This window comes from Ranitomeya imitator, chromosome 2, assembly GCF_032444005.1.
Source record: "Ranitomeya imitator isolate aRanImi1 chromosome 2, aRanImi1.pri, whole genome shotgun sequence".
In the NCBI taxonomy this organism is placed as follows: Eukaryota; Metazoa; Chordata; class Amphibia; order Anura; family Dendrobatidae; genus Ranitomeya; species Ranitomeya imitator.
In genome coordinates this window covers 849,537,951-849,649,328 of record NC_091283.1, presented here as the reverse complement: position 1 = coordinate 849,649,328, position 111,378 = coordinate 849,537,951, and the positions used below count along the sequence as shown (strand labels likewise).

Genomic DNA, 111,378 nt, shown 5'->3' with positions numbered 1-111,378 from the left:
CAAAGTGCGGATTTCAAATTTGGTACCAATAGAAAGCTAATTCTAATACATGATGGATGAGGTGTGTGTTATGACTCTGCCAGACTCTCGAGCGAAGATATGAGAGTTATAAGAATTGTTGGAAAAAACTGTACAGCTGAGAGGGGAGGGCGATGGTATCTCAACCCCTTTAGTGATGTCACAAGGCTGCAGTTATAAGTTTCTGCACATCACCCAGCATTCAGTTTTGCCTGAGGAGCTGTTCCTATCCAGACCTCTTGATGCACTGAGATATTTGGCTCCGCCTACCAGCATGGTTTTGCCTGCAATGATCTGAGCACATGTGAGTTTTATCTTTCTTCTTTAATCCATGTTATTTTATAATTGCTTTGTACATACATACTTTGTCTATTATTGTAACATCTTTATATACCTTTTTATAAACACTGCCTGATCTTTATGGAGTAAAATATTTAAATTACTAGCTTCGTTCTCCTGTTCTAAAATGCACCCCAAGTCTTCTGAAGGGAATTAGGCTACTGTTTTCGGTTAGCTTCGGACCCGTTAATTGAAGCTGGTGGCGGCATACCTTGTCCTGCGCTTTTGGGAGTCGTTGTAGCAACGGCGGCATTGATAATTATTGTTCCTGCCTGAGTGGGAATAGTTATATTGCCCTCGCTGCAGCGTGCCCAATAGCCAATACATAGCAGGCAGCCTTTCTGGCGACTAATTACCCTAGGTGCATTACCTAATCTGACCTGAGGGTAAGAGGGCGCCAGAGAGCTGCAAGTTTTCAAGCGGAACTGTAAATCCCTGCAGTTCGTGTTATATTGCAGATCAGTGGTATAACTAAAATAAGCCCCTGCGGTAAATTGAGAGGTCAATAGCCTTGTTTGTATTTTCATCACATTGGAGCAGTGGAGGGGTAACTAAGATAAGCCCCCTGCACATGTGATAGCCGTGGGCTGGCCAAAGGTCACCCCGATTGTGATGTACTGTTGACAGTCATGGCGTGAATCGTGACACCTGGGGCCAAGGTGAAAAAGGACTGGACTGTTGTCAGTGGTCCAAGGTGTTGTGTTGAGATGAAAGTAAATTTTGCATTTCATTTGGAAATGAAAGTCCCAGAGTCTGGAGGAAGAGTGGAGGCCACAATCCAAGCTGCTGGAGGTCTAGTGTGAAGTCTCCACAATCAGTGATGGTTTGGGAGCCATGTCATCTGCTGGTGTAGGTCCACTGTGTTTTATCAAGACCAAAGTCAGCGCAGCCGTCTACCAGGACATTTTAGAGCAGTTGACGTTTCCCTCTGCCGACAAGCTTTTTGGAGATGGAAATTTCATTCTCCAGCAGGACTATGGCACCTGTCCACACTGCCAAAAGTACCAATACCTGGTGTAAAAACAACAGTATCACTGGGCTTGATTGGCAGTAAACTCACCTGACCTTAGCCCCATAGAGAATCTATGGAGTACTGTCAAGAGGAAGATGAGACACCAGACCCAACAATGCAGACGAGCTGAAGGCTGCTATCAAAGCAACCTGGGCTTCCATAACCCCTCAGCAGCGCCACAGGCTGATCGCCTCCATGCCACGCCGCATTGATGCAGTAATTGATGCAAAAGGAGCCGCAACCAAGTATTGTGTGCATTTACTGAACATACATTTCAGTAGGGAACATTTCAGATTTTACAATCATTTTTCAAGCTGGTGTTATAAAGTATTCTAATTTACTGAGATAATGACTTTGGGGTTCTCATTGGCTGTAAGCCATAATCATCAACATTAACAGAAATAAACACGTGGAATAGATCACTCTGTGTAATGACTATAGAATATAGGAGATTCACTTTTTGTATTGAAGAACTGAAATAAATTCACTTTTGATGATATTCTAATGTTGTGAGAAGCGGCTGTACATAAACCAAAGCCCATGGTCGCCCCTGTGCGGGAGGAGATGCTGCCAGCACTGACTATCTCGAATGGGACCCCCTTGTCTTCTGCATATATCACACCCAGAAGACACACACTGGCCAATTCACGTACATCTGTAACCTGGGAGAGATAGATATCAGGGTCCCGTCACAGAGGGGTCACCTTTACACAGCTGGGGGCTCATATGAATGGCTCTAAGAGCACGGTGGCTCAGTGGTTAGCACTACAATATACACGGCAGAATGGTGACACAGTGGTTAGCACTACAATATATGCGGCAGAATGGTGGCTCAGTGGTTAGCACTACAATATATACGGCAGAATGGTGGCTCAGTGGTTAGCACTACAATATATACGGCAGAATGGTGGCTCAGTGGTTAGCACTACAATATATACGGCAGAATGGTGGCTCAGTGGTTAGCACTACAATATATACGGCAGAATGGTGGCTCAGTGGTTAGCACTACAATATATACGGCAGAATGGTGGCTCAGTGGTTAACACTACAATATATACGGCAGAATGGTGGCTCAGTGGTTAGCACTACAATATATACGGCAGAATGGTGGCTCAGTGGTTAGCACTACAATATATACGGCAGAATGGTGGCTCAGTGGTTAGCACTACAATATATACGGCAGAATGGTGGCTCAGTGGTTAGCACTACAATATATACGGCAGAATGGTGGCTCAGTGGTTAGCACTACAATATATACGGCAGAATGATGGCTCAGTGGTTAGCACTACAATATACACGGCAGAATGGTGGCTCAGTGGTTAGCACTACAATATACACGGCAGAATGGTGGCTCAGTGGTTAGCACTACAATATATGCGGCAGAATGGTGGCTCAGTGGTTAGCACTACAATATATACGGCAGAATGGTGGCTCAGTGGTTAGCACTACAATATACACGGCAGAATGGTGGCTCAGTGGTTAGCACTACAATATATGCGGCAGAATGGTGGCTCAGTGGTTAGCACTACAATATATACGGCGGCAGAATGGTGGCTCAGTGGTTAGCACTACAATATATACGGCGGCAGAATGGTGGCTCAGTGGTTAGCACTATTGCTTTGCAGCACTGGGGTCCTGGGGTTCAAATCCCACCAAGGCCGACATCTGCAGGAGTTTGGATGTTCTCCGCGTGTTTCCTGAGGCTGATGGGGAATGCAGCGTGTGAGCCCCGATGGGGACAGTGGAGATGACGCCTGTACAGCTGGGGCAGGAATGGCGCGGGATCCGTGCGATAGATACATAAGAGCCTTCATGTTCTCGGTGTGTTCCGTACGGCAGTCATAGTCCACACACTCGGTGTTTGCTCGGCGGCCGCGGTCTGAGTGTTATGCAGTCACACTTGCTTTATTCTGCAGGTCCTGTCAGTAGCTAGGACTGCTCTCAGCTGAGGGTCTGTTACATTTGCATCCTGTCTGCGCAGTGCTCTGGGGGGTCCCGGTGGTGGCTTGGCTACAATGTATCACTGCACTCTAGAGGTTGTGTATCCACCCGGGGAGAATCATCAAGTCACCGTTCTCTGGGACGGGAAGTGGCAGTGCTCTCACCTCTGCACAGTCGGCGACATTTCTCACTTCTGAGCGCAGGATTTTCACCTTCATTTATGTTTTTCCTTTAATAATAATATTTTCTTATTTTCAGCAACAGAGGATTGTAGTAAATGATCGGGATTCTTGGAGTCTGCTGAGATCCAGAGCCGGAGCCGGACCGGGGGCCGCAGTGATGGCCGCTGACCGGCTATATGGGGGTCTGCTCAGGGTTACAGGGGTCCACACTTTGTTCCTGGCCGTCCTGGACAGTTTCATTTGAGCAGAAGGAAAATCTAAAGAAGAAAAATGTGCAGTTATACGGTGTCATCAATATACAAGACCGCGCTTAAAGGGCCGGCGTCCTGATAGAAATACAGCAAAAGCAGTGAAAATAAAAGGCTGCAGTCTGTAATGAAATCACTATCTTCTATCTATCTATTCTTGCTGTAAGAAGCTGCAAATCTGTCTTTACCTATTACTTGGAACAGCTGGAGGTTTGCTACAATGTATCAAGTCTAATGAAAACGATAACATAATAACACCGAGTGTCCAGATATTGCAACAAGATCACCAGAAATAACCGGAGCATCGGTCCATGAAAACGTTACAGTTTATTAATGCAAAAAATCTACATCTGTCAGGAGAAGTGAATAGATTAAGACATGATGTATATCTATGGGGACACAGTGCGAACTACAAGCACCAGCACATCCATAACGGGGTAGAAGGGATATGAGAAATGCTCAGCATATCTACTATATAATTACATAAGGGGTACTTCCGTCTGTCTGTCCCGGAAATCCTGCGTCGCTGATTGGTCTCACCAGCTGCATGTCCTGGCTGCCGTGACCAATCAGCGACGGGCACAGTCCGGCCGAGAATTAGTCCCTCCCTACTCCCGTCCAGTCAGTGCCCGGCGCCCGCATACTCCCCTCCGGTCACCGCTCACAGGGTTAATGGCTGCGTTACACCACGTTATGCCGCGGGTAACGCACTCCATTAACGCTGCTATTAACCCTGTGTGACCAAGTTTTTACTATTGATGCTGCCTCTGCGGCAGCAGCGTGCATCGGCAGAGCTTTGCTGGACGACGGAAGGTGAGTATATAACTAGTTTGTTTTTTTAATAGGGGTATGGTGCCCACACTGCTATATACTACATGGGCTGTGTTATATACTTCATGGCCTGTATTATATACTGCGTGGGCTGTGCTATATACTACGTGGCTGCTATATACTACGTGGGCAATGTTATATACTGCGTGGGCTGTGTTATATACTATGTGGCCTGTGTTATATACTATGTGGGCTGTGCTATACATTAGGTGGGCTGTTATATACTGCGTGGCCTTTGTTATATACTGCGTGGCCAGTGTTATATACATTACTGCGTGCGCTGTGCTATATACTACGTGGGCTCTGTTATATACTGTGTGGCCACTGTTATATACTGCGTGGCCTGTATTATATACTGCGTGGGCTGTGTTATATACTGCGTGGCCACTGCTATATACTGCGTGGCCTGTGCTATATACTACGTGGGCAGTGTTATATACTACGTGGGCTGTGCTATATACTATGTGGGCAATGTTATATACTGCGTGGGCTTTGTTATATGTTTGGTACGTGGCCTGTGCTATATACTATGTGGCTGCTATATACATACATGCATATTCTAGAATACCTGATGCGTTAGAATCGGGCCACCATCTAGTTAATACATAAGAGCCTCTGGTGAAGCACTGCAGTGGTTCTTGTCATGATCAGCACAGCACGGTGTCAGAACAAGGCAGGACCGCCCCCGAGGAGCCCACGTGAAACGCGCCTAGGGGCTGCTCACCGGCTCATCCAAGTGGGACAATCTTGGTAAGAACTGGGATCTTGTATCTTAGGTTTATTTTTCAGTTGATTCTTTACTTCCTCAGGACATTTCTTGTTGCTTATTTGCTCTTGTTCTGACACTTTCCGTGTGTGGCCCTAATATTCGTGCTACCCCCTGTATGGACGAGCCGGTGAGCAGCCTCTACACGCGTTTCCTTCCTCGGGGGTGGTCCTGCCTTGGTCTGACACTTTCCGTGTGTGGCCCCAATATTCGTGCTACCCCCTGTATGGATGAGCCGTGAGGAGCCCCTACACACGTTTCCTTTCTCGGGGGCAATCTTGCCTTGTTCTGACTCTTCCGTGTGTGGCCCCCATATCCGTGCTACCCCCTGTATGAATGAGCTGGTGAGGAGCCCCTACACACGTTTCCTTCCTCGGGGGCGGTCTTGCCTTGTTCTGACTCTTCCGTGTGTGGCCCCCATATCCGTGCTATCCCCTGTATGGATGAGCTGGTGAGCAGCCCCTACACACGTTTCCTTCCTCGGGGGTGGTCTTGCCTTGTTCTGACTCTTTCGTGTGTGGCCCCCATATCCGTGCTACCCCCTGTATGGATGAGCTGGTGAGGAGCCCCTACACACGTTTCCTTCCTTGGGGGGGGGGGGCGGTCCTGCCTTGTTCTGACACTTCCATGTGTGGCCCCCATATCCGTTCTACCCCCTGTATGGATGATCCGGTGAGCAGCCCCTACACGTTTGCTTCCTCGAGGGCGGTCCTGCCTTGTTCTGACACTTTTTGTGTGTGGCCCCCATATCCTTTCTACCCCCTGTATGGATGATCCAGTGAGCAGCCCCTACACACGTTTCCTTCCTCAGGGGCGGTTCTGCCTTGTTCTGACTCTTCCGTGTGTGGCCCCCATATCCGTTCTACCCCCTGTATGGATGATCCGGTGAGCAGCCCCTACACGCGTCTCTTTCCTCGGGGTGGTCCTGCCTTGTTCTGACTCTTCCGTGTGTGGCCCCCATATCCGTTCTACCCCCTGTATGGATGATCCGGTGAGGAGCCCCTACACGTGTTTCCTTCCTCGGGGGCGGTCCTGCCTTGTTCTGACTCTTCCGTGTGTGGCCTGTTGTGAATTCTGTGGCTGAGTTCACTTCTGTGGTCACAAGTGGTATTGCAGTCTCTGGGCTTCCTCCCTCAGGTGTTTTGGTGAGCTCGTTGGCTGCCTTGCTATTTAGCTCCACCTGAGTCTGTCTTCCTTGCTCCTTGTCAATGTTCCAGTGTTGGATCTGAGCTACTGCATCTTTCCTTGGGCCTGCTGCTCTGCTAGATAAGTGCTTCTAGTTTGTTTTCTGTTTTTCTGTCCAGCTTGCTATTAACTTTTGCTGGAAGCTCTGAGAAGCAAAGGGGTGCACCGCCGTGCTGTTAGTTCGGCACGGTGGGTCTTTTTGCCCCTTTGCGTGGTTTTCGTTTTAGGGTTTTTGGTAGACTGCATAGTTCTCTTTGCTATCCTCGCTCTGTCTAGAATATCGGGCCTCACTTTGCTGAATCTATTTCATTCCTACGTTTGTCTTTTCATCTTGCTAACAGTCATTATATGTGGGGGGCTGCCTATTCCTTTGGGGTATTTCTCTGAGGTAAGTCAGGCTTGTATTTCTATCTTCAGGCTAGTCAGCTCCTCAGGCAGTGCCGAGTTGCATAGGTAGTGATAGGCGCAATCCACTGCTGCTTATAGTTGTGTGAGGATAGATTAGGTACTGCAGTCTACAGAGATTCCACGTCTCAGAGCTCGTCCTATTGTTTTTGGTTATTGCCAGATCTCTGTATGTGCGCTGATTACTGCACGCTGTGTTGCCTGATTGCCAGCCATAACAGTACAAGGAGCCCTACCAATGATTCCCAATAGAGGGAAAAAAGAAATCCTGACATCATTTTTGTTTCTTAGCTCTGTCTTCAGTCTTTTTTTTCCCCTAGACATTAGAGTGCTTCAGGACACAGCTGTGGACATGGATATTCAGGCTCTGTGCTCCTCAATGGATAATCTCGTTGTAAATGTACAAAAGATTCAAGATACTATTGATCAGAAATCGATGCTAGAACCAAGAATTCCGATTCCTGATTTGTTTTTTGGTGACAGAACTAAGTTCCTGAGCTTCAGAAATAATTGTAAGCTATTTTTGGCCTTGAAACCTCATTCTTCTGGTAATCCTATTCAACAGGTTTTGATTATTATTTCTTTTTTGCGCGGCGACCCACAGGACTGGGCGTTTTCTCTTGCACCAGGAGATTCTGCATTGAGTAATGTTGATGCATTTTTCCAGGCGCTGGGATTGCTTTACGATGAGCCTAATTCAGTGGATCAGGCTGAGAAAAATCTGCTGGCTTTATGCCAGGGTCAGGATGATGTAGAAGTATATTGTCAGAAATTTAGGAAGTGGTCAGTACTCACTCTGTGGAATGAATCTGCACTAGCGGCTTTGTTCAGAAAGGGTCTCTCTGAAGCTCTTAAGGATGTTATGGTGGGATTTCCTATGCCTGCTGGTTTGAATGAGTCTATGTCCTTGGCCATTCGGATCGGTCGTCGCTTGCGCGAGCGTAAATCTGTGCACCATCTGGCGGTATTGTCTGAGAGTAAACCTGAGCCTATGCAGTGCGACAGGACTATGACTAAAGTAGAACGGCAAGAACACAGACGTCTGAACAGACTGTGTTTCTATTGTGGTGATTCTACTCATGCTATTTCTAATTGTCCTAAACGCACTAGGCGGTTCGATAGCTCTGCCGTTATTGGTACTGTACAGTCCAAATTCCTTTTGTCCATTACCTTAATGTGCTCTTTGTCATCGTATTCTGTCATGGCGTTTGTGGATTCAGGCGCTGCCCTGAATCTGATGGATTTGGATTATGCTAAACGTTGTGGATTTTTCTTGGAGCCTTTGCGGTGTCCTATTCCGTTGAGAGGAATTGATGCTACACCTTTGGCCAAGAATAAGCCTCAGTACTGGGCCCAGCTGACCATGTGCATTGCTCCTGCACATCAGGAAGTTATTCGCTTTCTGGTACTGCATAATTTGCATGATGTGGTCGTGTTGGGGTTGCCATGGCTACAAACCCATAATCCAGTATTGGATTGGAACTCTATGTCGGTAACCAGCTGGGGTTGTCAGGGAGTACATGGTGATGTTCCATTTTTGTCTATTTCGTCATCCATTCCTTCTGACATCCCAGAGTTCTTGTCGGACTTTCAGGATGTATTTGAAGAGTCCAAGTCCGATACCCTACCTCCGCATAGGAATTGTGATTGTGCTATCGATTTGATTCCTGGTAGTAAATTCCCTAAGGGTCGTTTATTTAATTTGTCCGTACTTGAACACACCGCTATGCGCAGTTATGTGAAGGAGTCCCTGGAGAAGGGACATATTCGCCCATCGTCGTCACCATTGGGAGCTGGGTTCTTTTTTGTAGCCAAGAAGGATGGTTCGCTAAGACCGTGTATTGATTACCGCCTTCTTAATAAGATCACTGTTAAGTTTCAGTATCCCTTGCCATTGATTTCTGACTTGTTTGCTCGGATTAAGGGGGCTAGTTGGTTTACTAAGATTGATCTTCGTGGTGCGTATAATCTGGTGAGAATCAGGCAGGGAGATGAATGGAAAACGGCATTTAATACGCCCGAGGGTCATTTTGAGTATCTGGTGATGCCGTTCGGACTTGCCAATGCTCCATCTGTTTTTCAGTCTTTTATGCATGACATTTTCCGTGAGTATCTGGATAAATTCTTGATTGTTTACTTGGATGACATTTTGATCTTCTCAGATGATTGGGAGTCTCATGTGAAGCAAGTCAGAATGGTTTTCCAGGTACTGCGTGCTAATTCCTTGTTCGTGAAGGGATCAAAGTGTCTCTTCGGTGTGCAGAAAGTTTCATTTTTGGGGTTCATCTTTTCCCCTTCTACTATCGAGATGGATCCGGTTAAGGTTCAGGCCATCCAGGATTGGACTCAGCCGACATCTCTAAAAAGTCTGCAGAAATTCCTGGGCTTTGCTAATTTTTATCGTCGCTTCATCTGTAATTTTTCTAGCATTGCCAGACCATTGACCGATTTGACCAAGAAGGGTGCTGATTTGGTTAATTGGTCTTCTGCTGCCGTGGAAGCTTTTCAGGAGTTGAAGCGTCGTTTTTGCTGTGCCCCTGTGTTGTGTCAACCTGATGTTTCTCTTCCGTTCCAGGTCGAGGTTGATGCTTCTGAGATTGGTGCAGGGGCGGTTTTGTCACAGAGAGGTTCTGGTTGCTCAGTGTTCAAACCATGTGCTTTCTTTTCCAGGAAATTTTCTGCTGCTGAGCGTAATTATGATGTGGGCAACCGAGAGTTGCTGGCCATGAAGTGGGCATTCGAGGAGTGGCGTCATTGGCTTGAGGGTGCTAAGCATCGCGTGGTGGTTTTGACTGATCATAAGAACCTTACTTATCTTGAGTCTGCCAAGCGCTTGAATCCTAGACAGGCCCGTTGGTCGTTATTTTTTGCTCGTTTTGATTTTGTGATTTCATACCTTCCGGGCTCTAAAAATGTGAAGGCGGATGCTCTGTCTAGGAGTTTTGTGCCCGACTCTCCGGGGTTATCTGAGCCGGCGAGTATCCTCAAGGAAGGAGTCATTGTGTCTGCCATCTCCCCTGATTTGCGGAGAGTGTTGCAGAAATTTCAGGCTAATAAACCTGATCGTTGTCCGGCCGAGAAACTGTTCGTCCCTGATAGGTGGACTAGTAAAGTTATCTCTGAACTTCATTGTTCGGTGCTGGCCGGTCATCCAGGAATCTTTGGTACCAGGGAGTTGGTTGCTAGATCCTTCTGGTGGCCATCTCTGTCACGGGATGTGCGTGCTTTTGTGCAGTCCTGTGGAATTTGTGCTAGGGCTAAGCCCTGCTGTTCACGTGCCAGTGGGTTGCTTTTGCCCTTGCCGGTCCCGAAGAGGCCTTGGACACATATTTCGATGGATTTCATTTCTGACCTTCCCGTTTCTCAAAAAATGTCGGTCATTTGGGTGGTCTGTGATCGCTTTTCTAAAATGGTCCATCTGGTGCCCTTGGTTAAATTGCCTTCCTCCTCTGATTTGGTGCCTTTGTTCTTCCAGCATGTGGTTCGTTTACATGGCATTCCTGAGAATATTGTTTCTGACAGGGGTTCCCAGTTTGTCTCGAGGTTCTGGCGAGCCTTTTGTGGTAGGATGGGCATTGACCTATCTTTCTCCTCGGCCTTCCATCCTCAGACTAATGGCCAGACCGAACGAACCAATCAGACCTTGGAAACATATCTGAGATGTTTTGTTTCCGCTGACCAGGATGATTGGGTGTCATTTTTGCCGTTGGCTGAGTTCGCCCTTAATAATCGGGCCAGCTCGGCTACCTTGGTCTCTCCATTTTTCTGCAATTCTGGGTTCCATCCTCGTTTCTCTTCAGGACAGGTTGAGTCTTCGGACTGTCCTGGTGTGGATTCTGTGGTGGACAGGTTGCAGCAGATCTGGACTCAGGTAGTGGACAATTTGACCTTGTCCCAGGAGAAGGCTCAGCTTTTCGCTAATCGCAGACGCCGTGTGGGACCCCGACTTCGTGTTGGGGATCTGGTTTGGTTATCTTCTCGTCATATTCCTATGAAGGTTTCCTCTCCTAAATTTAAACCTCGTTTTATTGGTCCGTATAGGATTTCTGAGATTCTCAATCCGGTGTCTTTTCGTCTGACCCTCCCAGACTCCTTTTCCATACATAATGTATTCCATAGGTCATTGTTGCGGAGATACGTGGCACCTATGGTTCCATCTGTTGAGCCTCCTGCCCCGGTTTTGGTGGAGGGGGAATTGGAGTATATTGTGAAGATTTTGGATTCTCGTGTCTCTAGACGGAAACTCCAGTATCTGGTCAAATGGAAGGGTTATGCTCAGGAAGATAATTCCTGGGTTTTTGCCTCTGATGTCCATGCCCCAGATCTTGTTCGTGCCTTTCATGTGGCTCATCCTGGTCGGCCTGGGGGTTCTGGTGAGGGTTCGGTGACCCCTCCTCAAGGGGGGGGGGTACTGTTTTGAATTCTGTGGCTGAGTTCACTTCTGTGGTCACAAGTGGTATTGCAGTCTCTGGGCTTCCTCCCTCAGGTGTTTTGGTGAGCTCGTTGGCTGCCTTGCTATTTAGCTCCACCTGAGTCTGTCTTCCTTGCTCCTTGTCAATGTTCCAGTGTTGGATCTGAGCTACTGCATCTTTCCTTGGGCCTGCTGCTCTGCTAGATAAGTGCTTCTAGTTTGTTTTCTGTTTTTCTGTCCAGCTTGCTATTAACTTTTGCTGGAAGCTCTGAGAAGCAAAGGGGTGCACCGCCGTGCTGTTAGTTCTGCACGGTGGGTCTTTTTGCCCCTTTGCGTGGTTTTCGTTTTAGGGTTTTTTGTAGACTGCATAGTTCTCTTTGCTATCCTCGCTCTGTCTAGAATATCGGGCCTCACTTTGCTGAATCTATTTCATTCCTACGTTTGTCTTTTCATCTTGCTAACAGTCATTATATGTGGGGGGCTGCCTATTCCTTTGGGGGATTTCTCTGAGGTAAGTCAGGCTTGTATTTCTATCTTCAGGCTAGTCAGCTCCTCAGGCAGTGCCGAGTTGCATAGGTAGTGATAGGCGCAATCCACTGCTGCTTATAGTTGTGTGAGGATAGATCAGGTACTGCAGTCTACAGAGATTCCACGTCTCAGAGCTCGTCCTATTGTTTTTGGTTATTGCCAGATCTCTGTATGTGCGCTGATTACTGCACGCTGTGTTGCCTGATTGCCAGCCATAACAGTGGCCCCCATATCCGTTCTACCCCCTGTATGGATGACCCGTTAGGACACTTTCCGTTCCTCACCGTGCTGCACTTATCATGACAAGAACTGCTGCAGCGCTTCACCGGAGGCTCTTATGTATTAATATACTGATCATTTCTCCAGTGTATCCGTGCTACCTCCCCTCCCCCCCCCCGTTATGGATGTGCTGGTGCTTGTTGTTCGCACCTTGTCCGTGTATATATACATTATGTCTGACTCTATTCACTTGTCCTGACAGATGTAACTTTCTAATGCACCGTTGCTCCGGTTATTTCTGGTGATCGCATTGTATCCGGTGTAGACAATCCTCTGTACACGTCTCTCCTTAGCTGATAGTTTGTTACACTGTGTCAGTGCTGGGGACATGACTGGAGGGTGTCAGAACAATAGATGGAGGGAAGATGACAGAACTCACATTGCTCCGTCCTCTCCGGACTGGACGCCGATCCTCTCTGCTCCGAGCCGGGTCCTGAAAAGACGAACGATCGGAGTCCAGCGGAAGGTGACATTGTGCAGCAAGCGCGGCGCCACCGCGGAGTCCAGGAGGGCGGAATACGTCTCTCCAGGGCCCAGGAGCCCCCTACACACAGCGAGAGCAGTAGACACAATCACAAACAATGGTCAGCGAGCGACCAGAGCCGCCCCAGCTACATCAGGCCTCATCCTCCAGTCACCTCCAGAGCTGCGGTCACTAATCTGCTGTTACATCGTGTCTTATCCTCCAGTCACCTCCAAGGCTGCACAGATATGACACAATGTAACAGCAGAATAGTGAGTGCAGCTCTGGAGGTGACTGGAGGAGGGGATGAGCGGTACACAGCGGTTGGTGCCCCCTACGATCAGTCCACCCCTCACCTGTGCACCATTCGCTCCGTTCTGCTGCCTTGGGCTCCGGTGACGGTCACGTACATCGTTCCCAGTGATCTCGCCGTTCCCCTCAGTGAGACTGACACCTTGTATCTCCAGCCTGAAGTGACATAGATCGGATACAGATGTTGGATACGCGGTGCGGGTACACAGGAGGAAGACGATGACGTTAGATGCCGCCACGTCCCGGTCAGCGCTCTCCTGTCTACGACCTGTAACGACCTGATCGGCCTCATCCGCTGATCACTGCACAGCTCCAGCTGAGGCCGCGTTCACACCTTCAGTATTCGGTCAGTATTTCACATCAGTATTTGTAGCCAAAATCAGGAGAGGAACAATCAGAGAAGTAGAATAGAAACTCGTCACCACTTCTGTATTATCACCCGCTGCTGGTTGTGGCGATAAATACTGACCGCAGAAGATACGGTACATTGTCTCCTGGGCGTTGATCCATGCTTTACACTGCAGCTCTGCTCCATTACTGCGTTTACCACACCTGAGCGCTCTGCAACCAATCACTTACTGGAAAAATGCTGGCGGTCTCCCCCGGTGTTCAGATAGAAGCTCTGCCTCTTGCTGGTGTTGTAGTGCCATGCATCTGCGTAGTACCCCATGGACGGGCATCCTCCCGGGGGGCAGGGGAAACAGGAGCCCTAAAGAAAGTAAGTGACCCCCTTGTTATAATCTCCTTACGCCAGTTATCTGCAGTCGCTGGACCTAGCCGGGTCGGAGGGCTGGGTGAGTCCTCCTCTGCGCTGTCGCCATGCTGACTGTCTCCCAGGACATTATAGGGCACATACCGCAGTGAAGTCCTCGTAGCTCCCGCAGGGGTAGCTGGAGAATCCGCTGCGATGCCGGACGCTGTACGTGAAGTAGACAAATGCGCGGAAGTGATTACACACCAAAATCTGGAGAGCCGCTGAGGAAAAGCCCAAAAGTCATTAGACGTCAAAGGAGGAAAAGCTGCTGAATGGTAAAATCTAGATACATTGTGTTATGTGTGAAGTGTCCACAGCAGAGTGCAATCCTCCTACAAACCCACAGCACCACGCATCCACACACGGCAGAATCCGAGACCTCCACTATTGGTGTGAGGAGCTTAAATCAAGTGATCAAGCCTCCAACCAGGAGAGGGGGGTGTCAGGTGGAAGGTCTGTAACTCCCCTCTGTAACCTGTAACTCCCCTCCGTAACCTGTAACTCCCCTCCGTAACCTGTAACTCCCCTCCGTAACCCGTAACTCCCCTCCGTAACCCGTAACTCCCCTCTGTAACCCGTAACTCCCTTCCGTAACCTGTAACTCCCCTCCGTAACCTGTAACTTCCCTCCGTAACCCATAACTCCCCTCTGTAACCCGTAACTCCCCTCCAAAACTTGTAACTCCCCTCCGTAACCTGTAACTTCCCTCCGTAACCCGTAACTCCCCTTCGTAACCCGTAACTCCCCTCTGTAACCCGTAACTCCTCTCCGTAACCCATAACTCCCCTCCGTAACCCATAACTCCCTTCCGTAACCCATAACTCCCCTCCAAAACTTATAACTCCCCTCCGTAACCTATGTTCTCCGTAACCCGTAACTCCCCTTCGTAACTTGTAACTCCCCTCAGTAACCCGTAACTCCCCTCTGTAACCCGTAACTCCTCTCCGTAACCCATAACTCCCCTCCGTAACCCATAACTCCCCTCCGTAACCCATAACTCCCCTCCGTAACCCATAACTCCCCTCCGTAACCCGTAACTCCCCTCCAAAACTTGTAACTCCCCTCCGTAACCTGTAACTTCCCTCCGTAACCCGTAACTCCCCTTCGTAACCCGTAACTCCCCTCCGTAACCCGTAACTCTCCTCCGTAACCCGTAACTCTCCTCTGTAACCCGTAACTCCCTTCCGTAACCTGTAACTCCCCTTCGTAACCCGTAACTCACCTCCGTAACCCGTAACTCTCTTTTGTAACCTGTAACTCCTCTCCATAACCTGTAACTCCCCTCCATAACCTGTAACTCCCCTCCATAACCTGTAACTCCCCTCCGTAACCCGTAACTCTCCTCTGTAACCCGTAACTCCCTTCCGTAACCTGTAACTCCCCTCTGTAACCTGTAACTCCCCTCTGTAACCCCTAACTCCCCTCTGTAACCCCTAACTCCCCTCCGTAACCTGTAACTCCCTTCTGTAACCTGTAACTCCCCTCCGTAACCTGTAACTCCCCTCCATAGGCACACCTGGCATTTCTCATTAGGGGCTGGGGCCAGTTTCAGTCTCATATCACTCCATTTGTGGCACAGGGAGGTGTCACTGGCGTTGGGACCATCCACTGTGGCCATTTTCTCCTGGTTGGAGGCTTTTACAAAATATGGTAAATCAAATCTGTCAGTGATTGTCCCCTGAGCTGTTTATAGGAGGTACATGTGATGGTCACCTGAATAACATGACACCTTGATATGTGTGATGCAATGTTTTATTCCAGACAAATCCACATTTATCTGTATTTAAATGAGCTGTTGAGATCTATGGTTGGGGCACAGATCTCTAGAGGCTCCACCTCCAGAGATCAATGTAAATAGAAGACTGCGTTACCAGTGTGACACATGTAAGGACTGACAGTCTGCTCTCATAACCACACAATGCTCTGCAGTGAGAGCAGAGCTCACACAGAACAGCTTATGTGAAGCTTTGTCTCAGTACAAACACATTGGCATCTGTAGTTGTCCTCCCATAGTGCTGTCAGCTTCCTTTTCAGACAGCGAGTGTGGTGGAAAGGGCAGTACAACAGAGCTGATAGCACTTTGAGAGGACAACTGCAAATGTGTTTGTAATGAGACAAAGTTCAACTCTGCTGTACTGTGTTAATTTTGCTATATTGAGTTACTGCTACTGTACTGTTGGCTTTGCGTTACTGTGCTGTGCTAGCTCTGGTGTGCTGTGTCAGTTCTGATCTCTCTGCAGAGCTGTGTGTGATTATGAGAACGGACTGTCAGTCATAACATTTGTAGCTTTTAGCCTGGGAAAGGCGTGATATTAGGCTAGGTGCCATCAGATTTGGCACCGCGTGGCTCTCGTGATTTAGTGCCCTGTGGCTCGTAATTTGGCACCCCGTGGCTCTCGTGATTTGGCACCCAGTGGCTCTCATGATTTAGTGCCCCATGGCTCTCATGATTTGGCACCCCGTGGCTCTCTTGATTTGGCTCCCTGTGGCTCTTGTGATTTGGGGTCCTGTGGCTCTTGTGATTTGGCTCCCCGTGGCTCTCGTGATTTAGTCCCCTGTGGCTCTTGTGATTTGGCTCCCTGTGGCTCTTGTGATTTGGCACCCCATGGCTCTCGTGATTTACTGCCCCATGGCTCTCGTGATTTAGTGCCCTGTGGCTCTTGAGATTCGGCGCCCCGTGGCTCTCATGATTTGGCATCCTGTGGCTCTTGTGATTTGGCATCCCGTGGCACTTGTGATTTGTTCCCCGTGGCTCTCGTGATTTGGCACCCCGAGGCTCTCGTGATTTAGTGCCCCGTGGCTCTCATGATTTAGTGCCCCATGGCTCTCGTGATTTAGTGCCCCGTGGCTCTCGTGATTTGGCACCCCGTGGCTCTCGTGATTTGGCACCCCGTGGCTCTCGTGATTTAGTGCCCTGTGGCTCTCGTGATTTAGTGCCCCGTGGCTCTTGTGATATGGCACCCCATTGCTCTTGTGATATGGCACCCCGTGGCTCTTGTGATTTGTTCCCCGTGGCTCTTGTGATTTGTTCCCCGTGGCTCTTGTGATATGGCACCCCGTGGCTCTTGTGATTTGGCACCCCGTGGCTCTCGTGATTTAGTACCCCATGGCTCTCGTGATTTAGTGCCCTGTGGCTCTTGTGATATGGCACCCCGTGGCTCTTGTGATTTGTTCCCCGTGGCTCTTGTGATATGGCACCCCGTGGCTCTTGTGATATGGCACCCCGTGGCTCTTGTGATATGGCACCCCGTGGCTCTTGTGATTTAGCACCCCATGGCTCTTGTGATATGGCACCCCGTGGCTCTTGTGATATGGCACCCCGTGGCTCTTGTGATTTTGCACCCCGTTGCTCTTGTGATTTAGCACCCCATGGCTCTTGTGACTTTGCCGGGTTCTTCTCTCGGCACCATCATTGTTGTTGGCATATTCCATGCGTCGGTGATGTCGGTGACATTTCACACATACAGTGATTGCACCGCTCCGCGCATGCACAGGTAGCCAGACTTGATTGTGTGTACAATACACAGGCGCTGCACCTGTTCAGAGGCGCTGGTCAGTTAATATGTGAGATGTGTGTTGACTCACCAGGGCGGTATAATTGCAGATAAATATAATTATACTCCTGAATTATCTGTGTACTCGTGGTCATGGTGTTTTGGCCACTAGCTGGCAGCGGTTGGTGGATTCATATGACTGTCACCTGTATGCCACTTGGTACCCAGCGATAAAACCAGTTGGAAAACTGAAGTGCGACCGAGAGTGGCAGAGGCAGATTGAGGCTGAACTGGTATCTGAACCTGTCCGGATGGGAGGGAATTCCTGCTGTAAAAGCTGTTAAAGAGCAGAAAGGCCCCGGGACCTGAGACGTGAAAGGTGTCGCATCAAGCACAGGCTGGAAGAGCTCTGCATCCACCTGCGTGTCCTGATTGTCGCAGACCCGGCAGTAAGAAACACTGCAGCCCATGGCGACGCTGCACAATATATTTTGGTGCCAAGAGTCACAAGGCCGCAGCTAAGCCGTTAGTTATATTGGCTCTATGGCCGACGCTCTCCTACCAGAATCTGCGCCCAGAAACCCCAGATTTGTCACTATGTTCTCGTGCTGTTCAGTAACTAAGGATTCTGTGCTGGTGCTGACACGGCTCGCAGGGACCTCCAGGAAGGACGTGCGTCTTCCTCTGTGTCCTGCTGGAAGTCTCTCTGTGGGACATTACACGGTGGCGCAGGAATTCAGCTCCAACAGACTTTGTCCACGGCACCATCGCCGATCCACACATATGATTAGTTCTGGAATGTTCTCCATATAGTCGAGGACAGACTTCTCCTCTAGTTTCTTGAGTTTATATGGGGACGGGAACATTTGGTTGAGAAATAGGACTATATATTCTTACGATTGTGAACCGCTGTGCTGGACCGCAGGCGAGCCCGTGCTTTACACTTCATTAAACCCGTCTGCTCTCAGGGTATGTGCCCACGTGGCGGAAAGGTGTGCGGATTTTTCCACACTGATTTTTGTAAATCCGCACTGCGGAACTCCCGCAGATTCACCGCGGTTTTTGTGCGGATTCCACCTGCGTCTTTTATGCGGATTCCTATTATGGAGCAGGTGTAAACTGATGCAGAATCTGCACAAAGAATTGACATGCTGCAGAATAAACAGCGCTACGTTTCCGTGCCGTTTTTTCTGCAGCATGTGCACTGCGGATTTTATTTTCCATAGGTTTACATGGTACTGTACAACGCATGGAAAACTGCTGCGAATCCGCAGTGACCAATCCACTGTAGATCCGCAGCAAAATCCGCAGCGTGTGCACATAGCCTAATAAGATAATGGCGGCCGGTTCAGACGGACACGCCAACACGTAAATTCCTATAGAGTAAATAGCAAAACCAGTTGTCTTTGGTGCCGAGCTGCCAGTACCGTGGATAGAGCCTTCTGGCAAATTGTTTGCTTACTGGGTTTCCTTCATTTCTAAGTAAAGTAGTTCCTGACAGTGGCTTTGTGTTAGTTATTCTCTCATCTGTGACTCCGCTGTATCTTGAACATCACCCTCGGTACATGATGTACAAATATATTGTTGTCAGTCATTACATGTCTCACACTGGTAACTCCTCCAGTCATTTACAATTAGCTTTGGAGGGAGAGTCTCTGGAAATCTATGCTCCACCCCAAAGATCGTAACATCTCATTTACATATGCAATAAACATGGATTTCTCTGGAATATGAGACCTGTGGCCCCTATAGGCGGCTCAGGAGGACCATCACTGACCGCTTCCCTTTAACCAGGTCCTTGGGCTTTAATGTACAGCACTAGTGGAGTTCATGTGTCTGTTAGTCACAGTGTGAGGAGCACAGTCCTGTATTGGCCTCAGTGTGTTGTGTCCCTGTACGTTCACTTATAGGCTGCCCATTATCACTGATAACCGATCATCCAAAACAATAGGAAGCTGACGTGCAGTACCGGCCGCGGCCACTATCGGAGGACTGAGCCAGAGGCTGCCGACTCCTAGCGCAGCTGGTGGACCGATCATACATTAATGACTTCTCCTAAGCAAAGGTGATCAATGATAAAGTAGTGGACAATCTGTTTAAAGCTATGTTCACACATTGCATTTTTGATGCATTTTTTTCCACAGGCAAAACCTCTCTTTGTAGTAAACAAGCAACGTAAAAAAAAGCGGGTTTTCTTGAGTGTTTGACTGTTTTTTTGCGGTGTTTTTGTCACGTGTTCATGCTGATAAAGTTTAATGCATAAAATAAAAATAATCTGATTCAACTTCAAAGTTTTGGCACCAAAATCGCAGGAAAAACTGATACCTGCATTTCTGCAGCGTTTTTTGCACCATCCATTGCTTTCAATGGGTGAAAAACACTGCAAAACGCTGAAAGTGACATCCTGCTTTCTGCCAAAAAATAGACTTTGCTGGTACAGTGAAACTGCTGAAAATTTGCATTAAAAAACGCAATGTGTGAACATGGTCCACACTCAAGTATAGGGCGCTATTGCTGCACCCCAGGGGACTGGTTGCTGCAGTGATGTTGTTTTTCCTTCGGCGAGGGTAATATCATGCTCAGAGGCAATGGAGTTCTCTTTACCAGGTAAGGCACTCCCACACAACATATTCCAAATCCAGGCCAGGAGGGGGAGCTTAGGACTCAGATTCAGGGGAGCTTCCCTAAGCTATATGTATCCTGACCTGGAGGAGGAGCTAGACAATTGGTCCAGGGTGACCGAAGTAGAATAAAGTCTGAGAGAGCAGACAGAGAGGCCTTGCAGCCACGTGGGAGCTGTAGCTTCTGGAAAACACAGATAAGCCAAGAGGTTGTATGTGGAGGAGCTGGAGACGAAAGGAGCAAAGGAGAGAAACAGGGCTGAGAGGGGAACAGTGGAAGGACACCCTCAGAGCCAGAGCGCAGTAGCCGGGTACCGGGAGCCCAAGGCCACAGAGCAGAACCAGAGGGCCAAGAACTGTATGTAATTGGCCTACACCAAGCCTGAGACGCAGCAGCACCTGAGGAGCCCAGGGCATGATAGAGTCCCTGTAAAAAAGGCTCAAGTTGCCCGTCATGCAGGTACCTGTCTCAGGACAGGGGGAATAGAGGACTCTGCAGAAAGCTTCAGGCAGCAGGGACTTCATATACAGCCAGCGCTAGTTGGAAAGGCTCACGGACCTCAACTGGGAAGGAGATTGTCCCATTGCCTCTGAGCCGGCCAGACCACCACCACCCGTGTCTGGTACCCTGGACTGTGGCCTGCCAACTACAGTAAACCAGGTAAAGACTTACAACTTGTGTCCTTTACTTATTGCTCGGCATTCACCACCTTGCCACACACCATAGGACCCCTTTGAACCCCGCTTCACCTGTGGGAAGTGTACCATCAGTGCTGCAATAACATCCCCCAGAGGACCCTTTTAACGCAGCGTTGGTCCCACTATTGACCGAACACCACAGGTGGCGTCACGACGGACTCATTTACAGTTTCCCCATTTGTTGGACACCCAGGGCCATGGACCGGGTCTCAGCCGCCGTGACGTCCCCTTTAAGAGAGACAGGGCCCAGTGCCAAGTACCCCACTGCCCTAGTAATGCGCTCCACTATATATATATATATATACAGTTGTGCTCAAAAGTTTACACACCCCGGCAGAATTTTTGCTTTCTTGGCCTTTTTTCAGAGAATATGAATGACGACACCAAACCCTTTTCCTGCACCCATGGTCAGTGGTTGGGTGAAGCCATTTATTGTCACTACTGTGCTTTCTTTTTGTAAATCATAATGGCAACCCAAAACATCCAAATGACCCTGACCAAAAGTTCACATCCCCTGGTGATTTTGGCCTGATAACAGGCACAGGCGTTGTCAAAAATGGGTGTGAATGGCTACTAAAGGTAACATCCTCACCTGTGACCTGTTTGCTTGTAATCAGCGTGTGCATAAAAGCTGAGTGAGTTTCTGGGATCCAGACAGACTCTTGCATCTTTCATCCAGCCACTGACGTTTCTGGATTGTGAGTCATAGGGAAAGCAAAAGAGTTGTTAACGGATCTACGGGAAAAGGTAGTTGAACTGTATAAAACAGGAAAGGGATAGAAAAAGATATCCAAGGAATTGATAATGCCAGTCAGCAGCGTTCATACTGTGATTACCAAATGGAGAATCCGGGGCTCTGTAGCAACAAAACCACGGTCAGGTAGACCAACAAAAATGTCGTCCACAACTGCCAGGAAAATTGTTCAGGATGCAAAGAAAAACCCACAAATAACATCAGCTGAAATACAGGACTCTGAAAACTAGTGGTGTGGCTGTTTCAAGATGCACAATAAGGAGGCACTTGAAGAAAAATGGGCTGTATGGTCGAGTCGCCAGCAGAAAGCCATTACTGCGCACATACCACAAAGTATCTCACCTACAATAGGCAAAACAGCACAGAGACAAGCCTCAAAACTTCTGGAACAAGGTAATTTGGAGTGATGAGACCAAAATTGAACTTTTTGGCCACAACCGTAAATGTTACATTTGGAGAGAGGTCGTCAAGACGTATGATGAAAGGAAAACCATTCCTACTGTACAGCACGGAGGTGGATCACTGATGTTTTGGGGATGTGTGAGCTACAAAGGCACAGGAAACTTTGTCAAAGTTGAAGGAAAGATGAATGCAGCACATTATCATCAAATACTGGAGGCAAATTTACAGTCATGAGTCCGGAAGCTGCGCATGGGACGTACTTGGACTTTCCAACATGACAACGATCCAAAACACAAGGCCAAGTCGACCTGTCATTGGCTACAGCAGAACAAAGTGAAGGTTCTGGAGTGGCCATCTCAGTCTCCTGACCTCAATATCATTTAGCCACTCTGGGGAGATCTCAAGCGAGCAGTTCATGCTAGACAGCCCAGGAATTTACAGGAACTGGAGGCTTTTTGCCAAGAAGAGTGGGCAGCTTTACCATCCGAGAAAATAACCTCATCCACAACTACCACAAAAGACTTCAAGCTGTCATTGATGTTAGAGGGGGCAATCACGGTATTCAGAAATGGAGTATGATAACTTTTGATCAGCATCATTTGGATGTTTTGGGTTGTCAATATGATTTAAAAAGAGAAAACACAGTAGTCTGACAATAAATGGCTTCACCCAACCATTAACCATGAGTGGAGGAAAAGTGTTGGTGTTATCATCGTTCTGTCCCCACATGAGGCCAATGGAGGTGTAGTTAATTAATAAGCGTTGTGAGAGAGAAACATACCTTCTGTATTTTCCTCCACGTGAGGCAGACAGGACCAATGCTGCTCAGCGTCCGAAGAGATGATGCATTCCAGGGATTGTGTAATCCAGACTTGTTTATTTTGTAGATCTGGACTGACATACAGCGTATAACTGGTAATACAGAACCTTCTCCAGAAATGTAGGTGTAGACAGGGTACAGTAAGATGTAGCACCAAGTATGTCTGCAAGTGTTAGCAACAAAGAGCAGCAAGAGAGAGTGGTCGAAAGACTGATGCCTTCCTAAGCCGGTTCAAGTGTTCTCTCACAACAGAAAGTAAACTGGAAATGGCTGCCAGAGGAAGAGAAGATTTGACCCCTGAACTGGAAGTGGAAGGCATGCCCACAAGAAATACATGAATAACAAGCTGCCATACGGAAAAAGGCCATTGGGTGGCAGCAGAGTAAAATATAACAACATATATGGAAACTGAGGAATATACATGGAACAGCACAATCATTCATATTCTCTGAAAAAGGCCAAGAAAGCAACAATTCTGAGAGAGTTTCTAAACTTTGGAGCAAAACTGTATCTTTTATTGTGACCAATTTTGTTCAAAAAAAGAAAACAAAACATATATTTTTTTCTTTTTTATGTACAAAATTGGTCACACTATAGAGCTCTGTACTGTAAGAGCGGTCACACTATAGAGCTCTGTACTGTAAGAGCGGTCACACTATAGAGCTATGTACTGTAAGAGCGGTCACACTATAGAGCTCTGCACTGTAAGAGCGGTCACACTATAGAGCTCTGTACTGTAAGAGCGGTCACACTATAGAGCTCTGTACTGTAAGAGCGGTCACACTATAGAGCTGTGTACTGTAAGAGCGGTCACACTATAGAGCTCTGTACTGTAAGAGCCGTCACACTATAGAGCTGTGTACTGTAAGAGCGGTCACACTATAGAGCCCTGTACTGTAAGAGCGGTCACACTATAGAGCTCTGTACTGTAAGAGCGGTCACACTATAGAGCTCTGCACTGTAAGAGCGGTCACACTATAGAGCTCTGTACTGTAAGAGCGGTCACACTATAGAGCTCTGTACTGTAAGAGCCGTCACACTAAAGAGCTCTGTACTGTAAAGCGGTCACATTATAGAGCTCTGTACTGTAAGAGCGGTCACACTATAGAGCTCTGCACTGTAAGAGCGGTCACACTATAGAGCTCTGTACTGTAAGAGCGGTCACACTATAGAGCTCTGTACTGTAAGAGCGGTCACACTATAGAGCTCTGTACTGTAAGAGCGGTCACACTATAGAGCTCTGTACTGTAAGAGCGGTCACACTATAGAGCTCTGTACTGTAAGAGCGGTCACACTATAGAGCTCTGTACTGTAAGAGCGGTCACACTATAGAGCTCTGTACTGTAAGAGCGGTCACACTATAGAACTCTGTACTGTAAGAGCGGTCACACTATAGAGCTCTGTACTGTAAGAGCGGTCACACTATAGAGCTCTGTCCTGTAAGAGCGGTCACACTATAGAGCTCTGTACTGTAAGAGCTGTTATGACCTGGTGGTGAGGACAATAATGGACCTGGTGGATAAGAGCACACGGAAAGACCTGATAGTTACAATAATACAGGACCAGCTCTGGGACGTGGGAACTCTGCTGACCGCAATCCCTAATCCTATCACACACACTAGAAATAGCCGTGGATTGCTCCTAACGCTCCCTATGCAACTCGACACGGCCTAAGAACTAGCTAGCCCTGAAGATAGAAAAATAAAGCCTACCTTGCCTCAGAGAAATTCCCCAAAGGAAAAGGCAGCCCCCCACATATAATGACTGTGAGTTAAGATGAAAATCACAAACACAGAAATGAAATAGATTTTAGCAAAGAGAGGCCAGACTTACTGAACAGACCGAGGATAGGAAAGGTAACTTTGCAATCAGCACAAAAACCTACAAAAGACAACGCAGAGGGCGCAAAAAGACCCTCCGCACCGACTCACGGTGCGGAGGCGCCCCTCTGCATCCCAGAGCTTCCAGCAAGCAAGACAAAAATCAAAATAGCAAGCTGGACAGAAAAATAGCAAACAAGAGAAAAACAAGCAGGAACATAGCTTCTGCTGGAGAAGACAGGTTACCAGAACGATCCAGGAGCGAACTAGACCAATACTAGAACATTGACAGGTGGCAAGGAGCAAAGATCTAAGTGGAGTTAAATAGAGCAGCCAGCTAACGAATTAACCTCGTCACCTGTGGAAGGAAACTCAGAAGCCGCAGCCCCACTCACAACCACCAGAGGAAGCCCGTGGACAGAACCAGCCGAAGTACCATTCATGACCACAGGAGGGAGCTTGACAACAGAATTCACAACAAAGAGCAGTCACACTATAGAGCTCTGTACTGTAAGAGCGGTCACACTATAGAGCTCTGTACTGTAAGAGCGGTCACACTATAGAGCTGTGTACTGTAAGAGCGGTCACACTATAGAGCTGTGTACTGTAAGAGCGGTCACACTATAGAGCTCTGTACTGTAAGAGCGGTCACACTATAGAGCTCTGTACTGTAAGAGCGGTCACACTATAGAGCTCTGTACTGTAAGAGCGGTCACACTATAGAGCTCTGTACTGTAAGAGCGGTCACACTATAGAGCTCTGTACTGTAAGAGCGGTCACACTATAGAGCTCTGTACCGTAAGAGCGGTCACACTATAGAGCTCTGTACCGTAAGAGCCATCACACCATAGAGCTCTGTACCGTAAGAGCAGTCACACTATAGAGCTCTGTACTGTAAGAGCGGTCACACTATAGAGCTGTGTACTGTAAGAGCGATCACACTATAGAGCTCTGTACTGTAAGAGCGATCACACTGTAGAGCTCTGTACTGTAAAAGTAGTCACACTATAGAGCTCTGTACTGTAAGAGCGGTCACACTATAGAGCTCTGTACTGTAAGGGTACCGTCACACTATACGATTTACCAGCGATATGACCTGGCCGTGATCGTAGGTAAATCGTAGTGTGGTCGCTGGGGAGCTGTCACACAGACAGCTCTCCAGCGACCAACGATGCCGAGGTCCCCGGGTAACCAGGGTAAACATCGGGTAACTAAGCACAGGGCCGCGCTTAGTAACCCGATGTTTACCCTGGTTACAAGCGTAAAACTAAAAAAAAACAAACAGCACATACTTACATTCTGGTGTCCGTCAGGTCCCTTGCCGTCTGCTTCCCGCACTCACTGACTGCCGGCCGTAAAGTGAAAGTGAAAGCACAGCCGCTGTGCTCTGCTTTGACTTTACGGCCGGCAGTCACAGTGCGGGAAGCAGACGGCAAGGGACCTGACGGACACCAGAATGTAAGTATGTGCTGTTTGTTTTTTTTTAGTTTTATGCTTGTAACCAGGGTAAACATCGGGTTACTAAGCGCGGTCCTGCGCTTAGTTACCCGATGTTTACCCTGGTTACAAGCGAACGCATCGCTGGATCGCATCGCTAGATCGGTGTCACACACAGATCTAGCGATGACAGCGGGAGATCCAGCGATGAAAGAAAGTTCTAAACGATCTGCTACGACGTACGATTCTCAGCAGGATCCCTGATCGCTGCTGCGTGTCAGATACAGCGATATCGTAACGATATCGCTGGAACGTCACGAATCGTACCGTCGTAGCGATCGAAATGGTATAGTGTGACGGTACCCTAAGAGCGGTCACACTAAAGAGCTGTGTACTGTAAGAGCGGTCACACTATAGAGCTCTGTACTGTAACAGCGGTCACACTATAGAGCTCTGTACCGTAAAAGCGGTCACACTATAGAGCTCTGTACTGTAAGATCGGTCACTGTCACGATTCACACCGTGACCGTCACCCCCACGTCACGGATCGGCGTGAATTTAGGCCAGCAGACAGCTATCACATGTGCAGGGGCTTATCTTAGCTATCCCTCCACTGCTACAATTTGATGAAAAAACACACACAAGGCTATTGACCTCTTAGTTTACAGCAGGGGCTTATTTTAGGTATCCCACTGCTCTTCAATATGCCACGAACTGCAGGGATGTATGTATATCCCGCTTTACAGTTCCGCTTGAACTTGCAGCTCTCTGGCGCCCCCTTACCCTCAGGTCAGATTAGGTACTGCACCTAGGGTAATTAGTCGCCAGAAAGGCTGCCTGCTATGTACTGGCTATTGGGCACGCTGCAGCGAGGCGATATAACTACTCCCACGCAGGCAGGAACAATAATTATCAACGCCGCAGTTGCTACAACGACTCCCAAAGGCACAGCACACGGTATGCTGCCACCAGCTTCGATTAATGGGTCCAAAGCTAACCCAAAACAGTAGCGTAATTCCCTTCAGAAGACTTAGGGTATGTTTTAGAGCAGGAAGAAAGAAACTAGTAATTTATATACTTTACTCCGAAAGTTTAAGGCAGCGTTTATAAAAAGGCATATAAAGATGTTACAAAATAGACAATTGAAATATGGACAAAGTAATTATAAAATAAAGGGATTAAATGAGAAAAGGTAAAACTCACATGTTCTCAGGTCATTTCCGGCAAAACCATGCTGATAGGCAGTGCTCCCAAATATCCCAATGCATAGTACAGCTCCTCAGGCAAAAAACTCAGACTCCCCCAGGCTGGGTAAAGTGGAGTCATTTAAATAACCACAGCCTCGTGACCTCACAAAAGGGCTGGTTAATGATATTCAATGAGGTCAGAGATCTTTACGTTCTCAGACCCTGGAGACAAAGAAATTCCTGACTGAGAAGGGAGGGACCACAGGTGGCTTTGCAGGATTGGTCACCTGCAATTTAAAGCCACACCCTGCTCACACACAAGCTTCAGGTTACCCAGCGTCTGCCATAGGGCTGGTTTGTTGTATTCAGGGGGGGGGGGGGAAGAGAGGAGGGGGTTTACAGCTACCTTGTGTTTTTCAGGACCATGGTTAGAAGTGCAAAAATCCCTCAGCACGCCCACCCTATATGTGCTGGCAGAGAAACTAAAACTTATATTATACATTTTCCTCACAGTCACACTATAGAGCTCTGTACTGTAAGAGCGGTCACACTATAGAGCTTTGTACTGTAAGAGCAGTCACACTATAGAGCTCTGTACTGTAAGACAGGTCACACTATAGAGCTCTGTACTGTAAGAGCGATCACACTATAGAGCTCTGTACTGTAAGAGCGGTCACACTATAGAGATCTGTACTGTAAGACCGGTAACACTATAGAGCTCTGTACTGTAAGAACGGTCACACTATAGAGCTCTGTACTGTAAGAGCGGTCACACTATAGAGATCTGTACTGTAAGACCGGTAACACTATAGAGCTCTGTACTGTAAGAGCGGTCACACTATAGAGCTCTGTACTGTAAGACCGGTAACACTATAGAGATCTGTACTGTAAAATCAGTCACAATAAAGAGCTCTGTACTGTAAGAGCGGTCACACTATAGGGCTCTGTACTGGAAGAGCGGTCACACTATAGAGCTCTGTACTGCAAGAGCGGTCACACTATAGAGCTCTGTACTGCAAGAGCGGTCACACTATAGAGCTCTGTACTGCAAGAGCGGTCACACTATAGAGCTCTGTACTGTAAGAGCAGTCACACTATAGAGCTCTGTACTGTAAGAGCGGTCACACTATAGAGCTCTGTACTGTAAGAGCGGTCACACTATAGAGCTGTGTACTGTAAGAGCGGTCACACTATAGAGCTCTGTACTGTAAGAGCGGTCACACTATAGAGCTCTGTACTGTAAGAGCGGTCACACTATAGAGCTCTGTACTGTAAGGGCGGTCACACTATAGAGCTCTGTACTGTAAGAGCCGTCACACTATAGAGCTCTGTACTGTAAGAGCCGTCACACTATAGAGCTCTGTACTGTAAGAGCCGTCACACTATAGAGCTCTGTACTGTAAGAGCGGTCACACTATAGAGCTCTGCACTGTAAGAGCGGTCACACTATAGAGCTCTGTACTGTAAGAGCGGTCACACTATAGAGCTCTGCACTGTAAGAGCGGTCACACTATAGAGCTCTGCACTGTAAGAGCGGTCACACTGTGGGACACATTCGGTGAGAATATCTTACCACTCTTGTTACCCAGGATTGCCAGCTTGCTTGGACATCCGGTCATGTGACGACCTCCATTTGGGTAGAAGTCAGCGTGTCCAATAGGTTTAATGATCCCGACACCTGTAGATGTCAGTATGAGATATCTGGACTTGTTCTGACAACCACAACACTCACTGCACTGATCATTACCAGTTAACTTGTGGGTGTCCGTGTGGATCACATCGACAAAATCGGCATCTGAAGGGTCCAAGCGAACGTCTTCAGGTGTGTTCTCAAACCAGGGCCGGGCCGGGTCTAGACCTTGAGAAGAGAACACACAAAGTAAGTAATGTAAAGTATGGCCCTGGGGTGTGGAGTCTTGTGCTTTTCATTACACACTGCAATGGGACTACAAATCCCAGCTGGTTAAAAAATGGGTCAAGGCAGGAGCAGAGTCAGGATCAAGGTGCAAAACCACAGGATGAAGCAGTGAGGGGGCAGCGTCCAGGGGCAGAGTTCGGTCATACAGAACTGCTGAGGAGGACCAGGACTGACACTCAGGACCTGAATGACTGGACTGTCTGTTACATCAAGGACCTCATCACTGCAAGCAGCCAATGCCCCAACAGCAGAGCAGCCCCCGAGGAAGAACAGTGGCCGGCAGTGAAGAAGACTCTGGGGCGGTCTGTCAGTGACATCAAACATCACGGCTCAGAGGACTGCAACCAGATATACCCCCAATATCTCCATCACATGTATGGGGTCCTGTCTCCAGAGTGGAGAGCTCACAACTGATGGGATTGTATAGAGTTGACCGTGTATGGGTCAGATGTCTTCACATCGGTGGTCTTCAGAAGGATGTGTCATGGGAGTGGTGGCCAGTTGGACCTGACCGCAGGACAATGGCTATGGCCCTAGAGACATCATGTCCTCCTCATTTACATCTTCCTCTGGCAGATAAAGGCAGAGGACATACCACTACTGAATGTGAACATCCTGGATCCCAGACTGATACATTGTAACAAACCATCAGAACAGGAGAGCCATTTGAGCTTGTTACACGTTTATCTCAGCGGATAGTCTGCACTGACACTGTACCCTATCCTCAGCGGGGAGAAGTAGAAGGTCAGGGTTGGTTTTAGGTCTCTGGATCTAAACCGTTAATTTTCAAGATCTCTTTGCTTACTGTCATTGACTAGGAAAATTGAGTAAATCTCAAAGTGACAGAACATATGCGGTGTAATTGGAATGGATCCAGGGCTGTATAACAGGAGGAGAAGGACACATCGGAGGACGGAAGCACATGATGGCACAGACGTGAGAAGTCTCGCTGAGACCTGCGTCAAGTGAAGGCAGAGGAAAATGGAGCAACGCAGAGTTCAGGAAGTCTTGCGAGACAGAAGAACGTGGAGCTGAAGTGGACCCACCACTAGGAGCTGGGATATATGCCCACCATGGAGCTCTACACACGCAGGGCACCACGGCACTGATCACGGGCATTCTGTGGAGCGTGGCTACACTGATACGACAGGTGTCAGATTGGTAGGTGCAGCAGACTGGTGCCACCTCCTAGTCCTGGAGGCCCTTACATGACAGAAAATGTTGTTTGTACATACCTGTGATCCGTCTGATCCCGGGGAGTCTCCGACCAGCCTCGCCCGCAGCATGAGCGCCCAGACTGTGCCCAATGATGTGGACATTGGATGGAGGGTATTTCAGCTCCTGTTGAGGACACGGACACATAGGTGATAGTGAGATGACTTATGCACAGAGCTTGGGTGGCCTTTGTGGCTTATGGGGGCTTCACTGCACCTTTCTAGTGGTCTTCTCCATCCAACTCTGTATGGACGGAGGGGAGAGGGAGAACCAAATGAGATAGGCTGTACGGCAGCACAAGGAGGTTGTGCAACTCCATGCTAGATATCATAAAGTGTTAGAGTTAAAATGGATCTCCAGGGTCATAGTGTCCAACTCCCTGCTCAATGCAGGAGTCACTGAACCATCTCAGACAGATGTCTGTCCAGCCTCTGTGTGAAGACTTCCACTGATGAAGAACTCGCCAGTCGCCACTTCTCATGGCAGACTTTTCCACTCATTGATCACCCTCACTGTCAAAGTTTTTTCTAATATCTAACCTGTATCTTCTCCCTTTCAGTTTCATTCCATTGCTTCTCGCGTTTCCATGTGCAAATGAGAATAATGATGATCCTTCTATACTGTGACAGCCCTTCAGATATTTGTAGACGGCTATTAAGTTTCCTCTCAGTCTTTGTTTTGGAGCTAAACATTCACAGATCCTTTAACCGTTCTTCGTAGGACATACTTTGCAGTCCGCTCACCATCCTGGTCGCTTTTCTCTGACCTTGCTTCAGTTTTTCAGTGTCTTTTTTTGTGGTGCCCAGAACTGGACCCAGTATTCCAGATGAGGTCTGACCAAGGAGGAGTAGAGGGGGGTAATTACTTCATGTGATGTAGACTCTATGCTTCTCTTAATACATCCTAGAACTGTGTTTGCCTTTCTTGCTGCTGCATTACACTGTTGACTCATATGCAGTCTGTGATCTATTACTATACCCATGTCTTTTTCACACGTGCTGCTGCTTAGTTCTGTTCCTCCCATTCTGTAGATGTAATTTTTGTTTCTTTTGCCCAGAAGTAGAATCTTGTATTTTGCCCTGTTAAATACCATTCTATTAGTCGCTGCCCAGGCTTATCTAGATCCTTCTGAATCCTTTCTCTGTCTTCTCTAGTGTTAGCTATCACTCCTAGCTTTGCATCGTCTGTAAATTTGATTAGTTTACATTCAGTTCCCTTATCTAGATCATTTATAAAAATGTTGAACAACACTGTGGCCAGGATAGAGCCTTGTGGTCCCCACTAGTAACACTCTTCCAATTGGACGTGCAACCATTTATTACCACTCTTTGAGTACGATCACTGAGCCAGTTATGAATCCACCTATCCGTAGCCTTGTCAATCCCATACTTGGTCATTTTCTCAATAAGGATAGTATGATATAGTTTATCAAATACTTTGCTGAAGTCGAGATATACTATATCTACCGCATTTCCCTGAGTCTTTGTCCAAGGAACAAGCTGAGAGTCACACCTACGATGCACTGGGACATATTCCCCTCCCCTGCACCACATGGTCTGCTATGAAATGATATGAAAGAACTAAGTCTATTTTCTTCCGTTAATCCCTTTTTATTTGTAATCAATATATAAATATATTGATATAGATATATATATTTGTCTCATTTTAGCATATCTTTTATACTTTTGTAAACACTGCCTACATTTTGGAGCAAAATATATAAAATTACTAGCTTTGTTTTTCCTTGCTCTATAACGTACTGTCACGTCCTCTGAAGTAAATTACTCTACTAATTGGGTTGGCTCCGGACCCATTATTAGTTAAGAAATCAGAGCTGGAGGCAGCAGATTTGTCCTGCGTCTTTGGGAAACCTGGTAGCGACGGACGGCATTGATAATTATTGTTCCCGCCTGAGTGGGAGTAGTTATATCGCCCTCGCTGCAGTGTGCCCATTAGCCAGTGCAAAGTAAGGCAGCCTTACTGGTGACTAATTATCCTAGGTGCAGTACGCTGACTGACCTGAGGTTAAGGAGGGCGCCAGAGAGCTGCAAGTTCCAAATCAGAACTGGGAAGTGGGATATAGATAAATCCCCTTCAGAAAAGAATTGGGGCAGCCAAACAACCCCGGTTCATTACATATTGGTGTCAGCGGTGGGGATGATAAAAATATCCTCCCTGTGATTCGTGACATATTTGTGGCAAAGCGGTGGGATCATTAGTGATCTAGTTTGAGCAATCTTTCCTTTCACTAAAAACTTGCACAGTTCCTGCAAGGATTCTGCGCAAAAAGTTTTGGAGAACGAACTCAGTGTTTACTAGTTCTGAGACAAAAGTGTGTACTTTCGATTACCCCCTCCCTTTCTCTTTGGTTTTCTAGCCTATCTTTTATTTGGCAATGATGGCCGCAAAAGGATTAGGCTGGTATAAGTAGCATACCAAGGACACTCATATTGCCCTTTGCGGGTTAAGGCAGATTGACGCCACGGGCAAAAACAAAAGCCAACTGGTCACAGCTCTGGTGCAACTGGAAATCGCTCAGAGTCCAGCGGAAGCAGAAGCTGGCCCAAGCGAAAACAGTGGTGCAGCAGAGGTCAAACCACTGAATGCTAGCCCTACTTGCAACCAGGGTGGATTGGACCCTAACCTGCTGGCGGCCTTTAAACAACTCCCTGCCGACGACTGATGGACGTCTGCAGCTGATCCAGCAATATCAAGAGAAAGCGGAAAAGCAGGAGGTGGAGAGAGCCCAGCGGGAGGAGGAAAAGAGCCCAGCGGGAGGCAGAGAGAAGTGAGCGGGAGGCCCAAGTTCAGAGGGACCATGAACTGCAGATGGTCCAACTCAGAGTAGGTCCAACTCAGAGTAGTACCATCTACCACGTGGAACAGTGAGTCCAGCAATGCCCCGTTGCCTAAACCCCGGCCAGAGCACTTTCCTGTGATGGAAAAGGATGGGGACTTGGACACTTTTTTGAGGGCTTTTGAGAAGGCTTGCAGACAGCATTGGCTGCCGGATGACGAATGGGCCAGATTCCTGACCCCAGGGCTAAGAGGCAAAGCTCTGGAGGCGTTTGCTGCTCTCACTCAAGACCAAGATAATAATAATAATAATCTTTATTGTTATATAGCGCTAACATATTCCACAGCGCTTTACAGTTTGCACACATTAAGATGAAGACTATGGGGCCATCAAGCAGGCCCTGATAACAAAGTACCAGCTTACACCTGAGGTTTACTGTAGAAAGTTTCCGAACCTCCAACGTAGCCCACACGACAGTTACAGCGATGTGGCGCATGGACTTGGGACCCACTTTGGACAAAAGGAATGTCAGTGACCACCTTTGCACAGCTACGAGACCTGATGGTCAAAGACCAGTTCTTACATCTTTGCCCAGCTGAGGTGCGACAGTTCGTGATGGACAGAAAGCCCAAAGACATGGCTAAGGCAGCGCAGATTGCCGACGCCTATGAGGCCAACCGTAAATCGGAAGTGTAGAAGCCAGTCACCACCAGTTGAGGAGGGGGTAAGCCATCAACCAACCCCAGTACCTCTGCCAGCCTACTCACCGGAGGCCCTGTCCCTGTTGCCAGCCCTAGACCTACCACCAATCTTCGCAAGTGTTTCTCCTGCAATAAGATGGGTCATATCAGCACCCTGTGTCCGGAGAAGCAGAAGAACCCCCAGCCAAGGCCCCAGGGCCTAATGCAGTAGTTCTTTTGGTGGGTGGGGCGGTGGGGAGGGTGTGTGACAACGTGCAGCACGTCACCGCGGGAGGCCATGTCGCTACAGGCCTCAAGGACACAGGGAATGAACAAACCCTCATCCGACCCAAACTTCCGGCCCCTGAAGAGATTATTCCGGTTAAAACCCTGACTGTTACCGGATTGGGGGCATCCGTTGTCCCTTGCCGATGGCCCGGGGTTTATAGATTGGGGTGCCGGGAGCGGGGTGAAGGAAGTGGGGTTGTCCGATAACTTGCCCACCGATGTTTTATTGGGGACTGATTTGGGGTGGATGGTTGCATATTATGTCCCTGAGCCCCCCCCCTTCCCCAATCTAATGCTGATGATAGCGATGGGAAATTGCATGTTACCCGACAATGCTTTACTATTTAATGATTTACCTGGTAACCATTTTTCTGAAAATGCCAAGGGTAATACTGTATGCAAATTGCCTCTTCAGAGAAAAAGAGGACTTGAACTCTATAGCGCCACCTATTGGAAGTAGCGATCCTACAAGGGTAATACTGATGATGATGCTGATGATGAAAATGTGCATGTTTTACCTGATAACCATTTATGTCCTAATGATAATGTGTCTACAGGTGCAGGAGTGCTCAGCCACGCCACTCTGCGGGGTGGGATGGCTGAGGAACCCCTAACAGGAGCAAGCGATGGTGCTAAGGGAAATGGGGAGATGCATTTGAACTGTGAGGAAGGTCATGCTGTGCAACTGACCAGTGCCACAGAGGAAGGTAACTGCCCCATAGGAAGCACTGCTCCTGAGGTGATGAAGGTGGATGGGGAGGTAGTACCCATAGCAGCGCTGGCTGATGAGTCTGTGGAAATCCCCGGGAAGACAGCCTACGTAGTTGCTGTCACCCGCAGTCAGAGTGCCTGGAAAGCAGATAACCTTCTGCCTTCTGGACCCTCCTCAGTCACAGGGGTGACTGAACCAGAGATTGACCCAGAGCAGGTTCTAGAGGGATCCCATAGGGAAGAGACCTTGACATCGCTTCTGGCTGTCCCTAGCCAGGAGTTCCAGGCTGATCTGCACGCAGATGCGAGCCTGGAGAACTTGAGACACCTCGCCAAGACGCCCACCTCCGTGACAGATAAGAAGAGGGTGTTCTGGGAATGAGAGAGGTTATACCGGGAGACAGTTCCCGGTCAATGCCAAAAGGAGTGGTTAAGGGAAAGACAGCTGGTCATCTTGTACCAATTCAGGGATGAGTTGTTGCGGATTGCCCACGAGATCCCACTCACTGGACACTTGGGGATCAGCAAAACTAAGGCCCGGCTGTCTCCACACTTCTATTGGCCCAAGATGGGGACATATGTGTCAAACTACTGCAGCTCCTGTATCACCTGTCAAAGAGTGGGGAAGGCGGGGCCGGCTCTTAAGGCTCCCCTGATCCCTTTGCCAGTGATAGAGGAGCCTTTCCAGAGGATCGCGGTGGACATTGTGGGCCCGCTGGCCGTCTCCAGCAGCTCTGGAAAGCAATACGTCTTCACTGTGGTAGAATACGCTACCCGGTACCCAGAGTCAGTGGCTCTGTTCTCAACTAGAGTGGATAAGGTAGAGGATGCCCTGTTGGCCCTCTTCTCATGAATAGGATTTCCCAAGGAAATGCTTACCAATCAAGGGACCCAATTTATGTCTCGCCTAATGGAGGCTTTCTGTAAGAGAATGCAGGTGAAGCGTCAGGTATCCAGTGTGTATCACCCACAGACCAATGGTTTGTGTGAGCCCTTAAAAGGTACACTCAAACAGATGCTACATATGCTGGTTGAGACCCAAGGATGCGACTGGGAGCGGTATCTCCCACACCTGCTATTCGCTTATTGAGAGGTTTTGCAGGCCTCAACGGGGTTCTCCCTTTTCAACCTCCTGTACGGCAGGCGAGTCCGGAGACCCCTTGGGTTGATAGGAGAATCCTGGTAAGAGGAGCCAAACCCTTCTGAAGTGTCCATATTGGAGTATGTCATGCGCCTCCATGACAAAATGCAGACCTTGATGCAGTTGGTGCATGAAAACATGTTGCAGGCTCAGGCTGTACAGAAGCACTCTTACGACCAGAACGCCCGGGTGTGGACTTACCAGGTGGGTCAAAAGGTGTGGGTGCTGGTCCCCGTACCAAAGGATAAGCTTCAGGCAGCCTGGGAAGGCCCGTACGTTGTCCATCAACAGCTCAACCCGGTCACCTACGTGGTCACATTTGACCACGTTCGGGGTAGGTGAAAGGCCTTTTACATCAATAAGATGAAGGCTCATCACGAAAGTGAAGCCTACACCCTACTGGTCTGCAGCCTGCCCGAAGACGGGGAGGGAGACCCCCTCCCAGACATGTTGGCCCAAGCCAAGGCCGGTGGGTGTTGTGAATTCTGTTGTCAAGCTCCCTCCTGTGGTCATGAATGGTACTTCGGCTGGTTCTGTCCATGGGCTTCCTCTGGTGGCTGTGAGAGGAGCTGCTGCTTCTGAGTTTCCTTCCACAGGTGACGAGGTTAATTCGTTAGCTGGCTGCTCTATTTAACTCCACTAGATCATTGCTCCATGTCACCTGTCAATGTTCCAGTATTGGTCTAGTTCACTCCTGGATCGTTCTTGTGACCTGTCTTCCCAGCAGAAGCTAAGTTCCTGCTTGTTTTTCTCTAGTTTGCTATTTTTCTGTCCAGCTTGCCATTTTGATTTTTGTCTTGCTTGCTGGAAGCTCTGGGACGCAGAGGGAGCGCCTCCGCACCGTGAGTCGGTGCGGAGGGTCTTTATGCGCCCTCTGCGTGGTCTTTTTGTAGTTTTTGTGCTGACCGCAAAGTTACCTTTCCTATCCTCTGTCTGTTCAGTAAATCGGGCCTCTCTTTGCTATATCTATTTCATCTCTGTGTTTGTAATTTTCATCTTAACTCACAGTCATATGTGGGGGGCTGCCTTTTCCTTTGGGGAATTTCTCTGAGGCAAGATAGGCTTTATTTTTCTATCTTTAGGGCTAGCTAGTTTCTTAGGCTGTGACGAGTTGCATAGGGAGCGTTAGGAGCAATCCACGGCTATTTCTAGTGTGTGTGATAGGATTAGGGATTGCGGTCAGCAGAGTTCCCACGTCCCAGAGCTCGTCCTATATTATTAGTAACTATCAGGTCATTCCATGTGCTCTTAACCACCAGGTCCATTATTGTCCTAACCACCAGGTCATAACAGGTGGGTCCATCGAGGACGTGGAGGTCAGCGCCTTGCTAACCGAACCCCAGCGGTCACAGCTGCGAACTAGGCTGGAACTCTTCCGGGCCATGTTCTCCCACCGACGAGCGGTGGACTCCGCGTCTGAGAGGACAATCCCAGCACCCCAGCGGCTCCTCCACAGCCCGGGTCTCTTATCTGGCCATATGAGGTGATTACCTCCTGCCATAACTCTAAGTAACATTCCATTAAAAATTACATCCACCTCTCATCTACCATTATTATTTTCCCTGAAGGGGTAATCTCCTGCACTATAATTATATATATATATATATATATATATACACTCTCTGCCACAAACTAGTTGGCATAAGCACGTGACTGATGAAAGCCCATTGTAGGGCTGAAACGTTTCCAGTGCTACTTCCAGTAATAAATCTACAATATATACTTAAGTTGAGTGCGAGACTTCTTTCATATTGCACTTTATGGTTTGGGTACCTAGTCTCTGCACCGGTCTATAGCAGTGCACACGGAGTTTTGTCTATGTTCTCCCACCAACCTGGAAGGACTGAGTTAGCGGTCCACAAGGTGGACACCAGGAATTATACCCCATTACGGCGAACACCCTATTGAATCTCCGACGTGTTGCAGCAGGTTATGCGCCAGGAGATCGATGAGATGTTTCAGTTGGGGGTGATTCAATGGTACAAAAGCGCATGGGCCTCACCTGTAGTCCTCGTGCCAAAGAAATATCGGACCACCTGGTTCGGCATGGACTACAGGGGCTCAACGCCATCACAGCCTCTGACGCGCACCCAATGCCATGCATCGAGGAGCTGCTTGAGCGGTAGCTGGTGCCAAATATCTATCCATAATGGATTTGAGTCGGGGATACTGGCAGATTCCCCCGAGCCCAGAAGCGCAGGAAAAGTCTGCTTTTATCACCCCCTTCGGACTGTACGAGACCACGGTCATGCCCTTCGGCATGAAGAATGGCCCTGCCACTTTCCAGTGAATGGTCAACCACCTGCTTCAGAGACTGGAGAAGTACACGGTGGCATACCTGGATGACATTGCCATCTTCAGTCTCTCCTGAGGGAAACACCTGCAGCATCTCCAGGACGTGCTCTGGTGAATTCACCAAGCAGACCTGACCATCAAGCCGAGAAAGTGCCAGATGGGCATGAAAGAGGTCCACTACCTGGGGCACCGGGTAGGTGGGGGCTCCATAAGGCCAGAGCAAGGCAAGGCAGATTGGTTGTCCTGCCAGGGCGAACCTGCCGAGTTGCACATGGAGGAGTACTGAGAGGTCCTGCCTCCATAGTGCAATCCAAAAGGGGGAGGTGTCACGATAATGTAAAAATACCATGTTCTGAGTAATTTTCTAGAAGGTTCCATGGTTCCAGACACACGCTACAGATTCAACCCCCCTCTTTTTCACCCACAGCAGCAGCTATGCCTCTCTGCCTGTTAGCACGGTGAAATTCTAAGCCACTTTTAACCCCCTCCCTGAGGAATGTTTTTGTTTGAAGCCATGCATCTTCTAAGTTGTGTGAGAATTATTCATGATGAATAATTCAACCTCAGGTGGTGACAGAGATATTAAAGTTATATATTTGGGATGTGCGACAATAGGACTACATGCTGCTGCGTTTTCTTAGCGCAGCGCCTAGCAGGGATGGAGAGATGGATTGGTGCTTAACCGGGGCTCATATCCACTCCGTGTTTATACTTAACTGAACCCCCAGGTCTTGCTGAGCAAAGTGATAACTTTGTCTTTCTTCTACGAGGTTCATACGCCAAGATATGTGTAGAAATGGCTTTTCATAATTTTAAGAATGGGAAGTATTCAGCCTCTGAGTGAGGTCACCACAAGGGGAGTGCCTTGGTTTTGGGCACAGGGATAAGTGAGTGAGACCTCAGTCTTCACAAGTCTTTGTCCAAGGAACGAGCTGAGAGTCACATCTGCGATGTGCTGGGACATATGCCTCTCCGCCGCACCACATGGTCTGCTATGAAATGATATGAAAGAACTGCAAGTCTATTTTTCTTCCATTAATCCCTTTTTATTTATAATCGTCCTGTATATATACTATATATATATAGTCTCATTTTATCATATCTTGTATACTTTTGTAAACACTGCCTACATTTTGGAGAAAAATATATAAAATTACTAGCTTTGTTTTTCCTTGCTCTATAACGTACTGTCACGTCCTCTGAAGTAAATTACGCTACTAATTGGGTTGGTTCCAGACCTGTTATTAATTAAGAAATCAGAGCTGGTGGCAGCGGATTTGTACTGCGCCTCAGGGAAACCTGGTAGCGATGGACGGCGTTGGTAATTATTGTTCCCGCCTGAGTGGGAGTAGTTATATCGCCCTCGCTGCAGTGTGCCCATTAGCCAGTACAAAGTAAGGCAGTCTTTCTGGTGACTAATTATCCTAGGTGCAGTACCCAGTCTGACGTGAGGGTAAGGGGGTGCCAGAGAGCTGCAAGTTCCAAACCGGAATTGGGAAGTGGGATATATATTAATCCCCTTCAGCAAATAATCGGGGCAACCAAACAACTCTGGTTCATGACATATTGGTGTGAGCGGTGGGATGATAAAGATATCCTCCCTGTAATTCGTGACAGAGAACACAGATGAAAAATAGGAATTTAAGAGTTCGGCTTCTCCACATCATTTCTGACCACTTCCATCCTGTAAGAATCCTTTAGCGTCTGTGACTTTTGCCTTTGAGATGTCAGTGCAGCCTCCAGGCCCGGCGTACCGTCCCGTGTTCAGCGATGCTCCATGTATAGTAGTGTGAAATTTTAGTAAACTTTACATAAATCAATCGCGCAAGAAAATATCAAACTGTAAATCAGAGAAATCAGCCTCATCGATATTTTTTATATTTCCACAATAGATGTTGCTTATTCTTTGATTTTTGGGGATTAACTCCACTTTTTTGTAGCACCTACATGTTGATGACGGGAGAAGTTGCCCGTTCTCATAGTTGCTGCCATCGGTGGCCGGACATTCAGGATCTCACCCTGGTAGGGGATTTATTGTACAGCAAGATGCTCATTTAAGTTAATTTTTAAAAATCTCATTATGAATTTCTGGGATTTCTAAAAGCCAAAGCTGATTGCACTGAAAAGCTCAGAATCCAGCGAGGCATATGGCAACGCAAGCAGGAGAGCGTTGTAGCGTCCGGGAGCTGCGTCATACATTTACTGTGCATCATTCATACTAAGGCTGCGACCTCCATGAGCATTGTATTAGGGGCGATAGGGCTGAAGCGGGTGTATAACCCCCCATGGCATGAGGCGTGGCCAAAATGATGAGTCCAGAGGGAGGAGCCTCATTGGAACACCACATTTGGTGAAAATCCCCTATCTAAGAATGATGTACAATCCCAACTAGCACACATCTCCGGCCACTGACCTTCCACCGCTGCAGAAAATGGGCGATCTCAGCCCCCACGAGACGAGCGTTGTTTGCAGCCTGGACATATAATGCAACGCTTCCAGAACCGCGGCGCCAGTCCACACCAATACAGTTCACATCTTCTGCTGTGAGAATGGCCTGAGGCAAGAAGACATATCACACCCTGTAAGCGCTGAGAATAGATCCCCGCCCCCTGGTGATGACATCACTGATATAATGATAAGACCACACCCCTTATGTACCAGCCCCGCCCCTGGTGATTACATCACTGATATAATTGTGGCACCCCTAGGGGTATTTGCCACAAAAATAGTTACTGACAGTAAGTACAAATACTAAAATAGCAAGACTGCACTACCACCTCCGCCCAGAAGGGGGAGCTCCAGAGACTCCCCTTGATCCATTCTGGTCTGAGAGAAGAAATGGCAGTTGGGCTAAGGAGCTGATAGTGAGAGGTCATACAGTTGAATCTCTAACAGCCCTGTGACTGTTACCAGGCCTAAATCACCGGCCTGAGGAGAAGAGGGATAGAGAAAAAGGACATTGTGAGAACCGGGTAGCATTAATCACTACCCAGAACAGGCGCAAAGACGGATACCGGATCCGTGGCTGTATTCATTATATATAATACAGCAACCGGAAAAACGTGAGGTGATATCAGCTTCACTAGGGTCAGATGCAGCAACAGACACAGAGTTCAGCGGTACTCCCAGAGGGGGTAAACCGATAAAAGGACTCGGGTTGCCCGTCGAACCAGGACCCGGAGGGGACAGATTGGGCCGGCAGCCAGTTCACATACAGCAGCAGGGCCACACAGAAATTGCGCACAATAAGAGGCGAAGACCCCGGCAGGGTCAAAGTAACTCAGAGTTCCCATACAGACTCCGGTGACAGGACTGGTTGTAAATCCTTTTATGTTAAAGTAAACTGGTTAAACGTTTCAGTGCCTCAGTCTTTCATTTGGACAATAGCCATCTATCCAGGATCGAGATCGTCACCGCTGGGAGAACCTGCTGCTGATCAAGTAAGTGCCTGTCCCCTCATGATACCCCTTACACTGTGCATTGCCTGAGGCCACAGCACCGGGTCAAGCCACCCGTGACATCCCCCTCAAGAGACAGACTCCATTGGTCCGGTGCTGGGTATCCCGGTCTCCTGGGCGTCACAATTGGCGTCACGAACAGGATCTAGCCAGCCCGTATACCGGGTATTGTGTGCCGTGATTGGAGCCCAAAACTGTGAAAACTGGGATGAAAAATCTTGAAAATTGACTTTATTAAAGAAAAATCCATTCCCCATTGAAAACTATTGAAAGTGACTTTTCCCCATTGGTTATAATGGAGTAAAGATGGCCGCCATCCTCTGAGGTAATCACTTCATAACCGTTAGGCACGAGACTGTTAATTGAGCTACGCCATCACCTGAGCCCCAGTCTAACTGAAAAACTTCAGAATCCGCCATTACTGAGCGCGGTGGGTGGGAGCAGCAGGGGGCGTGTCATTGTGGGCGGCACCAAGCTGAGCGCTCTGACGTCAGAGCAAGGGGAAAATCGATCCTGCTGCACAGCAGAACGAATCTACACTATCCTGACGGAAGCGGAGGACGGGAAGGGTCCGGATTAACTAAGAAGGCACAGTATGTCGCAGCACGGAGACGCCGCAGCACCCGGCGGCGGTAATGCAGCTGAAAGACAGAGTGTCGATAGAGCGTCTGGTAGCGCAGCGGTGCAAGGAGTGGCGCCGATCATGCCGGTGCTGATGCCATATACCCCGGGTGGCCCATGGCTTCCAATGTATGAAGGTGAGCCTAATACCCTTGACGATTTCAGAGAAAAGATGCTGGCCCATTTTGACATGTTCCCTGTGGGTGAAGTTCAGCGTGTTAGTCTCCTGATGATGCAGTTAAGTGGCCATGCTAAGCGAGAAGTCACAGCATGGGCAGCTGATCTAAAAGGCACTGTTGAACGCATATTTGCTGGATTAAAAGCTACATTTGAAACCACTGCCAGCAGCAAAGCTAAAATACGATTCTTTAATTGCAAACAAAAAGTTAATGAGGGCGTGAGAGACTTTGCCTTAAACCTGCAGGAAGCCCTTAAATCACTTACACTGGCTGAACCCATTTTTAACACCGGAGCGGATAAACTGCTAAGAGATCAATTTATTGAGGGACTCTACACCCCTTCTCACCGGGGGCATGTGAGCATGCTTGTTTTTAAGAACCCTGAATTGACATTTGCCCAATTAAAGGAGAGCGCTATACGTCTCCAGCTGGCAGAGGCACCTCGGGATCAGGATCCTGCGCAACCCATGGCAGAGGCACCTCAACAACAGGGAGTGCCAGTGACATCGGCTATGTCCGGGGCCATTGCTAAGCCCCTGGGGCCCAGTACTAATGAGGCTCTTCAACAAAAGCTTGACTCTTTAGCTGATGTTGTTGCTTCAATGGCTAAAACCATGCAGGAGATGAGAGGACACAAGATGGAGTTGGCAAACTGTAGAGAGGATGTTCCATGGATGAGACCCCGGAGATACCCGACATGGAGAGGACGACCCCGCGACCGCTACCAACCGGATGGACAGCCCATTTGCCGCCGTTGCCAGCAGCCGGGCCACTTTGCACGAGATTGTGATTTAAACGGGAATCCCCTGGGAATGCGGGCCGCTTCGCAGGAATGAACTTTCAAGGCCCAACACCCTGGCACGACAGGTACATCGGAGGACGACCCATTATCCCTATCGTGCTGGACGGAATTCCTCTCAACACTTTGCTGGACACAGGTTCCCAGATTTCATCTATACCGTATATCCTTTATAAGAGGTACTGGGCTGATGCAGATATTGATAAAGGGCCCTCTGATGTTGAACTAGATATATGGGCCAGTAATGGTAAGTTGGTACCGAAACTAGGATTCAGGGAGAGGACCATAAAGATTGGTAAAGTAGAACTGAAGAAACAGGGTATAATTGTTGTTGATGTTGACCGGCGGAACTGTGAACCAACTGTATTGATAGGAATGAATGTGTTAGAGAACTGCTTTTCCGAAGTCATTTCTGTCTTACAGCAAATTGCTGAAACTGCCCAATCCTGCCAGCAGAGAGTTCTCCGGAGGGAAATAAAAGTATTGATGTTAAGGCAACAGGTAGAAGTTGCAGGTGGAGAAATCGGCAGTGTGAGGGTAAGTGATCCAACGTCTATTGTAATCCCACCAACAACAGAAATGCTGGTATGGTGTAGAGCAGCCATTGGTAATAAGGGACGAGATTATCAAGCCTTAATAGAACCAGTGTACACCGACAGCAGGCCCACTATACTCACAGCACGAGGGATAGTCGAGGTACACCGGGGACGAGTGCCGGTACGACTTTTGAACTGTGGAGAGGAAGAGGTCACTTTGCCAAGGTATGCTACAATGGCAAAGCTATATAATGTTGACAACAATGCCATCACAACCATTGAGCCCTTAGAACCAACCTGTCAGGTGGAAGGCAATGGCTCAGATGGAGAAATGGAGGATTGGTGCCAACAGCTACACGTGGGCATAAATTCAACACCTACCCATCAAAAACAAGGGGTGTATAGGCTAGTGACGGAATATGAACAAGTCTTCAGTAAACACCCATTGGACTTCGGACGGATAGAAGGGGTAGAACACACAATCCCCACAGGTGACCATCCCCCAATAAAAGAAAGATATAGACCCATACCGCCCGCTCACTATCAATGTGCAAAAGATATGCTGAGGGAAATGAAACAGGCCGGGGTAATAAGAGACAGCTGTAGCCCCTGGGCGGCCCCTCTAGTGATTGTCAAAAAAAAGGACGGAACCATGAGAATGTGCGTAGACTACCGGAAGATTAATAACATCACCCATAAAGACGCCTACCCCTTGCCTAGGATAGAAGAGTCCTTAACTGCTTTGAAATCTGCTAATTATTTTTCCACCTTAGACTTAACAAGCGGGTATTGGCAAGTCCCTGTGGCTGAGAGAGATAAGGAAAAGACGGCATTCACCACACCAATGGGTCTATGTGAATTTAATCGCATGCCGTTCGGACTCTGCAACGCATCCGGTACCTTCCAGCGGCTGATGGAATGCTGCCTCGGACACAAGAACTTCGAGACCGTCCTCCTGTACCTAGATGATGTGATCGTCTACTCAAAGACTTACGAACAACACTTAATAGACCTGGCAGAAGTGTTCGAAGCCTTATCCAGGTATGGCATGAAAGTCAAGCCATCCAAATGTCACCTTCTCAAGCCAAAGGTACAGTACCTGGGACACATCGTGAGTTCGGAGGGAGTAGCACCAGATCCCGAGAAAATAAGCGCCATAAGGGATTGGCCAAGACCTACCAGCGCAAAAGAAGTGAGACAATTCCTGGGATTGGTGGGTTACTATCGCAGATTTATAAAAGGATTTACCAAGTTGGCAGCACCCTTGCAAGACACCTTGGTAGGGCAGACGAAGAAACCTTCAAACCGAAACCCTCCTTTTCAGTGGAACGACGAAAGGGAAGACTCCTTTGAACAACTAAAGAAGGCACTAACCGGAGAAGAGGTTCTGGCATACCCAGATTACCATAAACCTTTCATCCTCTACACCGATGCCAGTAATGTGGGACTAGGAGCGGTGCTGTCACAAAAGCAAGAAGGTCGGGAGAAAGTCATCGCCTTTGCAAGTAGAAAGCTCCGGCCTACTGAAAGAAATTCAGAAAATTACAGCTCCTTCAAATTGGAACTACTGGCAGTAGTTTGGGCTGTGACGGAGCGTTTCAAACACTATCTGGCCGCTGCAGAATCCGTTGACCCACCTGGACACAGCCAAATTAGGTGCGTTAGAACAGCGATGGATAGCCCGGTTATCTAATTACAACTTCATAATCAAGTATCGAGCAGGTCGCAAGAATGGAAATGCCGATGCCCTATCCCGGATGCCACACTTGAGAGATGTAGAAGAGGAAACGGGGGAGCTTGAAGAAATTGAACTACCAGCCTTCCATCGTCCCAAGGCAAAACATCATCAGTCAAGTACCTATCAGAAACAACAAGAGGTGAATTTTAATCCGTTAGCACACCATAGATGGGCTGACACCCAAGACAGCAATCCGGCTGTGAAGTTGGTGAAGGAACTGTTGACTGAGCAAAGTGCATATCCCTATGAGGATGCCCCAGAAGAGACGCATCAACTCTGGAAAGAGAGAGGCAAAATGTTCCTGTATCAAGGGAAGCTCTGTAGAAGATACACCAATCCGAAAACACATGAATTGGTTTGGCAGATTATTGTGCCTAAACAAGATGTGAAGATGGTCCTCGAAGCTTACCATAATGGTGCTGGTCACTTCGGTTGGAAAAAGTTAGAAGTACTTCTAAGAGAAAGATTTTATTGGGTCGGGATGAGAAAATCAATCGAACAGTGGTGCAGAAATTGTGGCCCGTGCAACCTCAGAAGAAACGATCAAAAGAACCAAAGAGCACCACTGCAGCCCATAATCACCAAACAACCACTTGAACTTGTAGCCATGGACCACGTGAAGTTGACACCAAGCCGGTCCGGCTATGTCTATGCCTTGACCATCGTGGACCATTATTCACGTTTCTTGGTAGTAGTACCCGTAAAAGATCTGACAGCAAAAACAGCAGCCAAAGCGTTCCAAACGTACTTTTGTAGACCCCATGGATATCCGGAACAGGTTCTCACCGACCAAGGTACAGCCTTTGAATCAGAGATCTTCAGAGAATTCTGTAATATGTATGGTTGCAAAAAGATCCGGACGACGGCCTATCATCCACAAACAAACGGCTTATGCGAGAAGATGAACCATATTGTAATAGACCTACTAAAGACTTTACCTGAGACAGAAAGGAATCAATGGCCAGAGAAATTGCCTGACTTGGTGGATCTGTATAATCATGTCCCGGTGAGCTCCACCAACTGCACCCCAGCTTACCTTATGCGTGCAAGACCCGGCCAATTACCAATCGATCTAGAAATGGGAATTCTGAAACCAGACGCAGAAGTTCAAGACTCCAATTGGGATATCATACGGCAAAAGCAGTATCGCCAAGTGCAAGAGAGTGTGGAAAGAAGCCTTCAGCAAACTAGAGAAAGACAAGAGCGAACTTTCAACCAGAATGCTCTAGCGACCCCATTAAGACCGGGTGACCAAGTGCTCAAGAGAAATCGTCGAACCAATAAACTGGACAATCAGTGGGAAGCCGTACCCTACACAGTTTTACCAACAAGAGTGGATAATCCTAAAATGTGTCTCATTAGCAAAAACGGAGGCTTAACATCTGTACTAGTGTCAAGAGACAATCTTAAATTATGTCCGGAAGCATTGAAAGAGCCAGACGTTGTCCAGCCAGAACCAGAAGTTATTCAACCCATACAGGTTCAACCAGTAAAGGAAAAAGAAGAGGAAGTGTATCACACCTGTATAGGAGACTTTCCCAAAACCCTACTAACATACCATGGTGCAGTAGTGGTTCCCATGGTGGCCTTTTACCCAACACCGAACCCAATACCAGAAGTCCCAAGACAGGAAGAGGCTGACCCCGTACTACAGGAGGTTCCAGGCCAGGAAGAACAGATTCCTGGTCAGAGTAATCCCATTCACGGTGGACTTGCCAACTCAATAGTCGTGGAATTATCTTTAGCAGAGCGGGCAGATACTACATCCGCAGTAGACAGTAGTACACCACATGAAGAGACACCGCTATTACGTAGATCACAGCGTAGTACCCAGGGTCAATTACCGGCCAGGTATGCAGATTACCAACTATAAAGCTCATAATGTGAATTGTATATATGTTATGCCGTATATAGTTAAACAGAAAATGTAGTATAGCCATTGCTATCAGTCTGCAACGTTTAAGCCCAGTGCCTACAGAGACTTGTCTGTATGAACTTATTGCATATTCTTGAACTTTTTATCAGCCCGGAGGCACTAAATCAAAGCTCCGGAAAGACTGCTTTTTGAACTTTGCTTTTTGCTCTTTTTGAACTTTCTTTAGACTTTATATTGATAACTCCGTTGGAAAAATGGAACTAAATTCCTGGACACTAAGTACAGTGCCGTTCCTAATACCTTCAAGGATAGAACTGTATTAATGGACGCTATTTGAAGTGACTTTTTACAGAACTCTATTTTTGTTTCCTTGAGTGGTTTTTGTAACTTTTCATTTTTAAGACTCTGTACATATTAATTGTTATTTCAAAATGTTATTGTCCCACAGTCCCGGAGTACTGTTCTTAACTAAGGGGGAATGTGGCACCCCTAGGGGTATTTGCCACAAAAATAGTTACTGACAGTAAGTACAAATACTAAAATAGCAAGACTGCACTACCACCTCCGGCCAGAAGGGGGAGCTCCAGAGACTCCCCTTGATCCATTCTGGTCTGAGAGAAGAAATGGCAGTTGGGCCAAGGAGCTGATAGTGAGAGGTCATACAGTTGAATCTCTAACAGCCCTGTGACTGTTACCAGGCCTAAATCACCGGCCTGAGGAGAAGAGGGATAGAGAAAAAGGACATTGTGAGAACCGGGTAGCATTAATCACTACCCAGAACAGGCGCAAAGACGGATACCGGATCCGTGGCTGTATTCATTATATATAATACAGCAACCGGAAAAACGTGAGGTGATATCAGCTTCACTAGGGTCAGATGCAGCAACAGACACAGAGTTCAGCGGTACTCCCAGAGGGGGTAAACCGATAAAAGGACTCGGGTTGCCCGTCGAACCAGGACCCGGAGGGGACAGATTGGGCCGGCAGCCAGTTCACATACAGCAGCAGGGCCACACAGAAATTGCGCACAATAAGAGGCGAAGACCCCGGCAGGGTCAAAGTAACTCAGAGTTCCCATACAGACTCCGGTGACAGGACTGGTTGTAAATCCTTTTATGTTAAAGTAAACTGGTTAAACGTTTCAGTGCCTCAGTCTTTCATTTGGACAATAGCCATCTATCCAGGATCGAGATCGTCACCGCTGGGAGAACCTGCTGCTGATCAAGTAAGTGCCTGTCCCCTCATGATACCCCTTACACTGTGCATTGCCTGAGGCCACAGCACCGGGTCAAGCCACCCGTGACATCCCCCTCAAGAGACAGACTCCATTGGTCCGGTGCTGGGTATCCCGGTCTCCTGGGCGTCACAATATGATGAGACCACACCCCTTATACAGTTCCTGTGCTGTTTCCTGATGAAGGAGTCTTGAACTCTGAAACGCGTAGAATAATAAAGCCACATGTACTAATAATTCTGGAATTCCAGTGATTCAGCAGAAATTTACCACAATCATCCCAATCAGTATCTAATGGCTGCTCCTTCCTGGACTCGGATCTGCTGCAGCGAATCCTTTCAATGCTTCAACTCGGCTACATCTGGTGAGTGCAGTCCTATGGATTAACCTTCTAACCTTCTCAGATAAGACACTATTTGCGCTCTTTCCTTCAACAGTTTTCATAGACCTTACCTGGCACATGTCTGATACCCAGTTATTCTCCGCCTTGTCCGCCATACCATGAACAATGACACATGTTGTCCGAGACATGCCGAAATTTGAGCCTGTGAAATTATTAGGGCTGATTATCTAAAAAAAATAGAATAAAATCCATAAAATAATAGAAAAACTGATAATTTATAGGGATGATGGTGACAGTGGTAACACTAATGGTGGTGGAGAGGGTGACGATGGTAATACTAGTGGTGGAAGAGATGTGACAGTGGTAATACTAGTGGTGGTGGAGAGGGTGACGATGGTAATACTAGTGGTGGAAGAGATGTGACAGTGGTAATACTAGTGGTGGTGGTGACAGTGGTAATACTAATGGTGGTGATGACATGGTAATAGTAGTGGTGGTGGTGACCAGGGCCGGCGTCAGCACCCGGCGCACCTGGGCAAATACCGGGGCCCTAGAGAGAGGGGGGCCCACTCACGCTGTCATAGATACAGCTGGGAGAGCAGAGCAGGAGATAACATGCTCTCTCCGCCCACAAAGTCACTGCTGGCTAAGTTCTCTTAACCCCTATGTGCCAGCTCTGACACAAGCATCTTCTCACTCAGTCAGTGCAGCCAGGCAGGCACACATAGGGGTTAAGAGAAGGCAGCCAGTGTGACATTGTTTGTGGGTGGAGCGAGCACGTTCTCCTGCTCTGATCTCCGCCCCTGGCTGGCTGCAGTGCTGCTGAACTTATGAGGCAGATTCCGGAGGAGCTCCTACCAGTGCCTGAGTGAGTGGCGCTGCTATATACTACATGGGCAGCTGGGCTGCTATATACTACATGGGCAGCTGGGCTGCTATATACTATGTGGGCTGGGCTGCTATATACTACGTGGGCTGCTATATACTACGTGGGCTGTGTTATATATTACGTGGGCAGTGTTATATACTACGTGGGCTGCTATATACAATGTGGGCAGTGCTGTATACTACTATGTGGGCAGTGCTGTATACTACTGTGTGGCTGTGCTATATACTACTACATGGGCAGTGCTGTATACTACTATGTGGGCAGTGCTGTATACTACTGTGTGGGCTATGCTATATACTACTGTGTGGGCTGTGCTGTATACTACTATGTTGGCTGTGCTGTATACTACATGGCTGTTCTATAAACTACGCCGTGTTATATACTATATGGGCTGTTATGATACGTGGGCTGTGCTATATACTACGTGGCTGTGTTATATGCTACGTGGGCTGTTATATACTACATGGCTGTGTTTATATGCGATCATGAATCGTGGTATGTTTTAAGGTAGGGGGCCCACTGAGACTCTTTCGCCCAGGGCCCTCAAAAACCTGGAGCCGGCCCTGGTGGTGACAGTGGTAATACTAGTGGTGGTGGTGACAGTGGTAATGCTGGTGGTGACAGTGGTAATACTAATGGTGGTGGTGACAGTGGTAATGCTAATGGTGGTGGAGAGGGTGACGATGGTAATACTAGTGGTAGTGGGGACACTAGTAATACTAGTGGTGGTGGTGACAGTGGTAATACAAGTGGTGGTGGGGACACTTGTAGTACTAGTAGTGGTGGTGACAGTGGTAATACTAATGGTGGTGGAGAGGGTGACAATGGTAATACTAGTGGTAGTGGGGACACTAGTAATACTAGTGATGGTGGTGACAGTGGTAATACTAGTGGTGGTGGAGAGGGTGACAATGGTAATACTAGTGGTGGTGGTGACAGTGGTAATACAAGTGGTGGGGACACTTGTAATACTAGTAGTGGTGGTGACAGTGGTAATACTAATGGTGGTGGAGAGGGTGACGATGGTAATACTAGTGGTGGTGGTGACAGTGGTAATACTAATGGTGGTGGTGACAGTGGTAATACTAGTGGTGGTGGTGACAGTGGTAATACTAGTGGTGGTGGAGAGGGTGACAATGGTAATACTAGTGGTGGTGGTGACAGTGGTAATACAAGTGGTGGTGGGGACACTTGTAATACTAGTAGTGGTGGTGACAGTGGTAATACTAATGGTGGTGGAGAGGGTGACGATGGTAATACTAGTGGTGGTGGTGACAGTGGTAATACTAATGGTGGTGGTGACAGTGGTGGTGACAGTGGTAATACTAGTGGTGGTGGTAGTGGTAATACTAGTGGTGGTGGGGATGGTGACATTTGTAATAGAGGTGGAGGAGAGGGTGACAGTAGTTATACTAGTGGTGGTGACAGTGGTAATACTAGTTGAGGAGATGGCCATAGTAGCAACACTAGTGGTAGAAGAGATGGTGACAGTGGTAATACTAGTGGTGGTGACAGTGGTAATACTAGTGAAGGAGATGGGTGACAGTGGTAATACTAGTGGTGGTGGAGAGAGTAACTGGTAATACTAGTGGTGGTGGAGAGAGTAACTGGTAATACTAGTGGTGGTGGAGAGAGTAACTGGTAATACTAGTGGTGGTGGAGAGAGTAACTGGTAATACTAGTGGTGGTGGAGAGAGTAACTGGTAATACTAGTGGTGGTGGAGAGAGTAACTGGTAATACTAGTGGTGGTGGAGAGAGTAACTGGTAATACTAGTGGTGGTGGAGAGAGTAACTGGTAATACTAGTGGTGGTGGAGAGGGTGACTGGTAATATTTGTGGTGGTGGGGAGGGTGACAGTGGTAATACTAGTGGAGGAGATGGGTGACAGTGGTAATGTTGATGGATAAGATGGTGACAGTGGTAATAGTAGTAGAGCCGCAGGTTCACTTACACTCTTATTGCCGTGCGGGCCCGGGGCAGAATGGGAGACACAGGGGGAAAATAGTGACACAGGGTGAACAATGGACATACGGAAAAGTATGGAGACACAGTGGGAAGTATGGAGACATGGGGAAATATGGAGGCACAGGGGGCAGAATGGAGACACAGGGGGCAGGATGGGACACAGGGGGCAGGATGGAGATACAGGGGGCTGAATGGAGACACAGGGGGCAGGATGGGACACAGGGGGCAGGATGGAGATACAGGGGGCAGAATGGAGACACGGGGCAGGATGGGACACAGGGGGCAGGATGGAGATACAGGGGGGAGAATGGGAGACAGGGGGCAGAATGGGAGACACAGGGGGCAGAATGGAAGACACGGGGGCAGAAAGGGAGGTAGGGGGGCAGGATGGGAGGCACGGCGGAACAATGGGCATACAGGTGAAGTATGGAGACAGGGGGAACAATGGAGACACGGGGAAGTATGGAGACACGGGGAAATATGGAGGCACGGGGAAATATGGAGGCACAGGGGGCAGAATGGAGATACAGGGGGCAGGATGGGAGACACAGGGGAACAATGGATATACAGGAGTAAGTATGGAGACACGGGGCAGAATGGGAGACATGGGGGGAAGAATGGGAGACACGGGGGCAGGATGGGAGGCAGAGGGGAACAATGGACATACAGGGGGAAGTATGGAGACACAGGGGGAAGTATGAAGACATGGGGAAATATGGAGACACGGGGCAGGATGGGAGACACGCGGGGACGTATGGAGACACAAGGGGAAGTATGGAGACACGGGGAAATATGGAGACAGGGGCAGAATGGGAGAGACGGGGGCAGAATGGGAGACACGGGGGAACAATGGAGACACGGGGGAACAATGGAGACACGGGGAAATATGGAGGCACGGGGAAATATGGAGGCACAGGGGGCAGAATGGAGATACAGGGGGCAGGATGGGAGACACAGGGGAACAATGGATATACAGGAGTAAGTATGGAGACACGGGGCAGAATGGGAGACATGGGGGGAAGAATGGGAGACACGGGGGCAGGATGGGAGGCAGAGGGGAACAATGGACATACAGGGGGAAGTATGGCGACACGGGGCAGAATGGGAGACACGGGAGGGAACAATGGAGACACAGGGAAGAATGGAGACATGGGGCAGGATGGGAGACACAGGGGGCAGGATCATGGGGCAGGATGGAGCCAGATGGGGCAGGATGGAAACAGATGGGGCAGGATCATGGGGCAGGATGGATACAATGGAGACAGATTGGGCAGGATCATGGGGCAGATGGAGAACAATCACTGGACAGATGGGGCACGATCACGGGACTGATGGGGCACGATCACAGGAAAGAATGGGCACGATCACGGGAAAGAATGGGCACGATCACGGGACAGATGGGGCACGATCATGGGACAGATGGGGCAGGATCGGACATCACATGGGGTCAGAATGGATACTCATGAGGGCAGGATGGGAGAACATATGGGGCCAGGATGGGAGAACATATGGCTGGAGTCAGGAATGAGACACACGGGGGCCAGGATGGGAGATATTATTACCATAAGGGCTAATTAAGGGATATTATTACTGCAGTGATGTATTTATTTTATTTTTTTAGGATACTGGTTGAAATGCGGGAGGCGGTCCTGTTACTGTGCAGAGCGACACGATGTTGCCATTTCTTCATCTGGTGTAGTTTACAAGTTGGTAAAAAAAATGAAGTAATGTGTTCTGCAAGCGGTGCTCTAGGTAACTGTTATTTCCTGCAGAGACGAGCCATGATGGCGGTCTGTGCTGGATGAAGATGAAAAGCAAAGATGAAGTACTTCAACTAGAGACGTCACTGGTGAGTCAGTGTGTTACTTGTACACTGACACTATACACTATACTATATACAGCAGTCCTGTGTACAATGTCACTGGTGATCACTGTATTACCTTTACACTGACACTATACACAGAGCTCCTGTGTATAATGTCATTGAGCACAATATAACCTGTACAATATATACAGTTCTCGTGTGTATAATGTCACTATTGATCACTGTATTACCTGTACACTAATACTGTGTACAGAGCTCCTGTGTATAATGTCATTAGTAAGCACTGTATTACCTATACACAGACACTGCATACTAAGTATAGATCTCCTGTGTATAATGGCACTTATGGTGATATTAGTAATATGTTTTTTTTATTAATGGTCAGTATTGGAGTATTCAGTCACTATGTGGTGGTAATATGTTGTCTGGCCATGGCGTGGCGGTATTTGTTCCTAGTATGTGCTATTATTTGATCACTATGTGGTGGTAATATTTGGTCTGGTCATGGTGTGGTGGTATTTGTTTCTTATAAGTGGTATTATTGGTCACCATGTGGTGGTAATATGTGATCTGGACATGGTGCAGTGATATTTGTCTCTTGTATGTGATATTATTTGGTCACTGTGGTGGTAATATGTGGTCTGGACATGGTGTGGCAGTATTTGTTCCTTGTATGTGGTATTATAGGTCTCTATGTGGTGGTAATTTGGTGTCTGGTCATGGTGCCGTGGCATTTGTCCTTTGCATATAATATTATTGGTCATTTTAAAAATTGAAAAATAAAAATATACCTAAATTGTATTGGATATTTTAACAAATGATTAACAGGCTAGAGTAGAGTAGAGCTCGGCCAAAAGAGTCTGTCTTGTCGTAGTGGCGGCTTAAAAAAATCTCTTGTCCAAAGCAAAAGCTGCTGGCTTTATGTGTGATCTGGTGATGGGAACTGTTAATGTGTGATTGGTGAGAAGTGGAGTTTTTCCAAGAGAGCGGTGGGACTGAATAGTTCGAGGGGTGGATGCGGGGCTGGGGTGGAGCCTGGGCGGAGTCTCAGTGGGGCCCTGTAAATTTTGCTTTCTGTCTTACCTGATATTTAGAGGGTTGTTCTCTCGTGAACAGAAAGAATTTGGTGTTTATCTTCTCTGGGGACCACGGCAGAGCGGGATGAGGTCTCTGGAGGGTCCCAGACCAAGGATTAGAATCTGAGAAACAGCCAAGATGGTCATAGCAGACCTCCTCTCCTGCAAAGAAACTCCATTAATAGGGGGAAAATGTGTTAAGGCTCCTCACTTCATGATTTTAGGTTAGGCTTAAAGGGCTACTCCACCCAAAATGACACATTTCCATGATATTGAGTGAGTGACGACTCGCTGGGCCTAGATACCCAGTTGTAGCAACGCACCATTGACGATTCTGATGCTATTATTAACGCTCATGCTTATATTAGAAGGATTTGTGGGGTCTTTATGATGTGTTTAGACCCCTGTAGTGCTACGGAAGCCATAGATTCAGTGTATCAAGTCTTTTTGGAGCATTCTGTGCTTCCCACTGCTTATAACGCAAAGTGCGTGAGTCCTGAAAGTGATGATGTATCTCAATTAAGCGCGCGGCACTCCCAAGATCTGGAATTTATGCATCCTGACTCATTCAGTTGCTATATCTGCGAAGGATCGCAAAATATTCCAGCCAGATATATTTATATGCCCTGGTGTTTGCCAAAGCAAAAAATGAGCAAAGTGAGAAGGAAAAAAGCTATCTGTCCTATCCTAAGGATAGGCCATCAATGTAAAAGCTGTAGACAATGTCTTAACAATGGCAATGTGAAGGCCGGTGAGATGAACAGGTTTTGACGACGTGGATACCCTAACTAGATTTTGAATAAAGCATTTGAAAATGTTCTGGTCTCATCAAGATCGGACCTCCTAGTTCGAATACCAAGGGAAATGGAGGATCAACATATCAGGATGATTGGGAGATATGACAACAAATGGAAGTAAGCAATTTACTTAACTTATTGGCCCATTTTGAAATTGAATGAGGATATTGGCAAAATGGTCACTGAGCATCCTGCCGTCACATACTGTCGAGGCAGGAGCCTAAAAGCCACCTGGCCTGATCGATGGGCACTAAAAAGGACTTTCAGAAGTGGCAATGTAAGGACTGGCATTTTATAGGTCGGGGGCCGGAGTTCAAGAGTGCATCTACCGGCCTTAAATATAAATGCAGAGATAAATGTAAATGCAGAGATAAATATAAATGCTAGAGACCACAGGGTTTGGTCTATCGACTGCCTGTTCTCACCCATTTAATTTTGTCAAGATCATCCGTCAGTTTCAGGCGCATTTTGGAGCATGAGGTGACATCAATAGAAACTATGAAGAGAAAGTGTGAGCACTACTGTAAGAGCTGTCTAGGTAGGTTCCCACACCGTAAGATTCAATAGAAAAAACCTGGCACTCCACTTAATGCTGTGATGATTTTATTGTAGTACCAAAAACGTTTGTCACCTGGATCTTCATCAGTTGCGTACTAGTAGGTGGATATGTTTGGTCATGTGTCTGGAGGACAAGCGGTGGATGCTGCATCCAGGCACAGATGCACGCGCTTCCAAAGCCTCACCTAACTTCCTTACACGGACACCCACAGCAAGCTATTGATGTGGTTAACACTAAATGTCCTCCAGACATGTGACCAAGCATATCCACCTACTAGTGGATCCACCTACCAGTACGTAACTATTGAAGGTCCAGGTGACCAAAACGTTTTTGGTACTACAATAAAATCATCACAGCATTGAGTGCCAGGTCTTTTCTATTGTACCAATAGTAAACCAGCTGCTGAACATGTGTGGTCCCAACATGGGGGTGATCCCAGTGGTCTTTGGTGTCAGGGTATCAAGATTATTCGGCCTTCCCCTAGGGAGGGTGATTTTGACAAACAGGGTCCTGCGTTATCAGGTCCAGTGAATCTCTATCCTTAAGAGCATGAAGCCAGTGGGGTTAATGAGGCAGTTTCCCTTGCACCATTCATTTAAACCATTTACCTTCCGATTCCAGTATAATTGTCGGGCCCCCATTGTTCCTCATTGGTTTTCCTTTGTGATTAGTTCCTGGTATAAATCCCAATTCCTATTTATCCACTTATTTTACTCTTCTTTTCCAAATTTTTTTTTATATCTTGTGGTTTTCTAGTTTCTGTATGGAAGCCCCTCTGCCTGCCATTGACGTGGAAGCCCCTCTGCCTGACATTGACGTGGAAGTCCCTCTGCCTGACATTAACGTGGAAGTCCCTCTGGCTACCGTTGACGTGGAAGCCCCTCTGCCTGCCGTTGACGTGGAAGCCCCTCTGCCTGCAGTTGACGTGGAAGCCCCTCTGGCTGCAATTGACGTGGAAGCCCCTCTGCCTGCCATTTGAAATGGAAGCCCTTCTGTCTGCCATTTGACGTGGGTGCCCCTCTGGCTGCCATTGACGTGGGTGCCCCTCTGGCTGCCATTGACGTGGGTGCCCCTCTGGCTGCCATTGACGTGGGTGCCCCTCTGGCTGCCATTGACGTGGGTGCCCCTCTGGCTGCCATTGACGTGGGTGCCCCTCTGGCTGCCATTGACGTGGGTGCCCCTCTGGCTGCCATTGACGTGGGTGCCCCTCTGGCTGCCATTGACGTGGGTGCCCCTCTGGCTGCCATTGACGTGGGTGCCCCTCTGGCTGCCATTGACGTGGGTGCCCCTCTGGCTGCCATTGACGTGGGTGCCCCTCTGGCTGCCATTGACGTGGGTGCCCCTCTGGCTGCCATTGACGTGGGTGCCCCTCTGGCTGCCATTGACGTGGGTGCCCCTCTGGCTGCCACTGACATGGAAGCCCCTCTGCCTGCCATTGACGTGGAAGCCCCTCTGTCTGTCATTGACATGGAAGCCCTCTGCCTGCCATTGACGTGGAAGCCCCTCTGTCTGTCATTGACATGGAAGCCCTCTGCCTGCCATTGATGTGGAAGCCCCTCTGTCTGCCATTGATGTGGGTTGGCTCCGGACCCATTTACAGATAAGAGAATCAGAGCTGGTGGCAGCATACTTTGTCCTTTGCGTTTGGGAGGCTTTTTAGCGTTGGCAGTGTTGATAATTATTGTTCCCGCCTGAGTGGGAGTAGTTATATCACCCTTGCTGCAGCGTGCCCAATAGCCAGTACATAGCAGGCAGCCTTTCTGGCATCTAATTACCCTAGGTGCAATACCCTGACTGACCTGAGGGTTAGGGGGGCACCAGAGAGCTGCAAGTTCCAAAGCAGAACTGGGAAGTGGGATATAGATAAATCTCCTTCAGAAGGAACCAGGGGCAACCAAACCACCCCGGTTCTTGACAAATTGGTGTGAGTGGTGGATTTGATAAAGTTAGGGGGAACCACGGATAATCGATCTGTCCAGGGTCAAATATCGGCTGGACACGCACACAAGGATATGGGGAAGTGGGCATGACACTGGAAGAGAATGAGTGGTTGGAAAAAGACAGGGAGGTGAAGGGGATAGTGGGGGGGGGATTGGTAAAAGGGACGACAGGGAGGAAATGACATAGGGCAAAGGGAGGTGGGGTCCCAAGGAAGGGTTAGAAAAAGGACTGTGCAGGACGTAAGGGCTCTCTTTGACCACAGACGGACAACTGGACAGCATGGTGGCACAGTGGATAGCACAGCAGCCTTGCAGCGCTGGAGTCCTGGGTTCAAGCCCCACTAAGGACAACATCTGCAAAGAGTTTGTATGTTCTCTCCGTGTTTGCGTGGGTTTCCTCCGGGTACTCCGGTTTCCTCCCACATTCCAAAGACATACTGGTAGGGAATTTAGATTGTGAGCCCCAACGGGGACAGCGATGATAATGTATGTAAAGCGCTGCGGAATATGTGAGCGCTATATAAAAATAAAGATTAGTATAGATTATTAAAGGTATCTTTCCTGTGAACCGTGACAGATTGGTGGGATCCTTGACATATTGGTGCAGCACGGTGGGATCCCTGACATCCACCCACTAGGATTCACCTCCGCAGTCACCTGATTCTCAAGGTTACGGCAAACGCAGCCTGATGGAGATGGCAATAATGTGGTTTCCAGAGGCACAGCAAATCTCCTGAGCGTCGACCTGTGGAACACGTTGTGTACCTGCATTACTGGGGGTAACTCCAACTGGAAAGTCCCTGGGCTGAGAATGGCCAACACCCGATACTCGATCACCCTAGAACTCCAGGTCCCAGATGTATCCTTCCACCTTATGTTTTTGGTGGACACCCACATGTACTCATTCACACACAGGTCCGGACCTGGAAGTTTATTTCCATGCATTCGTTTGTGACAAAACTCATCCCCCCCTCTACCCACAGAGAGAACCACCACCCTCCCCTGACCCGTCCTCCTAAGAGGACTCAGAGTCTCAGGGATAACTTGTGAGGGGCGAGTCATGCGCCTACTCCCTGGTAGCACCTTAGCTGACTTCACCGGAGAAGAAGGGGTATGTTTGTGGAGGATGGCAGAGATCGTAGCTCCCAGGCAGCAGTCCTTACTTGACTGGTCCCAACTCACTACTTCCCCAAACCGTCAGTTTATGACCGGATTGTGTGTCTTCAGCCAGGGAAAGCTTAAGACGATGGGAGTTGGCATACCCTCCAAGATGTAGCATGACAGAGACTCTTCAAGAAGGGTCTCTATACGCAGGTTAATATTATCTACGACTTGGGTCACACTCGCCTGGCTGAGAGGAATGGAGTAAATTGCCCAAAAGGCAATAGGTCTTGCCAGCATCCTACCGATCAGACCATGGATCTGGACAAACCAAGAATCCACCAAATTGACTCCAGCTCCACTATCCACAAGCACCGGTACATTCTAAATTTACCCACCAACCACCACTTCAGCCAGAGTGGTAAACAGAGATGAAAAGATGGAGGAAATATTCACACCCTGGTTGTCTCCTTCCACACAATCAGGGGAACAGGGCTTTCGAGATGGTGAGCGTACTTTGGCGCGAGTTCGGCAGACGATGTAATGATAAGTCAGACCATAGAAAAAAACATGCCTCTGTCCCATGGCAAACCGTGGGCAACCTAATTTGATAGGAGGCTCCTTCTACCTGCATGGGTTTGTCCATGTGCACCAGTGTGTCCTTTCTAGGGGGGAGAACAACAGGGGGTAGATTTGGTGTATGTTTGTCCCTGAGGCATCTATCCACCCAGATAGCAAGGGCCATGGTGTCCTTCAGCTACCCAGGAGTAGCATACTGCACCGGAGTATCCTGAAGCCTAGCTGACAGACCCTGACAAAAATGTTTCCTAAGAGCAGGGTCATTCCACCAAGTGTTAGTGGCCATCTCTGAAACTCTGAGCAGTTCTCCTCCGCCGGCCAGCCCCCTTGCTTGATCTTATGGAGTCGGGACTCAGCCATGGAGACGCCGTCAGGATCCCCGTACACCAATGCCACGAAAAACTTGTCCACCGACCGCAAACATGATGAATCGGTTGGCCCAGGATTGGGGATCACCCTTGAGAAGGAAGACAACAATCCCCACATGCTGTTCCTCACTCCCTGAAGAATGAGGGCGAAGCCTGAAATACAATTACAGGCTTCTTTGAAGTCCATAAATTTATCTCTCTGTCCAGAAAATCTGTCAGGGAGAAATACTTTAGGTTCCGGTTGGGCCAGTACTTCAGTCGAGACCAAGAACCCCGTCACCTGCTGAAGCTGCATCACCTGAGTCCACAAATCGGAAACCTCATCCGTGAGGGACTGGATCAGGTGAGCAAAAGCCTCCACATGAGCCATGGATTCACCGGATAAAAGTTCGAGTTGGTGATAATGTCATGAACCGACACAGTTAATGTCCAGCGGACAACACAACTTACAGCAAACAACGGGATGGAATGGGGAGGGGGAAGGCCCTCGCAGTAGGGAACAAGGGATGGGGCACCTCCTGAACTCCAACATGAGCCTGTCCCTAAATTCCCCTAATGCCTTAAGCGGGTCCTTACCCCCGTCACTGTCATGTGCCTCGTCCCTGATTGTCACCTCACTACTCTCTGGCTAGTGCACTGGCCGGCAAGGACACTAGCCCCACTGCAGATGATAAACAACACACGGAGAGGGACAACAACAAGACAGAAAAAGGGAAATAGTACTTAACACTGTTCCTTCTGTAAAGCACCACACAGCAGATTATAAGGCACCAGGCCACGAACTCTACGAACACAGCAAAATTACCACTGCAACCAGAGTGCTCTTTACTCCAGGCTGAACATAGAAAACTCTATCACCGACATTCAGCTTATAGGTCATATGACTTTTTAAAGAATGGTGGGAGTGGTCACCATCCGCATCATCTGACTAGCAACAAAGCAGCTGCCAGCAAGGAAACTGACATTAACCCTTGCTTGCCCAAAAGGAAAAAAGCTACAGAACCAGAGCTGCCATGAATCCAAAAATCAATCGTGACACCCACAGCCCGTCTGTCAGGAATATTATGTATTTAATTCTATATTATCATGCACACTGAGCTCTGCTGCATCTTCCTGCCTTTGTAAGTGACATGTGGCCCAGACATACGCTGTGGGCTTTCTGACTCCCCCCCCCACTCACTCTGCCTAGAAAACACCGGATTACGTACCGGTAATGCTCTTTTATAGAGCCATGACAGCACCCACTGAGAGAGGGGATCCGCCCCTAGGAACTGGAAACCCTACGGAGAGATAAAAGGGGCGGCCCCCCTCGCTCCCACAGTTTGGGTTACAGAGATTGCGAGGAGCCGCCCACCAGTTTTAGTAGGTAATTCTATATCATCACTTATTTTAACATAACTACATATAACTACAAGAATCCACCACCCTTAACAGTGCTCATATGTACACTAATATATGTAAATGGGAGGGAAGTGAAGGGGTGCTGTCGTGGCTCTATAAAAGAGCATTACCGGTATGTAATCTGGTGTTTTCTCTTCTCCAAGACAGCACCCACTGAGAGACTTTCAGAGATAGTTATTTGGGGGGGATTATCGTATTAAGGACTGATCTACCGAAACACAAGTCAGTGGAGGCAGATAGATCTAATCTATAGTGACTATAGAAGGTAGAAGGGGAAGACCAGGTTGCGGCCTTACATATGAGTTCTATAGGAACCTCTGCTCGCTCCGCCCAGGATGATGCTATCGCCCGGGTGGAATGTGCCTTCACAGTCTCAGGTGGATTCTCCCCTTCAGATGAATAGGCCAGATATATCGCCTCCCGAATCCATCGGGATAATGTGCCTTTTGTAACACCAGATCCTTTTCTTTGACCCTGGAAGGAAACAAAGAGCCCTGCTCTTCCTCCAGGCGCTAGTCCTGTCCAGATAAGTTATTATAGCCCGTCTCACATCTAAAGTATGGTACTTCTCTTCCTCCTGGTTTGAAGGATTATTATAGAAAGAAGGATCTCTTGAGACCTATGAAATTTTGTACACATTTTAGGAAGGTAGGAAGGGTCTGTCTTCAGGACAATTCTATCTGGAAAAATTGACATAAAGGGAGGATCTACTGATAGCGCCTGTATGTCACTTACCCTTCTTGCCGATACCAGTGCGACAAGAAGAGCAGTCTTAAGGGAAATACATTTAATGTGAGCTGAGTCTAGAGGTTCAAACGGGTGACCTGTTAAGGCTTCCAGGACCAAATTAATATCCCAAGGAGGCATCTGGGGAATCTGAACTGGCTCTGATCTCTGGCAAGCTGAAATAAATCTGGCTATCCATCTATTACCCGCAACATTGTGACTATACAAGGCCCCTAGAGCAGAAACTTGTACTTTTAGAGTACTAACTGAAAGGCCTAGATCACGACCTTTCTGAAGAAACTCTAGAATAGTAGCGACGGGAATTTCACTAGATAACACCGATGGATAGATATTTAGAAATTTCTTCCACACTCACATATATGGCAGTAGTGGATTTATTTCTACTTGCCAATAAGGTATTAATTACATTATCAGAGAAGCCTCTTAGTTTTAACAGCTGCCTCTCAAATTCCAGGCTGTCAACCTTAGTCCCTTCACATGAGGGTGGTAGAAGGGCCCCTGGAAAAGAAGATCCTGATCCTCCGGGAGGATCCACGGATCCGAGATGGACATGGCTCTGAGCAGGGAAAACCATGGTCTTTTTGGCCAAAACGGGGCAATCAGGATTATATTTGCCCGGTCCTCCCTTATCTTCCTGATTACTGTTGGTAGAAGAATCAGAGGAGGAAAAGCGTATGCTTTCTGAAATGTCCAAGGAGTCTGAAGGGCATCGAGAATATCGGGATTGTCGGCCTGGAACATTGAAGCAAATCTTTTTAATTGCCTGTTGTGTCTTGTGGCGAAGAGAGCCATCTCGGGTATACCCCATTTCATAGTTATCAGTTTGAAAATCCGATGATTTAGGACCCACTCCCCTTGGTGGAGGGTATGATGACTGAGGAAGTCTGCTCTTGAGTTGTCCACTCCTCTGACATGTAGCGCTGACAGGGACAGAAGATGTTCTTCGGCTATAGTTAGAATGTCTTCGGTTATAGACATGAGTGTTCCTGATTTTGTTCCTCCTTGATTGATATAAGCGACTGATGTCATGTTGTCGGACAGAATTCTGGTATGTGTCCCGTGTAGCTGCGGAAGGAATTCACATAGAGCATGATAGATAGCTTTTAGCTCTCTTATATTAGAAGAGTCATCTGACTCAGAGTCTGACTATAGTCCTTGGACTAGGTGGTCTTTTAAATGTGCTCCCCAGCCAGTAGGACTGGCATCTGTATATATTATATTTGAGGGTTTAACTACCCAGGGGACCCCACTAACCAAGTTTCTTGGCTCTAGCCACCAGTTCAGAGATTGGACTATTTCATTAGAAAGGGAAATCTTAACATCTAAACGACCATGTGATTTTTCTTCTTCATGTAAAATTGCATACTGTAGATGTCTCGAATGGAATTGGGCCCATGGAACCGCTGGGATACATGACGTGAAGGAGCCAAGAAGGGACATGCCTTCTCTCAAGGAAATTAGGGTTTTATCTATTACCGACTGAACCTTATTTCTAACCGTTATTTGTTTAGATTCCGGAAGGAAACATCTCTGGCTTGTAGAATCTAATATAATCCCCAGAAAAATTTGCCGAGTTGTTGGGAAAAGCCTAGATTTTTCCCAATTTATTATCCAACCCAATCCTTGCAGAGATGCTATCATATCACACAATCGTTGTTGACATTGTGAAGGATAATTTCCTACTACCAAGATGTCGTCTAGGTATGGAATTACGAGGGTGTTTAACCTTAGGTATGACATTACCTCCGCCATTAGTTTAGTGAACACTCTTGGAGCTATAGATAGTCCAAAAGGCATAGCTGTATACTGAAAGTGTCGGATACACCCATTCAATACAATCGCCACACGGAGATATTGTTGATGCTCTATATAAATAGGTAGATGGTAATACGCATCTTTAAAGGTCAAGAACCGTCATAAAGCAATAGGGAAACAGGAGTTTAATGGTGGACCGTATAGACTCCATTTTAAAGGTTTGATTTTCTAAGTAGATGTTTAATTTTTTAAGGTTTATAATGGTTCTGAATGTTCCATCTGGTTTTGGAATAAAAAATAACGGGGAATAGAATCCCTTTCCCTCCTGAAGGAATGGAACCTCCACCAAGACTCCCTTGGATGGAAGATTAATCACCTCCTGCTCCAATGCCTCTTGTTGTAATTGAGACTTTAATGAAGTCAATAGAAATGAGTCTGGAAGGACTGGGGAAAATTTAAATCTTAACCCAGAGTTGATAAGGTTATTTGCCCAAATATTAGATGTTATCGCCCGCCACTGGTTTGAGAAGGAGGACAATCTGCCTCCCACAGGTAGATCTGTCCTAACGGGGTTTGTCTTCAAACTTGAAAGGGCACTTCCCAAAGAACGCACCTCTTTGTTTTGTGTCTCTTGTGGCCCAGCGATCTTGGTTCTTAAACTCGTTCCTCTTATTAAACGCGGGCTTTCGGAACGCTCTCCTATAGAATGGAAGGTAATTATTATTAGGGAAGCCCTTCTTTCTTTCTCCCGCTTTAGTTAGGATCTCGTCCAGTTTAGTACCAAACAGGTACTCACCCTGACATGGGAGGCCGCATAATTTGGATTTGGTTTGGGGATCACCCTTCCAGCCCTTAAGCCACAGGGCCCTACGTGCTTCATTCATCAGTCCTGCCGACTTGGCCGCCAGGCGTATAGAATCAGCAGATGAGTCCGCCAGAAAGGCTGTGGCACCTCTAATTAGGGGTATAGAGGACAACAACTTCTCCAGAGAGAGACCTCCTTTCAGCCCTTCCTCCAAGTCACTCAGCCAGACAAGCATGGACCTCGCGGTGCATGTAGCTGAAGCAGCCGGTTTAAAAGCCCCTGCAGAGGTCTCCCATGCTCTTTTTAGAAGCGAATCGGCTTTACGATCTAGAGGATCTTGCAATGAGCCTGAATCCTCCACAGGCAGTAAGGATTTCTTTGCTGTAGACGCCACAGCAGCATCTACTTTCAGGGCTTTTGACCATGTTGAGAATTCTTCGTCATTAAAGGGGTAACGCCTTTTCGAAGACGGTGGTAAACCCCTCTGTCCCTGGCTTTCCCACTCTTTTTTGATTAAATTCTTCACTGCCGTTATTACCGGAAAAGAGGGTCTTTTCTTTTCGGATAGACCAGCAAACATTATGTCTTGCTGTGTTCTAGGGACTTTAGAATCCTCTATGCCCATAGTGTTACAAACTGATCTCACCAGATTGTCAATGCTGTCTGTGGGGAAGCATGTATCCTGATCCTCATCTGAGGACACATCTCGCTGTGATTTATCGGAGTTTGCATCCTCTAACTCAGAAGACTGGTCGGATATAGGGGAAACGTATCCTCTTTTTCCCTTAATACGTGGCTCTCTGTCAGAACTATGCAGGGCTCGTAATTCTTCCCTAATCATGACTTATGTCCTCTGATTTAACTGAGGCTTCCTCCCGTAACGTAGTATTAATACATGAACTGCATAGCCTCTTAGTGTAACTATCCGGAAGGGGCTGGAGACATAACGCACACTGCTTGTGTTTCGCTTTTTCCGTTCTTTTTGCCTATATAGAGGGAGAGGGACAATAATCAGCCTAGTGGGGTAGATGCACACTCACCCAGAAGCTGTCAGTCAAGGTACTGGCTGAAGAGGAGACTGAGATATAGGTGGTTGATCCAATTTCTTTCTAGACGATCCGCTCTGTCTAGAGCGGCTGCTGCTGGCATGGCTGCGTGGGGTGACAGCGGTAATCTCAACAGAAGGTACCGCAGGCTCCCTCGTAGAATCCATTTTGGACGCTGGGATGCAGCGCCTGCGTCCTTTTCACATGGGGGCCGCCATGTTCTTCCTGTCGAACCCGGAAGTGCTAACCACTTCCGGGTCGCGGCCATGCTGTATGCGCCTGCGCTGTCACCGGCTTCAGCGCAGGCGCCGTCTCACTCCTCCGGAACCCCGGAAGCTTACCAGCACTTCCGGGTGCACAAACTGGGCTGGGCTCCACGCTGTACAGGCGTCTGCCAAGAACGGCGCGACGCTCCCACCGGCGCTCGCCCTGCAGACCGCCGGATGACATCTGCCGCGAACCAGCAACCGCCCGTCCCGGTCTCGCGGCGTCTGTCAGCAGAGGGGGGAAACTGAGCCAGTACCCCCGACGCTGCATCCAGCCCTGGAGCCCTTGCCGTCCTCACAGGTAAACTGCGCAAGCGGCGTCCAGGCTGGGCATCCTCTTCGCTCCATGGATTTTCCCGTAGGAACAGGAAACCAAAACTGTGGGAGCGAGGGGGGACCGCCCCTTTTATCTCTCCGTAGGGTTTCCTGTTCCTAGGGGCGGATCCCCTGTCTCAGTGGGTGCTGTCGTGGCGAAGAGAAAATTCTTCTTCTCTGTCAGCTCTGTGTAATTCTAAACCCCTCATCCCCCCTGCATGCAGCTGTGAAACCGAAAGTACAGAGTAGCAACACATGGCAATCCCTTTGTTTAGTTACAGTGGTCTTTTAAGACCAGACACACGATGTGGGCTTTCTGATCCCCTCTTTGCCTAGAAAATTCTTCTTCTCACTCTGACTGTCAGCTCTCTGTAATTCTAAATCAATCATCCCCCCTCCCGCCTGATACTAGATAAAACTGGTAGGGCAGCTCTCAAACCGCATGGGGACTTCTTTGTTCTTGAAAGGTTACATATAATGGCACCGATTAGTGATAGAGGTATAAAAGCTACATATTTTGAATGTCCACCGATAGATCGATACCCCACTGAAATCTCTAGGATCAAAATCCAACGAAGTTCAAGGAATGGATTTCCCTGTAAGCAGGTCATGTATCCACTTCGTGTTTATGCTTAAATGAGCCCCCATGTCACGCTGAGCATAATGATAACGGTGATAACTGGCAGCGACGGACGGAGTTGATAATTATTGTTCCCGCCTGAGTGAAAGTAGTTATATTGCCGTCGCTGCAGTGTGCCCAATAGCCAGTACATAGCAAGGCAGCCTTTCTGATGACTAAATTATCCTAGGTGCAGTGCCTAATCTGACCTGAGGGTAAAGGGGGGCGCCAGAAAGCTGCAAGTTCCAAACCGGAACTGGGAAGTGGGATATAAATAAATCCCCTAAAGAATGGAACTGGGGCAACCAAACACCCCCAATTCATGACAGTCCTTTAGTATTATGGCCCCCTTGACACATGTGTAATGTCTCCACAGCACCTTCCACTGTATTTTGGCCTCAAGTCTCCCTCATACAAGTACTGACTGATAATTAAGATTAAAAAAGAAAGCGTCTCCCCTCCGATGCCCCACTCTCTACTGAAGCTCTACACAGCAGTCACGATCTGGCCATGTCATGGAGCTCGCTAGGCACAGACTTGGCCGCTCCGGCTGAATGATAATACAGAGATCTGATGGTTTCCAGGACCACTGTCTTCACTGACATGTTTGTCCTGAGAATGCAGACACCTGTGATGATGACACACAGAAGATTACATTCCTCCCAGCAATCGGTGGATGACTTATGCAGATCCTCGCCCAAAGAGCTAACCATTACCTGTGCCCCATGTGTCACTCTCCATCATTAGACCATTTTCATGTTCAATGATTGTACTAGAATATTCAGAAATATGTCTAAATTGCTGCCTTTATCGGAAATTGAGACCAATAGAATAGAAACGGAATCCAGAAAGCGTCATGTGAACCCGGCTATGGATGTGAAGGTCCTCCTGCTGATGCTGCCTTTTTTACACAGTTTTGTTATGTGGATTTTTCTGGCTAAAAAATCCTGGTGTAGAAGTAGCTTGTAAGACACATTCCTGGGGCAGGTTTAGTTGGGAGGCGCAGATTTAGTTGGGGCACTCAGGTTTCGTCGGGGCGCTCAGGTTTCGTCGGGGCGCTCAGGTTTCGTCGGGGCGCTCAGGTTTCGTCGGGACGCTCAGGTTTCGTCGGGACGCTCAGGTTTGGTCGGGACGCTCAGGTTTGGTCGGGACGCTCAGGTTTGGTCGGGACGCTCAGGTTTGGTCGGGGCGCTCAGGTTTGGTCGGGGCGCTCAGGTTTGGTCGGGGCGCTCAGGTTTGGTCGGGGCGCTCAGGTTTGGTCGGGACGCTCAGGTTTGGTCGGGACGCTCAGGTTTGGTCGGGGCGTTCAGGTTTGGTCGGGACGCTCAGGTTTGGTCGGGGCGCTCAGGTTTGGTCGGGGCGCTCAGGTTTGGTCGGGGCGCTCAGGTTTCGTCGGGGCGCTCAGGTTTCGTCGGGACGCTCAGGTTTCGTCGGGACGCTCAGGTTTCGTCGGGACGCTCAGGTTTCGTCGGGACGCTCAGGTTTCGTCGGGACGCTCAGGTTTCGTCGGGACGCTCAGGTTTGGTCGGGACGCTCAGGTTTGGTCGGGACGCTCAGGTTTGGTCGGGACGCTCAGGTTTGGTCGGGACGCTCAGGTTTGGTCGGGGCACTCAGGTTTCGATACGTTTTTAATGAATTGCAATATGAGCTGCAGGAATCGTGTGAAGTTTGGGGATATCGGAGGAAAAAACCTTCTTGAAAAACGTATTGAAAACCATAAAGTGTTCTGCTCCGACTAATGTGCAGAAAGCGCATGGAGGTAACAGAGGTGAAGGAAGTGACCTGCCGCTATAACCGCAGCCAAGTAGCGTCTGTGCACCACAGGCCGTCCTCTCATTGAAGTGAATGGAGTCCGCAGCGAACAAGTGTGTGAACTGCCCTTTACTGTTCTCTAGGTCCTACCGGACGCGCCCCTTACCTGTCACCGGACTGTCGGTCATCATGAGTCCAATCAGGACTGTGATCCTCATCATCCTCTGGGCTGCAGCCATGCTGGGGCTGTAGTCCTGTGTGACTGAGCACTGCTGGAATATCATTCGTCTGTGGTGGAGTTTCCAGGGTCGCTGCGGTTGTGTTACAGCAGCTCCGGCGCGCGCTCTGATGGTCGGAGTCACGTGATCCTTATTGGTCCCAGATCACGGGTTTATCAATGGCGATTACACACGGAGATCACAAGACGCCTGCAGCAATCGCTCTGCGCACATCTGAGCTTAATGCAAAGGTCATGGAAATTCCCCAATGAAAGAATATGGGGAAGAAAATAAAAAGGAGAAATCACAGAAGAGAAAAGGGAAGAGAACATCAGACGAGCGCAGTGACCACGGAGAGAGTGAGCACACGAGGCTCGGGGAAGACCAGGCGTCCAACAAGCAACGCCCCAGTAATACCCTGAGTGTCATACACATCCTGCCGGTATAACCTGGGCATCTCCTGTATATAATTATATATGTACAGCCGGTATAACCTGGGCATCTCCTGTGTATAATTATATATGTACAGCCGGTATAACCTGGGCATCTCCTGTGTATAATTATATATGTACAGCCGGTATAACCTGGACATCTCCTGTGTATAATTATATATGTACAGCCGGTATAACCTGGACATCTCCTGTGTATAATTATATATGTACAGCCGGTATAACCTGGACATCTCCTGTATATAATTATATATGTACAGCCGGTATAACCTGGGCATCTCCTGTATATAATTATATATGTACAGCCGGTATAACCTGGGCATCTCCTGTATATAATTATATATGTACAGCTGGTATAACCTGGACATCTCCTGTGTATAATTATATATGTACAGCCGGTATAACCTGGACATCTCCTGTGTATAATTATATATGTACAGCCGGTATAACCTGGACATCTCCTGTATATAATTATATATGTACAGCCGGTATAACCTGGGCATCTCCTGTATATAATTATATATGTACAGCCGGTATAACCTGGGCATCTCCTGTATATAATTATATATGTACAGCCGGTATAACCTGGGCATCTCCTGTGTATAATTATATATGTACAGCCGGTATAACCTGGACATCTCCTGTATATAATTATATATGTACAGCTGGTATAACCTGGGCATCCCCTGTATATAATTATATATGTACAGCCGGTATAACCTGGGCATCTCCTGTATATAATTATATATGTACAGCCGGTATAACCTGGGCATCTCCTGTATATAATTATATATGTACAGCCGGTATAACCTGGGCATCTCCTGTGTATAATTATATATGTACAGCTGGTATAACCTGGGCATCTCCTGTATATAATTATATATGTACAGCCGGTATAACCTGGGCATCTCCTGTGTATAATTATATATGTACAGCCGGTATATCCTGGACATCTCCTGTATATAACTATATATGTAGAGCTGGTATATCCTGGGCACCTCCTGTATATAATGATATATGTACAGCTGGTATATCCTGGGCATCTCCTGTACATAATTATATATGTACAGCCGGTATAACCTGGGCATCTCCTGTATATAATGATATATGTACAGCATCAGCCAGTATAACCTGGGTATCTGCTGTATATAATTTTATGTGTGTAGCTGGTATAACCTGGGCAGGTTCTGTATATAATTATATATGTACAGCCGATATATAATTATATACAGGATTATATACAGGAGATGCCCAGGTTATACCAGCTGTACATATAAAATTATATACAGGAGATGCCCAGGTTATATTGGCTGCACATTGGCTGTGACTGGTCTCGGAGGTGGACCGTCCTGTGCCCGGAGGTGAACCGGAGGTAGACCGTCCTGTGCCCGAGGGAGGACTGGCTGCAAACAGGTGGATATGGTGTCTGGCTGTAATCCGGAGGATATCAAGGACTGTGTATGGCTGTGAGTAAGAGACATTGACACGGCGGTGCAGTCGCACATGGCTACTGGTCAAAGGGAAGGCCAGCATGTTTAGTGACTGTAGACGGAAGGATGCCGTGCAGTATGTAGTGCAGTGAAATGGACAGTAATACTATGCACTGAGATTATATGCACTTGTGTGAATTTTTGGACATTTAATGCTTTGAAGAAACAGAAGAAACACATTAAAGGAGTCTTTTGTTGGAACTTTGTGGGTCACTGCCTCATCACTGCATAAGTGTGCTACTGCGGCACTACATATGGTGGAGAATGCGGCAGTGTGAACTGAGGCATGCCCCAAAAAAGTGCTGCATGTCAGTGAGCAAGCCGGTTGGAAAAATGGAGGAGCTTTTGAAACAGGTGGTCCTCATTCAGCAGCAGCAGCTGCAGTTCCAGTGGCAGCAGCAAGAGGTGCTGCAGTTGCAGCAGAGAATGTGTGAGCTGATTTTGCAGCATGTTGTGGAACTGCATGTCCTGTAACTCAGGATCAGTAATGCATGTACACAGTGATTGCACCAGCAGAATAGTGAGTGCAGCTCTGGAGTATAATACAGGATGTAACTCAGGATCAGTAATGTAATGTATGTACACAGTGACTGCACCAGCAGAATAGTGAGTGCAGCTCTGGGGTATAATACAGGAGGTAACTCAGGATCAGTAATGTAATGTATGTACACAGTGATTGCACCAGCAGAATAGCGAGTGCAGCTCTGGAGTATAATACAGGAGGTAACTCAGGATCAGTAATGTAATGTATGTACACAGTGACTGCACCAGCAGAATAGTGAGTGCAGCTCTGGAGTATAATACAGGAGGTAACTCAGGATCAGTAATGTAATGTATGTACACAGTGACTGCACCAGCAGAATAGTGAGTGCAGCTCTAGAGTATAATACAGGAGGTAACTCAGGATCAGTAATGTAATGTATGTACACAGTGACTGCACCAGCAGAATAGCGAGTGCAGCTCTGGAGTATAATACAGGAGGTAACTCGGGATCAGTAATGTAATGTATGTACACAGTGACTGCACCAGCAGAATAGCGAGTGCAGCTCTGGAGTATAATACAGGAGGTAACTCGGGATCAGTAATGTAATGTATGTACACAGTGACTGCACCAGCAGAATAGCGAGTGCAGCTCTGGAGTATAATACAGGATGTAGCTCGGGATCAGTAATGTAATGTATGTACACAGTGACTGCACCAGCAGAATAGTGACTGCAGCTCTGGGGTATAATACAGGATGTAACTCAGGATCAGTAATGTAATGTATGTACACAGTGACTGCACCAGCAGAATAGTGAGTGCAGCTCTGGAGGATAATACAGGAGGTAACTCAGGATCAGTAATGTAATGTATGTACACAGTGACTGCACCAGCAGAATAGTGAGTGCAGCTCTGCGGTATAATACAGGATGTAACTCAGGGTCAGTAATGTATGTACACAGTGACTGCACCAGCAGAATAGTGAGTGCAGCTCTGGGGTATAATACAGGATGTAACTCAGGATCAGTAATGTAATGTATGTACACAGTGACTGCACCAGCAGAATAGTGAGTGCAGCTCTGGAGTATAATACAGGATGTAACTCAGGATCAGTAATGTAATGTATGTACACAGTGACTGCACCAGCAGAATAGTGAGTGCAGCTCTGGAGTATAATACAGGAGGTAACTCAGGATCAGTAATGTAATGTATGTACACAGTGACTGCACCAGCAGAATAGTGAGTGCAGCTCTGGGGTATAATACAGGATGTAACTCAGGATCAGTAATGTAATGTATGTACACAGTGACTACACCAGCAGAATAGTGAGTGCAGCTCTGGAGGATAATACAGGAGGTAACTCAGGATCAGTAATGTAATGTATGTGCACAGTGATTGCACCAGCAGGATAGTGAGTGCAGCTCTGGGGTATAATACAGGATGTAACTCAGGATCAGTAATGTATGTACACAGTGACTGCACCAGCAGAATAGTGAGTGCAGCTCTGGGGTATAATACAGGATGTAACTCAGGATCAGTAATGTAATGTATGTACACAGTGACTGCACCAGCAGAATAGTGAGTGCAGCTCTGGAGTATAATACAGGATGTAACTCAGGATCAGTAATGTAATGTATGTACACAGTGACTGCACCAGCAGAATAGTGAGTGCAGCTCTGGAGTATAATACAGGATGTAACTCAGGATCAGCAATGTAATGTATGTACACCGTGACTGCACCAGCAGAATAGTGAGTGCAGCTCTGGAGTATAATAAAGGATGTAACTCAGGATCAGTAATGTAATGTATGTACACAGTGACTGCACCAGCAGAATAGTGAGTGCAGCTCTGGGGTATAATACAGGATGTAACTCAGGATCAGTAATGTAATGTATGTACACAGTGACTGCACCAGCAGAATAGTGAGTGCAGCTCTGGAGTATAATACAGGATGTAACTCAGGATCAGTAATGTATGTACACAGTGACTGCACCAGCAGAATAGTGAGTGCAGCTCTGGAGTATAATACAGGATGTAACTCAGGATCAGTAATGTAATGTATGTACACAGTGATTGCACCAGCAGAATAGCGAGTGCAGCTCTGGGGTATAATACAGGATGTAACTCAGGATCAGTAATGTAATGTATGTACACAGTGACTGCACCAGCAGAATAGCGAGTGCAGCTCTGGGGTATAATACAGGATGTAACTCAGGATCAGTAATGTAATGTATGTACACAGTGACTGCACCAGCAGAATAGTGAGTGCAGCTCTGGAGGATAATACAAGATGTAACTCAGGATCAGTAATGTAATGTCTGTACACAGTGACTGCACCAGCAGAATAGTGAGTGCAGCTCTGGAGGATAATACAAGATGTAACTCAGGATCAGTAATGTAATGTATGTACACAGTGATTGCACCAGCAGAATAGCGAGTGCAGCTCTGGTGTATAAAGACATATCACATCTCTGTAGGATTAGCATTTCCAGCCATTCAGGCTTTTGCTCAGTATTGGAGATCTTACAGAGAAGCTTCTGCCGTGTGATGGACAGGAGACTATACAGCCCGTATGGAGCCACTCACCCCTGACAGCCACCATCATGCCGACCACTAAGACCCACGGCAGCCCCATCCTCCTCATCAGGCGTCTGCTCCTCTCTCCCAGGTCCCAGGTGTAAGTCCCCGCTCTGCAGGTGGAGCTGATTCCTCTCACCTGTTCTGACCATTCATCATATTAACCATTTGTGGTGCCTTCAGATGTTACACTTGAGGCCAGGTGACGCTGCTGACCAGTGTGGAGGACGGGGCCATGCGTGTAAAAATACTAAGGCTATGTGCACACGTTGCGGATTGGGTGCAGAATTTTCCGCACAAAATCCGCATCTCCTGGCAGAAACCGCAGGTGCGGATTTGCCGCGGATTTTGTGCGGTTTTGATGCAGAATTGATGTGGATTTTGTGCGGATTTTCTGCGGTTTTTACCCTTGTGGATTTCTATTATGGAAGGGGTCAGAAACGCTGCAATTCCGCACAAAAGAAGTAACATGCTACTTCTTTTGTTCCGCAGCGGTTTTCATGCGGATTTTTCCGCACCATTAGCACAGCTTTTTTTTCCAATTGATTTACATTGTACTGTAAATCACTGTGCGGAAAAATCCGCTGCAGATCCGCACAAATTCCGCATCGTGTGCACACAGCCTAAAGGTAATGATTACAGCACCTTGTGCAAAGCTAAGGAAATCTTGAAAACACGCATGGTTTGTGGCCCTCGAGGAATGCAGTTTGACACCCCTGGTTTACAGTACCATGTAAAGCTATGGAAAACAAACAGTGCACATGCTGCAGAGAAAACGCACGGAAACGCTGCATTGTTTATTCCGCAGCATGTCAATTCTTTGTGCGGATTCCGCAGCGGTTTACACCTGCTCCTCAATAGGAATTCGCACAAAATCCGCAAAAAAATCTCGGTAAATCCGCACATCCGCAGTGCAGATTTCCTACGGATTTACCAAAATCAGTGCGGAAAATCCGCACACCTTTCCGCAGCATGTGCAAATACCCTAAGACCGCAGTCACACGGTCAGTATTTGGTCAGTATTTTACATCAGTCTTTGTAGAAGTGGTGACGAGTTTCTATCAGACTTTTCCTCTCCTGTTTTTTTGGCTACAATTAATGAAGTAAATTCTGAATTGTGGCTACGGAGCAGGACAACATACTGGAACCCCAAGAATCGCAGTGGATGCATGATACACCCCTCCAGAGATACCCCCAGGGTATGTTTCCACGTTCAGTATTTGCTGCGGATTGGACACTGCGTCCAGATGTTACAGCATAGTGGATGGGATTTCATGAGACCCCATCTCTACTATGAATTGACGGATGCCTCTGGCGTCCATGTGTAACTGGACATGCGGCTCGTCTTTCTAGACTGCAGCATGTCTATTTATCTTGCGGAGACGCTCCATCTCTGCTAGGTAAATAACACAGTCTATGTATAGAATCCTCATGTAGTCACCGGCCTCGTTCACAATGGCGGATAAATAATCTCCATTCTCATCCAGTAACGGGACGATTTCTCCTCACTAGTGATGAGCGAATATACTCATTACTCGAGATTTCCTGAGCACGCTCGGGGGTCCTCCGAGTATTTTTTAGAGCTCAGAGATTTAGTTTTCCTCACCTCAGCTGAATTATTTACATCTCTTAGCCAGCTTGATTACATGTGGGGGTTCCCTAGCAACCAGGCAACCCCCACATCTACTTATGCTGGTGAACAGATGTAAATCATTCAGCTGCGGCAAGAAAAACTAAATCTCTGAGCACTAAAAAATACTCGGAGGACCCCCGAGCGTGCTCAGGAAATCTCGAGTAACGAGTATATTCGCTCATCACTACTCCTCACTTGTCCTCCGGCTGCAGTCAATTCTTCTCTGCAGATATTAATCATTTTCAGAACCATTTATAGTTTCTATGCTACAGAATGGTAATGTGTCCGTAAGAATTGCATGCCATACTTGTGGTCCGCATACTGGTGGTCAATATACTGGTGGTCCGTATACTGATGGTCCTTATACTGATGGTCCATATATTGGTGGTCCATAATATACTGGTGGTCCGTATGCTGTTGGCCCATATACTGGTGGTCTGTATACTGATGGTCCGTATACTGGTGGCCCATATACTGGTGGCCCGTATACTGGTGGTCCGTATACTGATGGTCCGTATACTGGTGGTCCGTATACTGATGGTCCATATATTGGTGGTCCGCATACTGGTGGTCCATATATTGGTGGTCCATATACTGGCGGTCCGTATAATGATGGTCCATATACTGAATTGTTCAACATCTTTATCAATGATTTAGATGAAGGAATTGAGGGTGCACTGATTAAATTTGCTGATGACACAAAGCTAGGAGGGATAGCTAATACTAGAGAAGAGAGAGAAGATTCAAAAAGATATAAATAAACTGGAGCAGTGGGCAGTAAATAACAGAATGGTTTTTAACAGGGAAAAATGTAAAGTACTACATCTGGGCAATAAAAATGAAAAAAGCATATACAGAATGGGAAGAATAGGGCTAAGCGACAGCACATGTGAAAAAGACTTATACTAATAGATCATAGACTGAACATGAGTCAACAGTGCGATGCAGCAGCAAAAAAGGCAAATACAATTCTGGGATGTATTAAGAGAAGCATAGAGTCTAGATCACGTGAAGTCATTATTGCCCTCTACTTCTCTTTGGTCAGACCTCATCTGGATACTGTGTCCAGTTTTGGGCTCCACATTGTAAAAAAGACATGAACAAAATGGAGCAAGTTCAGAGAAGAGCGACCAGAATGGTGACCGGTCTGCAAACCATGTCCTATGAGGAACGGTTACAGGATCTAGGAATGTTTAGCTGCAAAAGAGAAGACTGAGAGGAGACTTAATAGCTGTCTACAAATATCTGAAGGGCTGTCACATTGTAGAAGGATCATCATTATTCTCATTTGCACAAGGAAAGACGAGAAGCAATGGGATGAAACTGAACGGGAGGAGACACAGATTAGATATTAGAAAAAACTTTTTAGACAGTGATGGTGATCAATGAGTGGAACAGGCGGCCACGAGAGGTGGTGAGTTCTCCTTCAATGGAAGTCTTCAGAGGCTGGACAGACATCTGTCTGGGATGATTTAGTGAATCCTGCTCTGAGCAGGGGGTTGGACGAGATGACCCAGGAGGTCCCCTACAACTCCACCATTCTATGATGGTTTGTATACTGATAGTCCATATATTGGTGGTCTGTATACTAATGGTTTGTATACTGGTGGTCCATATGTTGGTGGTCTGTATACTGATGTTTTGTATACTGGTGGTCCATATATTGGTGGTCTGTATACTGATGGTTTGTATACTGGTGGTCCATATGTTGGTGGTCTGTATACTAATGGTTTGTATACTGGTGGTCCATATATTGGTGGTCTGTATACTGATGTTTTGTATACTGGTGGTCCATATATTGGTGGTCTGTATACTGATGGTTTGTATACTGGTGGTCCATATATTGGTGGTCTGTATACTGATGATTTGTATACTGGTGGTCCATATATTGGTGGTCTGTATACTGATGGTTTGTATACTGGTGGTCCATATGTTGGTGGTCTGTATACTAATAGTTTGAATACTGGTGGTCCACATATTGGTGGTCTGTATACTGATGATTTGTATACTGGTGGTCCATATATTGGTGGTCTGTATACTGATGGTTTGTATACTGGTGGTCCATATATTGGTGGTCTGTATACTGATGGTTTGTATACTGGTGGTCCATATATTGGTGGTATGTATACTGATGGTTTGTACACTGGTGGTCCATATATTGGTGGTCTGTATACTGATGATTTGTATACTGGTGGTCCATATCTTGATGGCCTGTATACTGATGGTTTGTACACTGGTGGTCCATATCTTGATGGCCTGTATACTGATGGTTTGTACACTGGTGGTCCATATATTGGTGGTCTGTATACTGATAGGCTGTTTACTGGTGGTCCATATATTGGTGGTCTGTATACTAATAGTTTGAATACTGGTGGTCCATATATTGGTGGTCTGTATACTGATGGTTTGTACACTGGTGGTCCATATATTGGTGGTCTGTATACTGATAGGCCGTTTACTGGTGGTCCATATATTGGTGGTCTGTATACTAATAGTTTGAATACTGGTGGTCCATATATTGGTGGCCTGTATACTGATGGTTTGTACACTGGTGGTCCATATATTGGTGGTCTGTATACTGATAGGCCGTTTACTGGTGGTCCATATATTGGTGGTCTGTATACTAATAGTTTGAATACTGGTGGTCCATATCTTGATGGCCTGTATACTGATGGTTTGTACACTGGTGGTCCATATATTGGTGGTCTGTATACTGATAGACCGTTTACTGGTCCTCTGTATAAGGGAGAGAAGGGGGAGTCTCGGGAGTTACAGAGGTAGCCTGAAGATAAGCAGGTTGGTAATCACAGGAGGATGCCTCCCGTTCTCTCTTCCAATTACCGCCACGTTTGGGACATGACACCATTTCCAGCCCACAATTCGATGATATCAGGAGGATTGTACACAAATATTTGCCCATTATGAACACCACATTACGTTCCATCCTACCTAATGGATGCAGAGTTGTAGCCAGAAGGGGTCTTACCTTAGGTAACGTGTTATCACCCAGAATGTTGAAATCATCCCCTTCCCCTCCAGCCTGGTTAAAGGGAACCTGTCACCAGGTTTGGCCGATTCGAGTTACGGCCATCACCTCTCATAGCTGATATGCAGCATATTCCATAATCCTGTATATCTGCCCCCGATCCAACCTGTAAGGCCTCTTTCACACTTCAGTCTTTTGGCGTCAGTCACTACCGACATAGTGACGGATTGACGGATCCGTCACAATTGTTGCGAAAACGGTTCTAACGGATCCGTTTTTTTGACGGATCCGTTACTTGGGGGTTGTCTGGGAGAAGTATCTACTTTTTGGAGCATGCGCAATTGAAAAAACGGAGTGGGGCGACGGATCCGCCGAAAAAACGGTTGCGGCGGATCCGTCGCCCATAGGCGCCCATTCTATGGAATGGCGGACGCGACGGATCCGTCGCGATCCGCCATTTCGGCGTTGACAAAAAACGTTCCAATGTCCGTCTATTTTCAGAAAACGTCCGCCAAATGTCGACGGATCCGTCGCATGGCGGATGGAACGGACGACCATCCGTCACAATCCGTCACTAATGCAAGTCTATGGGAAAATAACAGATCCGTCAAAAAAAATGACGGATCCGTTATTTGAGGAAAATGGCGGTTTTAGACTGACGCCAAATAACTGAAGTGTGAAAGAGGCCTAAGAGAAGAAAAATAATTAGTATTATACTCACCTGTGGGGCGGTCCGGTCCGATGGGTGTCGTTCTTCTTGGTCTGGCGCCTCCCATCTTCTTGCGATGCCGTCCTCCTTCTTGCTTCGTGTGAATGACACGTCCCTGCATCTCCCACAGTCTCCTCGGCACCGCGCTCCTGCGCTGGCACGCTTATCTGCCCTGTTGAGGGGCGCTGGGCTTTTCTGATCTTTCCCGGCACCTGCACACTGCAGTACTTTGCTCTGCCTTCAACAGGGCAGATAAGTGCGCCTGCGCAGGAGCGCGGTGCCGAGGAGACTGTGTGGATGATGCAGGGATGTGGCATGCACATGAAGCAAGAAGGAGGGCGGCGATCATAAGAAGATGGGAGGTGCCAGGCCAAGAAGAGCGACACCCATCGGACCAGACCGCCCCACAGGTGAGTATAATAATTATTTTTCTTCTCTTCCAGGTCGGGTTGGGGGCGGATATAAAGCATTATAGAATATGCTGTATATCAGCCCTGAAAAGTGGAGGCCGCAACTCGTATCGGCCAAACCTGGAGACAGGTTCCCTTTAAATATCAAGGGCTTGTACAAATGTACTGGGTCCAAGTCTAATGTATGCCGGTATGCCCTAGACAAAACATATATGGTATTTTTTGGATTATAAGACACACTTTTTTCCCCAAAATTTGGGGGGGAAATGGGTGTGCATCTTATAATGCAGATATACCTTACCAGTACTGTTGCTGCAGACTGCAGGCTGGGATGAGGTGGTGTCCGGCGGTGCTTCGGGTGTCCGGCGGTGCTGTGGGGGTATCCGGCAGTGCTGCAGGAGTGTCCGGTGTTGCTGCAGGTGTCCAGCGGTGCTGCGGGGGCTCTGCCGACATTTTGTGAAATGCCCGAGCCCCCGCAATTGCATGGTTTCCTATGTGGTGGACTCCGGGAAAAAGGCTGCTGGGGCGGCGCATGCGCAGATGGAGATCTTGGCACCAAGATCTATATACAGAGCTCCTGTGTATAAAATCACCTCTTGATCACTGTATTACCAGTACATGGACACTATACACAGAGCTCCTGTGTATAATATCACTGGTGATCACTGTATTACCTGCACACTATTTACAGAGCTCCTGTGGATAATGTCACTGGTGATCACTGTATTACCAGTACACGGACACTATATACAGAGCTCCTATGTATAATGTCACTGGTGATCACTGTTTTACCTGCACACTATACCTCGTATACAGAGTTCCTGTACATAATGTCATTGATAACTGTATTACCTGTGCACTGTACACTATATACAGAGCTCCTGTGTATAATGTCACTAGTATTCACTATATTGTTTTTACACTATATGCTATATACAGAGCTCCTGTGTATAATGTCACTGGTGATCACTGTATTACTTGTACACTGGCACTGAATACATAACTCCTGTGTGTATTGTCACTAGTGATCCCTGTATTACCTGTACATTATATATAGATCTTCTGTGTATAATGTCACTGGTGATCACTGCATTATCTGTACACTAACAATATATACAGAGATCCTGTATGTAATGTCACTGGTAATCCCTGTATTACCTGCACACTGACCCTATATACAGAGCTCCTGTGTATAATGTCACTGGTGATCACTATATTACTTGTACACTAAACACTATATATAGAGCTCCTGTGTATAATGTAACTGGTGATCACTGTATTGTTTGTACAATGATACTGTATACAGAACTCCTGTGTATAATGTCACTGGTGATTACTGTGCTACTTGTACACTATACACTATACAGTATACAGAGCTCCTGTGTATAATATCACTGGTAATAACTGTATTTCCTGTACACTGACACTATATACAGAGCTCCTGTGTATAATATCACTGGTGATAACTGTATTACCTGTACACTTACACTCACATATACAGAGCTCCTGTGTATAATGTCACTGGTGATCACTGTATTACCTGTACAATGACATTGTATACAGAACTCCTGTGTATATTGTCACTAGTGAACCCTGTATTACCTGTACACTGACACTATATACAGAGCTCCTGTATATAATGTCACTGGTGATCACTATATTACCTGTACACTGTACACTATATACAGAGCTACTATGCATAGTGTCTCTGGTGATCATTGTATTACCTGCCCACTATACACTATACACAGAGCTCCTGTGTATAATGTGACTGGTGATCCCCGTATTACCTGTACACTATATACTATATACAGAGCTCCAGTATATAATGTCACTGGTGATCCCCGTATTACCTGTACACTAAATACTATATATAGAGCTTCAGTGTGTAATGTCATTGGTGATCACTGTATTACCTGTATGCTGACACTATACACTATACACTATATACTATGTACAGAGGTCCTGTGTATAATTGCACTTATGGTAATATAAGTATTGCTTTTTAAATTAATGATCAATATTGTAGTATTCAATATATGGTGGTAAAACATGATCTGGTAAAGGTATGGCAGTATTTGTCCCTTGTATGTGTTTTTTTTCCGGTTACTATGTGATGGCATATGGTGTGATGCAGTGACCCATGTTACAGCCAGGGGGTGTTGTATGTGCTCCTCAGGAAAAGCATGGATGTGTATCTGTAATGATGATAATGAAACACTGTCCGGCATGATTGTGCATAGCCAGTATGTGTCGCAGAGGGAGTCTGCGGTATAAGCCTGTAGAATTGTTGTTCTGGGACCTGTAGTCCCACAAGTATTTGCATAGTTGTAAAGGGAGGATTGCAGGGTTAGCTACTTTCATGCATCAGTTTTTCACCGTCAGGCACAATCTGGTGAGTTTTGAGAAAAAAATGGATCCATTTCAAATTGTGAAAAACTGATGTGACGGATCCGTTTTTTTGCCGGATCCGACTAGCTGATCCGGCTAATTGGATCCAAGGATGGGGGGGGAGAGAGAGAGAGAGAGAGAGAGAGATGGATGCCAGAATGGAAAACGCTACTTCACACCCTAAAAAAACAATCGGAGCATGCTCAGTTTAAAAAAACGGAATTCGTCCCCGGATTCAGTAATTTGACGGATCCGGCGCCATAGCGTTCCATTATAGCAAACGACGGATGGCGACGTCGCTGTACGTTTTTTCAACTGACACAAAAAACGTTACTATGTCCGTTTTCTCCAGCTGCCGGAAAACTATTTTTTGACGGATCCGGCGAAAAACGGATGAAACATGAGGCCATCTGTTACAATCAATCACTAATACAAGTCTATGAGAAAAAACATATACGGCGGCAACTTTTGCCAGATGCATTTTTTTTCAAAATTCGCCAGATTGTGCCTGACGGCAAAAAACTGATGTGTGAAAGTAGCCTTAGCTGGTGAACTCGGCGGGACTGGCTAACCACACACACCACTCATCTATGGGAGTGGTTATATCTACATAATGTGACCAAGGTTTTCTCACATGTTCACAGTGCATGACCTGTGGGTTGGAATGTCCTGGAGTGGACTGGATTCCTGGAAGCACATGGTGAGGCTATGGACTGAGGGCCTGTGTGTTGGAAGTGCCTGGGACTGGACTTCCTGAATAGCGCACGGAGAGGCCGTATCTGCCGATCCTGTGACAGTCCTGGTCGACGGTCTCACAGTGCTTCCAGGACGAATGTGTAAATAATGAACTGTTCGTGGTGCAGTTTATGATGTTTAATAAATCGGTGTGGCGAAGTGACCAGTGTTACAGCCAGGGGGCGCTGTGTGTGCGCTTCAAGATGCGCTTGGAGGCATAAATGTGATGAAACAGTGACTGGCAGAGTTGTGAATGGCCGATATGTGTCGCAGAGGGAGTCTGCGTGGTAAGTCTGATGCAATGTTGTTGTTCTGGGACCTGTGGTCCCTCAAGAGTTTGTATAGTTATGAAGGGAGACTTACTAGGCTAGTTATGTGAGATGGGCGGGACAAACTAGCCACACATCCACACTCCCACCCAGGGGAGTGGTTAAAAGGTATATAATGTGACCAGGGTGTGGGTCACATGTTCCTGTGTGTGGATCTGTTTGTTCCTGCGTTTGGATCTGAATGGTCCAAGTGCAAGGCCCTGGAAGCCTGTGTTGGAAATCCTGGGAAAAGCACATGGTTGGGTTTTGGCACTGAGTAGCCTGTGTGCTGTAGGTCCTGGACGGTCAGTGTTGGAGGCTCCTGGGAGTGGAGTCATCCTGTGGAGCAGGAGCCCACTCTAGAGGTAACCCCTGGTGCGGGGGAAAGAACTGTGTGCGCTAACATAGGGCAGTTGCTGAACTGCATAGTCATCTGGTGTCTGGAGAGAGATACCAGTGTGACCACTGAAGGCTATGTAAGGGTATGTGTCCACCTTCAGGATGGCCGGCGGTTTAGTTGGAGCGGCAAACCCGCTCCGCACTAAGCTCCGCCCCTTCTGGGACGCGATAATGCCGGATGTGTTCATAGCACACATCCGGCATCATCGCACCCCACACATAGGGCGCTGTGTTATACCTTGCGGCGACGCAGCGTCGCCGCAAGGTATACGGACATGCTGCGATCTTAAAAGACGCGCCGCAAGTCCGGAGTCGCAGGGCCGCCGCGTGCGTGTTACCACGCATAGTGGCGACGGGATTTCATTCAATCCCCTCCACTATGCTGTAACATCTGGACGCTGCGTGTTTTGCCGCTGCGTCTCTATGCAGCATCAAACACGCAGCATTTACTGCACGTGGAAACATACCCTAAAGCTGTATGTGATATTCTGATATGGCGATATAATGAACTGTTCGAGATACGGTTTATGCTGTATTTAATAAACCGAATGGACCATTATGTGTGAAAAACCGTGCCTGTATGCGTTAATCCCGTGCCAAGCGAGTGTCCCCCAAGACCCGAAGTAAGGGAAACACTACACCGGATAGACTGTTTATGTGGAGAAACCATGCCTGAGTGCTTTAATACCATGCCAAGTGAGTTTCACTCAGGTAGTGCTATCTCACAATGGTCATAGTGTGGCGGTATTTCTTCCTAATATGAAGTTTTTACTATGTGGTGGTAATGTGTGGTCTGGTCATGGTGTGGTGATATTTGTTCCTTGTATGTGTTAGTATTCGGTCACTATGTGGTAGTAATACTTGGTCTTGTTTAGGTGTGGTGATATTTGTTTCTTGTATGTGGTATTACTCAGTGACTATATGGTGGTAATATGTGGTCTGGTCATGGTTCCTTGTATGTGGTAGTATTTGTGAGGATATGGCACCTTACTAAAGAGTAGGGTTGAGCGAAACGGGTCGAACATTTTCAAAAGTCGCCGACTTTTGGCTAAGTCGGGGTTTCATGAAACCCGATCCGACCCCTGTGCGGGGTCGGCCATGCGGTACGCGACTTTCGCGCCAAAGTCGCGTTTCAATGACGCGAAAAGCGCCATTTCTCAGCCAATGAAGGTAAACGCAGAGTGTGGGCAGCGTGATGACATAGGTCCTGGTCCCCACCATCTTAGAGAAGGGCATTGCAGTGATTGGCTTGCTGTCTGCGACGTCACAGGGGCTATAAAGAGGCGTTCCCGCCGACCGCCATCTTACTGCTGCTGATCTGAGCTTAGGGAGAGGTTGCTGCCGCTTTGTCAGAAGCAGGGATAGCGTTAGGCAGGGTCCATTAACCACAAAACCGCTTGTGCTGCAGCGATTTGCACTGTCCAACACCACCCTCGGTGTGCAGGGACAGTGGAAGTTTTTTTTTTTTTTTTTTCCCCCTCAGCGCTGTAGCTCATTGGGCTGCCCTAGAAGGCTCCCTGATAGCTGCATTGCTGTGTGTACGCCGCTGTGCAAACCAACTGCTTTTTTCAAAGCACAAATCCTCTTGTTCCTTCCTTTCTGCACAGCTATCTTGTTTGTTTGTCCACACTTTTTATTTCATTTGTGCATCAGTCCACTCCTTATTGCTGCCTGCCATACCTGGCTGAGATTACTGCAGGCAGGGAGATAGTAATTGTAGGACATTCCCTGTTTTTTTTTTTTTTTTTTTTTTTGGTGGGAGATTAAGATTGGCAATTTGGCATTTCTGCTAGAGTGCCATCCCTGTGTGTGCCATCTCTCTCACATAGTGGGCCATAGAAAGCCTTTTCATTTTTCTGTATTTTTTTTTGTGGGGTGTATAAATTCTCCCTGATAAAAATACAGTGGGAGATTAATATTGGCCTTTGGGCTTGTGTGCCAGTCCTGAGTGTGCCATCTCTCTCACAAATAGTGGGCCATAGAAAGCCTATTTAAATATTTTTTTGGTTTTATAAATTCTCCCAGAAAAAAAGGGAGATTAATATTGGCCTCTGGGCTTCTGTGCCAGTCCTGAGCGTGCCATCTGTGCCAGTCCTGAGCGTCCCATCTCTCTCACAAATAGTGGGCCATAGAAAGCCTATTTTATTTTTTTTGGGGGTTTTATAAATTCTCCCTGAAAAAAAGGGAGATTAATATTGGCCTCTGGGCTTGTGTGCCAGTCCTGAGCGTGCCATCTGTGCCAGCCCTAGGCGTGCCATCTCTCTCACAAATAGTGGGCCATAGAAAGCCTATTTATTTTTTTTTTTGGTTTTATAAATTCTCCCTGAAAAAAAGGGAGATTAATATTGGCCTCTGGGCTTGTGTGCCAGTTGTGAGCGTGCCATCTGTGCCAGCCCTGAGCGTGCCATCTCTCTCACAAATAGTGGGCCATAGAAAGCCTATTTAATTTTTTTTTTTTGTTTTATAAATTTTCCCTGAAAAAAGGGAGATTAATATTGGCCTCTGGGCTTGTGTGCCAGTTGTGAGCGTGCCATCTGTGCCAGTCCTGAGCGTGCCATCTCTCTCACAAATAGTGGGCCATAGAAAGCCTATTTAAATATTTTTTTGGTTTTATAAATTCTCCCAGAAAAAAAGGGAGATTAATATTGGCCTCTGGGCTTCTGTGCCAGTCCTGAGCGTGCCATCTGTGCCAGTCCTGAGCGTCCCATCTCTCTCACAAATAGTGGGCCATAGAAAGCCTATTTTATTTTTTTTTTGGGTTTTAGAAATTCTCCCTGAAAAAAGGGAGATTAATATTGGCCTCTGGGCTTGTGTGCCAGTTGTGAGCGTGCCATCTGTGCCAGTCCTGAGCGTGCCATCTCTCTCACAAATAGTGGGCCATAGAAAGCCTATTTAAATATTTTTTTGGTTTTATAAATTCTCCCAGAAAAAAAGGGAGATTAATATTGGCCTCTGGGCTTCTGTGCCAGTCCTGAGCGTGCCATCTGTGCCAGTCCTGAGCGTCCCATCTCTCTCACAAATAGTGGGCCATAGAAAGCCTATTTTATTTTTTTGGGGGGTTTTATAAATTCTCCCTGAAAAAAAGGGAGATTAATATTGGCCTCTGGGCTTGTGTGCCAGTCCTGAGCGTGCCATCTGTGCCAGCCCTGAGCGTGCCATCTCTCTCACAAATAGTGGGCCATAGAAAGCCTATTTAATTTTTTTTTTTGTTTTATAAATTTTCCCTGAAAAAAGGGAGATTAATATTGGCCTCTGGGCTTGTGTGCCAGTTGTGAGCGTGCCATCTGTGCCAGTCCTGAGCGTGCCATCTCTCTCACAAATAGTGGGCCATAGAAAGCCTATTTAAATATTTTTTTGGTTTTATAAATTCTCCCAGAAAAAAAGGGAGATTAATATTGGCCTCTGGGCTTGTGTGCCAGTCCTGAGCGTGCCATCTGTGCCAGTCCTGAGCGTCCCATCTCTCTCACAAATAGTGGGCCATAGAAAGCCTATTTTATTTTTTTTTTGGGTTTTAGAAATTCTCCCTGGAAAAAAAAAGGGAGATTAATATTGCCCTTTGGGCTTGTGTGCCAGTACTAAGCGTTCCATCTCTCTCTCTCTCTCTCTCTGTCAGTGGGCCATAGAACGCCTATTTTTGGTTTTATTTGGTTTCTAAATTCTTCCTGATAAAATCATATTTTTTTTATTATTTTTATTTCTAAAGTCTCCCTGAAAAAAAAAAAAAAAAAAACAACCAAAAAAACAGTGGGAGATTAATATTGGCCTTTCTGCTTGTGTGCCAGTCTTGACTCCTGGGTGTGCCATCTCTCTCTCTCTCTCTCTCCAATTGTGGTCCATAGAAAGCCTACATTTTTTTTCCTTGATTTGGGTTCCAAAATCTACCAGAGAAAATAACTCCATCAATCATTGGTAGAAAAATATTGGCCTCTGGGTTTGTGTGCCACTCCTGACTCCTGTGTGCGTCATCTCTCAGTCAGTGGGCCATAGAACGCCTATTTTTGTTTTTATTTGTTTTATAAATTCTCCCTGAAAAAATCATTTTATTTTATTTGGTTTCTAAATTCTTCCTGATAAAATCATATTTTGTTTATTATTTTTTTTTCTAAAGTCTCCCTGAAAAAAAAAAAAAAAAAAAAAAACAACCAAAAAAACAGTGGGAGATTAATATTGGCCTTTCTGCTTGTGTGCCAGTCTTGACTCCTGGGTGTGCCATCTCTCTCTCTCTCTCTCTCTCTCCAATTGTGGTCCATAGAAAGCCTACATTTTTTTTCCTTGATTTGGGTTCCAAAATCTACCAGAGAAAATAACTCCATCAATCATTGGTAGAAAAATATTGGCCTCTGGGCTTGTGTGCCACTCCTGATTCCTGTGTGCGTCATCTCTCACTCAGTGGCCCATAGAAAGCATATAGTTTGTTACATTTGTTTTCTAAATTCTCCCTGCAAAAATCTATTTTTTTTTTTTTGGGGGGTTTCTAAAGTGTTCCTGAAAAAAATAAAAATAAAAAAAAAATAATAGTGTGACATTAATATTAACATTTGTGCTTCAGTGACAGTCCTGCGTGTGGGGCATCTCTCTAATTTGCAGCCACCAAAAAAAGAGTGTGTAACATTGGGCCTGATTTTCGCTGTGGTCTCACCAACCTGTAAAGGGGTAGCTAAATCATACTGAAGTTATAGCTCACCGTGTAAGTTGTGTGACTGCAACAAATAACGTTAGTTTGGTTACGTTTTTAAAACAATGAGGAAGTCTAGTGGAAGAGGTCGTGGCCGGGGGCGTTCATTGTCAGCTGGTAATGAGGGTAGTGGTAGTGGTGGAGCATCAGGTGGTCGTGGGGGAAAAAATATTGCACCTAAGTCTGGAGCTGTGGAGCCAGGTTCGTCGTCCGGCTACACAAGGCCTCGAACGCTCCCTTTTCTGGGATTAGGAAAACCGCTTTTAAAGCCGGAGCAGCAAGAGCAAGTTTTGGCTTATCTTGCTGACTCAGCCTCTAGCTCTTTTGCCTCATCTCGTGAAACTGGTAAAAGTAAAATCAGCGCGTCGTTAGTGGATGTTCACGGTCAGGGACAAGTCACTTCCTTGTCCTCTTCAGCAAAAACAACAACAGAGAAGAATGCAGCAGGCGACACAACGGGTTACTCCATGGAGCTCTTTACACATACCGTCCCTGGCTTAGAAAGTGAAGCAGTTAACAGTCCATGCCCATTACAAATTGAATCTGACATGGAGTGCACTGACGCACAGCCACAGCCAGACTACTATGCTGGTCCTTTGACTCAGACCACAACATTGCCCTCGCAGGGTGCTGATCAAGAATCAGACCCTGATGAGACTATGTTGCCCCATCACGAACGCTATACCACCGAACGACACGGTGACACAGACGAAGTTGCGCAGGAGGTACAAGAAGAGTTATTAGATGACCCAGTTCTTGACCCCGATTGGCAGCCATTGGGGGAACAGGGTGCAGGCGGCAGCAGTTCTGAAGCAGAGGAGGAGGAGGGGCCGCAGCAGGCATCAACATCGCCACAGGTTCCATCTGCCGGGCCCGTATCTTGCCCAAAACGCGTGGCAAAGCCAAAACCTGGTGGAGGACAGCGTGGCCATCCGGTTAAAGCTCAGTCTGCAATGCCTGAAAAGGTATCCGATGCTAGAAAGAGTGCAGTCTGGCATTTTTTTTAAACAACATCCAATTGATCAGCGCAAAGTCATCTGTCAAAAATGTTCTACTTCCTTAAGCAGAGGTCAGAATCTGAAAAGTCTCAATACTAGTTGCATGCATAGACATTTAACCACCATGCATTTGAAAGCTTGGACTAACTACCAAACGTCCCTTAAGGTTGTAGCACCCTCGGCCAATGAAGCTAGTCATCAACGCAACATCCCTTCCGGCAGTGTAGGACCACCATTTAGCGCACCACCTGCTGTATCTGTGCAGGTATCTTTGCCAGGCCAAAGCAGTCAGGGTCAGGGAATCACCAGTTTCGTAGTAGGAAACACTGCATCTAGGGCACCGGCGGCAACAATACCATCTCCCACCGTCTCTCAGTCTGCCATGTCCACCGGCACCCCCGCTAGTTCCACGATCTCCAGCTCTCCAGTCCAGCTCACCCTACATGAGACTATGGTTAGAAAAAGGAAATACTTAGCCTCGCATCCGCGTACACAGGGTTTGAACGCCCACATAGCTAGACTAATCTCGTTAGAGATGATGCCCTACCGGTTAGTTGAAAGCGAAGCTTTCAAAGACCTGATGGACTACGCTGTACCACGCTACGAGCTACCCAGTCGACACTTTTTTTCCAGAAAAGCCATCCCAGCCCTCCACCAGCATGTTAAAGAGCGCATCGTCCATGCACTCAGGCAATCTGTGAGCACAAAGGTGCACCTGACAACAGATGCATGGACCAGTAGGCATGGCCAGGGACGTTACGTGTCCATCACGGCACACTGGGTAAATGTGGTGGATTCAGGGTCCACAGGGGACAGCAAGTTTGGGACAGTTCTGCCTAGCCCACGGTCTAGTAAACAGTTGTCTGTAGCCGTTCGCACCCCCTCCTCCTCCTCCTCCTCGTCCTCCTGCAGAAGCAAGAGCTCGTCCACAGACCGCAGTCGCACAAACACTCCATCCGCACCTGCCACTGTTGCACACCAGGTCTCCCATTATGGGGCAGCTACTGGCATACGTCAGCAGGCTGTATTGGCTATGAAGTGTTTGGGCGACAATAGACACACCGCGGAAGTTCTGTCCGAGTTCTTGCAGCAAGAAACGCAGTCGTGGCTGGGCACTGTAGATCTTGAGGCAGGCAAGGTAGTGAGTGATAACGGAAGGAATTTCATGGCTGCCATCTCCCTTTCCCAACTGAAACACATTCCTTGCCTGGCTCACACCTTAAACCTGGTGGTGCAGTGCTTCCTGAAAAGTTATCCGGGGTTATCCGACCTGCTCCTCAAAGTGCGTGGACTTTGCGCACATATCCGCCGTTCGCCTGTACACTCCAGCCGTATGCAGACCTATCAGCGTTCTTTGAACCTTCCCCAGCATCGCCTAATCATAGACGTTGCAACAAGGTGGAACTCAACACTGCACATGCTTCAGAGACTGTGCGAACAGAGGCGGGCTGTTATGTTTTTGTGGGAGGATACACATACACGGGCAGGCAGTAGGATGGCAGACATGGAGTTGTCAGGTGTGCAGTGGTCGAAGATTCAAGACATGTGTCAAGTCCTTCAGTGTTTTGAGGAATGCACACGGCTGGTTAGTGCAGACAACGCCATAATAAGCATGAGCATCCCCCTAATGCGTCTGCTGATGCAAAGTTTGACGCACATAAAGGATCAGGCGTCTGCACCAGAGGAAGAGGAAAGCCTTGATGACAGTCAGCGATTGTCTGGTCAGGGCAGTGTACATGACGAGGTACCGGGCGAAGAGGAGGTGGAGGATGAGGAGGATGATGGGGATGAGTATATTTTTAATGAGGAAGCTTTCCCGGGGGCACGGGAAATTGGTGGCGTGGCAAGGCCGGGTTCTGGTTTTTTGAGGGACACAAGTGACGTAGATTTGCCTGCAACTGCCCCTCAACCAAGCACAACCGCAGATTTGACAACGGGAACTTTGGCCCACATGGCGGATTATGCCTTGCGTATCCTCAAAAGGGACACACGCATTACAAAAATGATGAACGATGACGATTACTGGTTGGCCTGCCTCCTTGATCCTCGCTATAAAGGCAAATTGCAAAATATTATGCCACATGAGAACTTGGAACTAATATTAGCAACAAAACAATCAACTCTTGTTGACCGTTTGCTTCTGGCATTCCCTGCACACAGCGCCCGTGATCGTTCTCACACGAGCTCCAGGGGCCAGCAGACCAGAGGTGTTAGAGGGGCAGAAATCAGAAGTGGCGTTGGACAGAGGGGTTTTCTGACCAGGTTGTGGAGTGATTTTTCTATGACCGCAGACAGGACAGGTACTGCAGCATCAATTCAAAGTGACAGGAGACAACATTTGTCCAGTATGGTTACAAACTATTTTTCATCCCTTATCGACGTTCTCCCTCAACCGTCATTCCCATTTGATTACTGGGCATCCAAATTAGACACCTGGCCAGAATTGGCAGAATATGCATTGCAGGAGCTTGCTTGCCCGGCAGCTAGTGTCCTATCAGAAAGAGTATTCAGTGCTGCAGGTTCAATACTAACAGAAAAAAGGACTCGTCTGGCTACCCAAAATGTAGATGATCTAACCTTCATTAAAATGAACCACAACTGGATTTCAAAATCTTTTGCCCCACCCTGCCCGGCTGACACCTAGCTTTCCTATGAAAAGGTCTTGCCTGTGGACTATTCTGAATGACTTTTCCAATCTCGTAATTTTCTTCACCTGATTGTCCAGCATACGACATGTTTCCACCTCACGAAATGGCCAAACTCCCCACACGGGGCCGTGCTATCGCCACTTTGCGCTTGGACCCTTGAGAGTGCTGTTTGTCTGAAGAGGTGGGTGTGGCCGCTTTTGGTCGACGGCACTGCCACTGGGTCCCTCATAGTACAATAAAGTGTCTCTGGCGGTGGTGGTGCGCACCCAACGTCAGACACACCGTTGTAATATGAGGGGCCCTGTGCCTGTACCGCCGGCCACAAGACAGTTCCCCCCCCCAGCTCAAACAGTGCTCTACCACTAGCAAAATTATCTCTCACAGCTTCACCAATGTGTAGTCTAGCCGCTGACATCCTTCAATGCCTGGCACTGACAATACCATTGTTTTGACATTTTTGTTATGTTAGGCCTTCGAAGCCTGTCTGCGGTCCCTTCTTTCTACAACTACTACACTGACCAGGCCACTGCTGGCCGTGTTACCCTGGAACCAATATAAAAGTGCCTACAGTCAGCCCAATTTTGTTATGTTAGGCCTTCGAAGACTGTCTGCCGTCACTCCTTCCACTAGACTTCCACTGACCATACACTGCTGCCCATGTACCCCTGGAACCAATTTAAAGTGCCTACAGCCAGCCCAATTTTGTTATGTTAGGCCTTCGAAGCCTGTCTGCGGTCCATTCTTTCAACTACTACTACACTGACCAGGTCACTGCTGCCCGTGTACCCCTGGAACCAATTTAAAATTGCCTACAGCCATGTGTTATTATTTTAGGCATTCGATGCCTGTCTGCGGTCCATTTTTTCAACTACTACTACACTGACCAGGTCACTGCTGCCCGTGTACCCCGGGAACCAATTTAAAATTGCCTACAGCCATGTGTTATTATTTTAGGCATTCGATGCCTGTCTGCGGTCCATTTTTTCAACTACTACTACACTGACCAGGTCACTGCTGCCCGTGTACCCCTGGAACCAATTTAAAATTGCCTACAGCCATGTGTTATTATTTTAGGCCTTCGATGCCTGTCTGCGGTCACTCCTTCCACTAGGCCTCCACTGACCACACCACTGCTGTCCGTGTACCCCTGGAACCAATTTAAAATTGCCTACAGCCATGTGTTATTATTTTAGGCATTCGATGCCTGTCTGCGGTCCATTTTTTTCAACTACTACTACACTGACCAGGTCACTGCTGCCCGTGTACCCCTGGAACCAATTTAAAATTGCCTACAGCCATGTGTTATTATTTTAGGCCTTCGATGCCTGTCTGCGGTCACTCCTTCCACTAGGCCTCCACTGACCACACCACTGCTGTCCGTGTACCCCTGGAACCAATTTAAAATTGCCTACAGCCAGCCCAATTTTTTTATTTTAGGCCTTCGATGCCTGTCTGCGGTCCATTCTTTCAACTACTACTACACTGACCAGGTCACTGCTGCCCGTGTACCCCTGGAACCAATTTAAAATTGCCTACAGCCATGTGTTATTATTTTAGGCCTTCGATGCCTGTCTGCGGTCACTCCTTCCACTAGGCCTCCACTGACCACACCACTGCTGTCCGTGTACCCCTGGAACCAATTTAAAATTGCCTACAGCCATGTGTTATTATTTTAGGCATTCGATGCCTGTCTGCGGTCCATTTTTTCAACTACTACTACACTGACCAGGTCACTGCTGCCCGTGTACCCCTGGAACCAATTTAAAATTGCCTACAGCCATGTGTTATTATTTTAGGCCTTCGATGCCTGTCTGCGGTCACTCCTTCCACTAGGCCTCCACTGACCACACCACTGCTGTCCGTGTACCCCTGGAACCAATTTAAAATTGCCTACAGCCAGCCCAATTTTTTTATTTTAGGCCTTCGATGCCTGTCTGCGGTCCATTCTTTCAACTACTACTACACTGACCAGGTCACTGCTGCCCGTGTACCCCTGGAACCAATTTAAAATTGCCTACAGCCATGTGTTATTATTTTAGGCATTCGATGCCTGTCTGCGGTCCATTTTTTCAACTACTACTACACTGACCAGGTCACTGCTGCCCGTGTACCCCTGGAACCAATTTAAAATTGCCTACAGCCATGTGTTATTATTTTAGGCCTTCGATGCCTGTCTGCGGTCACTCCTTCCACTAGGCCTCCACTGACCACACCACTGCTGTCCGTGTACCCCTGGACCCAATTTAAAATTGCCTACAGCCATGTGTTTTTATTTTAGGCCTTCGATGCCTGTCTGCGGTCCATTCTTTCAACTACTACTACACTGACCAGGTCACTGCTGCCCGTGTACCCCTGGAACCAATTTAAAAGTGCCTACAGCCAGCCCAAGTTTGTTATGTTAGGCCTTGGAAGCCTGTCTGCGGTCACTCCTTCCACTAGACTTCCACTGACCAGGTCACTGCTGCCCGTGTACCCCTGGAACCAATTTAAAATTGCCTACAGCCAGCCCAATTTTTTTATTTTAGGCCTTCGATGCCTGTCTGCGGTCCATTCTTTCAACTACTACTACACTGACCAGGTCACTGCTGCCCGTGTACCCCTGGAACCAATTTAAAATTGCCTACAGCCAGCCCAATTTTTTTATTTTAGGCCTTCGATGCCTGTCTGCGGTCCATTCTTTCAACTACTACTACACTGACCAGGTCACTGCTGCCCGTGTACCCCTGGAACCAATTTAAAATTGCCTACAGCCATGTGTTATTATTTTAGGCCTTCGATGCCTGTCTGCGGTCACTCCTTCCACTAGGCCTCCACTGACCACACCACTGCTGTCCGTGTACCCCTGGACCCAATTTAAAATTGCCTACAGCCATGTGTTTTTATTTTAGGCCTTCGATGCCTGTCTGCGGTCCATTCTTTCAACTACTACTACACTGACCAGGTCACTGCTGCCCGTGTACCCCTGGAACCAATTTAAAAGTGCCTACAGCCAGCCCAAGTTTGTTATGTTAGGCCTTGGAAGCCTGTCTGCGGTCACTCCTTCCACTAGACTTCCACTGACCAGGTCACTGCTGCCCGTGTACCCCTGGAACCAATTTAAAATTGCCTACAGCCAGCCCAATTTTTTTATTTTAGGCCTTCGATGCCTGTCTGCGGTCCATTCTTTCAACTACTACTACACTGACCAGGTCACTGCTGCCCGTGTACCCCTGGAACCAATTTAAAATTGCCTACAGCCAGCCCAATTTTTTTATTTTAGGCCTTCGATGCCTGTCTGCGGTCCATTCTTTCAACTACTACTACACTGACCAGGTCACTGCTGCCCGTGTACCCCTGGAACCAATTTAAAATTGCCTACAGCCATGTGTTATTATTTTAGGCCTTCGATGCCTGTCTGCGGTCACTCCTTCCACTAGGCCTCCACTGACCACACCACTGCTGTCCGTGTACCCCTGGAACCAATTTAAAATTGCCTACAGCCATGTGTTTTTATTTTAGGCCTTCGATGCCTGTCTGCGGTCCATTCTTTCAACTACTACTACACTGACCAGGGCACTGCTGGCCGTGTACCCCTGGAACCAACATCACAAAATATAAAAATAAGTATTTTGCTTATAAAAAAGAAAATACTGGTGAGATATCAAATGCAGACATTTTAACATTAAAAACAAACACACAACTAAAATCTGGTACAGTACTAAAAATGGCCACCAGCTACAATTACTTTCTCCTGCAAGTAGTTAACTGAAAGTTTTTTTAAATTGAAAACACACATATGGCATCCACCGAGTGTTGTCCTGTCGCGTCTTCTTTATATTATTGCCGAGAAGATGCAAAATAATGAAAATAATAAAATCATTAATTACCAAAATAATAGAGAAAGTCAACACCACATTGCAAATAAACATTCATTCCAAATAAAGAAGCAGGGCGCGTCCGAGGGTGAGTATATACCTAATAAGAATCTAATCACCCTCGGACGCGCAATGCTTATTTCCAACAGCCTTCCTTCCTAAGAATCATCCCTTCCGTGGTGTAGAGAGACGTTGTGTTACACTCCAAGGTGTTCCCCAGGTTGCCTTTCCTGAGCTTCGATCTACCGGCTGTCGTTTAGTAGTTGTTGGAAACTACGCTGCATTAGGCCTTCAAATTGGGTATGGGGTGTAGAGAGATGGTGTGTTCCACTCCAAGGTGTTCCCCAGGTTGCCTTTCCTGAGCTTCGATCTTCCGGCTCTCGTTTAGTAGTTCTTGGAAACTACACTGCATTAGGCCTTCAAATTGGGTATGGGGTGTAGAGAGAGGGTGTGTTACACTCCAAGGTGTTCCCCAGGTTGCCTTTCCTGAGCTTCGATATTCCGGCTCTCGTTTAGTAGTTGTCGGAAACTACGCTGCATTAGGCCTACAAATTGGGTATGGGGTGTAGAGAGAGGGTGTGTTACACTCCAAGGTGTTCCCCAGGTTGCCTTTCCTGAGCTTCGATCTTCATGCTCTCGTTTAGTAGTTGTCGGAAACTACGCTGCATTAGGCCTACAAATTGGGTATGGGGTGTAGAGAGAGGGTTTGTTACACTCCAAGGTGTTCCCCAGGTTGCCTTTCCTGAGCTTCGATCTTCCGGCTCTCGTTTAGTAGTTGTTGGAAACTACGCTGCATTAGGCCTTCAAATTGGGTATGGGGTGTAGCGAGAGGGTGTGTTACACTCCAAGGTGTTCCCCAGGTTGCCTTTCCTGAGCTTCGATCTTCCGGCTCTCGTTTAGTAGTTCTTGGAAACTACACTGCATTAGACCTTCAAATTGGGTATGGGGTGTAGAGAGAGGGTGTGTTACACTCTAAGGTGTTCCCCAGGTTTCCTTGCCATTGCTTCGGTCTTCCGACTCTCGTTTAGTAGTTGTAGAAAAGTACACTGCATTAGGCCATACAAAATGGGTATGGGGTGGAGAGAGATGGTGTGTTACACTCCAAGGTGTTCCCCAGGTTGCCTTTCCTGAGCTTCTATCTTCAGGCTCTCATTAAATTGTGGTTAAATGGAACAACTGCATTTGGCGTACTAGTTGGTTTGGGGCCTACTATCGGTGTCTGCCACTCCTTGCTGTTCTCCTCCACTGAACAAAGCTGTGCCGCCTGTTTACTACGGTTGCCAATTTTGAACTGCATTTCGACTACTTACTGATTTGGCCCTACTCTCTGTGTCAGCCTCTCATTCCAGTTGTCCTCCACTGCAATGCCCCCTGGTTATTCCTGTGTTACCAATTTTGAACTGCATTTAGCCCACTTTCTTCTTTGGGCCTATATCTGTGTTTCCACTTCATCGTGCCCATTGCCCAGCCAGTGATAGATGAGTCTGCTGGTACATTGACCCATAACGCAACATTCCCCGTGCACGCTACACAACAACATTGTGACCCTGCTGAAAGTCAGGTTGCTCTTCCCGCATACCATACCACCTTACACGGGGACAAAGAGGAAGGTGCAGATGAAAGTGCAGGTTCCTTCATCAGGTGGGGGGAGGAATACTAGTTGGCGACGTCACTGGCACAGGGCCTCTCATAGTACGCAAAAGTGTTGCTGCCGGTGGGAGGCGCCCCCGCCGTGCAAACACACCGCTGTACTTTGAGGGGCCCTGTGCCAGTGCCAATGCCAACGAGTGGGCCCCCCCTGCTTGCTCAGGTTCACAGCACTTGCAAAGTTGAAATACTTACCTCTCCCTGCTCCACTGCCGTGACGTGGTCCAGATTTCCTGGGCCCACTAATTACTTGAACCAGCCCTACCCCCCACAACTTTAGCCAAATGACCCCCAATTTCAAATGCCTTCCAATTATTATAAGGTAAATTACGCTTGACAAGCTTCATTAAGAAGAATGGATGGTTTTGACATTAAAATGGCCACTCTAGGTGTTTTCCTGGCCCCCACTCACTGCCGACTATGCTGCCCCATTGACTTGCATTGGGTTTCGTGTTTCGGTCGATCCCGACTTTACGTCATAATCGGCCGATTTCACTCGACCCGACTTTGGACATAGTCGGGTTTCGCAAAACCCGGCTCGACTCTAAAAAGGTCAAGGTCGCTCAACTCTACTAAAGACTATAGGTGAATGGACGTAGAGCAGAGTCCACAGCTCTAAGATATAGAGACTTTTTCCAGCACGGTGCACCAGTTGCTTCGATATTGTGTTTTATTAGATATTTTCTTGCTGTGTTTTATTAGGGATTTTCTTGCTCGTCAGTTCCTCTTCAGGAATCAATGTTACATTCAGTGACAGTAAGCAGGGGAAGACAGCAGGCTAGATCTTATGTATACCTAAAGCCAGACAGGACATTGATAAAGGTAAATGTAAAGCAATCACCCTATCAATCCATTGTTCTACCAGCCTAGGCCCATTGTGTGGGGATATTACACCCAGAAGAGCCATCACCATATGGGGTCTCACAGTGGCGTAGGAAGGGGGGTGCGGGGGGGGGCGGTCCGCCCCGGGCGGCACAATGCTGGGGGCGGCCGGCGCTGCAGAAGAAGATAAAAAAAAAAAAAAAAAAAAAAAAGACGCCCCTTTAAATCTTCGGGCGGCGCCGTCCGCCGCCACGACCAGGGCCAGCTCCCCCCACCCCCGGGTCCCGCCCCCGCCCCCGCCCCCCGCTCTATACTCACCTCTCCTGGTTCCTGCGGCGCCGGCAGCTGCAGCCTCCTCTGACTCTGCGACGTCTCAGAGCAGAGGGCGCGATGACGTCACTACTGTGCGCGCCGCTCTGCCTCTCTGTCCTGAGCGTCGCAGAGCCGGAGAGACGCTGACTGCACCGGACCTGCGCTGGGAACGGGAGAGGTGAGGATTTTACTTTTTTTTTTTTTTCTTTATTTCTGACTGTCTGGGGCTGGGGCAATGCTGGAGACCATGGGGCAGAATGCTGGACACACTGGGGCAATACAGGAGACCATGGGGCAGATTGCTGGACACACTGGGGCAATACTGGAGACCATGGGGCAGATTGCTGGACACACTGGGGCAATACAGGAGACCATGGGGCAGATTGCTGGACACACTGGGGCAATACAGGAGACCATGGGGCAGATTGCTGGACACACTGGGGCAATACAGGAGACTATGGGGCAGATTGCTGGACACACTGGGGCAATACAGGAGACCATGGGGCAGATTGCTGGACACACTGGGGCAATACAGGACACCATGGGGCAGAATGCTGGACACACTGGGGCAATACTGGAGACCATGGGGCAGATTGCTGGACACACTGGGGCAATACAGGAGACTATGGGGCAGATTGCTGGACACACTGGGGCAATACTGGAGACCATGGGGCAGAATGCTGGACACACTGGGGCAATACTGGAGACCATGGGGCAGAATGCTGGACACACTGGGGCAGTACAGGAGACTATGGGGCAGAATGCTGGACACTCTGAATACTGGAGACCATGGGGCAGATCTCAGGACACATTGAGGCAATGCTGGAGACCCTGGGGCAGACTTCTGGACATACTGGGGCAATACTGGAGACCATGGGGCAGATTGCTGGACACACCGGGGCAATACTGGAGACCATGGGGCAGAATGCTGGACACACTGGGGCAATACAGGAGACCATGGGGCAGATTGCTGGACACACTGGGGCAATACTGGAGACCATGGGGCAGAATGCTGGACACACTGGGGCAGTACAGGAGACTATGGGGCAGAATGCTGGACACTCTGAATACTGGAGACCATGGGGCAGATCTCAGGACACATTGAGGCAATGCTGGAGACCCTGGGGCAGACTTCTGGACATACTGGGGCAATACTGGAGACCATGGGGCAGATTGCTGGACACACCGGGGCAATACTGGAGACCATGGGGCAGAATGCTGGACACACTGGGGCAATACAGGAGACCATGGGGCAGATTGCTGGACACACTGGGGCAATACTGGAGACCATGGGGCAGAATGCTGGACACACTGGGGCAGTACAGGAGACTATGGGGCAGAATGCTGGACACACTGGGGCAATACTGGAGACCCTGGGGCAGATTGCTGGACACACTGGGGCAATACTGGAGACCATGGGGCAGATTTCTGGACACATTGAGGCAATGCTGGAGACCCTGGGGCAGACTTCTGGACACACTGGGGCAATGCTGGACACTGGGGCAGATTGCTGGACACACTGGGGGTAATATACTGGACACACTGGGGCAATGCTGGACACTGGGGCAGACTGCTGGACACACTGGGGAAAGGCTGGACACTGGGGCAGATTGCTGGACACACTGAGGGCAGATTGCTGGACACACTGGGGGTAATATGCTGGACATACTGGGGCAGATTGCTGGACACACTGGGGGTAATATGCTGGACACACTGGGGCAGATTGCTGGACAACATGGGGGTAATATGCTGGACACACTGGGGCAGATTGCTGGACAACATGGGGGTAATATGCTGGACACACTGGGGGCAGGACTTGAGGCATGGGCAGAATGTAGATACGGGGCATGATTGGAGACACGGGGCAGGATTGGATCATGGGGCAGGACGGATACGATGGAGGCTGGTGGGGCAGGATGGGGAGATCATATGGGGTAGAATGGATACTCATGAGGGCAGGATACGACAACATATGGCTGGAGCCAGGAATGAGATAAACGGGGCCAGGGTGGGGAATATTATTACCATAGGGGATAATTAAGGGATATTGTTACTGCAGTGATGTATTTATTTTATTTTTTGAGTATACTGTTTTAAATGGGGGGGCTGTCCTGTTACTGTGCAGAGTGACACTATATCACCTTTTTTTCTTCATGTGGTGTAATGTAGAAGTTGTGAAAAATTAAGTAATGTGTTCTGCAAGCGGAGCTCGAGATAACTGTGTTATTTCCTGCAGAAACGAGTCCTGGCTGGAAGGAATGATGGCAGTCTGTGCTGGATAAAAGATGAAGGACTTCACCTAGAGACGTCACTGGTGAGTCAGTGTTACCTATACACTGACACTATACACTGTATACTATATAGAGGTCCTGTGTATAATGTCACCAGTGATCTCTGTATTACCTCTACACAGACACTGCATACTAAGTACAGATCTCCTGTGAATACTGGCACTTATGGTGATAGTATTGTGGTTTTTTTTTTTATTACTGATCAGTATTGTAGTATTCAGTCACTATGTGGTGGTAATATGTGGTCTGGAAATGGTGCGGTGGTATTTGTCCCTTGTATGTAGTATTATTCGGTCACTATGTGGCCTGGTCATGGTGTGGTGGTATTAAGTCACAGGTGTGGCATGTGGGGGTGACACCATTAGGCCCAGTTTAAGTTCTACAAAACAGGAAAACCATTTTTGGTAACCTTTGTGTGTATTGAGCTGGAGGGGGGGTGGGATGGGGGGGGGGCGCCAAACTCGGGAACAGCCCCGGGCGGCAAAAGCTCTAGCTACGCCTCTGGGGTCTCATATACAGTCCAAGATGATGAAATATGCTTTGTTCTGTGAGCTAAAGAAAAATGTTTAAGGAGGGGAAAAAAGAGACAGGGTTGAATCAGGCAGTTGTTGAAGTGACTTTGAAGGGAGAGGATCTGACCTAGGATGGATGGACGATCTATGGAGTTTTGGAGATTGATTGTTGGCTGGAGGGGTATCCTTGAGCTACGGTCGGGATATCCATCGTCTGGAGTAACATAGCCAGTGACTGCACACTATGCCGACTGGAAATACCAAAAGCTGTGGGACAACCAAAAGTTGGGAGACAGTGGTGTTACGTGTTACGGAACCACTAAGCACCTAGAATATGTTGTGCAGTTATATGTATATATAATAGGTTCCATGTGAGATGCATGTCCCTAATGCATCAGCCCACAGGCTGCGCCCCTGGGCAGAGGGGACACGATATTCCCCTTTTGTCCGCCCCCCACCTTTGTAATTCCTACAGTAAATATTGGCGGCTATTGTAATGTGTGTCTGGCCTGCCGCTTTTCTATTGGCCTGCCCTCTGTATCTGTGTGATATATTCTGTGTCCTGTGAGTAAAGTGTTGTCAGACTGGAAATACGTGGAGAAGCAGTGATTTTTTATATGCGCCCATGTAACCAAGCAATTCCAGCCAGTGTCCTTCATTCAGACTCCAGCCAAAGCAGAGTGGACCTCCTGAAACACAGGGTGGTACTGAAAGAGGAAGGTTGGGAAATCTTGAAAAATGAAATTCTCAAAGCACAGTCGTTAACAATTCCGAAAAGAGGGAAGAATACAAAGCATTTAAGGAAACCAAGATGGATGAACACAGAACTTAAACACATGCTAAAAAGGAAGAAAGAAATGTTTATCAAATGGAAAGAAGGAGGCATATCTAAAGAAGAATGCAGTCTGCAGAACCTGCCAGGCATGAATCAGATTATCTAAACCTGACAATGAATTAAGGCTTGCAAGAGACTTCAAAAGAGATAAAAAAGGATTTTGGAGATATGTCAAAAGTAAAAGAAAAGTCAAAGATGCTATAGGATTTTTACAGGATGAAAATTATGAAATTATGAGCTAGGGGGCGCTGTATGTGCTCTCCATAATATGCAAGGAAGCGTAGTGAAGCCATGAGGGCGTACTACAGACACAGGTGTGGCTGTAATTAGAAGAGTGAAGCAGTGACTGATTAAAAAGCCCTGTAGTACTGGGGGAGGTGTCAGTGTGTTCTTGGAAGCAGACAGGGCAGTTGTCTGCAGAGCTCTCTCTGTGTGGAGCAGCACAGAGGCTAAAGGAACCAGAGAGACTGACACCCTGCGTCTTGGGCTGTCTTATGTGTACCCGGCTGCACTCCAGAGGATAAAGAGTGCAGTGCGCTGAGTGAGTACAGAGACTTGTTACCGGCGTGCGGTCACCCAGGGAAACTGGACAGAGGGAAGTTTGGCCTGTGTATTGACTGCGTCATATAGCCATGCATTATTAATGGCCTGTATGAAGAAGCTGTATAATATATTGATTGTGTGAAGTAACACAATAAAAGAACGTTTTGTTTGAACTTGCTTGGGTCACTGCCGTTTCACTGTGTATGGTCCTACCGCTGCATCACATAAGAAAGGATGTTGAGAAGGCCGAACTTTTAAATTCCTATTTTGCATCTGTTTTCTCTCTAAAAGGAAATGTAACATCAACTGATCTTCACTGTCCTATTAAAGGGGTAGAAGAATCCAGGATATCTATAAACAGAAAGATAGTTAAGAAACACTTAGCTAACAGAAATGAATTCAAGTCTCCAGGTCCAGATGAATTACACCCCAGAGTACTGAAGGAGATAGCAGAAGAAGTTTTTGAACCACTCTCCATAATTTTTCAAAATTCTTGGAGAACAGGAGAAGTCCCAGAAGACTGGAGAAGAGCAAATGTTGTTCCTATCTTCAAAAAGGGGATGAAGGTGGACCCACGGAACTATAGGCTGGTGAGTCTGACTTCCATACCAGGAAAGATCTTTGAACAAATTATTAAACAACATGTATGTAAGTATCTGGATAAGAATGAAGTGATTAACCAGAGTCAGCATAGGTTTGTAACTAATAAGTCATGTCTGACTAACTTAATTTCCTTCTATAAAAGAATCACTGACTGTGTGGATTAGGGAAATGCTGTAGGTATAGTATATCTTGACTTCAACAAAGCATGTGACAAAGTATCTCACACCATCCTTATTGAAAAAATGGAATGAAAGTATGGAATGGACAAGGCAACTGTTAAGTGGATTCATAACTGGCTTAGTGATTGGACCCAAAGAGTGGTCGTAACTGGCTGCACATCCGGTTGGAAGAATGTCTCAAGTGGAGTACCACAGGGCTCTGTCCTGGTCCCTATATTGTTCAACATCTTTATCAATGATTTAGATGAAGAAATTGAGGGTACACTAATTAAATTTGCTGATGATACAAAGCTAGGAGGGATAGCTAATACTGGAGAAGAGAGAGAGGATTCAAAAACATATAAATAAACTGGAGCAGTGGGCAGCAAATAATAGAATGGTTTTTAACAGGGAAAAATGTAAAGTACTACATCTTGGCAATAAAACTGAAAAAAGCACTTACAGAATGGGAGGCATAGGGCTAAGCAACAGCACATGTGAAAAAGACTTGGGTATACTACTAGATCACAGACTGCACAGGAGTCAACAGTGTGATGTAGCAGCAAAAAGGGCAAAGGGTGTTGAGTTCTCCTTCCATGGAAGTTTTCAAACAGAGGCTGGACAAACATCTGTCTGGGATGATTTAGTGAATCCTGCTTTGAGCAGGGGGTTGGACCAGATGACCCAGGAGGTCCCTTCCAACTCTATTTTTCTATGATTCTATGGTATTATTCAGTCAAAATTAGGTGGTAGAATGTAGTCTAGTCAGAGTGTGGTGGTATTTGTTTCTTGTATGTGGTATTTTTCAGTTACTATGTGGTGGTAATATGTGGTCTAGTCAGGGTGTGGTGGTATTTGTTCCTTGTATGTAGTATGTTTCGGTCACTATGTGGTGGTAATATGTGGGCTGGTCATGGTGTGGCAGTATTTGTTCCTTGTGTCTGGCATTATTTCATCACTATGTGTTAATTTGTGGTCTAGTCATGGTGTGGCTATATTTATTCCTTGTATGTGGTATAATTTGGCTACTATGTGATAGTAATATGTAATCTGGTCATGGTGTGGCGGTATTTATCTCTTGTATGTTGTATTATTCAGTCACTGTGGTGGTAATATGCTGTCTGATCATGGTGTAGTGGTATTTGTTCATGGTATGTATTATTATTCAGTCACTATGTAGTGGCAATATGTGGTCTAGTCAGGTGTGGTGGTATTTGTTCCTTGTATGTAGTATGTTTCGGTCACTATGTGGTGGTAATATGTGGGCTGGTCATGGTATGGCAGTATTTGTTCCTTGTGCCTGGCATTATTTCATCACTATGTGTTAATTTGTGGTCTAGTCATGCTGTGGCTATATTTATTCCTTGTATGTGGTATAATTTGTTTACTATGTGGTGGTAATATGTAATATGGTCATGGTGTGGTGGTATTTATCTCTTGTATGTTGTATTATTCAGTCACTATGTGGTGGCAATATACTGTCTGATCATGGTATAGTGGTATTTGTTCCTTGTACAGTATGTGGTATTATTCGGTCACTATGTGATGGTAATATGTGGCCTGGTCATGGTGTGGCAGTCAGTAGCGTAGCTACTGGGGGGGGCAGAGAGGCCCGTCGCCCCGGGCCCTGTCACATGAAGGGGCCCATCGGGAGCCAGGGCGAGCCCACTTCTGTGAGGAGGCACAACACAGCATAGGAGCAAGGCAGTATGTCTGCTCCCGTCTGATGGAGACTCTGCAAGCTGCTAGCACAGTGGCCGGCTGCAGAGTCTCCCTCCTGCAGTGAATGGTATTGCCCGTCTTTTCCTGGGCTGCAGCTCTGAATCTTGACTCTGTGCAGTGTGCACGCTGGGTCCTAGTGCCATTTCACTGACACAGAGACACTTTCTGGTCCTGCCTGCAAACTTCATCAGTAAGTGGGGATGGAACTTATTAGGTTTACTAAATTCAGGTATGTCACTGTGAGGTGAATGTGAGACCATTGGGGTATTGTGGGCGCTGAAAGTGGGTGAGGGAGGACAGGGTTCGAGGGGGGGAATGTGAGACCATGGAGGTATTGTGGAAGAGGGGAAGCAGGGCACTGGGGGGTGAATGTGAGGCAATGGGGGTATTGTGGGGGAGGGGAGACAGGGTACTGGGAGGTGAATGTGAGGCAATGGGGGTATTGTGGGGGAGGGGAGACAGGGTACTGGGGGGTGAATGTGACCATGGGGGTATTGTGGGGGAGGAGAGACAGGGCACTGGAGGGTGAATGTGAGACCATGGGGGTGTTGTGGGTGAGGTGTGGACAGGGCACTGAGGGGGTCGATGTGAGATGATGGGGGTATTGTTGGGGCTGAAATGGGGGAGGGGGGCAGGGCACTGGGGGCTGAATATTATGTTTTGTTATGTTATTTTATTATATGCACTCCACATGTAATATTTGCTGTCTGGGGTGGGGGGGGGGGGGGCTTTTGATACGTACCACTTGGGTCTTTTATGAGTATTAGTATAAGAAGCCCCATACAGTAACCAAGAGCTGCATCACATTTACAGCACCACTCCAGTATATATTTTTTTATTTCACTGCTGGAGCGGAGCTGAAAATCCAAGTCCCCTGACCCCTGTCTTATACTCACCTTCAGGGGTTTTCATCGGTTTTCACCTCGGCTCCGTCTCCTGCAGTGTTTCATGGAGCGGTGCAGAGGTCACTAATCATGTAAGTCTATGGGAGCCTCGTTCTGGTATGTTCCTCGCTCTCATAGTCTTACATTGAGCGCTTGTGACATAGCTTCTCACTTCTGGCCAGTCAGAAGCTGCGCTCACAAGTTTGAGCCGCCACACTGCAGCAGTGCCACAAAATACTGCGCTTAAAGCACCATTCCAGCGGTAGAAAAAAAAACCCTGCTAGAGAGGTGCTTTAATAATTTAATAATAAGCAATTTTTTACTATAAAGTTGATAAAGTCTTGGAATAAATGTCTGCAGTCACTTTATATGACTGCAGACTGCCAAATCATGATCGTGAGCTGCGGGCCCATCATACTATGTATAAGGGAGCTGCGGGCCCATCATACTGTGTATAAGGGAGCTGCGGGCCAATCATACTGTGTATAAGGGAGCTGCGGGCCCATCATACTGTGTATAAGGAAGCTCTCGCCCCATCATACTGTGTATAAGGGAGCTGTGGCCCCATCATACTGTGTATAAGGAAGCTCTCGCCCCATCATACTGTGTATAAGGGAGCTGTGGCCCCATCATACTGTGTATAAGGGAGCTGCAGGCCCATCATACTGTGTATAAGGAAGCTGTGGCCCCATCATATTGTGTATAAGGGAGCTGCGGGCCCATCATATTGTGTATAAGGGAGCTGCGGGCCAATCATACTGTGTATAGGGGAGCTGCAGACCCATCATACTATGTATAAGGGAGCTGCAGGCCCATCATACTGTGTATAAGGGAGCTGCGGGCCCATCATACTGTGTAGAAGGGAGCTGTGGCCCCATCATACTGTGTATAAGGAAGCTCTCGGCCCATCATACTGTGTATAAGGGAGCTGCGGGCCCATCATACTGTGTAGAAGGGAGCTGTGGGCCCATCATACTGTGTATAAGGGAGCTGCAGGCCCATCATACTGTGTATAAGGGAGCTGCGGGCCAATCATACTGTGTATAAGGGAGCTGCGGGCCCATCATACTGTGTATAAGGAAGCTCTCGCCCCATCATACTGTGTATAAGGGAGCTGTGGCCCCATCATACTGTGTATAAGGAAGCTCTCGCCCCATCATACTGTGTATAAGGGAGCTGTGGCCCCATCATACTGTGTATAAGGGAGCTCTCGCCCCATCATACTGTGTATAAGGGAGCTCTCGCCCCATCATACTGTGTATAAGGGAGCTGCAGGCCCATCATACTGTGTAGAAGGGAGCTGTGGCCCCATCATACTGTGTATAAGGAAGCTCTCGCCCCATCATACTGTGTATAAGGGAGCTGCAGGCCCATCATACTGTGTATAAGGGAGCTGTGGCCCCATCATACTGTGTATAAGGAAGCTCTCGGCCCATCATACTGTGTATAAGGAAGCTCTGGCCCCATCATACTGTGTATAAGGAAGCTGTGGCCCCATCATATTGTGTATAAGGGAGCTGCGGGCCCATGATACTGTGTATAAGGAAGCTGCGGGCCAATCATACTGTGTATACGGGAGCTGCAGGCCCATCATACTGTGTATAAGGGAGCTGCGGGCCCATCATACTGTGTATAAGGGAGCTGTGGGCCCATCATACTGTGTATAAGGGAGCTGCAGGCCCATCATACTGTGTATAAGGGAGCTGTGGGCCCATCATACTGTGTATAAGGGAGCTGCGGGCCAATCATACTGTGTATTGGGGAGCTGCGGGCCCATCATACTGTGTATAAGGGAGCTGTGGGCCAATCATACTGTGTATTGGGGAGCTGCAGGCCCATCATACTGTGTATTGGGGAGCTGCGGGCCCATCATACTGTGTATAAGGGAGCTGTGGGCCAATCATACTGTGTATTGGGGAGCTGCAGGCCCATCATACTGTGTATACGGGAGCTGTGGGCCAATCATACTGTGTATTGGGGAGCTGCGGGCCCATCATACTGTGTATAAGGGAGCTGCGGGCCCATCATACTGTGTATAAGGGAGCTGTGGGCCAATCATACTGTGTATAAGGGAGCTGCAGGCCCATCATACTGTGTATAAGGGAGCTGCGGGCCAATCATACTGTGTATACGGGAGCTGTGGGCCAATCATACTGTGTATACGGGAGCTGTGGGCCAATCATACTGTGTATAAGGGAGCTGCAGGCCCATCATACTGTGTATAAGGGAGCTGTGGGCCAATCATACTGTGTATTGGGGAGCTGCAGGCCCATCATACTGTGTATACGGGAGCTGTGGGCCAATCATACTGTGTATAAGGGAGCTGCAGGCCCATCATACTGTGTATAAGGGAGCTGTGGGCCCATCATACTGTGTATTGGGGAGCTGCGGGCCCATCATACTGTGTATAAGGGAACTGTGGGCCCATCATACTGTGTATAGGGGAGCTGTGGGCCCATCATACTGTGTATAGGGGAGCTGTCGACCCACCATACTTTGTATAGTGAACTGTGAAGGCATTAAATTGTGCATATGGGAGCTGTTGGCCCATTACACTGTATATAGTGGGGCTCTGGGGGTCATACTTTCTATAGTGGAGCTCTGTCAGCATTATACTGTGTAAAGGGGAGCATTGGGCTTATACTTTCTATACGGCAGCAGTGGGAACATCATACGGTGTATCGGGGAGTTATAGAATCATCATACACTATATAGGAGAGCTGTGGGGGCCTTATACTGTGTATAGGGAAGCTTTGAGCTCACCATACTGTGTATAATGGAGCAGTACATGAGGGAACTTACGGGACATTATTAAATGTTAAGTGGGCACTTAAGCATTATTGTTATAGGGGCACTCAGAGTATTGTGACCATCAAAGTTGCATATGGGGTATTATTACTTTCTAGGTCAAAAATGTGGAGGGCACTAGCAAAGGGCATTAATATTTTCTAGGAGGCAATTTTACTCTCTAGAGAGCACAAAGGAGTAATTATTACTATGTAAGGGGCACACAGTGGTGGCATTATTATGTGGGGCGGTAAGAGGAGCCGTTATTGTACCACACAGTAGGTGCAGTAATAGGGAGACATACGGCAGCAGCGGCTCAGTATTGGGATATCAGCAGGATGAGGAGTTTGTGCAGATTGGGGAAAGATGGGGACAGTGCAGGAAATGTGAGGAGTCAGATGTGTTGTTGTCATGTCAGTGTGGGCCAGATGGAAAAGATGGGAAAGTGAATGACTCCATCAGAGAAAACGTCAGCTGTAAGTCACCATCTATGCCTGTAGTGCAATCTCTTATATGGTCTGCAGAACTGGCATCTACCACTATATGGTCACAATATGGCAGTAAAATCAATGTTTGTTTTTGTATATAGATTTATTTTCAATAACAGTGCGGTCATATTCTGAGGTTCCACTATATTCACAATTAGAGTGCGCAACCGTAGTAGTAATCAGGGTTAGCTGGTTAGGGGCCCACTCAGGTGTTTCGCCCCCCGTAAGGTGAAACCCTAGCTACGCCTCTGGTGGCGGTATTTTGCTTTAAGTACTGACAAAGCTACATCTTTGTAGGGATTTTTCAGGCTTTTTATCTACATTGTGTGTGGCTGCTCTTCTGGGCAGTATGTTTATCTGATGTGTTTTATTTGACATCATAGTTCATCATTTGCTCTTCTCCTTCATCGTTGTTCTGCAGTTATTATCTTACTGTTGAGCATCGAACTGGTCTAGGATTAAGATTATTTGGTGCCTGGCTTCTTGGCTGTTCCATTATTAGATTAATTTGTCCACATCCGGATTTTTCTGTGCAACTTTTGTACATTTTAAATGTTTTTAAAGGGAACCTGTCACCCCCAAAATGGAAGATGAGCTAAGCCCACCAGCATCAGGGGCTTATCTACAGCATTCTGTAATGCATTCTGTAATGCTGTAGATAAGCCCCCGATGTATCCTGAAAGATGAGAAAAAGAGGTTAGATTATACTCACCCAGGGGCGGTCCCGGTCCGGTTCTGGTCCGATGGGCGTCGTGGTCTGGTGCCTCCCATCTTCATAGGATGATGTCCTCTTCTTGTCTTCAGGCTGCGGTTCCTGCGCAGGCGCACTTTATCTCCCTGTTGAGGGCAGAGCAAAGTACTGCAGTGTGCAGGCGCTGGGCCGCTCTGACTTTTCCCGGCACCTGCGCACTGCAGTACACTGGACCATGGCCCCCACACTGGACCACGGCCCACACACTGGACCACGGCCCACACACTGGACCACGGCCCCCACACTGGACCACGGCCCACACACTGGACCACGGCCCACACTCTGGACCACGGCCCCCACACTGGACCACGGCCCACACTATGGACCACGGCCCCCACACTGGACCACGGCCCCTACACTGGACCACGGCCCCCACACTGCACCACGGCCCCCACACTGGACCACGGCCCGGACTCTGGACCACGGCCCGGACTCTGGACAACGGCCCGCACTATGGACCACGGCCCGCACACTGGACCACGGCCCGCACTCTGGACCACGGCCCCCACACTGGACCACGGCCCCCACACTGGACCACGGCCCCCACACTGCACCACGGCCCCCACACTGCACCACGGCCCGGACTCTGGACCACGGCCCGCACTCTGGACCACGCCCCGCACACTGGACCACGGCCCGCACCCTGGATCACGGCCCGCACCCTGGACCACGGCCCCTACACTGGACCACGGCCCCCACACTGGACCACGGCCCCCACACTGGACCACGGCCCACACACTGGACCACGGCCCCCACACTGGACCACGGCCCCCACACTGGACCACGGCCCACACACTGGACCACGGCCCACCACGGCCCCCACACCACGGCCCCCACACTGGACCACGGCCCACACACTGGACCACGGCCCCCACACTGGACCACGGCCCACACTATGGACCACGGCCCCCACACTGGACCACGGCCCCTACACTGGACCACGGCCCCCACACTGCACCACGGCCCCCACACTGGACCACGGCCCGGCCCGCACTCTGGACCACGGTCCGCACCCTGGACCACGGCCCCCACACTGGTCCACGGCCCGCACACTGGTCCACGGCCCGCACACTGGACCACGGCCCGCACTCTGGACCACGGCCCGCACTCTGGACCCCGGCCCGCACCCCGGACCACGGCCCCCACACTGGTCCACGGCCCGCACACTGGACCACGGCCCGCACACTGGACCACGGCCCGCACACTGGACCACGGTCCGCACACTGGACCACGGCCCGCACACTCTGGACCACGGCCCCCACACTGGACCACGGCCCCCACACTGCACCACGGCCCCCACACTGCACCACGGCCCGGACTCTGGACCACGGCCCGCACCCTGGATCACGGCCCGCACCCTGGACCACGGCCCCTACACTGGACCATGGCCCCCACACTGGACCACGGCCCCCACACTGGACCACGGCCCCCACACTGGACCACGGCCCCCACACTGGACCACGGCCCCCACACTGGACCACGGCCCACACACTGGACCACGGCCCACACACTGGACCACG

The 111,378-nt window shown here is 47.8% G+C and overlaps 1 protein-coding gene across 2 annotated transcripts; it reads right to left on the bottom strand.

Annotated features, from left to right (window-relative positions):
* Nucleotides 1-1,611: 1,611 nt before the first annotated feature.
* On the bottom strand, nt 1,612-68,884 carry LOC138666153 (pancreatic lipase-related protein 2-like). 2 transcript variants are annotated; one of them, XM_069754386.1, is made up of 12 exons: nt 68,710-68,882; nt 54,501-54,655; nt 48,848-48,964; nt 40,367-40,507; nt 30,062-30,167; nt 28,656-28,766; nt 28,482-28,586; nt 13,777-13,895; nt 13,500-13,629; nt 12,965-13,076; nt 12,525-12,689; nt 1,612-3,749 (listed from the first exon to the last, which is right to left on the bottom strand). In XM_069754386.1, exons 1-12 carry the CDS (start codon nt 68,825-68,827, stop codon nt 3,665-3,667), a joined length of 1,464 nt encoding a protein of 487 aa, XP_069610487.1. In that variant the 5' UTR covers nt 68,828-68,882; the 3' UTR covers nt 1,612-3,664. The 2 variants fall into 2 exon arrangements, with proteins under 2 accessions (XP_069610487.1, XP_069610488.1); XM_069754387.1 differs by lacking the exon at nt 40,367-40,507 and having other exon boundaries at nt 68,710-68,884.
* Nucleotides 68,885-111,378: the final 42,494 nt, after the last annotated feature.

Coding starts and splice junctions, on each gene's coding strand:
- LOC138666153 (XM_069754386.1), bottom strand. CDS start 68,827: ATGATATTCCAGCAGTGCTCAGTCACACAGGACTACAGCCCCAGCATG. Junction 40,508..48,847: donor GGGTATCAGACATGTGCCAG/GTAAGGTCTATG, acceptor TTCTTGCCTCAG/GCCATTCTCACAGCAGAAGA. Junction 13,896..28,481: donor AATCCTGGGTAACAAGAGTG/GTAAGATATTCT, acceptor GCTTTTCCTCAG/CGGCTCTCCAGATTTTGGTG.